Source organism: Vicugna pacos, chromosome X (assembly GCF_048564905.1).
Source record: "Vicugna pacos chromosome X, VicPac4, whole genome shotgun sequence".
Lineage (NCBI taxonomy): Eukaryota > Metazoa > Chordata > Mammalia > Artiodactyla > Camelidae > Vicugna > Vicugna pacos.
The window spans coordinates 56933518-57077696 of NC_133023.1; the positions used below are offsets into that span (position 1 = coordinate 56933518).

A 144179-nucleotide genomic window follows, 5' to 3' on the forward strand; every position below is an offset into this window, starting at 1 on the left:
CCCTTCAGAAACAACTTTGCATTAATAGACGGTGACAGTATTTTACAATTATGAGTTTCACAGTTCAGATTTGTCTTATAGTAAGGTCTTGAGTATATAGAATGTCTTTTCCATGACAGCCTCATAGGCAATTCACTTATAATATGTCCATAATCTTCTCACTACTCATGGAGCATGAGAAGGAATGAGGAGGGAGAAATGGAGGATCAAAAGATCATACAGCTAATAACTGATCTGGCATAAGTACTTCCCACAGTTATCCCCCTGGACTCAGTGCACAGCAAGCAGGCAGAAAATACCCAGCTTCCAGTTTCTCCCTGGAAGTGATTTGACTGCATATCTAATGTCCTGGCATTCCCAGCTGTTGCCTGAAGGTCAAGCTTCTTAGTAGCCTGCATCTGGGAGCTGATGGGACAGGCAATTAATAGTCTTCTGTGGGGGCGGGGGTGGAGGGGTATAGCTCAATAGTAGAGCACATGCTTAGCATGCAGGAGGTCCTGGGTTCAATCCCCAGTACCTCTATTAAAAAAAATAGCCTTCCAGGAGTCTGAACAGGCATATGAGCTCTTCTTGTGCCTTCTCCCACCAGCTAGCTCCAGTGATAAAACTAAGCCTCCAGTTTTTCTCTAGAAGAAGTTGGACCACATATCTTGTGTTCCAACTTTTATGTCTGTGCTCTAGAAACTGGCTCCTAGCTAGCCTATCTCTGGGAGTTGACAGGGCCCAGCATTTGCTAGTCCCCTGGGACCACAGAGAACTAAGAGGTGGCTTTAATCATCAATCACTACTAGTCTTCTGGGAATTTGAACAGGTAGATGGACACTTCCTATACCTCCTCCCTCCTAGTTTGTTTGAGAGACAGAACCAGCCAGCCAGCTAACCCACCTGTCTCTTGAGAGTTGACAAAACCTGGCATTCACTAGGCCCCTGGAAGTGATAAAAAGCAAAACAAAAAGTTGGAATAGTGTGTGGGCTGAATGAGAGTGCAAATGTTTGTAATAGATCTTCTCTCTGGCATAGTGCAGAGTGAGTGTGTGATAAACTCCAGCTCCCAGCTTCTCCATGAGAAGAGAAGGAATTGGACTATACATCTAGCACCCTGACATTTCTAGCTGCTACTCAAAGGACTGGTTCTGTCTTACCTGTCTTGGGGCACTGATGGGACTTGGCACACCCTAATCTGCTGGGGCCACTAAGAACAAAGATGGTGGCTCAGATAAGCACAAAGATTTGCGAGGCACCCAGAATCTCTAGCTGGGCTGATTGGCAAGATTCATATTTTACATGAGGCCAGGGTAGATAAACAACTTTTAATTCTACTATAAAAAATGACAAAAACATTAAAAACAAGTATAACTAAATTATGGATGGATGCATAATGTATACATAACATAAATAGATGTAAATTGTGGCACCAATAGTATATAATGAATGAGGAGGAGAGATAAAAGAGTTCTTGTGTGCAAGTGAAGTTAAGTTGTTATCAGCTTAAAATAGACTATTATAATTCAGAGGTATTTTATGTAAGCCCCTGTGAGACCAGAAAGAGAACACTTATGGAAGGTACACAAAAGAAAAAGAAGGAATTCAAAACCTATCAATATTAAAACAAAGAAACAAAAAACCTCAATGAAAGACAAATGAAGACAGTAAGAAAAAGAGAAACAAAAGAACAAGACAGAGAAAAAACAGTTTAAAAATGGCAATAGTAAATTCTTCCTTATTATTAATCACTTTAAATGTAAATGGACTAAATTCCTCAGTGAAGAGACTGGCTGAATGGATAAAAAACCAAGATCCAATTGTATGCCATCTACAAGAAACTCACTTTAGATTTAAGGAAAAATGAAATAGGCTGAAAATGAAAGAATGGAAAAAGGTATTCCATGCAAATGATAATAAAGAGAAAGCAGGAGTGGCTGTATTATATCAGATGCAGTTGACTTTAAGTCAAAAACTGTCTCTGGAGGTAAAGAAGGACATTATATAATGATAAAAGGGTCAATTCAACAGGAAGATATAACAATTCTAAATATATATGCACCTGAAATCAGAGCCCCTAAGCATACTGACAAATTGAAAGGAGAAATCGACAGCAATATAATAATAGTAGGAGATGTCAATAAACCCACCTTCAGTAATGGATAGAACATCCAGACAGAAAATCAATATATAAAGAACAGAATTGAGCAAATGGACCCAACAAACATATACAGAACTTATCACACAACAGCAGAAGAATACACATTCTTCTCAAGTGTACATGGAACATATTCTAGGATAGATCACATGTTAGATCACAAAATAAATCTTAACAAATTTAAGAAGACTAAAATCATACCAAGTATCATTTCCTACCACAATGGAATAAAACTAGAAATCAGTAGCAGCAAGAAAATGGGAAAATTCATAAATATGTCAAGACTAAATAACACACTATTTAACAACCACTGGGTAAAGGGAAATCAAAAGAATTTCAAAAATATCTCAAGACAAGTGAAAATAAAAACACAGCTTACCAAAACTTATGAGATGCAGCAAAAGCAGAACCAAGAAGGATGTTTATAGTGATAAATACCTACATTAAAAAAGAAGAACTCAAATAAACAATCTAACTTTATACCTCAAGGAACTATAAAAAGAACAAAATAAACCCAAAGTTAAAAGAAGGAACTAATAAAGATTGAGCATAAATTTTTTAAAAAGAATAGAAAAATAGAAAAAGTCAACAAATCCAAGAGTTGGATTTTAGAAAATATAAAGAAAAATGACAAACTCTTAGCTAGATTAAGTAAGAAAAAAAGAGAGAAAAGATTCAAATAAAATCAGAAATGAAATGGGAGACATTATACTGAATGCCTCAGAAATAAAATATAAAGATCACAAGGGACTATTATGAACAATTATATGCCAACAAATTGGATAACCCTGCAATAAATGGGTAAATTCCTAAATATGTACAACATACTAAGAATGAATCAAGAAGAAATAGCCTGAACAGATCAATAAAAATATAAGGAGATTAAAGTAGTCATCAAAAACCTCACAACAAAGAAAATTCCAGGACCAGATGCCTTCACTGCTGAATTCTATCAAGTATTCAAAGAAGACTCGATACTAATTGTTCTTAAACTCTTCAAAAATAATAGAAGTAGAAGGAATACTTCCAAATTCATTTTAGGAAGCCAGCATTACCCTGATATTAATGCCAAACAAAGATATCACAAGAAAAGAAAACAAGTCAATGTCTCTGGTGAATATAGATGCAAAAGTCCTCAATAAAATACTAGCAAACTGAATTCAACAACTCAAATAGATTACACACCATGACCAGGTGGGATTTATTCCTGAGATGAAATTTTGGTTTAACATATGAAAAATCAATCAATGTGATACACCACATTAACAGAATAAAGGTTAAAAATTACAATTATCTCAATAGAAGCAGAAAAAGTATTTGACAGTGTTCAACATGCATTCACAATAAAAAATTCTAAGCAAAATAAGAATAGAAGAAACTTCTCTTAACACAATGAAAGACATTTAGAAGAGCCCACAGCTAACACCTTAATCAATGGGGAAAAATTGGAAAGCTTTTTCTCTAAGATTTTGTATAGGGCAAAAACTTCCACTTTGGCACTTCTATTCAATATAGTACTGAAGTACTAGTAAGATTGATTAGACAAGAAAAAGAAATAAAAGGCATTCAAATCAGAAAGGAAGAAGTAAAATTATCTTTGTAGATGACACAAAATCCTATATGTGGAAAATCCTAAAGACCCCATAACCAAAAAAACAAAAACAAAAAAACAAAAAAAACCTGTTACAACAAATAAATGAATTCAGTAAAATTGCAAGATACAAAATCAACATACAATATCAGTTGTATTTCTTTATGCCAACAATGACCTAGCCAAAAAGGAAATAAAACAATCCCACATACAATAGCATCAAAAAGAGTAAAGCACTTAGGAATAAAATTATCCAAGGAGGTGAACAATCTGTCCACTGAAAACTATAAAATACTGATGCAAGAAATTGCCAGACGCAAATAAGTGGAAAGATATCCTGTGTTCATGAACTGGAAGAGTTAACATTATTAAAATGTCTATACTACCCAAAGAGATCTACAGATTCATTTTAATCTCTATCAAAATTCCAATGACATTTTCACAGAAACAGAAAAAAAAATTGAAAGTTTTGTATGGAATCACAAAAGACTATGAATAACCAGAGCAATCTTGAGAAAGAAAAAACTAAGTTGAAGGCATCACATGTCCTGATTTCAAATTATATTACAAAGCTGTAGTAATCAAAACAGTATGGGGGGATATAGCTCAAGTGGTAGAGTGCATGCCTAGCATGCACAGGGTCCTGGATTCAATCCCCAGTATCTCCTCTAAAAATAAATAAATGAACCTAATTACCTCCCCTCCAAAATAAAATAATAAATACATAATTTAAAAAAATACAGTATACTACTGGCATAAAAACAGACATATAGACCAATGGAACAGAATATAAAGCTCAGAAATAAACCCAAGTATATACACTTAATTAATTTTTGATAAAGTCGCCCAGAATACACAATAGGGAAAGAATAATCTCTTCAATAAATAGAGTTGGGAAAACTGGATATCCCCATACAAAAAACTGAAATTGGACCCTTTCTTATACCATAAACAAAAATCAACTCAGAATGGATTAAAGTCTTAAATGTATGGCTTGAACACAAAAAAAGCACTAAGAGGGAAGTTTATAGAGGTAACTACCTACATTTACAAAAAAGAAAGGTCTCACATAAACAACCTGTTTGCTTTCAAGAAACTAGAAAAAGAAGAACAAAACCCAAAGTTAACAGAAGGAAGAAAATAATAAAGATAAGAGTAGAAATAAATGAAATAGAGAATATAAAAAATTAAAAATAGACAAAACTGAGTTTTTAAAAAAATATATAAAAAAAGTCTATAGGGTGGGAAGAGATAGATTGGGATTTCAAAATTGTAGAATAGATAAACAAGATTATACTGTATAGCACAGGGAAATATATACAAGATCTTGTGGGAGCTCACAGCAAAAAAAAATGTGACAATGAATATATGTATGCTTGTGTATAACTGAAAAACTGTGCTCTACACTGGAATTTGACACAACATTGTAAAATGATTATAAATCAATAAAAAATGTTTAAAAAAATCAATAAACCATTAGCACTACTATGAAGAAAGACACACATTAATAAAATCAGAAATGGGAGAGGAAACATTAAACAGATGCCTCAGAAATAAAAGAGATAAAAAAGGATTATTATGAACAATTATATGCCAAAAAAATGAAAACATGGAAGAAATAAATTCTTAGAAACACAATCTATCAAGACTGAATCAAGAAGCAGAAAACCTGAACAGACCAGTAACAATCAGGGAGTTTGAATCAATAGTCAGAAAACTGCCAACAAAGAAAAGTCCAGGACCAGATGGCTTTACTGCTGAATTCTACTAAACATGTAAACAATTAATACCGGTTCTTCCTCAACTTTTCTAAAAAAATAGAAGAGTAGGAAACACTTCCAAAATCACTATATGTGGCCAGCATTATCATGACACCAAAACCAGACAAAAATACCACAAGAAAACTAGAGGCCAATATCCCTGTTGAACATAAATGCAAAAATCTTCAATTGAATATTAGCAAACTGAATTCAACAGCACACTAAAAGGATTATACACTATGACTAAGTGAAATTTATCCCTGGGATGCCAGGATAGTTCAACATAAGTCAATTAATGTGATACACAACATTAACAGAATGAAGAATAACAATCACATAGTCATCTTGTAAAAAAAATTTTGATAAAATTTCAACAACCTTTCATGATAAAAATTCTCAAGAAATTAGGTATGGGAGGAAATTCAACCAATAAAGGTCATATATGAAAAATGCACAGCTACTACTATATTAATGGGAAAAAATGAAATATCTTGCTGTAAGATCTGGAATAAGGCAAGAATGCTTGGCTCACCACTTCTATTTAACACAGTACTGGGAGAAGTAGCCAGAGCAACTATGCAAAAAAAGACATAGAAAGTATCCAAATTGGAAAGGATGAAGTAAAATGATCTCTATTTTCAGATGACAACATCTTATATGTAGAAAACCATAAGGACTCCATAAATATCTGTTAGGACTAATAAACAAATTCAGTAAGGTTTGAAGATACAAAATCAATCTACAAAAATCTGTTGTGTTTCTGTACAAAAGCAATAAAGTATCTGAAAAGGAAATGAGAAAACAATCCCATTTACAACAGCATCAAAAAGAATAAAATACTTAGGAATAAACTTAATCAATGAAGTGAAAGATTTCTATATTAAAAACTGCAAAGCACAAATGAAAAAAATTAAAGTATACACAAATAAATGGAAAAATATATCCTGTTCATGAATTGAAAGAATTAATATTATTAAAATGCTCACATTACCCAAAGTGATGTACATTTTCAATGCAATACCCATCATATCCCAGTGACTTTTTTTTTTAACAGAAATAGAAAAATGAATCCTAAAATTTGTATGGAACCACAAGACTCCAAATAGCCAAAGCAATTTTGAGCAAGAAAAACAAAGCTGGATGCATCACACTTCCTGATTTCAAAATATATTACAAAGCTACAGTAATCAAAACAGTATAGTACTGGCATGTGTGTGTGTGTGTGTGTGTGTGTGTGTGTGTGTGTGTGTGTGTATACACACCATGGAACAGAATAGAGTCCAGAAATAAATACATGCAACTACAGTCAACTGATCTTTGACAAGAGTGCCAAGAACACACAATGGAGAATGGATAGTCTCTTCAATAAGTGGTAGTGGGAAAACTGGATATTCATGTGTGAAGGAATTTAATTGCACCCTCATCATATACCATAAACAAAAATCAACTCGTAATGGATTAAAGACTTAAACATAAGACTTGAACCACAGAAATTCTAGAAGAAAACATAGGGGTAAATCTTGACCTTGGCTCTACCAATAATTTCTTGTATATGTCACCAACATCACAAGCAACAAAAGCAAAAATAGACAGTAGAACTACATCAAACTAAAACACCACTGCACAGCAAAGGAAACAATCAACAAAAGGAAAAGGCAAACTGTAATGGGAGAATGTATTTTGAAACCGTACATGTGATAATTAATGTTGGGAGAGGGAGAGGGATAAATTGGGACTATGGGATTAACAGATACTAACTACCATATATAAAATAGATAACAAGGATTTACTATATAGCACAGGGAAGTATATTCAATATCTTTTAATAAACTATAGTGGAAAAGAATAGAAAAATATATATACATATATGTATAACTGAATCATTTTGCTGTATACCTGAAACTAATACAATATTGTAAATCAACTACAATTTAAAAGAGTTAAAATCTAAAACATACAGGAAATTCCTACAACTCAGTAGGAAAAAAAACCCAATTAAAAATCAGGCAAAGGACATGAATTGACATTTCTCCAAAGAAAACATACAAATGGCCAATAGGTATATGAAAAGGTACTCAACATCAGTAATTAGCAGGTAATGAAAATGAAGACTGCAATGAGATATCATTTCACATCTGTTAGGACAGCTATTATCAAATAGCATAAAAGATAACAAGTGATAGGATATGGAGAAAAGGGAATTCTTGTACAATGTTGGTGGGGTTGTAAATTTGTGAAGCCACTATGGATAACAGTATAGAGGGCCCTCAAAAAATTAAAGATAGAACTGCCATATGATCCAGAAATTCTACTTCTAGATAGATATCAAAGTAATTAAATTCAAGACCTCTAAGAGATATCTGCACTCCCATGTTCACTGCAGCATTATTTACAATCAAAGACATGAAAGCAATCTTAAATGTCCATCAACAGATGAATAGATTAAGAAAATGTGGTATATACATAAATGGAATTTAGCCTTAAAATAAAAAAAAAAAGGAAATCCTGTCACTTGCAACAACATGGATGAACCTGGAAGACATTATACTAAGTGGAATAAGCCAGACACAGAAGGACAAATAATACATAATTACTACTTATTTGAGGAATTTAAACTAGTCAAACTCATAGAAGCAAAGAGTAAAGTGCTGGTTTCCAGGGTCTGGAGGAAGATGGAAATGGAGAAATGTTAGTCAAAGGGTATAAAGTTTTAGTTATGCAAGATGAATGATTCCTAGACATCTACTGTACAACATGGTGCCTAGAGTTAATACTGTATCATATACTTAAAAATTGGCAAAGTGGTAGATTTTATTTTAGATGTTTCAATAATAATAATAACAGAAGTAGTAGCAGTAAATAAAGAAGGCAAGATAAAATTTTTGGAGGTGATGGATATGTTTATGACATAGATTGTGGTGATGTTTTCACATCTCCAAACGCATCAAGTTGTGTATATTAAATATTTATAGCTGTTTGTATGTCAGTAATACCTTAATAAAGTGGTTAGAAAATAATGAAAGAAAAGAAAGGGAAAAAGAAAACTTTGAGAATTTGTTACTAGCAGACTGTACTTCAAGAAATGCTAAAATATGTTATTCAGACTGAAGGAAAATGACACCAGGTGGAAACAGACACTCAGAATAAAATGAAGATTACTGAAAATTATATAACTAGGTAAATAAAAGTGAATTTTTTCTTTTTGTTAGTTACCCTAATTTTTTATGAGTCACACAACTAATTATGGCAAAAATTATGATGTTCACTTGTGGGATTTGTTATCTATAAGTAATAAATTCCACAACTGTAACATTAATAAAGGGAGATGTCAAGTATATGAACCTATACAGTTGCAAGGTTTCCATTTTTTAAATTAAATGGTATAATACTAACTGTAAGTGTATTGTAAAATGTTCAGAATAGAAATTTTAAGATATCTAAAATTTAAAAAAACCCAAAGGTAAATTAACTGATGCTAGAAAATATTCAAATAATCTAAGTAAAAGAAGAGAAGGAGAAACAGAGGGGAAAAAAACAGAGGAGACAAGTAGAAAAGAAACAATAAGATTGTAGAAGAGTGTCCAACCATATAAATAACATCATTAAACATTACTGGATAATAAATTTGTATCTTATTAAGCCACTAGTTTTGTGGTGATTTGTTAGAGTAGCAATAGGAAACAAACACAATTTATATCAATGAACAAATTGAAATCGGTTAAAAAAATTCTTCCCACAAAGGAAAGTCTAGGCCCAGGTGACTTCACTGGTGAATTATATCAAATATTGAAATAAGAAATATTAACAATCCTACACAAATATTAGAAAATAGAAGAAGTGGGAACACTTACCAACCCATCTCGAGAGGTATTACTCTGATACCAAAATCAAACACATCAGAAGATTATAGAAATACAGAACAATATCCATGATGGACAGATACAAAATTCCAATGAAAATTCAGTAAATTGTATCCAATAATATATAAAAGGCATAATTCATTATGGCCAAGTGGAATTTATGACAAGAATTCAAGTTTAGCTCTTTCAAGAAGGTAAAATAGGAAGATCCTGAACTCTCCCTCTATGGACACACTGAGTCTACAGCTACATATGGAACAATTTCCTCTTAAAAAGACATATACACTGGCTGAGCAATGACTACACATTAGTTAAATGAGAATAAAACCATATCAAAATGGGAAGGAGAGGCTGGGACACAATCTCGCCATAAATCCCACCCACAACTAGAAAGGAACTCAAAACCCAGAGCTTCTCCCTGAAGAGCAAAGAGTTCAGACCCCACATTAGGCACTCAAACTTTTAAGAGGTGCACTTGAGAGATAAGCCCCCAAAACATCTAATTTTGGAAACCAACAGGGCTCACGTCCTGAGACCCACAAGACAATAATAATCTGAGAAACACTACTTAAAGGGCTTATTTATTCAGACTCACCTGCCCCAGATCCCAGCTCAGAGGCAGCCGATAGTGCCTAGACTTAAAGTGAAAGAGGCTTACCTGCTTATATTAAAACCTCAGCCTGAGGAGCAGGCATTTAATTTAACACACACTTCGAGCAGCCTGCTAAAAAACTCTCCAGGGATGGAGACTGGTGGGAGCGATCTTTGTGTTCTCTCTTTACCATGTTCCAGAGCAGCAGTATCTCCCAGAAGGGAGACCTTATATGCATCTGGTGTCGATTTTTGGCAGCTGCCACCCAAGGAGTGCCTCTTCATTGCCTGGATCTGGAGGCCAGGGGAGGTAGCTTTTCTGGTCCCATGAGATTGTAATAAGTGATTACACCCAGGAAGAAAATCATACCCCTGCCTAGCACCCCAGCTTTTATGATTATTACCAGGGGGCACCTCTACATTGCCTGGCTCTGATGGTCAGTAAGGCTTATGTTCCTGGGTCCCACAGGACTGTAACCAATGGAGAAAGAGTTCATAAACAACTATCACCTCCAGGGTGCAGCAAAAGACAATAGACCCAAGAGCCTGGTCTTTCTGTGAAGGAGGCCTATTACTTAATCACCATGACTGTGATGCTCCAGAGTACCAGTGTCTCTTGTGGGGGGGGGGGTGATTTACATGTGTTTAGTGCCTGGTTTTTATGGCTGATGCCCGGAGGGTACCCCTTGATTTCTTGGCACTGGTGGTCAGAATGGTTTGCATTCCTGGGTCTCACAGGACTGTAGCAATCAGAGGGAAAGTTCTTGGCAGGCTACCACTCCTGGGGCACTGCAAAGACAGCAGAATTGCTGCTCTAGATTGCCTGGTTCTGGTGGCCAGTGGAGCTTTTGCTTGTGGCCCCTCAGGACCACATATATGTATGCATACTTTTAAAAGCTGCTGCCTGAGGGTCTGGCTTCCAGTTAGCCTGAATCTAGGTGCTGAGATCCTCCCCTCTGGGACACTGACAAGTATTGGCACATCCTCAACCGCTGGGAGCTATTAAAAATAATAGGCTGCTTTAGTTAGCACAGAGGTTTGAGAGATGACAAAAGGCTGGGGCAGGACTGAATGAAAAGTTTCATCTCCTACATGAGGCCACTCCTTCAAGAATGGGAGAGGTGATTGTTTCATCTACTATATAGAAACCAACAGAATCAAGCAAAATGAAGAAACAGAGAACTATGTTCCAAATGAAATCAGAAGATAAAACCTCAGAAAACTTAATGAAACAAATAAGTAATTTACCTGATAAAGAGTACAAAGTAATGGTCATTAAATAATCACTGAGTTTGGAAGAAGAATCAATAAACACAGTGAGAACTTCAACAGAGATGGAAAATATAACAAAGTACCAAACAGAAGTCAGAGAGCTGAAGAATACAATAACTGAAATGAAAAATACACTACAGGGATCCAACAGAAGACTAGATGAAACAGAAAAAAGATTCAGTCTACTCAAAGACAATGCAGAGGAACTCGTTCCAATCAGAGCAGCAAAAAAATTTTTTTAATTTAAAAATTTGAAGATAGCTTAAGGGCAACATCAAACAGACTAACATTAACATTACAGGGCCCACAGAAGGAGAGGAGAAAGAGAAAGGGGAAGGCAGAAATTTTATTTGAAGAAATAATGACTAAAAATTTTCCTAACCTGGGCAAGGAAACAGAAATCCAGATCCAGGAAGCCCAGAAAGTTACAAATAAGACAAACCTAAAGAGATCCACATCAAGACACATTATAATTAAAATGTCAAAAGTTCAAGACAAAGAGAGTATATTAAATCAGCAAGAATAACTTGTTACATACAAGTGAAACTCCGTAAGACTATCAGCAGATTTTTTAGCACAAACTTTGCAGACATAATACATTCAGTGCTGAAAAAAGAAAAACTTCTATCCAAGAATTTTCTATCCAGCAAAGTTATTACTCAGAATTAAAGAAGAGACAAAGTGTTTTCAAGACAAGCACAAACTAACAGGATTCATTACCACTAAGTCAGCCTTACAATAAACATTACATGGACTTTAAGCTGAAAAGAAAGGATGCTAACTAAAGTAAGAAAATATATGAAAGTATAAGTCTCACTGGTAAAGGTAGTGGATTAATCACTTACAAGGCCAGTAATAAGGTTAAAAGACAAAAGTAGTACAAACAATTATAACTATAACAGTTAAGGGATACACAAGATGAAAAAGATATAAAATGTGACATTAACAATATAAAAAAGAGTAAAAATGTTTAGCTTTAGAATAGAATCAAACTTAAGTTGTTATCAACTTATAATAGACTGTTATAGATAGAAAACAATGAACAAAATGGCAATAAGCATATACCTATTAATAATTACTTTAAAAGTAAATGGACTAAATTCTCTAATCAAAGGACACAGAGTGATGACTAGATTAAAAAAAAAAGACCCATCTATATGCTGCCTACAAGAGACACACTTTAGATGAAAGATTAAAGTGAAGGGTTGGAAAAAGATATACCATGCAAATGGAATTCAAAAGAAAGCTAGGGTAGTTTTACTTACATCGGTCAAAGTAGACTTTAAAACAAAGAGTGAAATAAGACAAAGAAGGACACTGCATAATGATAAATGGATCAATCCAATAAGAGGATATAACATTTGTAAATATTTATGCACCCAACATAGGAGCACCTAAATATATGAAGCAAATATTAACAGACCTAAAGAGACAAATAGACAGCAACACAATTATAGTAGGTGACTTTAATGCCCCACTTACATTAATATGTAGATCATCCAGACAGAAAATCAATCAGTAAACTCTGGTCTTAAATGATATTTCAAACCTGATGGATTTAACAGATATTTACAGAACATTCCATCCAAAAGCAACAGAATGCACATTCTTCTCAAGTGTATATGGAATATTTCCTAAGATAGCTCATATGTTACACCACAAACCAAGTCTTAGTAAGTTTAATATATATACACACAGTGGAATACTACTCAGTCATAAAAAAGAATGAAATCTTGCCATTTGCAACAATGTGGATGGACTTGGAGGGTATTATGTTCAGTGAAATAAGTCAAACACAGAAAGACAAATACTGTATGTTATACGTGGAATCTAAAAAATAAAACAGACTAGTGAATATAACAAAAAAGGAACAGACTCACAGATCTAGAGAAACCTAGAGGTTACCAGTGTGAAAAGGAAAGGGAGGAGGGCCAAGTTAGGGGTAGGGGATTAAAAGGTACAAACTACTATGTATTTTAAAAAGTAAGCTGCAAGGATATTGTATAACACAGGGAATATACCCAATATTTGACAACTATAAATGTAGTATAGCCTTTAAAATTTTTGAATTATTACATTGTACACCTGAAGCTTATATAATATTGTACATCAGCTATGCCTCAAAAATGTTTGATACACACACACACACACACACACACACAATGGAATATTACTCATCCATTAAAAAGAATGAAATAATGCCATTTGCAGCAATATGGATGGACCTAGAGATTATACATTACGTGAAGTAAGTCAGACAGAGAAAAACAAATAGCATTTGATATCACTTATGTATGGAATCTAGAAAAAGAGACAAATTTTATTTACAAACTAGAAATAGACTCATGGACATAAAAAACAGCTATGGTTACCAAAGAGGAAAGGTGGGGAGGAATAAATTAGGAGTTTGGAATTAATAGACACACACTACTATATGTAAAATAGATAATAAGGACCTACTATATAGCACAGGAAACTATATTCAATTTCTTATAATAAAATATGATGGAAAAGAATCTGAAAATACATTTATATATATGTACATATGTTTATGTATAACTGAATTGCTCTGCTGTACACCCGAATCTAATATTGTAAATCAACTATACTTCAGTGAAAAAATAAAACTAAAAAAATGTCTGATAGAATTCACCTGTGAAGCCATCTGGACCTGGAGTTTTGTATTTTGGGAGTTTATTTTTTTTAATTATTGATTCAATTGGTTTATTCAGGTTTTCTATTTCTTCATGAATCGGTATTGAAAGACTGTATGTTTCTAGGAATTCATCCATTTCCTCTAGGTTGTCTAATTTGTTGACATATAATTTTTCACAGTATTCTCTTATCTTTTGTATTCCTGTGGTGTTGGTTGTAATTTCTCCTTTTATTTCTGATTTTATTTATTTGGGATCCTTTTTTTCCTAGTGAGTCTGGCTAATGTTTTGTCAGTTTCATCTTTTCAAAAAACCAACTTTTAGTTTCATTTTTCTGTTCCATTGTTTTGTTTTGGTCTCCATTTCATTTATTTCTGCTCTAATCTTTATTATTTCCTTTCTTCCACTGGACTTTGATTGTTCTTTTTTTAGTTTCTTTAAATATACATTTAGATCATTTGCTTGAGATTTTTCTTGTATCTTGCTGTGGACCTATATCACTATGAACATCTCTCATAGAACTGCTTTTGCTTTGTCCCATGGATTTTGGAAAGTTTTGTTTTTATATTCATTTGTCTCAAGGTAATTTTTGATTTCCTCATTGACTCAATGATTGTTTAGTAGCATGTTATTTAGTCTCTTAGCATGTTATTTTTATATTTTTTCCAATTTTCTTCTTGCAATTGATTTCTAGTTTCATACCTTTGTGGTTGGAAAAGATGCTTGTCATGATTTCAAACTTTTTATATTTATTGAGATGTTTTGTGGCCTATCATGTGATCTTCACCAAAGAATGTTCCAGGTGCACTTGAAAAGAACGTGTATTCTGTTGCTTTTGGATGGAGTTTTCTATACATATCTATTAAGACCATATAGTCTACTGTGTTTTTTTTAAGGCCAGTGTTTCCTTATTGCTTTTCTGTCTGGATGACCTGTCCATTAATAAAAGTAGGGTATTAATGTCCTCTACTATTATTGTATAGCTGTGTATTTCTCCCTTTATTTCTGTTAATATTTATATATTTCAGTGCTCCTATGTTGGGTACATAAATATTTACAAATGTGTTCTCTTGTTGGATTGACCCTTTTATTATTATGTAATACTCTTCCTTGTATGTTGTTACAGTTTTTGTTTTAAAGTCTGTTTTGTCTGATATGTGTACTGCTATGCTGTTTTTTCTTTTCCATTTACATGGAATATCTTATTCCACCCCTTCACTTTCAATCTATGTGTTTCTTTGGATCTGAGATGAGTCTCTCTCTCTCTCTTTTTTTTTTTTTTAAGCTGAGATGAGTCTCTTGGAGGATGCATATAGATGGCTCTTTTTTTCCCCCTAATCCAATCAGCTACCATATGTGTTTTGATTGGGGCATTTAGTCCATTGACATTTAAATTGATTATTGATAGGTATGTACTTATTGCCATTTTGTTAATTCTTTTGGGAGTGTTTTTGTAGTTCTCTGTTCCTGTCTTCTTCTCTTGGTTTCTTTCCTTCTGCTTTGATGGATTCCTTTAGTATTATGTTTGGATTCTTTTCTCATTATTTTTTGTGTGTCCATTGTAGGATTTTGACTTGTGGTTACCATGAGGTTCATATATATTGACATTTATATATAGCTGTGTATTTTAAGCTGATAGTCCCTTGAGTTCAAAAGCATTCTAAAAGCACTACATTTTTACCACCACCCCCAACCCTGTTTTGTCTTTGGTGTCATATTTAACATCTTTTCATTTTGTGTATCTCAAGTACTTATTATAGTTATAGCTGATTGTACTACTTTTGCCTCTTAACTTTCATACTAGCTTTTCAAATATCTGATTTACTGCCTTTACAAAATATTTGCCTTTACCACTGACATTTTTTCTTTCATATTTTTTATTTCTGGTTGTGGCATTTTTTTCTACTTATGATGACTCTTCAACATTTTTTGTAAGGGTAGTTTAGTGGTGATGAACTCCTTTAGTTTTTGCTTGTCTGGGAAACTATCTGTCCTTCAATTCTGAATGATAACCTTGCTGGATAGAACATTCTAGCTTGTAAGTTTTTCCTTTCATCACTCGAAATATATCCTGCCACCCCCTTATGGCCTATTAAGTTTTCTGCTGAGAAATCAGCTTTTAATCTTATGGAGTTTCCCTTTTATGTGATTAGTTATTTTTCTCTTGCTGCCTTTAAGATTTTCCCTTTATCTTTAACTTTTGCCATTTTAATTATAACATGTGTTGGTGTGACTCTCTTTGGGTTCATCTAGTTTGTGACTCTGTGCTTCCTGTACCTGGATATCTTTCCCCAGGTTAGGGAAGTTTTTAGCCATTATTTCTTCAAATAGGTTTTCTGTCCATTTCTCTCTTTTTCGCTTTCTAGGACCCCTATAATGCACATGTTAGTATACCTGATGTTGTGCCAGAGGACCCTTAAACTCTCATTTAAAAAAATTATTTCTCTTTTTGCTGTTCTGATTGGTTGAATTCCAGTATTTTATCTTCCAGATTGTTGCCCCATTCTTCTACATGATCTAATCTGCTGTTTATTCCCCCCAGTGTACTTTTACATCACTTATTGTATTCTTCATTTCTGAAGTTTATTTCCTTGTAGTGTGGAGCTTTTGACATTACTCTTCAGAGGGTGAAGCCTCAAACATACGCATAGTCATCTTGGGATCGCAGAGATTTTAGCAGTGTATTCTTTGATTCTCTCTCTAACCTCTCTTTTAAGTTGTCTGCTTTATCTATTATTATAGTTCATTGATTAGGCTCTACTAATGACCAGATGACTGCTATAATGTTTTCAGCAATGCTCTGAGGAATAAATTGCTCAGCAGTCTAATCCAATTAAATTCATTAAGTGATAGTTGTTGAAGCCTGTCTTTGTTGTTTGTTCTACTCCAAGGAGGTCTCTTCTTAGTTGTATTTTTCCCTTGTTCTTTCAGGTGAACTAGCTGGCCTATGGTATAGCCTCTTGCTCTTAATTGAGAGGAACTAATAATTTCAAGAGTGCCCTTAGACTTGAACATTCCACACTGTTTCAGATTTGCTTTGGATAGAACTTTGATGCTCACTTTCTTGTGGACTGCCTCTACCCTTGGGAAAACTCTGAAAAACTACTATGGGTACTGGGTGGAGTGGTAGTCTATTGACTTCTTGGTTTGTTATTTCCTTGTGTGGACCCTCTCTGCCCTATGAGAAATCTGAGGCAAGGAAGAGAAGTCAGGGTTCCAGTATTGTAGGGCCGCCACACCTGGAGTAGAATCTCCATCCTATCGATAGGGATTGGGTAAAGAAAAGGAGCCCTCAGACTCTTAGATGCACTCATCAGGAATTTGGACCTTTCAACTTGGAATTGTAGGGGACAAAAAAATGCTGCAGCCTGCCACTCCAGATTTGATATGGTAAGCCTTGACTGGGAGCTAAACACAGACCTTACATTCTTCACAAAACATGTACTTACAATGGATCGTAGACCTAAATGTAACATGCAAAACTATAAAACTTCTAGAAGATAACATAGAATAAAATATAAATGCCCTTGGGTTTGACAATGGCTTTTTCAGATACATCAAAGGCATGATCCATGAAAGAAGTGATAAATTGGACTTCATTAGAATAGAAATTTTCTGCTCTGCAAAAGATGGTGTCAAGAGAATGAGAAGGCAAGCCATAGACTGAGAGAAAATATTTGCAAAAGATATACCTGATAAAGAACCATTATTCAAAACATGCAAAAAGTCTTAAAATTCAATAAGAAAAACAACCTGATTTTCAAAAATCAGGCAAAAATCTGAGCAGACGTCTCACCATAGAAGATATACGTATGGAAAATACGTTTATGAAAAGGATGCTAACATCATTAAGGAATTGCAAATTAAAACAGTATCACTACAGATCTGTTAGAATGGTTAAAATCCTAAATACTGACAATACCAGATGCTGTCAAAGATGTGGAGCAAGAGGAACGCTGATTAATTGCTGATGGGAATGCAAAATGGTACAGTCATTTTGGAAGACAGTTTGGCAGTTTCTTGCAAAAGTAACCAGACTTACCATGCCATCCAGTAATCACACTTTTGGGTATTTATCCAAATGAGTGAAAACTTATGAATACACAAAAGCCTATACATGAATGTTTGTAACAGCTTTATTAATAATGGCCAAAAACTGGAAGCAGCCAAAATGTTATTTAATAGATGAGTGGAGAAACTTGTTCATCCATAAAATGAAACATTATACAGGAATGAAAAGAAATGAGCTATCAAGCCATGAAGAGGCATGGAGGAAATTTAAATTCATATTGTTACATGGAAGACAGTCTTTTAATTTTATGAATTAGGATATAGTTTATCTTGGTGACCGTTCCATGTACAATTGCAAGGAATATGAATTTGACTGCTGTTGTGTATAGTGTTCTACAAATGTCAGTTAAGACAAGTTGATTCTAGTGTTGTTTAGATCTATTTTTATTCACTTTCTAGCTAATTGTTCTATTAATTTTTTTCATTGAGGTATAATCATACTTCCTGACCCACTTCACCCATTTTGCCCACCCTCCAAAACCCTCCCATCTGACAACCAATCTATTCTCTGTATCTGTGAGTTTTGTTTGTTCATTTGTTTTGTTTTCAGATTCCACATATAAGTGAAATTATATAGTATTTTTAAATAAGAAGAACAACTTCTATTTACTGAGCAGTTACATGTTCCAGGCACTTGCTACGGGCTCAAGTGCTTTCTCTTTATTACTCACTAAACACATATTAAGCAACCATCATACTCAAGGTACTCTACAAAATGCTTTCTTTCTTTTTTGTTTGTTTAAGTATGGTCAATTTACAATGTTGTGTTAACTTATGATGTACAGCATAATGATTCAGATATACACATATATTCCTTTTCATATTCTTTTCCATTATAGGTTATTACAATATATTGAATGTAGTTCCCTGTGCTATATAGTAAATCCTTGTTGTTTATCTATTTGATATATAATAGTACTTGCAAATCCTGAACTGCCAATTTATCCCTCCCCACCCCTTTCCCTCCCTACACTGTTGGTGGGGATGTAATTTGGCACAACTGTTATGGATAACAGTATGGAGATTCCTTAAAAAACTAAAAAATAGACATATGATCCAGCAATCCCACTCCTGGGCAAATATGGAGAGGAAACTCTAATTCAAAAAGATACATGCACCCTAATGTTCATAGCAGCACTATTTACAATAACCAGGACATGGAAACAATATGATTGGATAAAGATGTGGCGCGCACACACACACACACACACACACACACACGCAGTGGAAAACTATTCAGCCTTAAAAAAGAATGAAATAATGTCATTTTCAGCAACATAAATGGACCTAGAGGTTATCATACTAAGTGAAGTAAGCCAGAAAGAAAAATACCATATAATATTACCTATAAGTGTAATCTTAAAAAATGACACAAATGAACTTATTTACAAACCAGAAAGACTCAGACTTGGAAAACAAATTCATGGTTATATAGTATTTGTCTTTGACTTATCTCACTTAGCATAATGCCCACAAGATCCACCCATGTTGTTGCAAATGGCAATATTTCATTTTTTATGGCTGAGTAGTATTCCACTGGGTTTATGTATTTATATATATATAAACAAACACTATGTATATATAGTATCTATTCAGATCCTCTGCCCTTTTAAACTGAACTTTTTTGTTGTTACTGACTTGTATGAGTTACATATTTTGACTCCTAACCCCTTGTTAGATATATTTGTAAATATCATTTCTCTGTATTTAGTAGTCTCTCTTTTCATTTTGTTGATGGTTTCCTTCACTGTGCAGAAGCTTTTTGGTTTGATGTAGTCTCATTTATTTTTGCTTTTGCTTCCCTTGCCTAGGGAGACATATCCAAAAAAATATTGCTACAATTTATGTCAAAATGTTCTGCCTATGTTTTCTTCTAGGAATTTTATGGTTTCCAGTCTTACATTTGGGCCTTTAATCCATTTTGAGTTTATTTTTGTATATGGTGTGAGAAAATATTCTAAATTCACTTCTACATCCATCTGTCCAGTTTTCCCAGCACCACTTTTTGAAGAGAGTCTTTTCACCATTGTAGAGTTTTGTCTCCTTTGTTGTAGATTAACTGAACATAAATACATGGGGTTACTTCTGGGCTCTCTATTCTATTCCATTGATCTAAGAGTCTGTTTTTATAATACCATACTGTTTTGATTACTATAGCTTTGTAGTATATAGTCTGAGATCAGGGAGTGTGATGCCTCTCTATTAATTCTTAAGAGTAAAGTATTAAAATCTCCCAAATATAATCCTGGACTTATCTGCCTCCTTGCAGTTCTCAGGTTTTGCTTCAGCTATTGCTACATCTTCTTGGTAAATTGCCCTTTTTATCATTATGTAATGTCATTCTTTATCCTGAAGATATTTCTTCTGATGTCTACATTTTTATACTAATGTAACCATCACAACTTTCTTTTGATTAGTGTTTGCATAATATACTATTACCTATGTATTTTTACTTGAAGTGAGTTTCTTGTAGAAAGCATATAGTTGGGTCTCATGAAAAATTTTAATAACTACTTAATATTTTATGGGACTATACAAACTTTCTTATTTTTGGAGTCAGTTTTGTTGTTATATTTTTCTAGGAATTCATCATTTTCCTCTAAACTTTCAGTCCTATCGGCATAAACTGTTAGTAGTATTCCTTCCTCTTCTTAATCTTCTTTCTTTTGTTATGTTCCCACTTTCTTTCATATTTCCTTGTACCTTTTCCCTTTATCTTGAATATGCCAAAGTTTATCTACATTAGTTTTGTAAAAGAAACACATACAGGGTTTTATTGTGTTGTTTTCTATTTTATGAATTTATGCTTTAACCTTCAATGCCTTCTTCCTTCTACTTTTTCCCCCTTATTGTTTCCTACTATATCCTTAGCTTGGATACCTAGCTGATTAATTTTCACATTCTTTTCTAATAGAAGTATTTAAGGTTATAAACTTCCCTCAAAACATGCTTTCATCATGTCTCACAGGTTTTTATAGTAGTGTTTTCATTATGTTTAAATTTTAAGCATTTTAAGATGTCCTTCATGATTTCTTCTTTGATATACATACTTAAATGTTTTACGTTATAAAATATATGAAAATGTTTACCTTCTTTATTAGTATATAACTTAATTGCAGTGTAAGACAATATGGATGCTCTGATACCAGTTCTTTAAATCAGTAGTTTTTATGGTCCAATGCAGAATCAATTCTTGTAACTGTTCCAAGTGTGCTTCAAATGAATTGTTTTCTGTAACTCTTCAAAGTAGTTTATTTCCAATTATATTTGCTGAGGCTTGTAAAATTGCATAGATCTTATGTTTGCTGTTGATTTGTACATGTGATTTCTCAGTATTTGAAAAGAGCTGTTGAATTCTGTCACTTTTTTGGTGGATTTTTCAATTTCTCTGTGGACTTCTATTAATCAATGCTCTGTGTATTTTGAGGCTATTTTTACATAGAAATGTAATGTTATGCAACATTTTCATGGAAATGATACCCCATCACCTTTGCCATATCCTATTGGTCAGAGCTAGACACAGATCCTGTGCACACTGGAAGGTGAGATTACACAGTGTAAGGATTAGGACAGATCTTTCTTTTAGATTTACCCTTACAGTCTTCCACAATAAATATTTGTTATTATTGTAACATTTCCTTGATGATGTTAGTGGCTTAGAAAAATTCAATTCTATTTATATCCATCCCAACTTATATTGTCACATATTAGACAATGTGGACTTTATCAAATTAAACACTTTTGTCACTTTTGCTCTGGAAAAGGCACTGCTAATGGAAAGATAAGCCACAGACTTGGAGAATCCATTTCCAAGTAATATATCTGATAAAGGACTTGTATCAAAAATACATAAGGAAATCTTAACACTCAACAGTAAGAAAAGGAACAACTCAAAAGCGGGGCAAAAGATTTAACAGACTTCACTAAAGAAGATATTCAGATGGCAAATAAGTGTACGAAAAGATGTTCAAACTCATATGCCATTAGAGAATTGCAAGTTAAAACCATAATAAACTATCATTACACACCTCATGGCTACAATTTTTTTAACTCTGATAATGTCAAGTGCTGGTTGAGATATGGAAGAAGTGGAGCAACTGGGACATATATTTGTGATGGGAATGCAAAATCATACAGAACCTTTGGAAAAATTTAGCACTCATTCTCATTCCCAGGCATTTACTCTACAGAAATGAACATTTATATTCATACATTCAAAACTGGTATCTGAGAGTTTATAACTTTACTCATAATGGTCTGAATTGGAAACATCTTGCAAGCCCATCAATTAGTGAATGGATTAAAAACTGTGGTATACCCATACCATAAAGTACAACAAAAAACAATATTTATTTACATAGTACACTATGGATTATACTTAAATGCATTCTACTAAGTGAAAGAAGACAGACCAAAAGGTCTACATATTGCATGATTCCATTCATACGACCTGGAAAAGGCAAAACCATAGGGATAGGGAAAGGGGTTTACAACAAAAAGAGCAATCAAGAGAAATCATTAGTTGTAAAACTGTTCTGTATAGTACTGGACTGGAAGGAGACATTTGTTACTTGTCAAAATTATAGAACTATACACCATAAAAGTGAATTTTAGTGTATGTAAATTAGAAATAAAAATATCTAAAACAAGTGGCTATTTTGCCTACCAAATGAGCAGAGATTTGTAAAAGAAAAGGGTATGTTATGAAGGTGTGGAGAAATATACACATTGATGCACCACTGACGGGAATGTAATTTGTACAACTATATTGAGGACAATTCAACAACAACTTTCAGGTGCCCTAATAATGCTTTCATCATTCAAAGTCAGTAATTCTAATTCTAGAAATTTATTCTAAAGAAATAGATGCATATAATGATTAATGTACAATTGTGTTCATTACATTTTAATTTTATAGGCAAAATTGGTTAATATCCAAAGTATCCACATCAGTCATCTAAATAAATTTTGTTAGAGCCATATGAAATATTACGTAACACTTAATATTGTGTTTTTAAATAATGCTAATGACATGGAAGAATGCTTGTTTTCCAATGAGAAAAGTTGGAGAATGTCAATTTTATTTTTAAACTATGTTATATATTACTTTTCTTAAAGAGTGAAAAGAAGCACACTTGAATGTTATAAATTATTGTTTCCTGGGTTATATGATCACAGGTATTCTTCACTTTTTAATTTATACTTTTCATTTTTATCATCAAAAAGAAAACAATTTTTATATTTTGAAAAAACAAGCCCAGCCCAGTGCAGCCAATCCCATGATCTTTTGAGTTGCTATCTTCACTTAGAAGGCCACACTGTTGTCCCCCCTGGATCTCTTGCTCCTTCAGGTTCTGGACTCATTGCAGATAAGTACCTGCCAAAGCGAGGGGGTGGGATGGGGGGGGGGGAGAGGGAAAGGGAGAGGGAGGCAGCATCTCTCCAGGAGCATGAAACTGCTAAGTTTAACCAGCCTGGTCAGCCACAGGCTGATACTGGTATCAATCTCTATGACCCATGCAGGGGACAAATGTCTTTAAAAACCATAATGCCCATCTTATATAATTGGAAGTTTTCTCTCTTCTAAGTCTCCTCCTTCTAAGAAATAATCTTTTAAAACCCTTCTTCAAAGCACCTCTTCTTTTTTATTTTAGATATTCCATCATGTTCTGGGGAATGACAAATACTAGGCCCAAGGACTGGTCTTTCATTGTAACTGTTTCCTTAGGCAATAGCTGGTGTTTGGGATTGCCTGAAGCCATTCTGCCCACTGCCTCTGGCCCATTCATCCTATTAAAAAGAAAAACAAGTGCACTACCTGCTACTACTTGTGCTATTTCTTCTGTCCTCAAGCCCTTTAACACCCTGTCACTGAACCAGAGAGTCCAAGTTGCAAACTTTTTTTCTGGGTTGTTTCTTTGCAGCGGTCAACTGAAACCTCCACAAAGGCAGACCTATCTGAGAAGAGTGGCTGGCAGTGACTCTCATGAGTAGCAACAGAAATAGTGCAGCGTGACAATCTATCTTCAATCTACATTTAAAAATTACAGGTTTAGGAAGCAAGTCTCAGCGCCTCCGCCACTGAAGTAAAGGATTTTATGATGTCCTTCACTTTTCTCCCCTCTCTTCCTCCTTAATGGCAATAAGGAGTTCACTCCCAAGCATCAGGTTTGCTTCCTTTAATCATGTAGGCTTCTGGATCCAATACCCACTAAAATGTTAAGCATTATGGGATTCCATAACTTCCCACTCCTTCCCCTCTGTCCTCCACTCTCCTTTTATGCAGAGAGAAACATGGTATCACTCCCAACATTCACTGAGCCTTCATTCACTCATTCACAGCTGGTGCCCATCATGGACAGATGGCCAGGGATAAGAGAAGAAAAAAACAACTGAAACCCATTCAATGGGGGGCAGGAAATGAAAGATGGCTAAAGAGAGCAAAGAGTGCACTAGAAGGATTCTGAAGAAAGGAGAGGCAAGACACAGGGTAAGATATCGGAAGGTGTGATAAGGAAGGGTGTCCTGAAGAATCACTGGGAATGTATTTGGAAGATGTTCCACACTTCCCCCTTGCCCTATCTTGCCCATCCCTGAGAAACAAAAAGTCACCAGTACTCCTGATACGATTTACTGTTAACCCAGAAGATTTATGTCCTTATATACCATATGTCCTAAGACAAAACCTAATCTCTGATGACCAGGTCAGAAAGGGATACTGGGTTGGGGCAAGCCCTCCTACTGGTATTTCATAATCAATCAGGTGAGTCATCAGGAGTAAATCCTGGGGCTGGGGTCCAGTTGCTGGTCTTGGCTACAGCTTCTCCACTGGCTGCCAGGAGATAACGTGGGAGTGGGTATCAGGCTGATTAACAGGCATATTCCCCAACTGCAGAGGTCATTATGACAAATTCCATTCCAATTTTAGCATTTGTGCCTTCCTGGGTCTTAAAGAGATGGGAAGAAGGAAGTGCTAATTAAAGAGAGTGACTCCCAGAGGCATATACAAGAGCCAGAGAAGTGCCAGTGGAAGGAGAAAGTCATGGCTTTTGTCTGCTTTAATCTGTGATATCTTAGTCATGGGACTGAAGGAAAAAGAACATGAATGCAGAGATAGAGTCAAATCAACTGACTGCCTTTCTTCATCATAAAGATGGGGTCCTGTGTTACTGAAACTCAAACTCATTCTGGGTGGCCTATATACCAGCATGAGGGACCCATCAATTTTTGAGTACATGGGGTACTCTTTATAGGAAGTGACAGTTCATATATACACATACAATACAACTTCCAAAAAGAGAGAGGAGCCGAGAGGACTAAGTATGCAATTGAGAAGAGCAACCTGTGGTCTGGAGCCTTCAAAAGAGTGGTCCCTCTGGAGTCATGCTTGCAAAGCTGAGATGAAGAGAGGCTGTAGTCATCCTCTGATTTTTTCCTTATCTTCTCCCTCATGAAGTCTTCTACCAGCTCCTCCTGAGGAATAAATATAGAGTAGCCCCCACAGGAGGGGATGGGCTATCTGAGGGCCTGGTCACTCTAACACAGTGACTCTAAAACCTTTATTAGAATAGAAGCTTGACTCATTTGAAGACTATAACAAAAGAAAAATGACTTGCATGCAATGTCAGGGTTCACAGAGACTCTCTTCCTAAATTTTACTTTCCAAGTCCTGAGGGGCCATCTCTGCCTCGATTTCTAGCCCTCCTTCCCAACAGAACATCTACAGTATGGCCACTAATGTGGATGGATGATCCTGACACAAATGGCTTTTACAAAGTAGTTTTGTTATTCACCCACTGATGTGAGCTTTCTTTTATCTGCCCTTTATCTTAAAAGCTCAATGAGATAATAGGACCATGTCTTGTTCTAGTTAATCAATATGCATGTTGTAAAAGTACTGTGCCTGTTTTTTTTAGAAAGGGCAGTACCAGTTCACTCAAGGCTCAGAAGACAAACCACATAATGGAACACAGCCAACAAAAGCTTGTACCGTGTAATGAAGTTATATCAAGGTCAAGGAAAACTTTTGATCCTAAAGAAATCTTTTTATGACACTTTCAGATGACCAGCCTGTTGCTCATTTTCACACATGAACTGTGACAGACCCAAAAGGGATATACAGATGGCACATAGCAAAGTGCCAGGCATAGAACAATCACTTAATAAAGGAGGGGATCACTTTAGCTGCACATTCTGCCAGCCAAAACCTCAGTGCAATATGCAAACCACAGATTTTGTATCTTCTGATGATCCCCACTACTCTTCTGAGGCTAATTACTACTGTCCCACTACCTCTTCTTTCTCTTGCATCTGCACGGTTAAGTGACAACCTCTAGATCATTCCTCAGTTACTGAAGCCTATTTTACCTAGCCCACAGTGTTCATTCCTAGCCCAGCTTTTGCTGTAATCCTGAGTCACTTCAATATCTAGGTAAATGACTACCTGACATTTGATCACTTCAGGTATTTGATCACTCCAGTTTTTAAATTTTAACATTCCAAAATTCACTCTCTGATACAGGTCCTGTCATTCCAGTTTTCCAACTCAACACTCATCTTGATCATACTAAGGCCTCTTTTTTTTACAGACTCTGAGCTCACTTCTAATCTACCTTCCTTCTGTATACAGTCTGTATACTGAAATCCAGTTATATGTAACTCCTCTCTTGCTAGCTGTCCATCCCTCAATCAATGAAGATAAGTTCCAGGCAACCAAGTGTTACTTGTAACAATGGCCCAAGACCACTTTATATTTTTCTGAGTCTCTATAATCAAGTTTCAAACTAGTTTCTCACTTTGATATACCATAAGCTCTCCTGTCAATGGCTCCATCTTAGCCTTTTGGTCTGGACAGTCCTTAGATTCTTGTCTTCATAATCCTGTTTTGGTCAGCTCCCTCTCCATCATCCACCTCTGCAGTTACAAATCTTCAACACCCTTATCAGGTACTCTTCCTAACTCCTTATCACTGTCCCAGTGAGGAGGTAACTCCTTTCATCTAAGGCTAACCCTCCATCCATATTCTAAGAGCCACAGGTTATCATCTCTCTCCCCTACACATACAATGATTCCCTTCTCAGTTCTTCCTGCCGTATGGGCTACAAGCACACTCCATTTTCTCCCATATTGAAAGGGAATTTATTCGACTCACTTTAGGGCCCTGATGGAATGGTTTAACTTGTATTCTAGTTGTAACATCTTCGAACAGAAAGAAGGCTTCTCCTGAGGCAATAATGATTAATCACACTAAATAAGAAAAAGGAAATATAAGCCTGTTGAGTGGTGAATATCAACTGGAGGCTTACCTGTTCATGCAGGTAAGGGGATATCTGAGGTAAAGCTGAAAGGGGAAAAGTGTGAATACCAGTCACGGGAACAAACCCCAGACTATGAGGATGAAGTTTTCTGATCAATGATCACTCTGGTCCTACCCAAAGCAATTGGCAGAAATTGTAGTAGTAGAAGCAGCAGCAGCAGCAATGCAACATCTGCAAGTAGGCAAGACTAAAACACAGGCAAAGAAACAGTATTTCATGGAAAACACAATATTAAATATGACATATACGTGGCACTTGTGCGGCTACTTGCTCTGCTCCCACATCGACAAACATCACTAATTAGTTATAATCCTCTTTCATACCGAGCTGAGAATTGGCTTCAGAATCCTTTTTATAAAACATAATCAAGACAGGTACTATCAATCAATTGGAGATGGTACTTGGGATGAAGTATATTTGCTATCTTTGCACTACACAGAAATGTCCTCGGCAAAAGAATTAGATGATAGGAGTAAGTTTCTGGAGAAAGCATACTGAAGACAGCTTGGACGTTGTAGGCAACTGGCGGGGACAAGGTGAGCCCATGGAGATCACAGAGCAGGCGCCCAATTAATGTCTGTTGATGATTCATTTTTTCATTCAACAAACATTTAATGAGGCCTACAATGTGCACTGGATTAGGCACTGTGAATACAAAGATGAATAAGGCACTGTCCTTGCCCGTAAGGAATTTAGAGTCTGGTAGACGAGAGCCATAGACACGGACAATGATAATACAACCTGATAAGTGCTAGGACACTTAGCAGGTTGTATTATATCCATCCGAGTAGGATTTCTTCAGGCTGCTGTTGGATCCATGAAGTCCTCCCAGCCACCAGGGCCTGCTGTTGTTTCTGTCACGCGGTGAATGTCCCAAGAACTAACAATGATAGCTGCAATTTATAGCATGCTTATGATATACACTTTACAATGTCCTCATGAAAACCCTGCAAATTAATTATTAGATGAAGAAACTGAGGTTTAATGAGGTTAAGTAACATGCCTTAGATCACACAGCTAGTAAGCAATTGAGTCAGGTTTCAAATCCAGCTTTGACCAACTCCAAAATGTTTTTCTACATTTTTTAGAATAATCTTTTTTTCAGTTCATGTATTTCAAAACTTTTCAACAGCTTTGTATTTGGAAATAAGAACAAAGGCAATAGATTAGTGATCAGGGCATGGACAAAAGTCATCTGTTTTCCCAACCTATTTGGCAGAGGGAAAAAAAGGCAGAAAAGTGGCTTCATACTAGCATGTCATTAAAAACCTTGAGGTCAGTTATTTTCTCTTTATCAAACCCCAAGAACCTCAATGATTATATAAAATGTAAGTATTTCTAGTTAATGATCTTCTTTTCATCCTTGTCACATCATTATCAGCAGCTACTACAGTTCATACAGCATTTAGCATATTCCACACCTGTTCCAAGCAATTTGCATAAGTAATCCATTCAGTCCTTACATGACCACCCCTTCACCATTGCAAAAAAGTATTACTTCTATTTTACATAAGAAGAAACAAGGTACCAGAGAGGTGAAAAACCATGCTCAAGACCATATTGGTAAGTGTGACACTAGATTTGAGTCTAAGCTACCTTGTCCCAAGGCCCAGACTGTCACTGTACTGTTTTGCTGTCCTGCTCAGGGCTTCCTCTCCCAACCCTTCTTCCCCCTACAGCCCTCCAGGAGGCTAGTTACATAAGGTCCAATGAAAATACTTAATGTAATCTTCCATTAATCATTCTAATCACAGAAAGCCATTCTCTGAATCCCCAGGGTCACTACTCTTGAGTTGTTAAGGGGAGCATTTCCCAAAGAACATTGTGTAATTATATTGCTTTGAGAAAAGAAAAAATAAATACTGGATATGTTTAGATTTTTAATTATTGAGTATATTTTTTACCAAGAGATATAACCATAAACATTAAAAAATTCCCAAGGAAAATAAAGCAATTGGGACAATAACAACTAAGGCCATTTCTTCCCTGAGTGGATTTTACATATAAAAGTGCCTACTTTTAGTAAAAGAAAAATATTTGGGAGATACGTGATAGTGAGATTAGACATGCTACTGATGAGAAGGACCAGGAACTTAATTCTACGAGAGGTCTGCAGCTGTTCAGATGTCTTGCTGAGTCAACATTTCATATATGGTGCCCTCCCCACCGCCAAAGAAACTTGTAAAATCTGTACAGCCAAGCCCTGGTATAGAAGGAACCAATAGCAACCCCATCCAAAGAACATGAGAGGATCCTTCATGAAGGCCAGGGATGGAGGTAGAGGGATGCACATTTGCCAGAGCCTGAAAGCTTTGATTTTTCCATGTTCTAATTATATCTATGTTTTGTATAACCCCTTATTTAAGAGGTTATCCCCCCTTCTTCATGCCTACTCCTTCTGGCCTCATTTATCATCTTAACTACCACTACCACAGTATCATTTTAACCGATCTCCCTGTCCAGATCTGAACATCTTCCATCACTTACTCCAGACTACTGCCAGAATGACCATCAAAAGCATCCCCTTCTTAAAACACTCAAAATGAAATCCAAATTTCATGGTATACTATATAAGGATCTACTCCCAACCCATATTTCCAACCTAATTTCATGAACTACTTGTAGTTCCCCAATTCATCATTCTATTTCTAATGTCCATACTTTTCCTTTACAAGGTACTTCCCTGTTTTCTGCCTAGTCAACTTTTACTTTTTCTAGAATCAACTTAAGCATGTTTCTCCAACCTATGTATCTTAGACTTAGTCAAATGATTTCTCTTCTGATCCCACAGTATCTTGTACCTACCTCCATGTAGAGCATACCATACTGTTGTAATTATCTGTGTACACGTCGAACTCGCTCACTAGACTGAGAACTCCTTGAGGGCAGGAATTGTGTCTAATTCATCTCCACATCCCCATCACCCTGCACAGTGCCTGGGAGCTCAAAAGGCAGCAGAGAGAAGTTGAAGATGCAGGAGAGACAACAATAAAGCAACATTCTTGAATTGGGGCATAATACAAATATGATGAATGAGCTGAAGCTGTAGAAAAATGTATTTCAGCTCAATACTGCAAAGAGGTATTGAAAGAAGAGACAAGGTCGCTCAGGATGGAGTTCCCCACCACTAAGTGCAGTTACTTAAAGGCTAAAAGACCATTTGTTGGGTATATTACAAAAGGGACTGAATTAGGGTCAAATTAAAGTAAGCTGTTTTGGATATGATTTTAAGGTCCTTCCATACTTGAGGTTCTAAATCTACAGCCTATGTTATAATCAAAAGAGCCAGCATGTGGAGCCCATGTCACAGACTCATGAGTGAATGGTGGCTCCCAAAGTTGTGGGCAAGTGCTAAGCCTAATCTCATTCCCATCCACAGTAGACTGATTGTACAACATAACTCATTTTCCAGTGGCCTGCTTCCCAGGTGATCCTTGAACTTGAAACAGGAAATGCTTTCAAGGCTACCAAGCAGCATCTTATGACCCAACATATCTTCTACAGTCTGGTACCTAAAGCCTTACATTTCTTCCTTAAATCTTTAGTGCCTTTGATCAATATTTGTTAAAATGCCACTTAATCAAATATGGTGAGCTGGCATCAATCAAGTATATACTACAAAATGGATAAAAACAACACAACCATTCTGTACTCCTATGAAATTATCTAGTTCGACCTTCCCCTTCCCCCAACACAAATCAAAGAATGCGTATAAAATATCTTGGTACTGTTAATTCTGGAACTGTTTCTCCAACTGCAAAAATATAGAGGTTGCATTGAATGGTCTCCCAGATCCCTTTTACCCCAGAGAAATCTATGTTTTTCACCTATAAAATAGACAAGTGGAATGTGTTCTTCCAATTTCACCAGATTTTCCTAAGAGTCAAATAAAACCATGTTTCTGAAAGGCTTCTAAATGATTTAACTGCAATACAAATTTAAGGAATTACTATTTCAAATTAAGATATATGGGAGGAGAAAGGTAAAAGGTGTATGCTCTGCCATTAATGAGATTAGTTACCTTAGCAAATTTATTCTACCTTTCTGGGATGCCTCAGATTAAATGGGAACATGTGAAGTAGGCACACTATAAAAATCAGTTTCATCTGCCCTGAGACAGTCAAAATCTCAGGAATAAATGTGACCTTAAAGTGCATGTAATCCAACCTTTGTTCCATGCAGGGAGTTTCAAATTCCATCTCAAGTGGTCATACAAGCCATGAGGTTATCACTCCCAAGGGTATTTTCATTTTTGGATGTCCTTGAATCTGTTATTCCATTAACTAGAATTACCTTCAAGCAATAAAAACAACTATCCCTAACTCCAAAATAAATCTGGAAACAGACAAGCAAACCCTCCATTTTGGACTTGTCTCCCACAATCTAAACAGCTCTAAATGCTTCTCATAGGATTTAAGTTCAAATCTCTCTCTGTATCCTGCATGCTCTCTTCTATGTCCCTCTCAAAGAATTGCTCTTAAAATTGAAACAAAACCATCAAGTGGAATAGGATTCTTACCTCTCTGATCCTAAACTTTTGTAGTGAAAACACAACCCGTTAGCTCTATATTGGAGGAGGATTTGAAGGTCTTCAATGGGTACATATCCTGTAAACAATGAGCAGAATTCCCAGGAGCTTGCAAGATGAAGCAGTTCAAAATGGAAAAGGGGAGGGTCAAGGGGATGCTGATAGCACTAAAAACAAATCGCTTACTACATAAATTCCCCTAATATTAGCAATCACCTCTACTTATACAAAACAGGGATATGGAACATTATAAATAATGCAGGCTCCTAGGGTCTTATAGAAGAAATGGTAACATCATAGCCACAAAATATATTTTGTATGACCTTTTATACTAAAAAGTCTAGTCTATGCAGATGACAGCATCTACACTTTTCCCACCAGAATCTCAGTTTCTAAGACATCTGTCTACTTCTTCCAGAAACTAAGGAAAAATTGACGTGGAAAAGACACACACACAATAATGAAAACCTGAATAAAAGGAGAAACATACCACATTCACGTATGAGAAAATTACAAAGATGATAGCTCTCCAAAAATTAATCTATATATTCAACGCCAATCCAATTGTAACTCCAATGGTATTTGTGGTGAGAACTTGATAAGTTGTTTCGAAAGGTCTCCTGGAAGAACAAGTACATGAAAATAAAGAAATTAAAAAAAAAAGAATGAGGGTCTTTCCCTAATAGATAAAAGTTATTTAAAACTAGGCATGAAGGGACAAGCAGCAGTCACATTGTCTAATCACAATGCAATAAAACCATATATACATATATATTTCATTTTATGTATATGAGAAAGTAGTTCAAACTGGAAAACCTCAACATGAAGCATCACAGTAAATAACAATTGGGTCAAAAAAAAGAAAGGTAATGTATAATGAAACAAATTTAACAAATAACAAAACAAGAACACTACTTATGCAATTAAACCAATACTATATACAGCCTTATGTTCTCTTATTATAATAAAAAAGAATTACCTTCAGTAAAGGTAACAAACATAATGGGAATCAAGGAAGAAGAAAAGGGGACAGAAAGAATATGTAAATAAATAATAGCCCAAAACTTGTTAAGTTAGATGAAAAAAATATTAGTCTATACAAGCTAGAAGATCAATGTATGCCAAAAAGGATAAAGGCAAAAACATTTAAATCCAGACTCATGATACTCGAACTGACTTCAGAATCTTGAATGCAGCAAGAGAAAACTCATCATGTACAATGAATCCTCAATAAGTTAGAGCTGACTTCTCATCATAAACCAGAGAGACCAGAAAATAGTAGTATGATATATTCAAACTGCTGAAGGAAAAACAATGTCAACTGAGAATTCTATATCCAGGAAAATCATCACTGATAAAGGAGAAATTGTGACATTTCCAGATAAACAAAAATTAAAATAATTCAGTGTTAGCAGACATGCCATACAAGAGGTACAAAATGAAGTCCTTTAGGCAGAAATGAAAAGATACTAGATAGTAACTCACATGTACATGAAAAATAAAGAGCACCAATAAAAGTAACTCCAAAAATAAACATAACAGACAAAAAAATCTATTTTTATTTTTAACTTTTTTTCTCATTTCTAACTTAAAGACAATAGCATAAAAGAATAACTAGAAAATTGTGATGTTCTTACATTACGTACAGATGTAATTTATGTAATAACATCACAAAGGAAAGGAGGAGGAACAAAGATATAGTGGAGCAAATTGTGTACACAACTGAAATTAAGTTGGTATTAATCTGAAATAAATTATTTTAAGTTATTAATTAAAACAGAAACAATAAAAAAACTCAAAATATAGTAAAAGAAACAAAGGAATTAAAATGGTACAAGAAAATATTTAACAAAAAGCAAGGCAATAATACAGGAACAGAGGAAGAAAAAGACGTAATATACACGGAAAACAAATAGCAAAACAGACATAAGCCCTACCTCATCAGTAATTAAACATAAAAATTTTAATGATCTAATCAAAAGCCAGAGCTTGGCAAAACAGATTTAAAAAATACAGTCTACTTATATGTTATCTATAAGGCACAGTTTAGATTCAAACACACAAAATGTCTGCAAGTAAAAGAATGGAAAAAGGCATACCAGGCAAACAGTAACCAAGAGTAGCTATAATAATAAAACAATAATTAAGAGAAGACTGTTACTAGACATGAATAAAGATATTTTATTACACTCAATCGAGGATCAATTCATCAGGAAAATATAGTAATTATGAACATATATGCACCTAACCACATAGCTCCAAAAATAAGGAAAAATGGTGGGAAAAGAGTAAAAAATACTTGAGCAATAATAGTTTTCATAATAGAACAAACAGGCAGAAGATCAACAAGAAAATAGAAGAACCTGAACAACTCTATTAAAACCACTTGGTCTATTAAACACCTACAGAACATCCACACAACAACTGCAGAATATATATTATTCTTAAACGCAAATGGAACATTCTCCAGGATAGATGCTAACATGTAAAACAAGTCTCAACAAACTTAAGAAAACCGAAATCATACAAAGGATGTTCTCTCACAATAAAATGAAATTAAAAATCAACAACAGAATGAAATCTGGGAAATTCACAATTATGTGGATATTAAACAACGAACTCCTAAACAATCAATGGGTAAGAAATCGCAAAGAGACTTATAAAGTATTTTGAATGAAAATGTAAACAGAACATATAAAACTTTAAAGGATGCAACAAAAACAGTGCTTAGAGAACTGTAGCTGTAATTATCTGTACTAAAAATGGAGATCTCAAATCAATAAGCAAACTATCTACTTTAACAAACTAGAAAGAACAAATTAAACCCAAATGAATCAGGAAGAAGAAAATGATAAAGGTTAGAATGGAAATAAATTAAAGAAAAAGAACAGAAAAAAATAAGAGAAAAATCAAGAAAACTAAATTGGGTTCTTTGAAATAATTTAAAAAGGACAAACCTGCTAGACTGATCATGAAAAAAAAAAGAGAAAAACGTAAATAAATATGATCAGGAAAGAGAGAGAGGATTATTACCAACTTTATAGGAACAAAAAAATTACAAGGGAATACTGTCAAAAACAGTATTCCAATTACATATCCTAGATGATATGGGCACACATTCCAAGGAAGACACAAATAACAAAATCTGACACAAGAAGAAAAATCTGAATAGACATATAAAAACAAATTCAATAATTTATAAAATTCTCATAAAAGAAAAACCCATGAATATGTTACTTCAATGGTGATACTGTGAAACATTTAAAGAATCAAAACCAATTCTTCACATAATGTTCCAAAAAATATTAAAGGAGGAAATATTTCCCAATGCCTTCTATGAGAACAGTACTAGCCTGACACCAAAACGGGCAAAGGTAAAACAAGAAAACTTCAGAGTAAACTGCCTTATGAATGTAGATGCAAAAATCTCCAATGAAACACTAACAAACCAAATCCAGAAACAAATATAAAGGATTATACATCAGGATCAAATGAGATTTATCTCAGTAAAGCAAAGCTGGTTTAAGGTTTGAAAATCAATAAATACAACATATGTAGAAAAAGCATTTGACAAATTTCATGACCATTCATGTCAACCATTCATGATTTTATGATTAAAAAACAAAAAACACCTCAACAAACTGGAAACAGAAGGGAATTTTCAAAACTTGACAAAAGGCATCTACAAAAAATGTACAGTTACCAATGTAACTAATGGACAAAAAGTTAAGTGTATTTTCCCTAAGACCAAGAAGACTGCTCTTCCTAATACTGTGCAGAAGATTTTAGCTTGGGTAATTAGGCAGGAAAAAGGAATAAACATCAATGAGACTGGAAACAAAGAAGTAGAATGATCTGTATTCATAGGGAATATAATCATACATAGAAATCCTAAGGAATCCACCAAAAAAAAAAAGCCTAATACTCAAACTACTAGAACAAAAGGAAGCAATTCTAATGAGTTCAGAAAGGTGTGAAGATAGATCAACAGAAAAATAATTTTATTTCCATACTAACGTATGGCAATTGAAATTAAGCAAACAATTATATTTTCAGTATCATGAGAAAGAGTAAATATTTGGAGTAATTTGTTTAAAAGAAATAAAAGACATTTTACACTGACAATTACAAAACAATGCTGAAGAAATTAAAGACCAAATGAATGGAGAGATATATCATGTTAATGGACTGGAATAATTAATAATTAACATGGCAATACTACACAAAGGAGCTACAGATTAAATGTGATTCTTATCAAAATTCCTGATCTTGTTTACAGCAATTGACAAAATGATCCTAAAATTCATATGGAAAATAAGGGTCAAGAACCATGTTGGAGGGTTCATACTTCCATACTTCAAAATTTACTACAAAGCTACAACAATAAAGATTGTATGGTCCAGACGTAAGGATGTAGATGAATGAAACAGTAAAGTCTAAAAATAAACTGTTGCATTTAGAATTCATGGGTTTTCAATAAGTGTGTCAAGATAATTTAATAGGAAGTAATTTTTTTCAACAAATAATGCTGGGTATCTGGACTACCCACATGCAAAAAAGGATAAAGTTGGACCTCTACCTCACACCATATAAAAAAATAAATGCTAAATAGATCCCACCTCAAAGTAAGAGATACAACTTAGGCTAGATAATGGTTTCTTTGTTATGACACCAAAATCAAAAGTGACAAAAGAGAAAATATATAAATTAGATTTCATCAGTATTAAACACTTCTGTGCCATAAACAATGTCATCATGATAGTAAAAAGAAAACATACAGAATGAAAGAAAATACTTGCAAATCACATATCCAGTAAGGCCCTATTATCCAGTTATATAAGGAATTCTCACAACAAAATAGCAAAAAGATATATAGCTCAATTCTAGTGAACAAAGGATTTAATAGACATTTCTTCAAAAAATACAAATGGCCAATCAGCACATGAAAAGTTGTTCAACATGGATACACTAGTCAAAACCATGAGATATGAGATATAGACGACCCTTGAACAATACAGGTTTGAACTATGCGGGTCTATTTATAGGTGGATTTTTTTTCCAGTAGCAAATACTGCAGTACTACATGATCCGTGGTCTGTTGAACCCACAGATGCGAGACCTTGGATAGGAGGAACCGCCTGTATGGAGGGCTGATGGTAAGTTATACATGGATTTCCCACTGTGAGGAGGATCAGTGCCCCCAACACCCTGTGTTGTTTAAAGGTCAACTGTACTTAACATCTACTAGGATGGCTATTATAAAAAATAGAAAATAATAAGTGAGAATGAAGATAAATTGAAATCCTCATAAATTTCTTGGTACAGACTTTTCTTGTAAAATGGTGCCATTACTTTAGTAGTTTGCCAGTTACTTAAAACATTAAATGTAGAGTTACCATTTTACAAAGCAATTGCAATGCTAAGTAGATACCTTATTCAACTAAAAAAAAAGGGTGGGGGGTGAATGAGGTGCTAATATATACCATAATATGGATAAACCACCAAAACATGCTAAGCGAAAGAAGCCAGACACAAAGGCCACATGTTGTATGACTCCCTTCATATGAATGCCCAGAAAAGACAAATCCATAGAGATAAAAGGTTAGATTAGTGGTTTCCAGGGTTAGCGAAAGGGGAAAATGAAAAATGACTGCTAATGGGTACGGGGCTTCTTTGGGGAGTAATGAAAATGTTGTGCAGTAAGATAGTAATGATAGTTGCACAACTCTATGAATATACGAAAAGCCACTGAACTTTAAAAGGGTGACTTTTCTAGTATATGAATTCTATCACAACATAGTCATTATTTTTCAAAAAAGAAGTCAACTACCTTATTCAGAGTCATAATAACTAGCAGGGTTGCTAAGACAGGTATTCCTACTACAAAGCACTTAAATCTTATTACAAAATTGAGGTAATACTTGTTAGCTATAAACTCATTGACAGATTGCCCCCCAAATAATGGTTACCACTATCTTGGCCATGAGGGAAGTCAAGTATTTGTGTATGCCAGTATCAAACTTCCCAATATGTATAGGCATAACACATTACATGTAAGCAAAGATTAGAGATAAAAGAATACCACATGGAGATCAGTCTTACCATTGAAATATTTTCATCCACTAAGGACATGTAAGTTTTCTAATGACACCATAAAGTCAAAAGATGATCCCATAATACAGTTGGGCTAAATAATGATCTAGTAGAGAAGTAGCAGGGGCAAGACTGCAAAGAAGTCACTAAAGAACCTCAAAAACAGAAGAAAGGTACCCGATTTGACCACAGGTGGTGAAAAATCTTAGCAGGACATCTATAATACAGAGAGACTGCTGAGCCAACCATGACATTTATTTCTAGTAACAGGAATATATGACAACTCACAACCAACACAAGGCAGTGAAAAACAAAAATTTTCTTAATGGTGAAAAATGTCTAAGACCTACCAAATATATTTGAATCACCTTGGTGATTATGGTTTAGATTAATACTATTCAATGAATAATGACAGCAAGACAGAAACAACGACTGCTCACCATGATAAAATTATGGGATACATTTTTGATCACGTAATTAAATCAACACTGGCAGTATAAGAAAGCATGGATCTATGGTTTTATAATACGCCAAGTAACAGGACCTCCAGAACCACTCAGCCACAGCTGGCAGATCCTAATACTCAATGTTTTGCTAAAAGACAAAATTTCAGGCAGTGACTGGAGGAGTAAAATAAGGCTAAATGGTCAGTACTATTAGAATATACCCAATCTAAATAGCAACACTGAACTAAAAGTAAACAATGAAAAGTTTTGCATCTAAAGTACCACGGTGTGCTGAGCAACCCAGGTGACAATGCTAAAGCATACCTATGTGGAGAAATGGGAATCCTCCTACACTATTGGTGGGAACATAACTTGGTGCAGCCAATATGGAAAACAGTATGGAGATTCCTTAAAAAACTAAAAATAGAGTTACCATATGATCCAGCAATCCCACTCCTGGGCATATATCCAGAAAAATGAAAACTCTAATTCAAAACGATACATGCACCCCAGTGTTCACAGCAGCACTATTTACAACAGCCAAGACATGGAAGCAAGCTATATGTCCATCAAATGTCCATTGACAGATGACTGGGTAAAGATGTCATACACATATACACAAAAACACACAATGGAATATTACTCAGCCATAAAAAAGAAATAATGCCATTTGCAGCAACATGGATAGACCTAGAGATTACCATACTAAGTGAAGTAAGTCAGATAGAGAAAGACAAATACCATGATATCAGTTACATGTGGTACCTAAAAAATGATAAAAATTAACTTATTTGCAAAAAAGAAATAAATTCACAGACATAGAAAACAAACTTATGGTTACCAAAGGGGAAAGGGGTGGAGAGATAAATTAGGAGTTTGGGATCAGCGGATATATATATAAAACAGATAAACAACAAGGTCCTACTATATATAGCACAGGGAACTATATTCAGTATCTTGTAATAACCTGTAATGAAAAAGAATATATATGTATAAATGAATCACCATGTTGTACATCAGAAACTAACACAACATTGTAAATTAACTATACTTGAATATAAATAACTAAATAAATCCCACCACCTAAACAAGTTTTGCCATGGAAAAAACAAAAATTTTGAAACCAAGTGAGACACAGCTCAAAGTACTGTCAAGCAAACAATAGCGGTTGCTAGAGAACACCAGGAAAATTAAACCACCATTCATCACTGCTCTATACATATGGATACTGGATAATTTAAAAAACTAATAGTTTGGGAAACAGGGCACAACTACAGCAATAGTATATTTATACATACTATGCTTTTTGGTACCCATGTCAGATTATCACAGAACAAGTGCTTATTGGGACAATGTTAGGTATAACAAATTTCAGCTCAAGTTACTGCAACAATAGCACAATAAAAGTATACGAAGTGGGGAGAGCACAGCACAGTGGTAGAGTATGCGCTTAGCAAGCACAAGGTCCTGGGTTCAACCTCCAGTACCTCTATTAGAATGAATGAATGAATGAATGAATAAACTGAATTACCTCCCCTCCAAAAATAAACAAAAACATACATGAAATAACTATACTTGGAAATTTTGGAAATAGTACATTAAGCCTTTAAAATATACTCCCTCAGACATTTTTCATATACAGAGTAATGTACTCCAGCGAGGTCAACTGGTTTTAAAAGAAACACACGATCGTTAGTACCTGATGTAAAGAAATCATCCATGTATTTTTAATTTGCTAGTGAAATTTTAAAATTGCTAGTGTTAAGCAGAATGACAAAGCTAATAAGTAGGGATATCAAATTAAACCAATTGTACATCAGCACTACACTATACTGCACACAAACACCAATGTCAAACTTCATGTGCCAGCACCTGTAATTGGACAAAGTCAAGAAATGAAACATACACCCTTGAAATTCCTCAAGTGTATTTTTGGCTCACTACACAGTCATCAGATTATTGTACTCTCTCTGAGAACCATATTTGTAATGTAAGCAATGCAATATCATTCAAAAGGGTGACACACTGTGAACTAATTTGGTACTAGTATCTTGGGGGAAAAACATGGTTTGTGTTCACCAGGCAGCAACAAACCTTGAAAGACTTCCTAATAACAGACAAAAATCTCCAGAAACTTGAGTGCAAGACACCTAAAATTACAGGAAAACAGCCACTGTTAATATACATAATAATTATACTGACCTACTTAAAAAATGTCACACACCTCAGCGAATGTGCAGATATAATATTAGAAGGAAAACACAGCTTTTATCAAGACTAAAATATGTTTGGCTCTTTACTACTATCAGATTGTAATGTTACTGAAAGTTTTGTATGATCAAATTTCCGATGAGAGTGATGAACCTAACATATCCAAAATTAACACATGGTTACCATTACGTTTCCTCTTTGTCCACTAAACTATGCAAAATCTAGATGAACTTTCGTTGGAGTTTTGTGAGTGAAAACCTCACTCCTATTACGTTATGGAGGGCCTACAATAATTGGCAAGACTACTACTTTACATATCTCAATAAACAAGAAAATCACACTACAGAATATATATATATATATATATATATATATATATATATATATATATATATATACACACACACACCCCTACAATAGTTGAGAATCACAATGCCCTCAGGAACCTTACAATGTTGTTGTTGTCTTACTATCCCTGGAGTATCGCATGGAGAGTAATAATCCCTGAAGGGAAATAAAGAACAAATACCACTAATACAAGCTGTGGAAAATAAGTACCAGTGAATTTCCACAACCATTGCTTATTGTCTACAGAAATGTACAAAATTTAGAGGTATGCTGTAAATGGATGAATAACATAGGTACCAGTATTAATTAATTACTAATATCTTTAACAACCAAACCCCACAAATTATTGAACCTTAAAATCCTATTAGAGTACTCTTTACAACTATTTAGATGTCTAATAAAAGACACTCAACAACAATTCTGAAACATATTAGTGATTCAGAATGGTCACTAATGACTCAGAATGGAGTAATCAGATGGTCATGTTACCGAAATTTAGACAGCCATTTCTGATATGTTTTGATTTCCAAAAGGGCGTCACCAGGCTGCAGGGTAGACCAATGAGGTACGACACAAAAGCTATCACAATAGTTACCTTGTGTCCACAAGATGACGCCAAATTTCTACCAATATCAATATTTGATTCCGTTTAACAGAGGGTATTAAACTGCACTGCTGATGACACTAATTGCCTACATTCACGTGATTATCAAACCATCTAAAGTTCCAAACGGTAATGATGCATGTACTAATTGGGTACAATTTCAGATTAGCTCCAACATGTCTACAGTTAGTGACAAATCTGGAAATAATATATTGCAACCTATGAAAACCACACTATTACCATAGATTTAACAGGCAGTAGAATTAATAATGAAACAATGGCCATAGAGTATTGGAGCCAAGGGAATGACACATATATTTAGGACTAAATTTATCTATATATTCTTTGGCCTGTTAAAGGTCCTTCAGAACCAAACTTGGAATGTGAACTCATCACCTGCTAAACAGTGATAAAGTGTAGGGTAAATTTAGCACAAAACGTCACCTAACTCTGAAACAATGCCAAATCTGAACTTTAGAAATATGCCTGGATAAACACTTGCTATCAATACCTGGGAGAAGGAAGTGTTGTAAAATTACTTGCAAATGATAATGCTAATAAATCAAATATGTTTATAAAATGCTTAACATAAAAGACCAATAGCATATATATCACATATATTTAATGTAAAAATGTTTGTCCACCAAATGCTTTTACTACTGACATGCTGGTTTCCAACACTGGTCTTTTTGTCCAAAATGCCACCAAATTTAAGACTTGTTAAAGACATGAAGGGCAGTGGGATCCCATTTAACAATGCCAAATATTCAGACAAAAATGACCTCCCCCAAGAGTATATAGACACCTAAAAATACCTAGCAAATTTTCTTTAAAAAGCCTTATTGTACTGGCATTGAATCAAGGGACCCTAGTGAAACACAACTAGAAGACACCCTGAGACACTGGCATGTAATGTCACCTCTAAAAGGGCAACAAGAGTTGGACAAATAGGGAACTCCATACATTCATACTGTTATTTGCAAACCTCTAGGCAGTGTCATCAGATAAAAGGTAGCTGACTGAAGTTACAGTTATATGACAGTAACATGACAATGTGAAGACATAAATATGGAAAAGCACAGCTATCCATGCTTGCAATGTTATCCACCACAAAGTGCCTGATTACAAGATCAAATTTCCCACAGAAAATTGGTATCCGATAGCGAACAGCTACATCATTGCACTACAAATTTCAATCAGCGGCTCAGAATGGGTACCAAACCTGTGACCTTACTGAACAACTTGATCAAATTCCCTATTTTCATGAGATGGAAATAGCCAAACTAGGTAAATCAACACTGCACCTAAACACAGTATGACTGGTTTATCATACACTTAAGCATGAATATACAGTTCCTAGAATCAAAGGACCTTAAGATACAATTTTTTTTATTAAAGTGTAGTTGTTAACAATGTTAGTTTCAGGTGTACAGCAAAGCTATATATATACATACACACATATATATTTTCAGATCATTAAGCTGTAATGGAAAAGAATCTGAGATCGTCACTCTTGAAGCTGATCATATCTTCTTCACAGATTGTAGCACAGGGATGCTCAAAGGTAAATTTCAAAACAACATTTAACAACTTGAAAGGAACACATTTCTCTATTTCAATGTTTTTTAATAAGCAGCAAAATTTTACTAAAATTTTCCTAGATCTTAACTTTGAAACAGAGTGCTCTGTACCAGAGATTTCCAAAGGATAAGGCCATGCAATTATATTTGATTTTCTTGCTCATTTGTCCACAGAGAAACTACATGCATGGCAAGATTTGCTGAGTTTAGCTGCCAATTGGGTGTTAAATCCCATCTGAAGAATCAATTAAACTAGAAAAATAGAGTAGTACCATGTCTAAGATGTTTATCCTTAGGACAGCAATTCTCCAGCAGTGGCTGTCTATAATGCAACAAAGTAGTGTCTACAGGAGAATGCTTAGGAGGAAGAGATGGACAACTAGAAAAGGAATTAGGCATCAACTCTCTTTCAAAAAGAACCAAAATACTTTAAAAACATTTCTCAAAAAATTGCTAAGAAAGCTCAGCTGCACTACCAACGTAGGGAATTGTCTCTACATTAACTTAATGAAAACTCAAGTAACATGCCCAGGGCAGTAGAATGCTTGAAACAAATACTAACGGCTAGTATTTATAGATTACCTAGGAAAATACAACCCAGCCCATGAGGAGATAAAAGTTGAGAACCACAGTGTTCAGAAGAATCCCAACTAGCTAAGACAAAAAGCTCTAGCTAGCACTATAGAACAGCTTCTCCTCCATTTGCAGAAAAACTGCCCTTAAAGCCAACAGGTGGAGGCTCTATTGCCAACATGATTCCCAGAGTAAGGGCACTACTGACAAAATTACATTAGAATCTTTTCAGATAGGAAATATGTTGAAGATAGGCACTATTACTAACTAGGCATTAAAGAATTTCACCACCTAAAGGATGGCTGCATATTTGTTGACCACGACAGCAAACTCTCATCTGAAGTTTTGCCTCCGAGTTCACTTTCAGGGACACTCTGACCAATGCTATCATTAGGCAATTCTGAGTTCTTCTTTGTATTGGGGTGCATAATGGGAGGCACTTCACACTATGAGTTCCTAGAAAGGGCCTCTGAATGGATGGGGTCTAGGACAGACGGTAAGGAGATCGATGTGTTTCTAGTTCACATGCTGTAGTGCAAGCAAGGTAGGGAGGGAGCAATGAAAGTGAACTAACCTTAACTTCCAACGATGAGAAATCTTCTGTACCACTGCACAGGACTCCTTCAAATCACTGAAACAGCCGGGAAGTAGGGAAGTGTATTCATGAATCCCACCCATACTCCAAGGACACAGTAAAAAATATTTATTCCCCTCTTCTTATGGAAAAGCCCGCCCAGTTTGTAGTTCCCACATGCACGAAACCAGAGGCTTTTCACTTTAAAATGCCCTTTTTTGTGTGCTGGAGTCTAAAACTGACAATTCTGGATCTGATTTTATTCCTATCTCTCCCAGTATGTCACTTTTAAAGCTTAACATAAACCAAATCTTTCCTCTTTTGACTGCTTAATACGTAGTTGGTGGTGAGATGTGAACCAAGAAGCGCAAAGGAAGCTTAAAAACTAGCACAGAAAGCACCTCATCCAAAGGATGATAATTCAGTACATAGTAATAAATGCAATGTGCAGTGGCCATTTTGGCTGGCTGCAACCAACGATTGCCTATATCAATGTCTGGGCATCACAAAGGTCTATGGGCTAAGTATACCCCAAACAAAAGGCATCAGGCTCATTCCTCCTCCCGATCAAAGCAGGGGTAATCTTTGTTCTTTTCATTGCAAATTGTCCTGGATTATTCTTGAGGTCAATGCCTGTAACCATCCTTCTAGTTAGAAACCATCTCACTATATCCTTTGCCACCTGCTCTGATCCTAACATAAGGCATGGGATTTCTTCAATCTTTTATTCTGGAGTCTCATCCAAGACTTCCTAACTCTAGAGTACGTGTTGAACTATGGCACTTAGTTAAAAGGCAGTAGGGCAGCGAGTCCCTGAGGTGAAAACCAAGAGTTCAGCATAGCAGCATCTGTCTGGACAGCCTTCCGGCCCTGAGAAGCAGAAGCTAGTGAAAAGTACAGGTAAGCTAAAGACATCCCATCCCAAAGAAGAGCTGGAATTTCAGCAATACATATGACTGGATATCCCTTAGGGGACCCAACACCTTGTCTACATGGTGTACTATTTCCTGGGGGACAAATGTTGAGGGTTGGATTCCCACAGTCCTGTAGAGCAATTTTCATCTTGTCTGAAGAATACTGGCTTTCCATGTTAAGTAAACATAGTTCCAGTAGGAACTAAAACTTCAGTAGGTTAACTTCTCTTATCATCAAGTGTAAAAAAAAAAACATGGAAACAAAGAAGTTCTTCAAGTCAAGTTACTGAAGCAGATGGCCTACAGTCTAATTTCTGTAGTTATATATTTGTTCCTTAAATATCCTATACTTATCAGACAGTAAGATTCTTTCAGGCATGTTGAAATACACAAAAAATATTTAAGACCTTACGCACTCAATTACCCGTCATAGTCCCCTGCTCCTCTCCCATTAACATGGGAAAGTCTAACGATGCCAAATGAGCCCCTATCCTACTACCCTGCTCCTTAGATCTAGACAACTCCCAGATTCTGCCTCAAGCTACCTTATGGTTTAGTGTGAGGGGACATTAGGCATCCAGCAGAAGGGTAAATTAAATGATTACAGTTCCTGATATCTGGCATTCCTTGGGGGCCAGAGTGAAATAAGTGACTTCCAAGACAGACTCAACTAATTCATAGACACTGTGAAATGAGGTATCACTAGTGATATGATACAAGGCTAAAGATTAATGGAGGAAACCTACAAAGGGCTCCTAAATCATCCTGCTCACCCTCTTAGTAGGTCAGCTCAAAATTCCTGATGTCATGAACCCTCATTTGCCAAGCTATTACTAAACTAGAGCAGAGTCACCTGGGGTTAAAGCCTCACAGGGACACAAGACACAGAGAATAAACCAGAGTCTAAAACCAGAAGCCTTCAACAAGTAAGCCCACCACACACAACCAGCATTTAAAAGGTAAAAGGAGAAGTCTTAAAATGAGACAGGTGAAAGGAGGGATATAGGCACCAAGGATCACATAATTCATTCTTCAACGATTCCAGAAAGCCCTTCAGTTGTCTAGCTCTAGACATAGACCCCCAAAAAGCCAGTGCACAGAAGCATCTTGTATCACATCACAAGCTACAGCTGAGTCACTGATGCTCCTGAGATCCCAGGAGACCATGATGCCCAGAGATCATGATCCCTTCCCCCAACATATTTATATTCCAAAAGAAGGATAAATGACCCTACACACTCACCCTCATCTGCTCTGCTGAGCATTTTATGAGGATTTATTTATTGTATAAGCCTGCTAGCTTTTCCAGGCAGGTGGTTAAACTCTGAATACAAAGGACTAAAGAAGGTGGAGGCAAGAAGGAAGTTTGTTTTTTTTTAAAGAGTATTAGACTCAAAATGATGACAGGTGGCAAGAATGGTAACTGCACATGCTAGGGGAAGGGAAATAAAACAGGAATATGATATGAGGGGCCTTGCATGTAGAGGTTAAGAGTGTAGACCCTACATTATGATCATCTGAGTACAAATCCCTGCTTTGTAGATGACTTGCTATGTGACCTTTGACAAGTCACTGTGTAAGCTGCAATTTCCCTATCTATAAAATGTAGATAATACTATTCATAGCACATAAAGGAAAGGGTTATTGTCAGTATTAAATGCTTTAATATATGAACAGTGCCTGACACAGAGTAATTATCCAATAACTGTTAGTTGCTTCTGAATCTGGGGTCCAGTAATCTGGGTCTATCATTCACTCTGCTTTGCTATTTCAGCCCTGATGCAGGGATGCTATTCTTACTAGGGTCAAGCTGCCAAGTAAAAACTATGCCTGGTCTAAGGACTTGTGCACATTACAACTGAAGTGACTCACACGTATGTGAATTAAATGCATTTAACTTCAACCTAAAAAAAACTTGAGAGTTAGAAATTCAGAAACTTCAAGACCAAGTCAAGGCTAAGAGCCAACAAATAGAAAGAAAACTTCTGAATCCCAAAGGAGTCCCTGGAAAAGGAGTAAAGTCTGATTTTCAAAAAATCAACACTGGAGACACAGGTCTGACACCCAAAGTCCATCCTCCTCCTACCCTGTCGAAGAAGGTCTCTGTCAAGGCAGTGAGCACTAGTAGCCCCAGTCACTGCCACAGAAGGATCTTTGAAGAACAGACAGTTCTCCCTCTGTTCACAGCCGTTTTCTTTCCTATTTAAAAAAAAAAAACTTATTTAGAAAAAACTATCCTGTTGGAAAGGCTAACTGCACTTCAGTTGAACTGAATGTTTAACTGCTGAGGAAGCACATGTATCCCTGACAGAAGAATATAAAGTGCATATGGATCATCTGTTGCTAAGCAAATACTTGGAAACTGTCATATGTGTGAAAGTTAGCCATGCTTCTCTTCCTTTAATAAATGTGAGTTAACTGAATCCCAAACAATTCAAAGCTTTCCTTTGGAATGTAAAATGCCACAAACTGAGCCTTCAATTTCAAACTGTAACTTAAAAGCATTCTGATCTTGTTAAAGTTTTTTTCTAATTCACACTCTGATTATCTGCACAATGTATATTATATTAACACCAATTATAATTTGCTTATCAGACAATGGCAGGGCAGAGAAAATCCACAAAGCCCATGGTAGGTAATAATAGGAACATAGAGATACTCAGTTTGGGCACAGTAAAGCTATGTTGTTAATGGGTTTTCTTTAAAATCAACCAACTGGAATATGCATTATAGTTTATAACTTCTACTGTAGTTTAAAGAAATAAAACTTTCTCCCTCTGGCAGAAAGCCTTCTTCCTAGCAACATTACAGACAATGGAATGGAATGATGCCTCACCTGACTTAACTTCACAATACTCAGTGGACGAGATAGAAAGTCAAAGAGAGGCTGAAGACGTGAAGGTAGAAAGGCAAGTTTCCAAAGCTGAAACTGGAAAGAAATATCTGGGCAAAACAGTTGCCTTGATGGCAGGCTGGCTCCCAGGAATCTCTGTCCTGGTAGCCAGGTAAAGGAACTGAAAGGCAGTTCTCTACTTGGGAAGTCAATAGAGTACTTTGGAACAGGTCTTACTCTAAAGTGCTTCCAGGGAGTGTACTTAAGTTGCAAAAACATGCGCATAATAAGGCTGTTAAGATGGAGCCATCACAAGAGAAAATAGCAGTGAGTTCAAGGGTGATTAGGAAAGTTCAAAGATAACACTGTACTATCCTGGGGCAATTAAGAGCTTAGGCTCTTCCATCATAAGACATGGGTTCAAAAACAGAGTTCTCAATTTACTGTCTGGCCATTCTTGGCTGAGTTTTGAACTTCTCTTGGTTTGATAACCTGCCTTTGAAATATAATAAAAACAATACTAACATCAGAGTTGGTAAGATTATTAAGTACATAAGTATATAAATAGAAGCAATTAGAACAATTCTAGGCTTGGCTATCTCTAAAATGAACCAATCTTGGGAGGAAACAGCCTTTTTACTAAAGGTCATTTCTGTATGATTCATTTTGTCTGCCATATTTGAAAACCAGATGTGGAGATTAAGGGTCATATCCAGGTGTTCTAATATTAGAAGGCTCCCCAGTTAATCCTAACACACCTATCCTATAAACATTTCAGATTGTATCTACTTTGCTGGTCCAGCATTTAAACTTAAAAATAGAAAAAAAAAAGGCAAATCTTAAAAGAGATCCTGATCCTCCTAGGAACAGTTATCACTGGACATTGAAAAGGACGTCATTTTTACCTCCAACCAAAGTATCACTGATAAAGATAATGAGAGAGCCTACAGAACAGAGACTCTAAGGCAAAACTGCTTGACTCACTCTGTGACATTTGGGGATCAATGTTACTGAGTATTACTGACCTCAATTACCTTAGCTGAAAAAATAAGGGATAATATTAGAACCTACTTCCTGACCATTAAAACTGAGTCAATGCACACACAGAACAGTGTGTAATACTCACTATGTGCTCAGTTAATGTGAACTATAGTTATTAAAAGACTATTAAGAAGGAAAAAGGATATTGTATAAAACAGACTGCTGTCTGGAATAGAACAAATAAGTAAGATATAATTAAGAGGTATTTAAATGAGAATAAATTGTTATATTTGGTAGAAAATGCTAGGGAAACAGATTAAAAGGGTAAAATAATCTTGCAACCATTAAAAGTGTTATCAATTAGTGAAAGTGAAAGGAACAGAGCTTTCTCATAATATAGGACTGAAATAGGAAGGCAACGAATGATGGATAACAGCAGGACACTGGATGATTGTTTGTCACAGGTGAGACTGAATTAAATATGAAAGGATATAGGGATATACAGACAACATCTGTTTCTTGAATGTGGGTCTAACTACTTTACATTTGATTTTGCTCCCATCAGCTAATCAAGAAGTTGTTCGCACAGAAAAATAGTAATTGGGTCTCTAACAAGTTTATAATATAAGAAATCATCAGGGACATATGCACACAAAGATGTTTCCATAACTATGTTAACTGTAGTGATAGTTCAAATTTTATTTTTTAAAAAATAATTCTAAAGTATAAAAAAGAGGTAAATGTTATCTTAAAAAAATCATGATCTCCCCCCAAAAAAATAAAAATCACAATCCAAATGAGATTAGTTTGCATTCATATTTAAAGACAGGAAAATGTTCTTGTTAACTTAAGAGCCAACCCAAAACATTATCAATATACATACACATACTAGAAAGAAATGTACCAAAAATCTGAGTGGTTCTGCATATTCTTTAACTGTGTTATACTTTTTAATTTCATTTTTTAAAAGGGAATCCCTAGGCCTTTTATAATTTTTTTATACATTATGTAATGGAAGAAAGAAAATAATTCTTTGAGTGACAGATATAGATTGGAACTTATTCCTCCCTGAAGAAATTGACCGAAGGTCCTCAGAAAATATGAAGGGAATAGGAAAGAACAAATGTTTAGGAAACAAATAACAATTCTACACAACATACTGACCTATATTAAAAATTATAGCTAAAAGAAAACTATTTCTTAAATCACATAAAACTATTTACCCAATTAGTGTTATGGTTTAATTTTAATCAAGGAAAATAGACAGTTATGCCAAAGATATCTCATCTAGAATAAGAAAATATTTTTGTTAATTTTTGGATAGCCTGTGCTAATATGGATGCCTCAAACTTCCAACAGACTGAAGTTTTATCTTAATACTACAGAGACAATTTCAAGAGTTTGATTGCAAGAGTTAAATAATTCTCTATTGTATATTTTACTATGACCAATTTAATTAGCTTAATAAAATGCAGAAACAATTAACCATAAACATCACATGTGTTGTACAGCAGTGCTATCCATTAGCAGACCAACAAAAGGTAGTTTATAAATAAAGTGGGTATATAAACAAATATATACTAATATATGTGGTATAAAAAATGTTGCATATAAACAAACTGGATAAACAAAGTGTGATACATGTATATATACATACACAATGAAATATCATTGGTCATAAAAATTAGTTCTGGTACATGCAACATTGATGAACCCTGAAAATATGCTAAGTAAAAGAAACCATATACAAAAGGACAAATATTGTATTCCTCCAATTATATGAGGTACCTGTAACAGGCAAATTCACAGAGACTGAAAGATTAGAGGTTACTAGGGGCTGAGGAAAGAGGGACTATAACAAATGTACCACAGTAATATAAAATGTTAACATAGGGGAACCTGAGTGTGAGGTATATGAGAACTCTTTGTAATTTCTATATAAACTGAAAACTGTTCTAAAAATGAAGTTTATTTAAAAAATAATGAAAAGAATGATGACATCCACCTCCCCACAAATCTGACTCTATAAATAGGTTATTACAGATTTTGATCTTTCTGTGTGCTAAAAACTAGACTTAATACAAATTCAATAAAGGAAACTGAATTAGGTTTATAATATCCTTGTTCAGACCCCTGATGTGCAAGGAAAATTTTGGGAAGTCTGTTTTGTTATATTGCTAAAATACAGGTTAAACAACCTATAGTCTTGCATATTTTGAAGAAAATTACTTAAGCTCAACTACAAAGTGGTTAAATGAGAACACTGTGGTATATATTAAAACACTTCTGGACGGGCAATTGGGAGGAACTTTAATAAAAACTGTTCATATTTTTACCAACTTTTACAAGGATACCATCATATAGAATCACATATGAATACTCATATATATCATGTTTTCACTGCACCACTATTTGTCAGAAACAATCAAAAAGCTTTAAGGTAAACTGTGATATTATGTTAAATATATGGTATGCTATTTTCATTTCGAACTAAGAGCCAAGCAGTCTGATGTGTAGTCCCGAGTCACATGTTAAATGCCAAAATTGATGATTTTTAGAACATAAAATTGAATGACTTGTGTATGACAAGGGGTCCTGCTTAAGCAATGCAAAGACTCATGGCAAGGCAGAGGACTCTATGAAGATGACAGTGATGAAACATTCCATAAAAATTACTTTGATAAGACTACCTCAACCAAAAACACAAGCAATGTATAGCAACAGGCATGCAAGAAAGCACAGATCACGAAACATTATGATACTGTTTCTGCTTTAGCTCTTCTGTTATATTACATGCACTGATTAAAATCACCTGCATGTTAATTTTAACATGTAAATTTTCCTGTTATAAAGTCTATGTATGTATAGACCATATGATATCTTTTAGTATATCTGGCATAAAAAAATGTAAAACATTTTTTTTGGGGGGAAAAACAAAAACCCTGGGTAGGACTGACACAAAATAGAATAATGAAAAAATTCAAGATGGGGACTACTCTAGTAAATTGTGGAAAGTCAAGAGCCATGATGAACAGTCACTGACACAAATATTATTATGCAGAACTAAGAAATTTAGAGTATATGGAATGATATCACATAAATGAATCTAAATATGGACAGGCAGGAAGTGGGCACAGCAAATAACATTTAGAATACTTACATAATCAAAATAATTCTTTTGTCACATAAAAGATAGTTAATGGACTCACAAAGCAGTGAGTTCAGAAGCAGATCCAAATAAATTATGAGAATTTAGTATTTGACAGATGTAATTTTTAAGTGAGTGAGCAAAAGATGGATTTTCAATAGTCTTGGATAACTGGCTAGCACTTTAAAATAGAATGTGAGATCATTATATGACTCTAACATCAAAATAAGACCCAAATGGATCAATGATTTGGGTTAAATGATAAAAATCCTAAAAAGAAGTTTAACTTAGCTTCTCATGTGATGGTTTTTTTTTTCCTTTAACCTACCATGTGGTAAATTATATTCAGATAACAACAGATTTCCTAAAACTGAACCATCCCTGTATGGCCATCATAAACACTACTTGTTTGTGGACTAGTCATGAATTATTCCTGGATTCTTCTCACCAAGTTTATATTTAGGCTATTTGCTTATACAGTTGACCCTCGAACAACACTAGGGTTAGGGGCACCGACCCCACAGACTGAAAAATCCACGCACAAATTATAGTCAGCACTCCACACCTGGGGTTCTGCATTAATGGATTCAACCAAGGGACCGTGTAGTATTATAGCATGAATATATTGAAAAAATGAATACTTGTGTGTAAGTGGGACCTGGCAGCTCAAACCTCTGTTGTTCAAGGGTCAACTGTGTATCACTATCAGAGATTGGTCTACAGATTTATCTGTTTTTACCAGGCTATTGTATCTAAAATATGCTGACTTTATAACAAGACTATCATCTTACACATGCAGAGACTGTCTCTGAAAGGTTACACATAAAATTAGTAACAGTATTTGTATATGGGAAGAAGGAAGATTGAGGACTAGGAAACCAGGGGTGGAAAGGAAACTTAACTATATCAACTTTAGTACAAATTGAACTACTTGCTATTTGCATATATTGTTTTTTGAAAAAAACTATTATAATCTGTGAGCGACAGTAAAACTGGGACATTTTCAAAGGGCAATCTAGCAACTTAATAAATCAAATTACTAAAATGTGCATACTCTCTTACTCATAAATTATCATATAGAATTACTAGTTCAAGTACCCAAAATAACTATACAAGATACACAAAAATATAAATGAATGTGTAACACATTGTTTGCATTTAGGGGATGACACATACAGTACTGTATACATCCATTATATTAGTACTGTATTATAGCCATATGAATGTTTAGTCAACATTTACTGAGCACCTACTAAGTGCCAGGCAGTTTTAAGAGATGGAATCATAGCATCTTAAAAGCACAAAAATCCTTGGTCTACAAAGGCACAAATCCTCATACATATCAGCAAAGAGCTTACACAGCAGCAGCAGCAGCAACCAAATTGCCACTAGGCTACCAATCAATCAGGGGTTATAGGAAAATACACCAATGCAAGGTGGCAGGCCACCTGACATTATTCCAACCAAACCTGAGTCCTGAGTGTTAATGCTTAGCAGACTCCTACAAATTCTAAATATACCTTTGAGCTCCATGACACTGGTAGAAGTTCATTGATTTTAAGAGGTTCATACAACCTGTTGAAAGTAGGTAAATTTATATCCTACATTATAATGTAATTTCAGATCCAGGGTGCAATGCTTATATAATATATGCCAATTGTTCAATCCCAGGTACTGACAGACATATCATGTAATCTCTTAACTAGAAAATAATCAGGCCAAATGTACCAAATACCAATTATATCAGTCACTAAAATTACTACAAGATATACTGACCTCTTGGGACCACTGTATTTGATCTAATATCAGGGGGAACATTCTGGGTCAAAGGAACCACCCAAGCAGAACCTAAGTCAGACACTTAACATTACTTCAACAGATTTTTAAGTTTCTACAAAGTGAAAATAAACTAGAAATTATGCCAGGCTGTCAAGGTATCATGATTCCATAAGAAAGGAATGGATGATGATCAACAATTTAATATGAAATAAAAATGGACAAATTTTTATCTACTGGCAAGAATTAAAATAATCTTAGCAAGAACTAAATGGACAAAAGCAGGTTCCTTGGAACCTCTATTAATTGGAATTTAAACCCCCAAAATATTATTTGGTGTAAATACACACACACACACACACACACACATGGTGGTAAGTCCACTGTAACAATATCAAAAGTTCTTCAGGGAACAAGATCTATCGGTGTTAGCTGGGTTACTTGGCCCTTAAGAGGGGTTCTGCCTTAGGGTACAACTATGGTGATGAAATTCCCCTGAGATCCAATATTGCAAAGTTCCCCTCTCCCTTACTATCTTGGCTTCATATCACCCATACTGTTAGTTAACTTTCTTTCAAGTACCCTGTGCTTAACTCTATTATACTTCCCCTAGCTTATTGATCTCCCTGAGAAAACCTAGAAAATTTTGCATGTATAACTATATGTACAGTATCCATGGTACAGGAAGCATTTAATGTACACAAGTTGAATAAAAAGCTAATCAAAAGGAATAAATGAGTGAGCATAGCTACAGTTATTTTAAAAAAGAAAACCTCTTATTAAAACATAAAGACCAGTATGTAAAAGAAATCAACAGATCAGTGAACACAATACACCTCAGAAATATACATAAACATATGAAACAGCACAGTAAAAATTAAAGGTGTATCTTGTCACCAGAACCTTCCAAACATATCAATTCTGCTACCCTCCCCCCAAAAAATGATATATAGAAAATTCTTGCTCTCATTCCTGGTTAAACATGCCCTGTTCCCCCAGCACCTACAGGTAACCACTTTTATACAACCTCAGTGTTATCTTTTTTAACATAAGTGAACATGTACATTACACTTTTTTACTTAATGATATATTATTGCAGAGACTGCTTCCTCATGCATTTTTACAGCAACCTAGTATTCCATTGTGTGATGTACCAGTTTATCCAGTCCCACACTGATGGGCCCCTGGGATGCTTCTAAACTTTGCTATTGTAAAAGTCAGCAATGTTACATATGCAATTTGTTTCAGATGTGCAGATATATAGGATCATTAGATCAAAGAATAAAGGCAACTATAATTTTGATAAATATCTCCAAAGTGCCCTCCATAAGTATTACACTATTTTATACTCTTAACAAGTATTCTATAAATGCTGGTTTTCCCACAGTCCTTCCAAAAGAGTTCTCAAATATTAACTTTCTGTAGTTTTATTTTGCATTTCTCTTATAAAATAAGCTTGAGCGTTCTTTCATAGGTTTAATGTCATTTGTTTTTCTGTGAACTGTCTCTATCCGTGCCCATGGCTCATTTTAAACTATGGTCTTTTGATTTTATTTAGAAGCTTTTTATATATTAATGAAGATTAGCACTAAGTAATATACATTGCAAATATTTTCCCAAATTTCTCATTTTCTTTTGACTTCATTTACAGTCCTTTCGACATGAAGTACTTTATGAAGCTACATTTATGAATCTTATTTTCTGGCTTCTATGTTTGAAGACAGAAAGATAAGGGTGTGTTTACAGATCAGTGAGCAAAGAATGGATTAACAAATAGAATAATCAAACAACTGGGAGAGAGAAAAAAATAAATCCTTTTCATTTAAAAAAAGATTAATTAAGGATTTAAAGATTTTGTCAGAATAAGAAAAAAATACATAAGCAAATATATTGATTTAGTCATGAGATTTAGAATTCCTTTCTAAAAGTAAATCCAAAGTCAAACATTCAAAAAAAATACAAAGTCAAATTTTACGTCATGACATTTTTCCAATCTTTTATATTAAGAATTTTGCTTTTGATATTAGGAAAAGGACTGATATCCTTAATATCCCTAATAATTTAAGCAATCTTTAAAGAAACATTTTAATGTCTAAAATAACTACTAAGGGAAATGTGTCTGCCTTCTAATAAATGACTCAGAAGACTACTACTCTTAATCCCCAACCCCTAGCTGATAAGCATAGGAAAGAGCCAGTCAGGATGACAGGCTGACAATTCATAAGCACTCTAATTCAAAAAGATACACGCACCCCAATGTTCATAGCAGCACTATTTACAATAGCCGCAACATGGAAGCAACCTAAATGTCCAATGACAGATGACTGGATAAAGATGTGGTATATATAATATACAATGGAATACTACTCAGCCATAAAAAATAAAATAATGCCATTTGCAGCAACATGGATGGACCTAGAGATCATCATTCTAAGTGAAGCAAGCCAGAAAGAGAAAGAAAATTCCATGTGGTATAACTTATATGTGGAATCTAAAAAAAAGACAAATGAACTTATTTACAAAACAGAAACAGATTCACAGACATAGAAAACAAACTTATGGTTACCAGAGGAAAAGGGGAGGGTGGAGGGATAAATTAGGAGTTTGGGATTTGCAGATAATAACTACTATATATAAAATAGTTAAACAACAAGGTCCTACTGTATAGCACAGGTAACTGTATTCAGTATCTTGTAATAGCCTATAATGAAAAAGAATATATATATGTATAACTGAATCACTATGCTGTACACCAGAAATTAACACAACATTGTAAACCAACTATACTTCAATTTAAAAATAAACATAACCAAGTGAGAACTAGAACTGGATCTCTAAGGATTCATGAGAAAGCACAAGCTCTAATGTAGAGGACACAGAAGGTCAAAGGAGAGAGCAAAACATTCAGAGGTAAGGTAATGATAGAGCAGGAATGTGGAGCAAACATGGCCAAAAAAAAAAAAAAAACCAACCACAGAGAATTTCTATGGATTCCTCTATTTCCTGGTGGCATTCTAGTTCCCATTCCAGAGAGGAATAGCCACTCACCTGTTCCTTTGGTGGGTTCCCAGTAAAATCTCCCTTACTGCTCACTATCCCCTGTAGTCTTGCAAACTATGATCCCCTCATTGGTTCTATCATTTGTGTTCCTCATAACAAAAACTTTACAAAACTAGAGATAATATATAAAAATGTGTAATATAATATTTCTGGTCTTTACCCCTGCTGGTAGCACAGATCTCCAAGAAGCCTGAGTGATCGGAGTATTGTTTTGTTATTCACAAGAAGTCTCTTTTGACCACACCTGACTTTATGCTAACATGACTGAAGATGGGCAAAGAGGGGAAGGCTGTGCCAGAAAGACTAAGCACATTAACAGAAAGTTAAACCTTTCAGCCCTACCCTCCAGACCTCCAGAGAGAGGAGAGGGGCTGCAGATTGAACTTAACCAAGTGGCCAATGGTAAAACCCCAATAAAACTCTAGAAACCCAGAGCTCAAGGAGTTTCCTGATTGGTGAACACTTTGATATGTCAGGAAGGTGGCATGTCCTGAGTCCAAAGAGAGGGCGCATGGAAACTTTATCCAGGATCCTCGCAGGCTTTGTCCTTTGTCTCTTTCATTTGACTGCTCCTGAGTTGTACACTTTATGATAAAACTGTAATTGTAAGTATAGCACTTTCAGGAAGTTCTGGCAATTATTCTAGCAGATTAACAAACCTGAGATGATGACAGGTATCCCTGAATTTAGCCACCTGCTCAGAAGTATGGGTTGCCCAAGACTTACTGAAGGGAAGGCAGTCTTTAGGAGGACGTTGCCCTTAACTTGTGATATCTGGCATTAACTCAGGGTAGTTAGCATCAGAATTGAAACGAATTGCAAAACAGCCAGGTGGTGTCAGAGAACTGGTGTCAGAACAGTATCAATCTCTCACTGTTAACCTACTGACTAAATTATTAACATTTTTTTTCCAACACAGTATATTTTCATTAAGGAAAAAAAAATCAAAGAAACCAACACACCCCAGAAGAAATATTACTTATGTAAACCTGTCTCAAAAGATAACTAATGTGAACATTTTAGTATATAGATTTCAACATTTTTTTACTTTGATGCAGGAAAATGCATCAATGAGACAGAGCAATTCCTTCAATTTCTAAAAAGGGAGAAAAATAGTATTACCTGAATAGAATTATGTTCAGATAACACAATCAATCTGTTTTTAAATCTTGTCAAATGGAGAAACCTGTTACTTTAACTTTCAGTTTTCTAATTAAATTCACGTGAATCTGTTGAACAAAACTTTAATATTCCCTTGGGCTTCTTTCTTAAAGAATAGTTCCTTGAATATCGATTTCCAAATTAACATGTGGGGAAGAAATGACACCCAAATTTTAAAATTAACACACTTCTCTCAGTTAACTATTTGCAACAGTATAAGGAGGAAAAAATAGCCAATATATGAAAGATTTTGTTAAAAATACTTTACAGATAAGTTTAGGTCACTCTTTCACATAATCTAAAAGGCCACCCAAATTTTTTTAAATGCCCCAAACAGAACAGAAATCATATATTTAAACTCACTCTTATCAAAGTGGCCCACTTGTTCCCTTAAGCAGAGTCTGAATGTGACTACAGAATGCTCTAATTTTGATCTATTATTATGCATTCAACCCACGTACACAGAAAAGAGTGACCATAGCAGGCCTGGAACTACTTTCCTCAGAAAGGACTGCTTGCAAGGTTGGCCCTTGGCTAGCACCTGGAAACTTTACTGCTAAACAGTTCCCTACACTGACAGAAAACTTTCCCTAACTGATAAGGGTGGCTCACTGGGTCGAGATTGCTTGTATAAATAATGTGGATCATGTTGAATACCTACTCTCCTTCTGGAAGTCTGGAATTTTGGTACATGCTAAGCAAAAAGTGTCTACGTGACCAATCCACAACAAAAGTCTTAGCTGCTGAGTCTCTAACAGGCTCCCCCAGCAGAAACATTGCACATGTCTTGTTGCATTTTTATTGCCCAGGGATGCTCTGTGTGACTGTTCACGGCAGGGAGAGAGCAAAAGGAAGCCTGCAGAGGGACTCCTACAGACTCCACCTGTGTCTTTCTTTCCCTTATGCTAATTTTAGAAAGGCTCTGTATCCTTACCATGTTGCTATAACAAACTGTACAACCATATGCTAAGTCCATCTGTGATCTAGTGACCCTCAACACACTATTTTTTTGTTTGTTTGTTTTTTGAGGGGGGATAATTAGGTTTATTTACTTATTTTTTAAATGTTTAATGCTAAGCAAGCACTCTACCAATTGAGCTATATCCTCTCCCGCCACCATTTATTTTTTGATATTAAGATGCCAATATCATATAGGCAACCTCTGTTTTCCTCCAAGTTTCAAAATGCATTTTTACAACAACAATTAAACATAATATATATTTACATTATAACAATTAGATTTTTGCTTATAATTATCTCTACTGCCACAGTTTTTCAATCACTGGATTAGAACTGTCAATAAACGAGGTTACATCTATAGAACATAAAACTCACAGCTTAGTAACTACTTCTGACTTAGAACAAATATCAAGCTGGTTTTTAAGCAAAGCAATGCATTTTCCTAGCTAGGCAAGTCTTTTTAAAATTTTTTAAAAATTTTTTTTGGAGAGGGCACTTTTCTCCAAAATGAAGAAAAGGAAAATACATTTGTTTCCTAAATTTGTTCTCAGTGAGACATTTTTCTTCTTTAGTGACACAGAAGCTTTTTTAAGATACCAAGCTGCTATTCTCAGTTAAAATACCTTATATATCCTACTTTCAGTTAATGACATTACTAAAATCCGGGCTACTAAAAACAGGTGCACATACTTTTCAATTACAAATACTTCATGCAATTCTCTCTAGTTGGATGACTTCAAGGAGTGTAAAAATCCTTTACTGGTCCACTGTAGCCAACTTTCAGCAACCATGCCTCAGGACCAAGATAAAGCACATACATACTGCTATCTCAGAAATGACTAAAGTAATTTTCCAGGTGCAATGAGAAATGAGGGAGCTTCTCCCAACAAACTATAACCACTGACTTTTATTATCACATTCTCTAATACTTCTCCAAATGCATACTTATGCTCGTCTGCTGCCAGGAAAATGTCCACACTATCAATCTTTTGTTAGGCTCTTTTCCATGGGAGCAAACCATGCTTCAGGGCCCTGAGAGCATTTATTGCAGCTTCTGTGACCAAAAATTATGGTTGGTAAGGAAATGATGAGTCAACTGTGGCAAAGATAAATTACAAGGGGATTCATCATAGCTGACATACAATGATAGGTAAATAATCTTCAACATGCCAATTTAATTTACTACAAGAAACATACCCATCAGTGTAACCAGAATACTTCTTTCCATATAAAGAGCATATTCTTTTCTTGTAGCCAAATTATAATCATGGAATTGCTTAATCAGCACAGAATCTGAATAGGTGGCATAATTAGATAAAATAAACGCTCAATAACATCAAAGACAACCCGACAATCAAAAGGTCTATACACCAAGTTTAACAGTGGCTTTAGTTGAATAATGGCATTATAGTTTATCTTCTTTATATCCTTACATTATTTGAATTGCTTATTATAAGTACATCTTTACAACCAGGAAAAATAGCACTTCCATTTTGAAATAAGCTAGGAAAAATTACCCGTTATTAAAATTAATAGAAAATTGTGGCTACATATGGCATAAAATACCTAAGGAGTAACATGAAATACTGGGGATCTACATGATGAAAATTACGATTATTAGTACATAAAAAGACTTAACTAAGTGTCTCTTGATGAGAAGAAATGGTACAAACATGTTAATTCTGACCAAATGGATTTATAAATTAAATTCTATTACAATATACCCAAGAGAATTTTTTTAGATAAAGCAGAACTTTACAAAGTAATTCTTAAATTCAAGTTAACAATGAATTGCAGAGCAGTAGTTAGGAAGATACTGAGAAAGAATAAATATGAAATTTATAATAAACAAGGAGGGAATAGACCAGAGGTCAGCAAAGTACAGCCAATAAGTCAAATCTGGCTGCAGACAGATTTTGCACAGTCTATGGTTGATTCCCTGAGTGAACAGTTCCAACAGAGACTGTGTGGCCCACAAGCCTAATGTATTCACTCTCTGGAATTTTACAGAAAATGTTTGCCAACCCTTGCAACAGACACTTTAATTTTGTTGTCATGTCCAGAGGCTCTTCTTTAAGGGAGCTCATGAAGACCAAGAGAAGGCAAATTTATGAGTTAATACAATCCATATGTATCACAAGTTAGCAGAAGCTAGAAGGTAGAGAAATAAAAGTTGGGGAAGCTAGTTAATAGCAAAAGAAGCATGAACAGTGGTAAGGAACTTTAAAAATACTGATGCCCAGGGCAACTGCAGCCCAATTAAATCACAGTATCTCACTCTGGTTTATTTTTAAAGTTCCTCAGTTGATTCTAACGTACATCTCTGACACATAACCACTGAGCTAGGAGGAACAGCAAATGCAGACTGGCTGAGTGATGTCAATGGTGTAGCACAAGAGTAATGAACCAAAAATACCTGCTGTTGGGGATGGTAATAGCTCAGTGGTAGAGGGCATACTTAGTGTGCATGAGGTCCTGAGTTCAATCCCCAGTACCCCCATTAAAAAAAAAAAAACTACTGTTAAGGTGCCCAGAGCTGCTTGAATCTAGTTTCCATACTCAATATTGTTCCTATATTCAGATTCCCATTAAAGCCCCATCTTCCACATTGTTCAACATGTTTACATATAATTAACCTCTATTAGTGAGGTGTGCTGAGTTATTCTTCATTTCTTGAGACCAAAAGAGCCAATTTAGTATAGAAATTTATATCAGAAATATACTTACATGAAACAGACCCTCAGCAGAAACACAAAACAATTTGGAATTGTTAGGGTGTGACTGTAGAGTGAAAAATCGTACACAATCCCGTCCATACCAGGATGCAATGTTCTTTAGAAGTCTAGGTTATGTTGCAGCAAAGCCACTAATTAATTATATAATTGGCTTTGTGACTCATACATGCACCCATGTAGGGCGAAGCACTCAAACAACTAGTAGTGGCTGTTATTCAGCAACCCCAAAGAAATAAGCAAAGCAGGGTTTGACAGTTATTCCTCTTCTGACAATGATGTGCAAATTCTGATATAATCATGAGGTTCTGACTCTGGAAAGCACGCTTTTGTCTCTGTTATAGCTAGACATGGTGTTCAGTTACCCTTCCAACAGGCATGGAATAACACAAATTAGATCATAGGTTCCCAAGTTTGAGAATCATTGGACTAATAAATGTGTCAGTTCAGGTTCCAACAAATGTATACCCATTTCCTTCCAAAGACCACTACCCTATCTACTGTTAGAGCTGTAGCACAGTCCTTAATGACCAGCTTTTGTTTCACATTATCTAGTATTACATCCTCTCCACTGAGCACAGTTGATGGGCCCAATCCATACATTGTCAGCAGCATATGACATGTCTAAACATGAAAAAGCACCACACAAATAAAGATAAACTAGGCCAATTAGAGTCTCACTCTTTGGAATTTGAGTGGAAACAATGAAAATGAGGTCATTAACAGTGAAAGCTGAAGCTGAAAGCTTCACCAAAGTAGGATAGTGGCAAATCCAGTCATGAGGAAGAAAAAACGTAAATAAGAGAATAGAACGTAGAATAGCTGATCATGTGAAGGAAAAGCTGGGCTGGTCTAACAAGATAACTCACAGGTCTAGGAATGTGAAGGAGAGGCTGGGCTGGTCTAACAAGATAACTCACAAGTCTAAGTATTGGAATACTGATCTGAGTTCTGCTGTAAATCTAAGTTAATTAGTGTTGGTTTGCTGTTTATGTTTTTTGCTAGCCAGCTGGATTTTCAAAGATACATATCTGGCTTTGGAATGTTGGTTTGCTGCCTCCCCACCTCCCCTTTTGTGATGATAATGCTGCTAAAGCTGTTCCATGCCTATTGGCCGAATATTCCAAGCTTGTACTTTACCCTATAAAACCTCATGTGCACGCACGTCTTGGAGGGGCTCAGAGCTTCGGAGCAGAAGCCCCTCTGAGCCCGCCGGCGTAATACATCTGAGTACTCCAACCCTCCGAGTGGTGCTTGTTTCTTTACTGGCCTGTCATTTCCGTAGCAAACAACAGATTTGGTTAAGTCAATGGCACAGTGGAAAAGGTCTATATACTCCATGTGCTTAAGTCCCTAGAGCCACTACAGATGCAATTCCATGCCACACTGTTCCTAAGATCCCTATGAAATCCCTCTCTTCCTTACTGTGTGTATCTTACTAAGTGTATCTATATGATAAATGTCTATTTCTTGAACTAATCCTGTGTCTTATTTCTTGAAACCAGAAATCTTACGTAATTTAGAAAAACAGTGTAGAGTTAGGCTACATAAACAGAACCTTATCAGGAATATTTAGACCTAGTTATTACTTCGTGGTGGGGCAGATAACAGACACACCCCACCACAACCCAGACTAGAATGTTAAGGGCCTACAGGAACTGTGGCAAAGTTACTGTCGCAGGACCATACATCCAATGAAGGTAAGTCTGGATACAATCACAACAGAAAAATTTCAAGTGGCCAAAGAAGATCACAAATAGGCGGGTAAATTTCTAAAGTGGCCTCATGACCTTACTTCAGACTACAGCATCTAGTTGTGACTTAGTTCCTCTCCAATATTTCTTCAGCTTAAGTAAGAGCTGGAAAAGGTATAAACAGAAGCATCTTTAGAAATGAAAAGATGAGAAGCGGACACAATGTGCTTAATGGTCAAGATGTAGAAATACAATAAAAGCACACCTGAATGAAGTGGTGGTTACACTCACAGTCCCATCTAAGGTAAACTGTCCCACTCATAATTCTGGAGATGAGGCAGTCCTAGAGAGCAATGAATTTTAGAATATGATCTGTCCTGTCATCCAAAGCAGAATGTACCAGGTGTGGGACACACTACCCGAGTGCTGTGTCACTGCATGACTCAAAAAGTGACTACCCAAGCAGGGGTGAGCTAAGCCACTTAAATCCTTGAACTGAGGAATAGAGTTTATGAAATGCAAAAACAGTGAGGCCCATAGCAGAGGGAGTTGAATACTGAAGGACAGCGCTAGGAAACATGAGATACAGCCAAGGACACTGGAGCAATAAGCAAGGTTTAGTAATGAGCAAAAATTTATGAGGAAGCAGAACACAAACAAAGCTAGGGAGCAAACTAAAGCTTGAGTTGATAATGAGGAAGAAAAAAGGCAGAGAAAAAGAGGAATTAGGATGGAATATACAGCCTAAGGTCCACACTTAATAATATTGTAGTGAATACTAAAAATCTACTCCTAAGAGAGTTTTCAGATGCTCTCATCACAATAAAATATGGTAACTAGGTGAAAAGATAACTTAGTTTGAAGTTTGACTATAGTAATCATTTCACTATGTATATCAAATCATCATGTTGTATACCTTAAATATATAGCATTTTTATTTTAAAAAAAAAGATGTAAAGGTAGCATACTAGATGAAGGATACAAACCCCTGTTGCTTGGATCTACCTTGGAACCACTTTCAATCCTCAAACCATTTCCCTCAGAGAGGAAACTGAATTTTATTTTCTTTATATTTTCATTGTCTTTACTCAAAAAAAAGGATTTTCTTTATTTGGACTCTTACAAAATCTTTGTCTACCTTAGAGGCTGGCCATGCATAGCCTTGGGTGGTCCAAATTGCCTGGCTGACCCAAGAGAAGTCTGTTTCTTGAAAATAAAAGAGCCGACAATACCAGAAATTGCTAACAGGATTCCAGCCACAACTGACGCTCACCAGGAATTTGAGTTTGCTAGAATTGGTTAGGGTGTCCCAGTAGGGGATAAGGAAGTGAGAATTCCCCCTACATATTAGAATGATAATAGCCACTAAGAGTCCATGACAAAGCTGCTTAATTAGGCCATCAAAGACGGTGCTGTGAGGGATCTAGCAACTGGCAACTGTTACAATAGAGCAACTTCAAAGTTTTTCTTTAAAGGCCAGGTAGTAAATATTTTAGGCTTTGCAGGCTATATGATCTCAGCCAGAACATTATGCCATTGTAGCATAAAAGCAGCCATAGACAGTACATAAACGAATGTGTAACTGTGTTCTGATAAAACTGAAATCTGAATTTTGTATAATTTTCAAGTCATAACGTCATTATTCTCCTTTTGATTTTTTTCAAACATTACAAATGTAAACACCATTCTTTACTCATAGGCTGTTAAAAAAAAAGGAGGTAGGCCGCATCTGGCCCATGGGCCATAGTTTGCTGACCCTTGATATACGGAAATAGAAGTGTAGCAAAGATGGTCAAGCAAGTTTTTTTTTTTAATTTGAAGATATTATATTTAACATACTCAAGGATATTCTGATGACTGTGTAAACTTTCTGTTCAATGGACTGTTCCTGTTCTTTTGTTTAAAACCATCTTAATCATTTTTAAGTGCACAGTTGACTAGCATTAAGTCTATTCATAGTGTTGAGCAACGAATCTCCAGAACTTTTTCGTCTTGCAAAATTCATACTCTATACCCACTAAACAACAACTCCTCATTTTCCCCCTCCCCTCAGCTCCTGGCAACCATCAGATTTTTAAGAAACACTGTGTAAGCCAAAGGAGACCTGTCCCCAGGAGGGATCTGGTTCAGAGGATGCCAGTTTGCTCACTCTGTTTCACTCAATGTCTTATAAAGTTGTTTAATCCACACTAAGAAGTACAATTACATTGGACCAAAGATACATATATACAAACATTTAGCTGGAACAAAAATTCCACAAAGTACTTACCTTTTGCCAGATGGAGGCTAGCATTTTCTTTTTTTTTAATATTCTATCTTAATCTATTCTTTCCTAATCTAATCTATTCTAATCTATTTAACTCCATTCAAAACTTCGACCTAGTGGGGGGAGAGTAGAGCTCAGTGGTAGAGTACATGCTTAGCATGCACAAAGGTCCTAGGTTCAACCCCAGTATCTCCATTAAAAACAAACAAACAAACAAATCTAATTATCCCCTCCAAAAAATAAAAACAAAACCTTCGACCTAGTTTTAAACAATACCCAAGGAAAACTGCCCACCTCAGGTCAAACTGAATGGGTAGTACTACACACCCATTTTTCATATGTCAACTAAAAATTGGTACTTGCCTTCTACCTCTACAAAGATTAAATCACGAGCTGCTGCAGCTACTGACCTTCAACACACCCTGAAAGGAGTTCAGGGTGGAGATCAGGAACGAAGTACTCTGTGCTCTGGGAAAAACCGGCAGAACAGGCCTTCAGATAGATATTTTCAGGAGAAGATTTTATGAGTCCAAATTCTTGCATCTCCTGATATCGAGAAAAGCACTAAAATCATTAATAGAGCCATCTGGTCCTTGTGACCAGCAGTAACATTCACATAACTAGCAGCAACCTTCTGCAAAAATGTGTGCTTGATTACACATACCCTACTTCACCAAAATCACATTTACACTGACTCCCCTCCCCGACCCCGACCTCTTCAGAGCAGTTCCTCAGAGCTATCTGAAATGCTGTCTCCTGGGCCATAGCCCTCATTTTCCCCCAAATAAAACTTAACTCAGAACTCGCATGTTGTACAATTTTTTTCAGTCAGCATGGGAAAAAGGTAACACTACAAACAAGTCAAAATTTTGAAGACGCGTGGGGAGGACTCAGTGATACAGCACATACTTAGCATGCATGAAGTACTGGGTTCAATCCCCAGAACCTCCATAAAAATAAATAAATAGATAAAAACCTAGTTACCACCCCCCCCAAAATTTTTTTTTAATTTTTGAAGAAGCAGAAGCTATGAGTTTATAAAAGCATTTATAAACACACTGTGTTGGCCTGCAGCATTTTTTACAAAATTAAGCTAACACTCAAAATCAGGCTCCTGGTAGAGAGCTGGAAATCCTGTCAATATATTGAGCAACAATAAACAGGAGCCAAGGAGGATTAGCCTTCCCCTCTGGATGAAATGTTCCTGTTCCAATGGACCACAAACGCAAACACTCCCTCTTAGGCACATCAACTCCTCTTTACCATTGCATTTGCATTCTTGTTTTTATTGTAAGGGTAGAGAAAGCTCTTTTCTGATCTGTCTATCAAAAGCACATAAACAAAAGAAAAGCAAAACACCAAACTCAACCAAAAACAAAGCAGCATTTCAAGAAATAAACAAGAAAATAAATATTAGAACCATCTTACACATCTACCCCATCTGAACTCTGCAGGCATTTGCAATTGCAATCCCTGAAATAAAGGATGGAGAAGCCAGTTGTTAATAGATACAAAAAAGCTAAAAGAAATGACAAGCCAAAGTTAAAAAAAAAAAAAAGCAGAGACTAACTATAGCAATCACATCAAGTGCAGAAATGCTGTTGGTATATAAGTATCTAAGTAAACTTGGTTAAGTCAGGCCTAGTAAATTTGTATTCTCAGGAATTAGAATTGGGCCATCAAAAGTAGTAATCTAGCAAAGGGGACTGAAGCTGAAATAATATACAGCAAACCAATACAATGCAGAGGTAAGGCCACGAGGGCCACAAGCAAGCAAAACTTATGACAAGAGGTAAAGCTCTAAGTAAGAAGAATCTAGGAAAAAGCTAAAAATACGACATGGAGGGAAAAAAAGATAAGAAAGTGGATAGGCCAGCCAATAGGCAATGGGAGAAATAAGACACAAAAGTTAAGAAGACAGAGTAGCTCAGTTACATAAATGGTACAATCCTTACATGAAGAGCCACAAACTCCCGCTGCTGAGTTTCCCAGAGCTTCTCTGGACCCAGGTCCCATCCCTAACGGGCATAACCATATTAAGTTCCCCTTTATTTGGAATTTCATGTGATCCCAGTCACCATTATCTCCCCACAAGTGGCCAGCCAATAACCTGCCATTAGCTCACTGGAGAATTTGTTTTTAGCAATGAGAAGTGCCTAATCAACAGCAAGAAGCAGAACAGCCCCTCAGGAAGAATGCAATTAAGGGAGCTGGCTACGTTGAAAACCCCTTGTTTTAAAGATGTTGTGCAAACCAGCTTGTGGTATCACAGAATTTACATTTTATACCCACTTTAGAAGGTGAGACTTCAAGAGACTTGGTAGATTCTGCAAACAAGCAGGGTTAGGGAGCTAAATGAGATTGAATAAGGTAGACATATCATAGTGTCACCCATGCCCAAAATCCTTCTAAAGGAAACTGTACTGCCAACAAGCCTAGCCAAGAAAGCATTCTTGTGACCCACAATCCCTCCTCTGAATCCACTGCTGTTCAGATCAAGGTTAAGTAAGGATCAGACCTTAGGACCGACATCCACAACCTGGTCAACAGCCTATGACTTGTTGTGACATGGAAGCTGTCCCCAAACAAGGATGAGGGATTCAATTCAACTTACAACTGAGGAAAAACAGAGGAACAGAAACTCTGCAGCTGAAATGAATGAATATGCGATGAAAGAACATACCACATCTTATGTAAAAATCATGAAGGATTTAAGATCAACTTGTACGCACAAGAATCAGAAGCTAAAAATAAGCCAAAACTAGGCACTATGGGATTATAAAAAGGGAAAGAAAAACATTTCCACATAGCAATCAATAGGGGAAATGTCCTAGGCCTGCCAAATAACAATTGCTACCTCTACAGTCTCAGGAAACTTACTCACAGGCAGTCAGATTCTCAATTTAATGCCAAGTGGGCAGCACGGAGAACAGGAATGGAAGCAGATAGTTTGCAGCAAGAAAGATGAGGCAGAATGGAGGCCATGCCTATAGAGGCTGCACAAGCTCAAGTTATGAATAAGAGAAAAATAAGCATTCAGTAGCTAGGAGGTAGAGGAAGACAGACTATGAGGAAATCAGTTGGATGTAGAAGCAAGATGACATGCAGAAAACTAAAGAAATATGCTGAATCACGTTAATAATACCACAGTTTTGTAATACCGAATTTTGTAAGCTTCTTAAATTGATCCAAATGAGCCCATTTCTTGCAATAAAATTTGGATTGCAAAGAATAGACCCTGAAAAGGAATGTAATATGGAATTGGTTATACTGAAGCAACAAGGCAGACAGCCAAGCAAATCACTTTTGCATCCCAGAACATGATACTAATGACATGCAAACCATACAGTCTGGCTACCATCTGTGCTCTCAGAAAATTAAAATTGTGAAATATGGATAGAAACAGGTAATCAGTAGCAGAAACTGGAGGTGAAGAAGTGCTCTAAGAGGTTATGAGGGGAGAGAGAGGCATGAACATGAGGAAGCCCACTATGACTAAGCAGAAACTATGAGAGCAGAAGTCATAAAGTAAATGTCACAGAGTAGGTGTTGGCAAACTACAGCCTACAGGCCAAATCCAGCCACCATCTTTTTTATAAATACAGTTTTGTTGGAACACAGTCATCTTTGTTTATGTATCATCTATGGCTGTTTTCATGCCATAGTGACAAAAACCATGAGACCTACAACACCTAAAATATTTAATCAGGCCCTTTACAGAAAAAGTTTGCCAACTCCTGTCATAGAGGACAGCATAGGCCAGTGGCGGCAAAACTGAGAAGTCACACAGAGAAACAGGGACAGAGAGAATATTTAAGTCATGTTATAAAAGCAGAGCACTGGAGAAAAGATTCTAAAGTCCTTCTGCTAAGATCCCCACTAGTAGTACCCTTACTATCACCCCTGAACCCTGAATGTGCTGGACATTTAGAAAAATTAGTTATATACCACTTTCCAAAGAGAAGATCCCCAATGTAAAAAGATTTGTATTTAAAAGTAAATAACAAGGGGGGAGGGTATAGCTCAGTGGTAGAGCATGTGCTTAGCATGCACGAGGTCCTGGGTTCAATCCCCAGTACCTCCATTAAAAAAGAAAAAAACCAAGTAAATAAATAAACCTAATTACCTCCCCTTAAAAATTTTTTAAGTAAATAACAGAGGACTTAAAAGTCCTCATACAAGAAAAAAATTTTTGTAAAATTTGTATTTATTGTAGTGACAATTAACTAAACCTATTGTGATCACTTTGCAATACATACAGATATTGGATCATTATGTTGTACACCTGAAACTAATGTTATATGTCAATTATACCTCAATAAAAATAAATATAAAAAATAAAAAGTAAATAACTAAATCATGAACTGTAATAAAATATATTTATCTTCACTGTGAAATGCAAAGGGAGAATAAACCATAATGAAAAAGATATTTGACCTACATAAAAAATTAACAACTTCTATGCCAAATTGAGGGAAATATCTGCAACATATACGGTAGAAAAATCAGTGTGAAAAAGAAACTCAAAACTAAGACCCAAGAAAGATTTTTAACTGTTCCATCTCATTAGGGATCAAATAAATAAAACCAGAAACTGACACATTGTAAACTGACTGTACTTCAATTTAAAAAAAAAAAAAACTAAAACATCAAGGTAGACCACATTTCACCTTTGCAACTGGCAGACTTTTAAAAAAACACAATATAGTGTATTAGTGAGGATATGAAAAAATGGGCCTCCTCATACACTAGAGGGATTCTACATTTAATCCAACCTTAAGAAACAAACATGGATATGTGCAAAAATTTATCTATAGGGGTGTTCACATTAATATTATTTACACAAACTTAAAAAGGCAGTAATTGAACAAGGGCCCATATATTACATACAAATTATATTTTTACATTCATGCAGTGATATTATGGGCCAATTAAAAACATGTTTAATTTAAGATGGCATGGGACATGTTTTAGATCTGCTAAGTTAAAAATATTAGGCAAAAAAGATTTCATTAGTGACTCTAACTTCAACAACTGACAAAGACTGCCACCTCAACCAAAAACTCACTTCTGAACACAGAAACAAAGTAGTAAAAAAATCAAATAAAATACAAGATAAAATTTAAAAACAGCAACTTTAGCAGACCTAATTCAATAGTCTTGTAGGAAATTTTCTTTTAGAAGCACAAGGTAGGTTCATTATAAGGAAAGTAAGTTATTAAATATAACAAATATAACAAAAAGATCAAAGAAAAATATTTACTTCCATGTTCAACATTTACTTGACTGAGATCCCCGTTACTTTGTACAGATCACATTTTAAGACATCAACGGAAGGATTAATTCCTCCTAATCCTGAAAGCCATTTAGGGGTTGACGTAGCAAGTTAACAAAATCACAGCCCCCTGCCTTGACTGTTACGAGTGATTATATCCAAAGTAACCTCAGTATAGATTCCCTTTTGGGCCTAAGTAGGGTAGAAAACATGCTGGTGAAGAAGGTAAACACTAGAGTTGATAATGTAAGAATAAGAACAAATAACAAATATAAAGACAAAGTCAATTTTATGCCATGCAAAGAAAGACCTAAGGCAAGGAAGAGCATCCTCTAAGGGATGGTAATAACATGGCCCATGAGGATTCTATCTCTTTACCAAGGACTCAAGCCAATATCTAGATGACTATTAAGTCGTGCACATAATGCACAGATCATGAGACACTTTCCAGTGCTAATTCAAATACAGCTGTGTTACTGTTACTATATCATAGACACTGTGAATAAAAATCATCCTGAAAGTTTGCTTTAACGTATCACCTCAAGTCTTCTTGTTCTGAAGTTTACAATGGGGGGGAGGTATAGTTCAGTGGTAGAGTGCATTCCTAGCATGTATGAGGTCCTGGGTTCAATCCCCAGTACTGCCATTAAAAATAAATCAATAAACCTAATTACCCCCCTCACCCCAAAAAACCCAAACAAAAATAAAGTCCACATGTATGCATACAGTAAAACGAGAATGGCATGTGACAGCTCATGGGCTGAATCTGGGCTGCTACCTGTTTTTGAAAATGAACTTTTACTGGAACACAGTCCTGCTCATTTGTTTCCATATTGTCTATGGCTTTTTTCATGCTACAGAGGGGCAAGATGTATTAAAATTGGTTAAAGTCATAATTAGGAAACATGAGTAGTACTTTTTGGATACTTGAGAATGGCTAAATTTTAAAACGGTTATCCCTGAAAAGAAAAAAATGGATAGGGTGGGGGAGAATCATATATAAATGAATAGCTACAATGACACATATAAAATATAGTTCTTTCTATACATATAGCCCAATTTGTGAATGTGCTTTCTTGGTTAGCTAAATCTGAGTAGGAAGAAATTCAGAGGCAAACTACTATGAAATTCCATACTTTCTAGGATCAGCTGTAAATTCAAGTCCCACAGAAAAGAAAACAGATTGGAAGGTGAGGATTTGTAGACATAGTACATTTGACCTATGCCAGTGGTTTGCAAACATTCTGTGCAAGGCCAGATGATAATGCTTTAGTCTCCATGGACCATATGGTCTCTGTTTCAACTACTCAACTCTAGTGCAAAAGGCAGCCATGGACAATAGTTAATGAGCATGACTGTGTTCCAACAAAATTTTATTTACAAAAACAGGCAGCTGGCATGTGGGCCACAGCTTGCCAACCCCTGGTCTATGTTAACACTGTCGCCTTTCTAGCAATAAAATTTATTAAAGTATTAACTGATATGTGTTCTTGTTGTTTTCCACTTCATATGAACAGAAAGTAATTTTATCAGTACTGTCTGCTAATAGAATGCAATATCCATGAGCAATTCTGGCTAGGATATGCTAATCTACACAGCGGGCTGCTCCAAACCCTGATGCTCCTACACCTGAATTAACATTCTGCAAGTGATAGGATTTTCAGTTGTAACTCTGATTCTTGTGATTCCTTATTGTGTAGAAGAAAGCACAACCTCATAGAAACTCTCCAACACGAACATCATCCTGGAGGGTAGGGGTAATAACAAAAGGTGAGAAGACAAAGACAAATGGTGAATGGCTGTGTAGAAGAGAAATAAATGCTAGCGCTTCATAAGTGGTCATCTCTTAAAGTGAGAGGGGCCTACACGTCCCTTGCGCCATCTCTCTTGTGTATCTCAATCTCCCTTCAAAAATGTTCCCTTCACATGTGCTCTCATGTCCTGGAAGAAGATAGTGATAAAGACCCCAAAGGAGTCAGGAAGTCCCAACGACTAAGAATGTGCTCATCATACTCTAGTGCTTTGAGTCTAGTAAGGTAGTTGAAATCTTTGGAGTGGGACACACACCGCTGTACCACTGGCTCCCCGTGTTACGTTGGTGACCCATCTCTCTGATCTTTAGTTTCAGTATCTGTAAAGTAGGAACAAATCTTACTTCCCAGAGTGAATGTTAATTTAAAATGATTTAGCAAATATGTGTAAAGCACTTGCCTAGAATATAAAAGGCACTTATAACTGACAAGCCCTACTATTAATATTATATGACTTCAAAAAGAAAATTTTCAGAAGTTGTGTGTGGGCGATAGATGACTAGCCTAAAAAAAAAAAAGAGAGAGAAACAGGCCTGCTGTCACAAAAGGAAAAGAGGATGGATAATGGGGATATGGAAGTCGAAAGAAAAGAAGTGGCATTTGGACAGCAAAATTTATACAACACATTTTGGCCCATATAGAGAAAGACAGGAAGACTTTTTTAACTGCATGCTAACAGTCATATCCTTATACGTGAATAGTCATTTTAAAATAAGCTGTGGTGAAGGACACAGAATGTAGGGATTCTCTTTGTATCAGTGACTATTCCAGACTTCTCCTTAGGGAAAAGATCACTTTTCTATCATTCAGGTTCCCTGTGCAGGCTAATCTACCTAATTCTGCCAGCAGGAATCATCCAGACACTCCAGGGCCTATACTAGGAACATTATGCTATGAAAGCACCATCGTAAGACCATCCTTATGAGAAAAGGTGACTTTTATTGCTTCCATGAAAAATGGCAGATACCAAGGAAAGATCTGGTCCTCAAGTTATTGAACTCTGGATGGAGGAGCTACTAGCTTAAGATAGGGGTGGCTTCTGCAGAGATCTCTTAAGAATGGCCATTTTACAGATGCTACCTAGTTTAATTACGAACCATTTCAGTACTCCTGGAAGCCTATTGGGGGCTGATCCCTGAAGGGCCAAATAAGAACATTAGTGCAATTGGTTTAATAGGAGTGTACCAGAAGATCCTGCTGCCTCTGAAATTACTAATCCAAAGTACCAAATACTTGGCTGCTGCTAAAACAATGAGTCTCTGCTAAAGAGCTGGCTTTTGACAAAGTGTATGCAGCGCCACAGTCTGATAAAGAAAAACTCAACATATCTGATTTGAAAGAACAGACTCTCCCCTGAGGGAAGTGTAATTAGTGTCATGTTGATATTATTTATGACTCGCAGCTTATGCCACCTAGTTGACTTGGAAATTACTTCAGTTCTTCTGATCCTCAGCAGGGGTGATCTCAGACTGGGTAAGCATATAATCTACCCTAATTGTTTTGAGAAGGATGTACTGTACAATAAACTGCAGGCTTTAAAAGTAATGGCCTCTGGAAATGACACTGAAAAGCCTCCCTGACAGGAGTCAAGACAATGTCAGCCTTTCCTTCCCTACTTACCTTAATCACTTTGTTACCTTAATCACTGAGAGGACCCCCTCTTCTGCACGTGCACTCACATGGAAGATCTGGGAAACTCTCTAAAACACCTTTGAAAGATATCGTTCACAATTCAGCCTAGTGGGGGGTTATAAAAGGGAAAAAAAGATTACTTTTATCATTTATGATCCTCCCATACTCAGCTTGGGGCAGCCTTCACTGCACTGAGAGATGGTGGAAGGTATTAAAAGGGAGAAAAACACACACTGCTTAGCCTAACCCAATCATTTTAAATGCAATTTTTACACTAAAATGGAAAAACTTCTGATACAACATTTATGATACACTATGCATTTACTAGTTTTTTATTCCTTTTTGTCTACTCACAGGAATGAAAGTTCCATGGTGGCAGAACTTTGTTAATAGCTAATCTCTGGCACTTAGTAAGCACCTAATAACTATCTGCTGCACCACATCATGACCATCTCTTCTCTACCACCAACTGGGAACCCCACCCAAACCATCAACAACTTACCAAGACTTCCCAGCTGCCTCACAAGGATATCCATGACAGCAGTGATTCATGCTGGCTTGCTGGTGAACTCACTGGGCAGGAAGCCTCAATACAAGTGACAGATAGGTCTTAGTGTTGCTCTTGACTAATGACAGGGTTTCTGGCTGCCCAGGAATCTGCATTTTTATAAGCATCCCAGGTGATTTTACGTATAAAACTTTACACCATGGACATTTCCTTCATCAGAAGAGCACAATCTCAGAGGCTATTATAAAAATCTTTCAGTGTGGAATAGAAATGTTTCTGTCTTACATGGCCTTCTTGGACTTAGATGGAATCTAGAGGAAGCACTGGATGGAAGACACAGTACTGGCTTGGATTCAAATTCAATTTTCTACACCAACTAGCTGTAATCTTGGGCAAGATATCCAATTCCCTCATCTGCATAAATGGGAGAATGGGAAAAGGAGAGGTTAGGCCAATTACTCTCTAGAGTAGTCTGACTATTTTAAGACTTTTTTCACATCATAATGGGAAAACATCAAGTAACTGCTGAGTGTCTATTAAGACTACCTTCCCTGGCCCTTCCCACTAACTGGGCAAGCCCACCAGAGCCACTGACCACTTACTAAGACTTCACAATGGTCTGATAACCACGTGCAGGATGCTGATTTGAGCCTCTTCCAATTCTCTAGTAACCTCAACTGGGCCAAGCAGGGCTCAATATACCTCTTCACCAGTGGCACGGTTTCTGATCGAGTTTGGTGTCATCTGTAGGATAGGGAGAAGAACAAACAAACGTAAGAACAGTCAAGGTGTGAGATCTAGCTTTAATTCTACTTTTACGACGTTAATCAAGTCACTCAGCCCGCACTAGGGACCTCAGATTCCACACTTGCTAAGCATTATTAGCATCATAATTATGCTCTTTATCTGGTAAAGACTGTTGCAACATTCACAATTATTATTTAAGGATTCTTGCCTCCATTTTAAATGAGACAACTGGGGTACAGAGGCACCAAGTAACTACACTGAAGTGTTAGAACTCAGATGTGAACTCTGATGTTTGATCCCCCTAGCTGCCTACCCTCTTTAGACTTCAATCAATATACAACCTTTGAACAGGGGTAAACTTGGTATCTTAGGGGCCCTTCTATGTCTGACAGTTATGACTCTCCATTCCACCCATAATCCTGACTAAAAGAACCCCCTAAAAGTGAACGAAACCTCCATCTAGTCATCAGATGGCATTTAGTTCACACGGATGAAGCAAAGTAACAAAACCCTGGGCTCTGGACTAAGGTCTGTTATTTATAATCTCAACACCCATCAGGACTCACCTTACCCATACGTGAAAAGGAATAGAACATATCTTTTCCCTTATCAGCTGCGTGGGTTACCAAAAGGATCACAAGGACCTAGGTAGGCCTGTGGCTAGTCCTCTACCTCCAAGACTCAATCACTGGGAGGAATGTGGCTCTGAGACCCACACAGGATAAGCCAAAGACCCTCAAGGGTCCTTTCTTACTAAGGAAGCAATCTATTGCCTCTGAAGTTTCCCAGTTCCTAGCTGCTTAGCATGAAAAGCAATCCAGAAATCTAGCAATTCAGTGATGGCTCAAAGCCCAGGCTATTAATTATTATCATTAGATGCTGGCAGCACCAACTAGAGCAACTAGGTTTCCTGTTACTCAGTGAGATGCAGGCAACCCTCAAACCCCAGGAAGACCCAAGGAGCAGTTTCTCAGGGCTCATTTTTAACTGTTTCACCCACAGTGAAATATAATATTGTGTCTTATAAATCGACTAGTGATCATGAGACCCAGGAGAAAGTTCTCCCACTATAGGTGACAAAGATTCATGCTGCCAAGCCGTGTGTGTGTGTGTGTGTGTGTGTGTGTGTGTGTGTGTGTGTGTGTGTGTGTGTGTGTGTGTGTATGTTTGGGGTGGGGGTGATGGGGGAGCCATCTCTTTATTGGATATAGTAAAGCAGCTATTACTAGAGCAAGATCTGCACACCCACAAGCAGCTGCTGCCACCAGCAATTATTTAGCTTATTAAAGTCCAGGGGGACGAGGGTGGGAAAGGAATGTGTACAGGGCTTAATTGGGAAATAAACAATAAGTGCAAAGCCTGATGCGTGAAATGCCTGCACTAAGGAGCCAAGAACAGAGTAGTTGATAGTTAGTGCCTTTCTCTAAAGACCGAGATCTTATTACTACCACTCCCTACTCCCACCCCACCCAGCCCTTTTCTAAAGGAAACTGCTCCAGTTTCCAGCCCCCTTCACCAACCCATTTATTCCACTTCTGTTCAGGTCAGCAAATTTTAAAATGGAAATAGTTTCAATGTTTGTCTTAACTTTGAAAGTCATAAACGCACACTGTGGGGAAAAAAAAATTCCAGAAATACGTTAAGGATAGAAAGTATAAATCACAGAATCCCAGAAAAGTTTAACACTTGAGGGCATATTCTTCCAACTACTTTTATGTACATGTACGAACATGAATTTTTATTTTACAAAAATTAGATGAAACCATACTACTGCTCTATAGCCTTTCTTTCAATTAGTATACTGTATACATCTTTCCAAGTCAAATATTCATCTACAAGACTATATTTATTTTTAATGCCTATGTTGTGTTATTACATGAGTACACCAAAATTTATCCAAATTCTTATTCATGAATAGGTAAGTTTTTCCATTAATTTTTTTACTGCTATGAACATTGTGAACACTCCTATACCTAAATCTTTTCAAATATCCTTAGAATATTTATTTAGAATATTTAGAATTTATTTAGAATATTTAGGGGTATACCCCTAGAAATGAAATTTCTGGGTCAAAGGACATGTTTTAATATTTAGACTGTCCAGTAATATATATTGCCAAATTGCTTCTACAAAGGATTACACTAAAATTGGACATATTCCACCAACACTAGTATAATATTTTAAAATCTTTGCCCATGTGATGGATGTTAAATGTCATACTGCAATTTTTAGGAATACAGACATTTATTACTAAGAGAATTACAAAGATAAGTAAGATATGGCCTCTGCCCTTGAGCCTAAATGGAGGGAGATAGACACAAACAGGTGACATTTATCATTATCATGTTCAAGATAAAAAAAAGTAAGATTTCAGTTCATGGTGCTTCCTTTGACTCTGCGGCTATTGCTAACAGCAAAGGTCCTAAAAATATTATTAGACAGCAGTCCAAATTAAAAATCCATTTGCTGCAATTCTAAGGAGCTGTGCTAATGCTGAATATCATCTCCGTGGCATTTCAATATCACTTTGTTGTTTCTCCCTCATGAATTCTTAAAGGAAAAATCCAAGCGGAAGCCGTTCAGAAAACTACCTGCCGCCCTAAGCCAGTGAAGTGAATGTAGGGCAGAGTAGTATATTATTGGACAGATTTACTGACACTGGACCTGGACTTCCATTTTTCCTTCTCCTACTATTTCCAGTAAACAATGGTGAGCTGCAGCCATTTTCTTTCAAAAACAAAATGTCTTCTCTCCCTGGGACTCTCATCCCCAGGCAGATCTGCTTATCCATAGTTAGGCTGCAGTGGTATCCATGCCAACTTGGAAAATACAGATAAGAATAAAAAACACTATTTTTCAGCACCATGATGCATCAGATACAGATGAGATCAGAATGGATGACAACACAAGTATTTTAAAAACCAATCTGACAAAGGTGTATGAATATGCAACAAAGCAAATACAGCAAAAATGTTAATTGTACCATCCAAGTGTTGAGTATATGGGTTTTCACTGTATATTCTTTCCATTTCTCTGTATGACCATTTTAATAATAAAATGCTGGGGAAAATCCAGCAAGCAGCTTGAACTATAACACTGTAAGGCTTTTCCCTCCATTTTACTCCTAGAATGAGACTATCTGACATTCCCTCTATTTTGTTTTTTTAGATCTAGCTTTCTTGCATCAGACTTGAAGCTCTCCAACTTTTTAATGAAGTGAAGTGAATCACAATATACTCACAGGCAGGTTACCAAACAATGTGTGGTAGTTTAGGGAAGATTGAGAGGAGGGCCCTAGGCTCCTGGAAGTGCAGACTCACTACCTGTTTAAGTGAATATTTACTACTTGAATATTTCAGAAACCCCTGTCTTAGTTTTAAAATTAGCATTCAGACCCTCTAAACATTTGCCTCTGCCTACCTTTCTGCCTTATCATACACTAAGTCCTTACTTTCCCTATTCTCATTGCAAAGACCTATGCAGGAAGTAGGGGGCCAAGGGATAAGGCACAAGACATGGTATGTCCACATGCTTCAAGTTAGGATATAACAAAAGGAATTTTAATTTTGAGGGTTGAAGCTCGAAACTTGATGTTGAAGGACAGGGTATAACTGACTGACTGCAGTACCCTGGAGGAGCCTTATAATTAATCTCCTAGTTTGTAGTGTGTTCCAGCTGGCCCATCTGTAAAACAGGAAAAAGACTGGTCATAAGCAATAATGAATAAGGTAAATAAATGAGTTTCTGAGATGCTAAAAGTATCTCTGGTGAATGGAGAGGGAAATGAAAACATCACTGCTGAGTGACAATCCAAAACAGGGTAGACAATCTTTTTCTGTCAGGGGCCAAGCTTTGTGGGCCACCTTGTCTCAGATGTAGCTATTCAACTCTGCTGCTGTAAAAGTGTGTGCCAAAGAGGCCACAGACAAAACATCAGCAAATGAGCATAGCTGTGTTCCAAAAGAACTTTATTTGCAAAACCAGGCAGCTCATGGGTGGTATCTGTCCACCCCCGACCTGGTCTGTGCTGGAGCCCTACCTAGGAATACCATTTGGAGGACTACCTGAGGAAGAGTGAAAAGGGGATGAGTCTACAAATAGGAACCATTTAACAAACACTAGGCAGTGAGGATGAGGCTCCCGATCTGGCAGCATTCACCTAGGTCCCACCAAGGAGGAGACTGTCAGCAGTAGCAACAGAAGCAACATCTGTAAATATCAAGGACTGAAATCCAAACACAAAAATAGCATTATCTCAGGAGAAACTCATAAGAAGATAAATACATAACTAGAAAGAAACAGCAAGTTTCTGACCACACACATTTTGAAGAAACAGTTGACAGTCCAGAGCCTGTGGAGATCACGTTAGCAGGCACACAATAAATGTTTGTTGATGAGTCATTCATTTATTCATCCAATAAACATTTACTGAGGCCTACTAATGTGCCAGGCTGGGCTCTGGACATGAAGACACTGTCCCTGCTCTCAAGGAGCTCACACTCTAACTGATAGCATAGAAAGGGAGACAACCATATACACAGACAATTACAATACAACCTGATAAGTGCTGTTAACACTTATCAGGTTGTATTATAATGGCCGATGTAAAATTTCTTTCCAGGGGGCGCTGCTCCAGGCTGCTGCTGGCTGTAACATCAAGAGAGGGGAGGAACAAATTGTAGAAATCAAAGGTTAAAGGCTTTTGGGCTATTTCAAACATCCAGGCTCTCCCTAACTCCTGATCACAAATGGATTTGGGAATTAGACACTGGCATGACATGAAATGGAACTCCCATACTTAAAACAGGCACAGATCCCCAATAAAGCACCTTCTCAACTACCCCCCTTCCACAACATAAGCACTGTTTTTATTGTTTTGTTTCATTTTGTTTGCTTATTATACATCTGTAAACCTCCCCCATCACACACATGCCTAGTTTAACATCTGCAACTAGCAAAATGCTGGAAAATGGGAGCTTACAACTAACTGGATTAATCTAGTGTAACTGGATAGAAAAAGCAGTAAGTAACAGCTCAGTTGGCACCTCTAAACCAATAATCCCCACCCTTTGAGAAAATAAAAATTAGAATGTTATTAAATATAGGAGATGGTATACAGTTCATGGAGTAGGAATAATACTTCAGAAAGGTTTAATTAATAAATATAATTAAACAGATTCTCTGAACCACAAATAACAGACCCAGTTTCAGGAAACCAAAATAAGATATCCTACACCATCCCTAAGACCTTTAAGAATACCTAATCTAAATCACCTACATATTATAAATAAGAAAAATGAAACAGAGTGGTAACACACTCTTCCTACCACTTTTTCAAAATTCGGTGTGAGATACTAAGAGGGTCCTTGAGGAGAGACTACTAGTGTTAACTAGTCATTTGGTTCAGATAGTTTTATACAAAGATAGGATGGAATTTTTGTGTCACATACTGTTCTTCATAAGGCCTAGGTTTTTAATGGCTCTTTTGTCTCTGCACCGGCAAAATGAGCTGATGACATCAATAAATTGTTTACATTTACACCGAAATCCCTATCTTGGGACCCAATGTCTCTGAGGCCACTATTTTATACACTTAATATACTTTTCTCCCCTAAAGTCATTACATTGCACTTATCTATACTATTCCATTCTGCCAACTGTCAGCTCACACTCACAGTGCCTTCTTAGGTGTTGCAGTTTGTTCCTATTACCATTTTACATCTCCAAAGAGCTCAATGTTATATACAAATGTAAACATTACACCATATCCATGTCCGCCCCCAGATCACTTACAAATATTCAAAGTAAGATCAGTTCTTAAATGGATGAAGGTGGGGGGTGACTACTGCTTTGTGTCTTGTCTACGTTGGTTGCCATGTCTTATTAAGGACAAAAAGTTGCCATGTCTTCTCCCCACACACATAAACAGGGAGCATTACTGCTGTGCAGCACTCAACAATGCTCTCCTTCTAGATGAAAAGATATGGCTATCTATTTAAAGGACAGATAAATGTTATCTCAAAATGGCTACCAAGAATTTGACACATATTCCATGCAGCAGTTGTCTTTGGAATCACAAACATTTCTTCATACTCAATGGCAACAAACATATAACAGGAGTGTATGTGCAACAAATGACACTGTCATTTGCAACAAATGACAAGAGGTAAAATTGATCCTTACAGAGAGCACATAATATAGAGCTCTTACAAACAGATAACAGACACAAGTCAAATAGTTCACACAAGGAAATAGGAACTAATAATTAACATCTGAGAGTCCACCCTCACCAATAATCAGAGACATGTACCATAAATCATTCTTTTACATAAGCAAAAAAAAAATTGTATGCACCTAAATGACTGGGCACAAAAACTGACATTATCTTTTTGGAATGCTATTATGGCAGGCCTTAACAATGTTCAAACTTCCTGATGAATAATTCTAATTCTGGAACTCTATTCTATAAAGAAATAATTAAAATAGATCAATAAAAACTAAATAAAAAGACATAAATTACATAATTCAAAATACTAAATATCTTAAGATACTTCCATACAACAAAATATCATGAAACCATTCAATGACAATTATAAAAATGTTTAACATGGAAAAATGCATGTTATAAACACAAAACATGATATAATACAGTATAAACGTGATCACTATAGAAAAATGCAGAAAGAATGAAAAGAAGTGAACACATTTATTAACACTGGTTATCTCTGGGGGGTAAAACTATGTATCTTTTTTCCTCATACTTGATAGTTATCTTCAGACAAAGCTACAATGAATATTCATCAATTTCTAGATTGAGGGTACTATTGAAACTTAATGGAAGAAAAATCACAAAACAGAAGATAGAGGTATTTGATCACATGATTTCAAATTTGTATTAATCAAAAATTTTAAAACAAAAATTAAAAAGTAAACAATAACCTGGAGTACATATTTTTAACATTACACCAATCTGAGTAATAGCCTTTATTTACAGAACACATTCAAATAGATAATAACAATAATAAATGCTAAACTAAAACTCCCCAACAGATAAATCAGTGGACATGAACTGTCACATGAAAGAAAATAAAACCGCTAAGAAACATATGGAGAAAAAAAAGAATCCAAACTAACAACCAAGGAAATACAAAATTAAAGTAATACTGTTTTTAATCCATAAAATATTTTTAACAAATACTACTCTATGCTTGTGTGAGTAAAAATTGGTACAACCTTTTCAGGAAGAAACTTGGCAATACATATTAAGTGTTAAAAATGTTCATACCCTTTGACATTGTAATTCCACTTCAATGAATCTATCCTAACCAAATAATAAAAGAAATCCATGTATTTTCGATCTTTTATTATAAGAAAAAAAACCAACAACCTTTCCTCTACTTTTTAACATTAGTATTAACACACCAGAATATTAATAATGGATAAGAAAAAATCTCTACTGCAGCAAAGGACTGGTTGTCTCAAAGCGTCAGACCAGATCTCAAATCAGGCAAAACAAGAAGGGTGTGTCCAGCCTGCCGCAGTCGGCCATTTTAAACCCTCTGCAGAACAAAAAGCACAGAAGACAAGGGTAGGTAAGGATGGCCACCCGACTAGGCTCCAAATCAACAATTCTTTACTTTTTGTCTTCTACATATGTAACCCTGTCCAATGCATTGAGTAAAACCCAGCAAATAGGTCTCCTTTTTTAAACACCATAGGTAAGTCACAAACAAAATTTGAAATTATAAAAGAAGGGTCCTTTAAATCTGCCCCATCATCCTGGTGGGAAAATATAATGTTTAAGAGCACAGGATTCTGAACCCATACTACCTGGATAAAAAATCCAGTGTCAGCCATTCAACTGGATGTAAAAGCCCTGGACAAATTACTTAATCCATCTCCCTCAAATTTCTTACTCGTAAACGGTGAATAATGGTACTGCTATTTCATAAGATTGTCGAGAGTACTAAATTAGTTAAGTCATGTGTAAAAGCATGTAGACCCAGTACCTCCCACATAGTTAAAGCGCCAAAGACGTTTGAGCATAATTATTATTATAGCCAGGGACATAGGCCCAGAGAAGGAAAAAGACCAGCATCAGGTCACAGCTAGGATTACTGAAAAAGACCTGTGTCCTCAATTTTGAATCCTGTGCCCTTTTTACTACGTATCTGCTAAATTATTAGTTTTAGCGGTTAACAATAGATCCTTACTGACAGCGCTGAGAGCCATGACAGCAACTGCCTAAAAAAGACCTTCCTCCTAGACGAAACCGTGCTCAAAATTCTACAGAAAAAAATAATTTAAGAGGAAAACGTGTGAGACCAGGTCACCTTCATTCCATCATTACCATTTGCCCAAATCCTACATTTAAAGCAAACTGGAACAAGCATTTGGAAACACAGCCAAATCCTCACCACTACAATCTTCAGGAGAGAAAATCATGGGCTTCTGACCAACAGCAGATTCTCACAATATTGCAACCACTGGGTTCTGCTACTTTGATGGAATGAAAGTGTCCAGAGCCAAGGACTCCGCAAGTCCGGCAGAGAGCCCTCCAAAGCTGTACTACCCTAATGTGGCTTGTCTCCAAATGCTCCCGTTTTACGCATTTCCTACATACAGTCAGCTGCCCTAACCTTTTGTAAAGTCATCATCACCTCCGCATTTTTAAACCCACATTACCGGTAGGCCAGAGAAAGGCTAAGATTCTGGGTTAACATCTGGTGGATTTGGCCACAGCCTAGGACAACTCCAACTCAGGCTGATCTCTCCATCCAACTTGAAAGACAGAACTGCTCCTCTGCAAGCCCTTCTAGCCCAACACGGCCAAGCGAAGACAACTTACCTACCCCCTCGCCATTTTGCAATCTTAATTACACGTACGCTTCGCGCCTCCCCTCCCCGTCATTCCGTTTGAAACACGCACGCGCGCCGCTCCCCTCCTCCCGTTAAAACCAACCGTCACCACACTGTCTCAAACACGCATGCGCACCTTCACTCTTCCCCTCCAGCGGGTGTCAACTAGAGTAACTTTGCTTTCTTAAACACACATTCGACCCCCTCCCCACCCTAAAGAGTTGCGCGTGCGTACCTCGCGCTTTCCCCAAAGAAGCCCCCCTCCCCCTCACATCAGACCTTCTCAAATACAGTCGGCCCTCCGCGGATACTACGCCATTTTATATAGGATACTTGAGCATCCGCGGATTTTGGTGTCCGCAGGGGTCCTGCAAGCAACCCCTGCGGATACAAAGAACGACTGTATACCTGCGCGCTACAGCGCTGCGCACCCCCACACTCAAATACTCGCGTGCACCGCGTCTGTCCTCCCACCTCCGTTTTTTATATATACGTGCCTGATGATATCGGGACGTGTTTCGCCACAGTTGTGCCCCAGTGCTTAGTCAAAGAGAGCCATTACCAGCCTTCCCTAATGGGGGCAGGTGCGAGGAATTAGGGAAGCGGAATACGGAAAAGACGTCATTGCTTGCAGGTGCTTAGCGCAAATTCCAAATCTAGGTAGAATCCGCCCCGACCTCCAGGGAGGGGATAGAGTAGCCTCGGATTCCGTAGTACGACCCACCACCCTGAACAAAGGCAAAGAGAAAGCTCTCATAATCGGATGAGCCTAGTCCTAAGGCCCCGACCTTTAAATACACCTTCAGCTGTATATGAGGAACCCCAACATTTTCAAATAGGTGGCGTTATGCGTTAAACGTTTCAAGCGTCAAACAGACGCTCAGGTGCCTCAACCCTGGTTAAGGGAAAGAAGTCTCTATCACTTTCACAAAGGGAAATAAATGCTCAACATCCTTTTGTAGATCTGAGGCCCGTCCTATCCCCCATTTTTTCCTTTCGTGAACCGAGAGAAGAGCCAAATTAAGGATCCCCCTGGCTCGAGTTCCTCCCGCCGCCCTCCAGGTTCTTACCCAATGTTGTTCCTTTACCTCCTGCCTGAATCGAAGGTCATAGCATAAATTCTTAGCGCCGGCCGTCCCAAGACAGGGCGAAGGGAGCGGCGGCACACGGTTCGCGGCGCCAGGGTGGCAAGAGCAGGCCAAGGTGGCAGTGGACAGCACGCAGAACATCAGCCGCGCCTCCAGCCGCAGCGCTGATGCCGGGAAAGAACCGCCTCTCCGGGATCGCCGCAGTGTGCTTCAGGCGCATGTGCCGAGCACAACCTCTTCTCCCCATCCCCCACTCCTCCAGCCCCTCCCCCAACTCCTCCAACCCCACCCCACCCCACCCCAGGTTAACCCTCCTGCGGTCTTCACCCATTCCCCATTGCCCGGGTCTCTAGCCCATCTTGCTTCTTAAAACTTTTCTCTCTTTGGTCACACCAGACTCCACCACCATCCCTCCCTCAGCCCATCTTCCTTCGTCAATCCCTCTCCAGTTCTTTTTAGCCCACCATTTCTTTGCCAAGTCTCCCTTTGGTTGCCTTTATTGGCTCTGTCATCCTTAGTTGCCTATCCTTCTATTCTTGGCCTTGCCTGGTCTGCAGCCCTGTTAGGCCTCTTACTCCTCTTGTGTGTCTGAGGTTGCAAATTGTAAAAAATACTGCAAAAAATGCTGTTCGAAAGGTGTTATATTCACATAATCTCCAAAGCAGCTGTTAAGCAGGGCCCAACTAGCTAGTGTTGGGCAAACAATGCCTGATTGTTGATGAACCCAAGGAGAAGACCCAGAGGCAGGGAACCAAAAGACCCCTTGCACAAAGCAAAAAGGGAAAAGGTATTCAATCATTTTGAGGGTAAGAAGGAGTATGCAATGTCTTTTTCTTTCTCTTCACAGCTATAGTATTGTCTGGACAGTAAAAATACTCTTCAGTGTCCTTCTGTGCTAAATACAGGGCTTGTTCTTGTCTTCTGTGAGACATTCACATGCTAATTTTAAGGGAAGTGGCATCATTTATTCAACAGGCTCTGAAATAGATTCATCTCTGAATGTGAGGAGGACAGAATACAAAATAATATTTTCTCTTTATGTTGTTTTACTTTGGTGACTGGTTCTTCTTGCTTTCTAAGAAAGTCAGCTTGAAAATACCCAAAACTAAGAACCCACAATTCCATACATTCTGAGGACCATAAAATGTGTCCATCATCATCCTCCCTAATTATTAAGAATGTCATATTAACATTATTCAGGGACATAATGAAAGTTTGTGTTTTTTACATAATAGATACCAAAAAGTTATACAGCAATGTGTAATGTGCAGAAAGAAGAAAAGATAACTACAAATGCTTGAAGTTATAGTGGTATAAAGAACCTCTCTCCCAAATTAAAAGAATCATTTATTATTGCACAAAAGTTAAAATAAAAGGGAATTTTGCCCACAATTTTACAAAACTGTTTATAACAAATGCTTTGATTTCTTTGCGTACTCTTTTGTGTTATAACAGTTCTGTTGAGATATAATTCACATGTCATACAATTCACCAGCTTAAAATGTACAGTGCAGTGGATTTTAGGATATTCACGGCTGTATGGCCATCACCTCAATTTTAAAATTTTTCATCACCCCAAAATGAAACCTCATGTCCATTACCGTATCTCTGTGTTTTTTCAATTTTTGTTTAAATATGTACTGTTCTTAACATCAACATTTTAATAGATATAGTAATGTGTTGCTTTAAATATTTTAGCATAGTCCTAATTATCATCTTTATCATTTTTAATAAATGGACAACATTCCATTTTTTTTAAGTATTGTAAAATTGAGGTCAGCACATAATTGCAGATGGAGTTACTTTCTCTTTCCACTTACCCTTCTTTTTGACAAAATTTCCCTAATCTACTATGATTCCACCTGAAGACAAATTCAAGAAAGAAGTACAGTTTGTAAATCTTGAATGTTATGAAATACTTTAGGTCCTGGGCCTATCTATTTGTCTAAACTCCCAGTTCATAAGCAGCTCCTCAGGAGTGGTAAAGGAAAAAGTTGGTGACCTCTACTATATCCAGGCTAGCGTTCTGAGGCTCTATTTCCCTTTCATTCTCCACCCTATACATTTCTTAGGTGAATGACTCTCTTTCAGAGGATGTGATGGTTCATTTTATGTGCCAACTTGACTGGGCCATGGTGCCCAGGCATATGGTCAAATATTATTCTGGATATTTCTGTGAGAGTGTTTTTGAATGGGATTAACATTTAAATCAGTGGACTTTGAGTAAAGCAGATTGTCCTCCATAATGTGGATGGGCCTTCTCCATTAGTTGAAGGCCTGAATAGAACAAAAGGCTAACCTCCCCTGAGCAAGAGAGAATTCTGCCAGTGGACAGCCTTTGGACTCGAACTGCAACATCAGCTCTTCCTGGGTCCTCAGCCTGATAGTCTTTGGACTTGAACTACAACACTGGCTCTTTCCTGGGTCTCCAGCCTGCTAGCCCACCCTGCAGATTTTGGACTTTCCAGCCTCTGTAGTCATGTGAACCAATTCCTTAAAATAAATAAGTATATATGTATGTATTATTATAAAATATATATACTATATATACACGTGTGTATATATATATATACACATATTCATAGATAGATAATCTCTCTCCATAGATAGATATAGAGATATAGAGATATCTTGTTGATTCTGTTTCTCTGTAGATTCCTGACTGATCTAGAGGAGCTCCTCAAACCTGTGAACACCTTAAATTGAGGCTGGGGTACAGGAATGAAAAGTAACCAAGAATACTCTTATCAGTCCTTGAGTACAGCTTTGCCTTGGCAAATTGTACATTGACTAAATCTGACATGGAACTGGCCTTAACTCTGTAAAATCTAGTGTTACAGGATGTAAAGCTGAAGAAATGAGAAGTACCATCGCCTTCTTAGAGTCCAGTAATTTTTGGCACAAGGAGAACTGGTCTGTTCTTCATGACTTTGGGGAATGAGGCAATGGGAAAAGCAGAGACTGGGAAAATGGTACAGTAACAAATTCATGTTGATACAGGCCTTGATTTCATTGCTAAAGGTTAATTAGTTTGAATATGTGAACAAGATGGCTAAGAGACCAAGAAACAGGATTGATCTGATTGTTCACTGCCTGATAAATTATGTGGAGAATGAACTCTTGCAACAAAATCCAGCCAGATGAAGGGAAAATGAGATATACTAGGACTTACAATGATCTACTCTTGTGTATGGGCGATAAAGATATCTCGTAAAGCAAACAGGTATCATTTAAGAGGACATGTAAATTTTTAAGGAGGTCATAATTATAATTTGGGAGATGTTTGTATCAATCGGGATTTATTGCAAGGAGCAGAAAACCTATCTGGATTTTAGACGTAAGAAGAAATTTAGTATAGAAAATTGGATGTTTACAAACTACTTGGAAGGCAAGAAGGAACAGGTTCTAGGCTGAATCTCAAGGAATAACTCCCAGAAGAATATAGAACTGACCAACCAGAGTTGCTAGTATCTATGCGGCTACTACTGGATCCATGAATTCAAGAACACAACTTGAGAGCTGTGATCAGGAAACTGAAAGCCAAAATGAAAAACTGCCACTGTCACGACCATAACTGATTATTGGCATAAAACTGTATAACTCACTTGCCAGAAAAAACAGGCCAAAATGTAGCTGGAAGATGTCACATTGCCTTTCAAATCTTGAGAGTTGATTCTAATTGATGAACCCTATTTTGTCTCCAGAACTATAGCTGCATGCGAGTATAGAAAATGGACTTTCAGACTTTCCAACTTGTAACAAAAGAAGCAGAATTAAATGAAAACTGAGGGGCCTTTCCAGAGTACCCAGCTCAGTGGTATGCACAGTAAAAGGAGAGTATTCAGCTGAGAGTTGGGAAACCTGCGATGTAGTCCTAGCTCTGTTACTGTCTGAATTTGATCTTGGAACCATTACTTCCTCTCTTGGGCCTAACAGAGTTTATCTAGTAATTATTGGAGAGAAAGATTTTTATTTTTTATTTTTTAAATATTTTTTATTGATTTGTAATCATTTTACAATCTTGTGTCAAATTCCAGTGTACAGCACAATTTTTGTTTTTTTTTTTAAGGCACTGATTGAACATTTATCAATCTCCAGGTAAATTTGTGATTGTCATAGAAAAAGGACTTTGAGGACATCCATTTATTCATTCAAAAAATATTGATTGAAAGCTTCCTTCGAGCCAGGAACTGTGCTAGTCATTGAGGAAATAGCAATGAATAAAAAAAGACTAAATCCTTGTTCCATGGGTCTTACGTTCTAGTTGTGAGAGGCAGGTGAGAAACCAAAAAACAAAAAAAAACCATTTTAAATAGTATGATAGAAGGTGGTAAGTGTGATGGAGACTTTTTTGTTTCTTTTTGTTTTTTAGATTCCACATATGAGCGATCTCATATGGTATTTTTCTTTCTCTTTCTGGCTTACTTCACTTAGAATGACATTCTCTAGGAGCATCCATGTTGCTGCAAATGCCATTATGTTGTCAGTTTTTATGGCTGAGTAGTATTCCATTGTATAAATATACCACCTCTTCTTTATCCAGTCACCTGTTGATGGACATTTAGGCTGTTTCCATGTTTTGGCTATTGTAAATAGTGCTGCTATGAACATTGGGGTGCAGGTGTCATCCTGAAGTAGATTTCCTTCTGGATGCAAGCCCAGGAGTGGGATTCCTGGGTCATACGGTAAGTCGATTCCTAGTCTTTTGAGGAATCTCCACACTGTTTTCCACAGTGGCTGCACCAAACTGCATTCCCACCAGCAGTGTAGGAGGGTTCCCCTTTATCCACAGCCTTTCCAGCATTTGTCATTTTTGGATTTTTGAATGACGGCCATTCTGACTGGTATGAGGTGATACCTCATTGTAGTTTTGATTTGCATTTCTCTGATAATTAGTGATATTGAGCATTTTTTCATGTGCTTTTTGATCATTTGTATGTCTTCCTTGGAGAATTGCTTGTTTAGGTCTTCTGCCCATTTTTGGATTGGGTTGTTTATTTTTTTCTTATTGAGTCGTATGAGCTGCTTATACATTTTGGAGATCAAGCCTTTGTCGGTTTCACTTGCAAAAATTTTCTCCCATTCTGTAGGTTTTCTTCTTGTTTTATTTCTGGTTTCCTTTGCTCTGCAGAAGCTTGTAAGTTTCATTAGGTCCCATTTGTTTATTCTTGCTTTTATTTCTTCTAGGAGAAAATTTTTGAAATGTATGTCAGATAATGTTTTGCCTATGTTTTCCTCTAGGAGGTTTATTGTATCTTGTCTTATGTTTAAGTCTTTAATCCATTTTGAGTTGATTTTTGTATATGGTGTAAGGATCACAATTTTTCAGTTATACATGAATATATATATATTCATTGTCACATTTTTTCTCTGTGACCTACCATAAGGTCTTGTATATATTTCCCTGTGCTACACAGTATAATCTTGTTTATCTATTCTACATTTTGAAATCCCAGTCTATCCCTTCCCACCCCCCACCCCCACCCTGTTGGCAACCACAAGTTTGTATTCTATGTCTATGAGTCTTTTTCTGCTTTGTATTTATGCTCTGGGTTTTTTTTGTTTTGTCTCTCCAGCATTTGTCATTTGTGGATTTTTGCATGATGGCCATTCTGGCTGGTGTTATATTTGTTATTCTTATGTCTATCTTCTACCAAATGCATTTGTCCCGGCTTCCTGAAAAAAATTTGCATGCAAAATGTGTAGCTAACTAATAACTTAAGGAAAAATATTTATTGTGGATTTTAAAAATTATACAACCTAAACTCATTTCAAAAATTTTAAGACACAGAAAAGGAAAATAAGGAGAAAAAAGTCCTATTCAATCATATAGCTCCAAAATAGCTACTGTGGATATTTCAATGTCTAGTTTTCCATACTTCTTTATCTATATAAATGAACATGTCTATAAATCCTTATAAGATTTATATAATATATAAACAACTTAGAAAACATCAGAGAGGAAATCTGTCCAATTTTAAATGATTTGTAATTTATTTTCCAAATAATATCATGTTGTTTTCTAACTTAAATGGTGGTGATTATGTTAAAAACTAAAATTCCTGCAATAATAAAATAGGCTAAGATATATTGTTAATAAATCTCATTGTGGCATTTTACAGCTTTTTTTCTATATTATGTGTCTCATATCCTTAGGCACCCTTGTATTTTATTCCTTAATTTAAAAAATGGGTTATTCTCATTTGTTATCATTTGTTTTGTTCATTTACTGGACTAGATACATCTCACATGTATTTTTCCTAAGTCCATAGTGCTTTTTTTAAAACTGACCATCTACTAGACCAAAAGAAGGCCTAAGTCTTAGTTAAAAGAAATCCTACGAGGCACATTTTCTGAACAAGAAGGGATTCAAACTCAAACTTAATGACCCAAGCGTTCATTTCAAAAAGAAAAGAAAGGAAGAAAAGAAACAAACAAACAACAAAATGCAGAAAACGCCAGTCAGTGTTTTTTGGCTTGAAAGACAGGCGGAAAGTCAGGGGGGATGGGCGGTTGAAAGGCCTGTGACACGTGAGTGAGGCCCTGCGCAAACCCTGTGTGACGTCCCTAGGGCCTCGAGAGATAAACAGCCACTTCTTCCCAAGCGGCACTAAGGGGAGCTGTGGCGGAGCCTCCCGGGCAGGGGGTGAGCCTGCTCACCTGAAGATCTCACCACAGCCATGAGCAGCAAGGAATGCTTCAAGTGTGGCCGCCCTGGCCACTGGGCCCGGGCATGCCCCAGAGGAGGAGGAGCTCGAGGACGCAGAGCTAGAGACCATGGCAGAGGGGCTCAGTGCTGTTCCACCACCCTACCTGACATCTGCTATCGCTGCGGTGAGTCTGGGCATCACGTTAGGAACTGTGACCTTCTCGAGGACATCTGCTACAACTGTGGGAGGAGTGGCCACATCGCCAAAGACTGTGTCGAGCCAAAGCGAGAGCGAGAACAGTGCTGTTACACCTGTGGCCAGCCAGGCCATCTGGCTCGTGATTGCGACCATCAAGAACAGCAGAAGTGCTACTCTTGCGGCGAATTTGGCCACATTCAGAAAGACTGCACCCAAGTCAAGTGCTACCGGTGTGGCGAGACCGGCCACATAGCCATCAACTGCAGCAAAACGGGCGTGGTCAACTGCTACCGCTGTGGTGAATCCCGACACCTAGCCCGGGAATGCCCCATTAAGCCTACTGCTTAATTTTTTCCTTGCCACCCCCTGCCTTTTTGCTGATTGATAATTGTACTGTTTTCTGTAAGACCTCTTCACTGACCAAAAGTTGATAGATTTAGGCTACTCCCAGGCCAGTGAGCTTTAATTACCATGTTAAAAGAAGAAAGAACTGAGAAAAAAACTCCAAAAAAAAAACGTTATTCATTTGTAGATGTCTTATAATTAATGTGTTTCTGCACCACTGATATATCTGGTTGTTGAACATCCTGAACATTAGGCAATTTCTAGATCCTTTGGACTCATTTTGATTCAACATTTAGTTAAGAGCCACTGTGTGCCAGCCACTGTTGAAGGAGCTTGAGCTGTATCAGTGAACAAATTAGACCATCTTTAGAAACACAAGCCTATATTAGAATCTATTAACAAGTGAAATACATAGTGTGTCAGTAGAAGATCAATTGCTACAGAGAAAAAGAACACGAGGTGAAAGAATAGACAATGTGTTGCGGGGGGACATATGTTTCTGTTTTAGATACACAAGGTGCCCTGAGGAGCTGACATTTCTCAGAGATTCATTGCATAAATAAAGCTGATTCTAGAAATGTTTATGATCTTGTCAAAGTAACTTTATTATATATTGATTGCTTCGATTATTTGACCTCATTAGCTTTTAAGTAACAGTAAAAGCCATCTCTATCTGGGCCTACATAGAATGTATAGTTTAATGAAAATAAGCCAGAAAAATATGTATGATGTGTGTAAGCAGCTTTGAGGGAGAACAGTGAGAAAAAAACAACCAAAAAAACCTTAGCAGCAAATTGGGGACATAAAGATATTGATGACAAAGTGTGGGCTTACATATTTTTTAAAAGCCTAAGAAACCAGGTATAAACTTTAAGATTAACATAGACTGGGCTTTGGTAATTTCAAAAACATTCATTTTCACAGATATGAAAGTTATATTTATGTTTAGGAATTTCTGAAAAATATGTTTTCTCAGATATCAATATTCCATTTCATATGCTGGAATCCATTTTTAAAAACAGATCTGAAAAACAACTGAAGTTCTATAAAACAGAAAAGGCAATTTCAAACTCTAAATAAAACCTGGGATGGGGAAAGGTAACTATTGTGTCAAGATAAAATTGTGGTTTAACAAAATAATGATAATGGGGGAAGGGTATAGCTCAAGTGTTAGAGCTCATGCTCAGTACGCAAGAGGTCCTGGGTTCAATCCCTGAGACATCCTCCAGGCAGAAATCAATGAAGAAACCTAATCACCTCCCCATCAGAATACAAAATAACAGTAATGACAATACTACACATCAAACCTAGGATGTGATAGAATTTATAGCAGAAAAGATAGTGTAGAGGGTATAATTTCTGGTCCATAAATACAAATGGTCAAAGAAATGTAACTAAAAAAAAAAAACCCAAAGAAATGTAACTGATTCTATAACTGAAGACAATTCTTTTATGAACCTCCATAAGACTTGATGTGTAACCCTTCATTCCTACATCAAAGACCCTTTCAATTCAGCTGAGTTTCAACTTCTGGGACCCCCTTAGGATCCTAGAAATTGATTCTGTTATTTTCTGTGCTGTCTCAACCAGATAAACTCAGGCATACTCCCAGTCCCTAAATGGGGCAATCTCACAGTCCAATCTGCCAAGACACAACTGGAAACTCCTACGCACACTGAATCAGACAAATTCTTGTCTCATCACAGTGCTGAACTCTATTTAGGGAAGGAGGAACATAGGAATCTGCTTCTGAATCCCTCTAAACCATCTGTTGTTTCATTTCCCATGCCCTCAGGAGTTTGTTCCAGAGTTGGAGGAGAAAAAGAGGCTAGATCCCTTTATTAAGGACACACTTATCATTTAAATCCTCTTTACATTCCCCTTAGGCATTTTTTTCTAGTCCCAGAGGAAAGAAGTGTTATTTTGACTCACCAGTACCCTGTGCCAGAAGTTACAAAATGATAGCCCTCTTACTGAATCAGGTCCACAATATGTTTAGTTTGATCTGCACATTGTTCAATAACATTCATGAAGTAGTTATCCACATTTAAAAATTGGAACATTTCCCATGGAAATTCTTTTTCTTCTTTCTGGAACAAAAACAAAGCTCAGGAAGCAATAGGCAACCATTTCTGTGTGGAAACTTTCAGCTGGAGGTGAGTAGTACTTTCTCCCTACAGATAAGTAACAAATTCCCTCTTTAACATAAAAGAAAATGAGGAAAGATTTAAATATTTTACTACAAAAAAATCAACTAAACACAAAAGAAGACAGTAATGCAGGAAGTGAGAGACAAAGCTATAAGGCATACAGTAAACAAACTGCAAAATGATAGAAGTCCCTCCTTATCAGTATTACTTCAAATGTAAATGGATTATAATCCCCAGTGAAAAGACAGATGTTGAAAGAATGGATAAAAACATGATTCAACTATATACTGTCTATAAGAGACTCATTTTACACCCAAAGATACAAGTACATCGAAAGTAAAAGGATAGGGAAAAAATTCCATGCAAATTGTAACCAAAAGGGAGCAGTGGTGACTATCCTAATATCAACCCAAATAGATTTTAAGTCAAAAAAAGTTTACAAGAGACAAAGAAGGTCATTATATATTAATAAAAGGCTCAATACAATTATATCTTATTGGCCAGGGTATAGAGAAATGAGAACTCCCCTACACTGCCATTGGAAGCAGAAAATTGATATAACATTTCTGGAAGGCAATTTGGCATTATAGATCAAAAACCTTTAAAAAGTCCTTATCCTTTAAAACAGCAATTATCTTAAGAAAACGATCATGGATATATACTCAAAACATATATTTAAAAGCATTCACATCAACATTATTTATTACAATGATAAATAAGAAACATTTATCATCAACAGGTAGGGAATTTAAAATACAACACATGTATAAGATAAAATACCTTGCTGCCACTAAAAATCATGTTATAGCAGAATGTTTATTGACATAAAGAAATGATTAGGCTACAAAATAGTACATACAGTATAACATACTATGATATGATAGGTAGTTCTTCCCATTATTAAAGCTCTGAGCACATTGTACTTTCTAGAACAAGAGTGAAAGCCAAAAATAAATAATTTAAAACTCTCTAGCTATTTTAAAATTTATAAATCACTTACTAAATAACTGTAGGTTCAAAAAGGTAATTACAGTGAAAATTGCCAACAATTTAGAAAATGGAAACAAAAGTTATGGACTCCAGCCCAAAAGAGTATTTAGCAGCCAAATATTTTATTACATTATAATTCAAGAATATTTTTTAAAGGCTACAAGACAAATCTGCAGAAATTAAATGAAAAAAGTTTAATGCCTAAAAAAAATTTAAAAACAGAAATAGGTGGATTAGACAAAAGCAGAATTGACCAACAAAAACAACCCTGCTTCTTTAAACAAAATAAATGTATTTAAAATAGAAAAACTTCAGGCACATGCAAGTTTTTAAAGGGAAGGAATGCATAAATATAAAATTAAGAATCTGAAAAAGTATCTGAAAAAACAAAAGCCAGAGCCAAAGAGATATTTTATAATTGTAAAAAAGCATAGACTTTGGAATTATATAGACCTGAATTTAAATCCTTGCTCTACTGTGTGATCTTAGGTAAGTCTCAATCCCTGTGAGACTATATTCTTATTTGTAAAATAAATAATAACACCTCAAAAGGTCATTATAAGAATTATTTAAGATACTATATGTCAGATGCTTGGCACAATGCTGGTACATGGTAAAAACTCAACACACACAGTAGCTGCTGCTATTATATATAGCAGACTTCTTTTAAAATTATAAGAGAGCAGGGATTATAATTTTACCCTTAATGCACTTTAATATCAATGAAAATATACATTTTCAAAAATGGCACAATTATGCAAATTGTATGAATATTACTACTAAGTTGATTATTACCACTATTAAAATGATATAACCCAGATGGTTTTAGGGTTATTTCAGAAGAACAAATAATTCCTATATTTTATTGACTATTCTGGGGTTTAAGAGAGATAGCACACTAATTTCTATGAAAGTAGCATATCTATAAAACTAGCACAGAAAATTTTAGCAAATGCTAGCAGAAAATTTTTTAGAACTTGCAAACTAATCTTATTTGTGAATACTAGTATAAAAATCCTAAATAAAATTACTAGAGTATAAGTTAGAAATTTCCTAGTTATAAGTGGCAGACAATTCTACTAAAACCTGGCTTAAGCAGATAGGGGATTCAGGGTTACATGTAATGAAGTAGGGGTAGGTGAGGCTTCAGGTATTATTGAAAACAGAAATTCAAAGTGTCCTCAGTGCACCCCAATGTTCATAGCAGCACTTTTTACAATAGCCAAGACATGGAAACAACCTAAATGTCCATCAACAGATGACTGGATAAGGAAGTTGTGGTATATTTATACGATGGAATACTACTCAGCCATAAAAAATGATAAAATAACACCATTTGCAGCAACATGAATATCCCTGGAGAATGTCATTTTAAGTGAAGTAAGCCAGAAAGACAAAGAAAAATACCATATAATATCATGTATATGTGGAATCTGAAAAAAAAAGACAAACGAATTTATTTACAAAATAGAAACAGACTCACAGACATAGAAAACAAACTTATGGTTACCAGGGAAGTGGGAGTGGGAAGGGATAAATTGGGAGTTTGCAGATACTAACTAATATATATAAAATAGATAAACAAGTTTATACTGTGTAGCACAAGGAACTATATTCAATATCTTGTAACTTATGGTGAAAAAGAATATGAAAATGAATATATGTATGTTCCTATATGACTGAAGTTTTATGTTGCACACCAGAAATTGACACAACATTGTAAACTGACTATACTTCATTTTAAAAAAAGTGTCCTCAGGATCAGTTTTTCTGTTTCTCCATCTTTCAGTTTTACTTCTGCATCGAGTAAAAGCAGAGTAGGCAATTCAAATCAAGCTGCCTCTTATCGATAGCTTTAAAAGCTGGTCAAAATATAAAGCACCATCTCTGTAAAAGTTATCACAGAGCTAACACAACAGTGAGGAATTGCTGGAATGGGATTCTGGGGAAAGATAGGGATCCTGAAAAGCAGAGGTGCACCTATCAATCAGGTTTACCTCTGTTCTGCTTACATTTGCCAATGCAAAGAGGTATCTGAGAGGCTGGACTGTGCCTTCTGAGGTTGGGGGACAGATGGGACAAATGTTGGAGCTCAGGGCACACTAAAGATGAGAACTCTGGTAAACTATAGCCCATTTGTGTTGGACTTAAACAGGAAGGCAGAAACTACTTCACCTATTTACAACAGAAGGAATGTATTGCAGGGAACTGGTCACACAAGTGATGGAGGATCTGAAATCCAAATGGAATGCCACAGATTAGTAGGAGCAAGATGCCATAATTACTCCTGTGTTGGATATACAGAAGTAAGAGATGATGTCACTGGAGCTTTAAGGGTCAACAAGTGAAAGCTAAAACTGTAGTAGTCTTGTCCAGTTAGAGCCACAGAGAAAAGGGATCCACTGCCAGAGAAGCTGCCCAAAGTAAAGAGGAATGCCCTGGCCTCTTTCTTCCTCCCTACCATGGAGGCTTTTCTCCCAAGAGGCTGAAAGCCAGGGAAGAATAGTTTTGAGGACAAACATGGCCAGGAGAGCACAGACCCCAAAAAGCTGCGCCTCAAGGATGAGAATGAACCAGCAATAGAGCATTCCCTTCCATTACAGCTTATTAAACCACTATTTCACTTTGAATACAGATGACTGAAAGCATCAGGCCACTATATTCATAGTAGAATATAAATTAGACCATCTGGAACTATCTTAGAAGACCTAGCTTTGTGATTGGTAAGATGACTGGCCCAGTATCATATTTTTCCCCAATTTTGCTCCTAACTATATGTCCATACAGCCATGTTTACCATGTTGCACCTTAGGTATCCACAGAAAAAGGTTCCCAGGGGTTTTTAAAGTTGTGATTAAAAAACACGTAACATAAAATTTACCATCTTAACCATTTCAAGTGTATAGTTCAGTAATGTTAAGTGTATTCATTTTGTTGTACAACAGATCTCCAGAACTTTTTCATCTTACAAAACTGAAACTCCATACCTATTAAACATGAAATTTACATTCCCCTTTTCCTTCAGTCCCTAGTAATCACCTTCTGGTTACTACTTTCTGTTTCTATGAATTTCCCAGAGATTTTATGTGTACATAAGCACACACACACAAATGCAGACATTAGATCAAATATGATAAGATATTAACATTTGTTGAATCCATATATATATAGAGTACATGTAGTACACTTTCAACTTTTCTCTTTGAAACTTTTTGTAATAAGAATGAAAATTAATTAAATGATTAAGCAAGACAGACATAAAGTACAAACAAGGTAAAAATGGACATTTTCAGGCAAACAAAAACTGAAGGATTTTGAAGACTGGAACTAAAATAAGTTTTAAAGGATGTTCTTCAAAAAGAGGGAGAATAATACCAGATATTAGGTCAGATATACAGGAAGTAATTAAGAGCAGTGAAAATGGTGTGTGTTGTTGTGGAAATAATAATGTCATTGACACTAGAGATGAGGATAATGTATTATTTGAAGGTAGCAATGACTCAGTTTGTAATTCAGTGAATGCCTAGGATGAAGAAAGTTCTCTACATACACTGGTGATGAAAAATCTTTGTGCTCTAAAGATAGTGGTTTTCTGGGCATTCGGGATAAAGACAAAAACTTTTCAATGATAAAATAAAAGTATAGTATGGCAGTACCCCAAACAATTAAAAATAATATTACCATATGATCCAGCAATTCCACTTTTGGCTATATATCCAAAAGAATTGAAAGTAGAGGTCTGAAGACATAGTTGTACATAGTATATGTAATTCATAGCAGTATTATTCAGACTAGCCAAGAGGTGGAAAAAACCAAAGTGTGCACTGATAGATGCAAAATGTGGTATATGCATAGTATGAAATATTATTCATGCATAAAATGAAAGGAAATTCTGGAACATACTATAACATGGATGAACATTAAAGACATTATGCTAAATGAAATAAGCCAGACACATAAGGACAAATACTGTATGATTCTGCAGAATGAAAAGGCAACCTGCAGAATGGGAGAAAATATTTGTAAACTGTGTATCTGATAAGGGCTTACTATTCCAAATATAGAAGGAATAGTATAGCTCAGTGATACAGTGTGTGCTTAGTAAGCACGAGGTCCACGAGGTCCTGGATTCAATCTCCAGTACTGCCATCAAAAATAAATAAATAAACAAACCTAATTACCCCCCAAATAAAACACACAACCCCCCCAAAAGTACAAAATATACAAGGAACTTAAGCAATCATTTCAATAGCAAAAAGAATAGCCTGATTGAAAAATGGGCAAAGGACCTGAACAGACATTTTTCCAAAGAAGACATTCAAATGGCTAACAAGTATATGAAAAAGGTGCTCAACATCTCTAATCATCAGGAAAATGCAACTCAGAACTACAATGAGATATCATCTCATATCTGTTAGAATGGCTAGTATAAAAAAGACAAAAGATAACAAGTGTTGGCAAGAGAATGGAACCCTTGTTCACTGGTGGAAATGTAAATTGGTACAGCCATTATGGATAACACTATGGAGTTTTCTTAACAAGTTAAAAATAGAACTATTATATGATCCAGCAATCCCACTTCTGGGTATATATCCAAGGGAAATAAAAACAGGATCTCAAAGAGATGTCTGCATGTCCATTGTAATATTATTCACTATAGCCAATTTATGGAAACAACCTAAACATTGCATGGATAAAGAAAATGTGATACACAGATAGATGGATTGATAGAGATATAGATATCTGCACCTCCATGACAATTTTGGCATTATTCACAATAGCCAATTTATAGAAAGAAATGACTTGTAACAAGATTCACAAATTACTGTATGACAGATGAATCCCCTCAAATGTAACTTTACATTTTAGGATGCAAATAATATCAGCCTAATAGTGTCCCTCAATATAAAACTTGTAAGTTTTCTCTGTGTGTTATGAAGGAGTATGCTAGGCATTATTGCTGTTTATCAAATATTTTCTACTCTTTGTTTCCCAAGCACAAGGGAAGATTAAACTTCCCTACCCCTCAGAGGTAAGACATGGTCACATGACTCGCTTTAGCCAATGAAATGTAGGCAAAAGTAACATGCATGTCACATCCAATAGTACACTTTAAGAGCCAATGTACAGTTTTCCCCTTCTTTCACATTTCTGTGGTAATCATGGAAGCACATGAAGGGATGAAACTTTCTTCATCCTGATTCTCTGAGTGTCTACAATGAACAAATCTTTGGTGAGCATTTCTTTTGGTAGAGGATGAGCAAGAAATAAACTTTTGTTATATTAAGATATCAAAATTTGGGGCTTATATATTTGTTACAATAAAATAACATAGCCTACTCTGAGTAGTAACAAGGGGATGGAAGCCAACCCCCTCCATGTTGTTGAAAGGTTGGCTGGGTTCCACATATACACCAACGCACACTATTAACCTGGAAAAAAACCCTCCTAGGGGAGATTACTGTCTTATTTTCCTTTGCTATGCATGATACTCCTTAGATCTAAAACTGAAAACCCCTGGCTTTCTTCCAGACAATCTACTACTTACTGAACACAAGCAATGGTATATTGATCAACCTTAGGCTATTTGTTTAGTGTATAATATTCCACTCATAGCTTACTTTCCCCAAGTTTTCTATGGATTGTGGTTAAAACAAGGATGCACAAGGACTTGAAGACTTGAATAGAATGCCCTAAATAAGGACTTTTAAAATATGTTCCCTTAAATGACTAATTCTTCTTGAATGTTCTTGAAAAGGTCAGGATCATATATAATACAATTTGATACTGTTCTAAATTCTATTCATGGATGGAACAGACCGTACCCCTAGCTCATACATTAACTTTTAAAATCACTTAACTTACTATTGATTTTAAGATGTGTGTGTGTTTGATGATAGTATTGTGATTATATTTTAAAGGGGGAATACATATGGACACATAGCAAAATATTCAAGGATAAAAGTATAGAATTCCTTGAATTTGGTTCAAAATAACCCAAAGATTGGAGTAGGGCAGAGGGGATGAGGAGGATGAATGGAGTTAGAGAAGAAATAAGTTTGGCCGTGACTTGATAATTGCTAAAGCTAGATGATGGGGTTCATCTTGATATTCTGTCTGTGTTTACATATATTTGATGGGTAATCACTAATGTCAAAGTTTTCTAAACCCAATTCTTTGTCTGCTTTTCCCCATCCCCTCCTCCGATGCTGGACATATTAGAAAATGCCTTATGATGGACATGATATGCACTAATTAGTTCATGAAGTATGTATGTAGAATGCAACTATATATAGGCCTGAAGGTGCAAGTGTCAATAATAAACCAAAACACTAGTGAGCTTTAAAATGTCCCCAGTGAATGCAGCACATCTTGCTCAGTTTGTGGAGACTTAGTTCCCACTAGAGAAATGTCAACACCTATTCTCCTCTAAATAACCCCTTCTACATCTTAACCCCAAGGTATCTGCACTTATGTCACAAACTCCAGGTTCTAGTAGGTTTTGGAAGGGGACAGATGCCATTCATAGAATGATTGAAAAATGATAGTGTCTAGAGGAGAGGGTAATAGCTCAGTGGTAGAGCACATGCTTTGCATGCACGAGGTGCTGGGTTCAATCCGCAGTATCTCTATTAAAAAAAAATGATAGCATCTGGGGATTTCAGTTAAAGATGGTGGACTGAATACTCCAGAAAACTCACAATAATGACAGTAATGGGATATAATGAAGGTATAAATCTACTAGAACCCAGAGAAAGGGAGACAATAGCAACATAATTTTGGAAGAAGGAAATGATGAAACTGACTTTGCACACCTGAGAAAGCTGAATCTCAAGCAATTGAGAAAGCTGAAAAATAATCCAATTTACCCTGAGAACCCCCAAAAGGGTCAAAAATTGGCAACACTGAGTACTTCTGAAAGTGAAAATGAAGACAGTACTAAAAACTGGAGGGATGTTTGTCTAAATTTCATCTAAAATCAGTTAGCCTTTCCGGTGGTGACAACCTCCCCATGAGAACATGCCTCTGGCAAAGGATCTTCTTCATCCCTCTCCAGAAGAGAAGAAGAAACACAAGAAGAAATGCCTGGTACAGAGCCCCAACTCCTACTTCATGGATGTGGAATGCCCAGGATGCTATAAAATCATCATCATCTTTAGCCATGCACAAACGGTAGTTTTGTTTGTTGGTTGCTGTCCTCTGCCAGCATACAGGAGGAAAAGCAAGGCTTACAGAAGGATGCTTCTTCAGACAGAAGCAGCACTAAATCACCCTGAGTCCAGATGAATGGGAAACCATCCCAGTAAACACACTTTGGATTAAACATTTAAAAAAAAAATCAGTTAGATCCCTGGACTCCACCATACTGAGCACAGTCACTCAACTGCTTTTCTTCCACCTTGGCTAAAGATTTAAAATTCATTCTCTAGAGAGACTAAAATAATTTCTGGGCCAGGGAACCTTGGAACTGTTTAAGTGAAGAGTATTATACTTAAAACAATATAATTAATTTATGTGATAGTTTACATACTTAATATTGACACTCATCTCATCCCTGTCTCTGAGATTACTGCCATTTAGACTTCCTACAGGGTAAAGATTGGAAGACACTTTTGTGAGGAATCTGAACACCTCAATGGAAAATACTAAAAGATACTGACATAGGGAGTTTCCCAAAGAAATGGAGCAATCAGAACACCCTATAGAGTAAATTAGTCTTTAAGTCTCACACACATGCACAGAGCTTCTAGCTTTCTAGCACCTAAATCTTAAAAACACATAGACAACCAAGATTCACCACGCATTTGAGAAAATATGAATATGAATAATATGAAAGAGACCAAAATCAACAAATGGAGGAAGTATTTTGGAGGAAACAGAGGCCATTCATGGAAAGGGAAACTTAAAGAAATCTAAACATTCCACTTCTCTAACATTTCCTTAGCATATTTATTCCATAGCTCAGTCTTCCTCCTCTGGGACACACTTTATCACATTAGTAAAATCCTGATCCACCTCCAGATCGGGTGTGTGCTAGGGTCTTCCTACTTCTACTCAACTGCTTGTGTATGTGCCTTACCCTTCTAGAAGCAACTGAGCTTTCTTTTGAAAATTTGCATTATAATTAAATATTTAAGAAGCAAGGGCCATGAATCTACAATTTACTCTCAAATGGTTTAGTAATATTAATAATAATAATAATAACAATAACAACAACAATAATAGCATATGATATATGCGAATTCCCTGTACTGTTATTGTAACTTTTCCACAGAAAACTTACAGGTTTATATTTATATTACATTAACGTTTACATTTACAAGAAAACTCACAAGTTTTACATTTTTTTTAAAAAACAAAAGGTAAAAAATATTTTGTTAGATAACACATGTGTACACACAGCCCTATGTGGGCCACCTTCCCCTGGAATCTTATTTAGAAACTGCTCAGCAAGCACAGTTCCAATTTCCCATTTGAATCACTGCCTCTTTGAAAGTCACTGCACCCAACGACTCAAAGGGAAAAAATTCATCTCTCCCTCATAGCTCTCTCCCCATGAGAGAATTTTTCAAGCACCATTACTACTTATACTGAGTTTATCTCAATTTCTTTGCAGGATTTTTGTAACAATCTAGATGCCAGAAATGGACATTTCTTGGCTCAGATCTAAGGCATGTTTAGATTTAGGTAGAGTTGAACATGACTCCATAGTCCCATTATCATGGAAAAGAACCCCAAAGGTAACCAAAATGGACCCATGTGGTCCAATTGCTACAAGGAAGTGTATTCAAAGATGCATATTCAGAACAGCTTGAATAATTTAAAAATGCTTCCCATTTTTATCTTATGTCTCTTTCAGAATATGAAATAGAATCCAGTTTACATATACCAGCAATACTTTTTATATTCTTTCTTATCTTTTTAATTTTCCTACACCTCCTACCCTAATATCTCTGGAGCCTCTCATTTGCAAAATTGCCTTCAAATACTCTTGTTTTTTCCTCTCTCCCCAGAATCTTTTGGTTCTTTATTATGTAGATTAGTTTAGCTTCTCTCTCTTTACATACTTCCTCTTCTTTGCGCATTGAGAACTTCCTCAGTTCATTTTCCATTTCTGCATCACAAAAGGTCCAAGAGCTTACCAGGTAAGGAATTGGTCTCCTGGCTGGGGCTGATAAACTGGAGAGACTCCATCTCTACTTCCCTGGGGGAGAGAAGAGATTGAGAACACTGACATCATATTAATTTTTTGCCTTTTCACTTAGGAAATAAGAGAAAAAGTATCCAGGGACCAGACTCTAGGAAAATCCAAGTAATTCCCCCTTGGAAATGCTTCTAATAGACCAAACTTGCAGTAAAAATTTCCCCATATCACTCTTTAAAAGATTATTAAGTTTGAAAAACAGAAAAATATGAAGAATATACAAGCAGCTTGTACGACATAATAAGAAAAAAACAAACAACGCAATCCAAAAATGGGCAGAAGACCTAAACAAGCAATTCTCCAAGGAAGAAATACAAATGATCAATAGGCACATGAAAAAATGCTCAATATCACTAATTACCAGAGAAATGCAAATCAAAACTACAATGAACTATCACCTCACACCAGTCAGAATTGCCACCATTCAAAAGTCCACAAATGACAAATGCTGGAGAGGTTGTGGAGAAAAGGGAACCTTCCTACACTGCTGGTGGGAATGCAGTTTGGTGAAGCCACTGTGGAAAACAATATGGAGATTCCTCAAAAGACTATGAATAGACTTACCATATGATCCAGTCATCCTACTCTTAGGCATATATCTAGAAGGAAGCCTACTTCAAAAAGACACCTGCACCCCAATGTTCATGGCAGCACTATTTACAATAGCCAAGTCACTGAAACAGCCTAAATGTCCACCAACAGATGACTGGATAAAGAAGAAGTGGTATATTTATACAATGGAATACTATTCAGCCATAAAAATGATAACATAATGCCATTTATGGCAACATGGATGTTCCTGGAGAATGTCATTCTAAGTGAAGTAAGCCAGAAAGAGAAAGAAAAATACCATATGAGATCGCTCATATGTGGAATCTAAAAAAAAAAAAAGAAGAAGAACATAAATACAAAACAGAAAATGACTCATAGACATAGAATACAAACTTGTGGTTGCCAAGGGGGCTGGGGTGGGAAGGGACAGACTGGGAGTTCGAAATACTGACAGGCATATGTAGAATAGACAAACAAAATTATACAAGATCTTGTGGTAGCTCACAGTGAAAAAAAAGTGACAATGAATATATGTATGTTAATGAATAACTGAAAAACTGTGCTCTACACTGGAATTTGACACAACATTGTAAAATGGCTATAACTCAATAAAAAAATTTAAAAAAGAAAAAAGAAATCCTGCTTCTCAGTTTTCCTCCACAAAGGTAAAGGAACTAACAACAGTTTCTTGTGTATTCTTCCAGAAACATGTTTATACATATGCCAGCATTTAGGTTCTCCACAGTATCATTTCAGAAACTTGAGACAATAAAGCAGCCTGATATTTTTTCCCCTAAATCAAGATGATAGGAGAAAACTATTGACAATGTTTTACTATATTTGAGCCTTGTGCTCTGAAAGAGCAGAGGTGGTTGAGAAATCCTCTCACCTTTCTGTGTTCTGAGAAATGGCTAACTACAAAAGGCTGCCCTGCCCTTGATTATTCCCCTCCACTCATCCCCATAAGTTAGATAAAATTATTGTTCACCTTTCCTCATGACTCCCTTGTTTATCTGCCCCTATAAATTCAGGCCCCCTTCCATTTCTTTGAAACATTCTTCCACAGAAATGAACATTCTCCCTATTGTGATAGCCTGAATAAAAGCATCTCCTTAATTGTCCAGTGCATTTTGTCTTTCATGTTACTATCAAGGAAAATTTATTCTGACATTTGTTAGGGAATAGTAATGAAAACTTCATTCAAGGGACAACTGCAGTGAGAGTTTGTAATAGGAGGTAGAGATTAAGTTCAACACTGAATTCAGCAAGGACAAATGGGGATTTATAGCCAAGGTCCAGGGTGGGTGTCAGTGGGTAGTAAGTTACTACGAGGAAACATCAGGGGTGAGGGAGGGTTATGACTTGACAGTATTCACGGTGAAGACAGGCCAGAGTGAATAAATACCAATGGTGAGGGATGAAGAACATAATCAGATAGCAAAGATGATCATATATTCAGTGTGAGGATTCTTACTAATCCCTTTTAGCAGAATTTTTGCTAAAATTGGGCAATGCAAAGATGGACGTGGAAGTCCAAAGTTCAAGGCCTAGTTGAGAAGATTGCTTAAAGGGGCCTGACTGAATTTTGGTCTGGGAAAAAGTCTTTGTCACTAACAATTGAGGAGTTCTGCTTTCTTTCTATAAGCAAAGAATACATGCTAAACCCCAACATCAGGTCAAAATTCATGTGTAACTTTCACTCTTTTCTCTTTCCCATTTCCAACTTTAAACTCATGAAGTGGGATACCTGGGACTCTTTTTAGCTCCTGACCAGGACTTCCAAATTCCTAAAGATGTATTCTTAAATTCTTTTAACACTATCATTTATCCATAATAGGGCTACAGAAATGGTTACTGATCAGCAAGTCCAATATCTCTCAGCAAAGAGTAATAAAAATTACCATTATTTTTCACAGGCTTTTCCCTGCAATTCACCTCCCCTCTTTTTTTTTTAGTATTATTCATACAACATCCAGAGCTTGTCCTTCAATGTTCCCTGTTACATCATTTTTTCTCACCTTATGGACAGTGACAATGAAAGGCTATGTAGGGCAATTGAAAGAGCACAGGGCTTGGAGCCTAATCTGAGTTCCAGTACTTTCCTTGATGTCAACAGAAATGAAGAGTCCTAAATTATCCAGAAATGGAACTTGCCAAGTTTATATAGAACGGCAGAGGAATATCAACGAGGGGACTCATGACAGTAACATTCTGGGTGGTCTCATTACTTCTATCCTTGCCTCTAAATAGTCCATTCTTGGCACAATAACTGCAGTGAATCAGTTAATGACTAGACGGTGGAATTTTGCTCCTTTCCTGAGACTATAATGCCTTCCCACCTCACCATGAATAAAAATCAAAGTTCTAGCCATGGCCTGCAAGACTGTAATCTGACTCTTTCACTCCAATTCTTTGCCATCATCTTCTAACATTCTAACTACCTCTACCCATTACAGACACACTAGTCTTCTGGCTGTTCTTCAAACCTGTCTCAGGGATTTATACTTATTATACCTCTTACCTGAACATTTTCCCACAGATAATCACATGGCACGTTCCCTTACTTTCTTTAAGTACTTTCTCAAATGTCACTCTTTAAAGATGCCTTCCTTTATGGCCCTGTAAAAGGTAAACATCCATACCATGCATACTGCAATATATTATATATTCTTATTGATTTTTTTTAGTGTTTATTTATTTCCATTCAAAGGTAAGATCCATGTGGGGAGAAGATTTTGTCTATTCTTGTTTATTCTTGTACTCTAGCACTTAGAATGGTGACTGACACATGACAACGCTTTCAATTAAAATATGTTGAGTGAATAAATGTAATGGAAGACTAGCATTACATTGTCTCTTTCTCAAAAGGTCAAGCTTATCATTAAATTCATTAGGAGTTACCTGGGTTTCTTGGAACAATGACAAGAGCCCTGTGTTCTCTGGGTCTCAGTTCCCAGCTCTGAGAAGGAAGAGGCTGGATGCCATCACCCCTGTGCTTTCTGTCTCAAGTCAGATAGGGGTGGGCCACAGCATGGGGGAGAGAAGGAAGTGTCAGCCCCAAAGGAACAGAAGCCCACTGGGATCATTGTTTTTCATGGGCACAGGCCCCAAACGAGGCCAGTGGCAAAGAGAGACCATATGGACAGAGAGTCGGAGGGAGAGATGCCCCAGGGCCCTTCTGTTTCTTTTCCAAGAAAACAAACAGTTCCTCAATAGCTCAGTACTTATGAAACAGCCTGGAAACCAGAAAACTCAGAAACTAAACAACAGAAATGACCAGGTAGCTAAAATAAGGCATTTCCTTACTTTTCCCCTGAACGTTCCACTTAAACATCTCCGTGTGTCACTGAACTCAGTAACTAAAGAATCCACAAGTTTCCCCATACTTACCCCCCTTCTTTTCTGTGTCACACACCTCCCCCCCTTAACACACACTCAGGGATGCATGGAGAAAAGGGGCAGACTTGCTCAGTGCCCTTTATGTTAATTGCCAAGGTCAAAGGAAGCAAAATCACGAACACAGGTTTAAAGAAAGAAATGTCTTGGCCCTCTGCATGAGTGTGGGAAAAAAGAAAACTGTTTTTCAGAACAATTGAACTGTTATTGATCTTTTGAGACCTCACACTCCACACTTTTCATCACCCAACCAGCAAGAGTGAGGGCACCCAGCTCATAGGCAACTTCTGCTCAGAAGAGCCCCTAGAGACTCAACAGGGAGTTTTGAGGTCCCGACCACTACTTTGAGAACCCCTGACAAAGGGGAGCCTCACCTCTTCTCCAAGCCCCAGAAATGACCCAATTCTTACTGGCCTGACAAAAAGTTCCAGAGAGTCAGCCACACCCATGGCCACAGCTGCCTGCCCTGAAGAGGGAAGGCCAATTGCTCCCCAAGGCTGCCTTCCCAGCCAACCAGAACCAACTCCTCCAGAAATGGGCACAGGCAGCCAGGAAAGTGCCTGCAGGACAGGACTGTCCCTGAGCCCATGAGGTGGGCTCTGCTGGGTTCCCACAGCCCCCGGCTTCCTTCAGCCTGGGGGTAGCGCCATGGGTTGGACTTTCCTCTCAATCACTGGCCTGTCTAGCTAGGCTGCCAGCTCTGCAAGGTCAGGGACCACGTCCCACTTGTTCACTGCTCGGTTCCCAGTCCCTGAGTCACTATCTGCTGAATAAATGAAGTAGCTGGGATACGCAGTGTCTCCCGGTGGGGTGGACAAGATAGAGTCCCAGCTCAGGCACTTGGCAGGAGACGTGCTTGTGATGTCTTCTCCTGTGGCCTGTGTGCACGTGAGTCCGCACATATGCATGTGTGTGTGTGCAGGTGCAAGCACGTGTCCTGTGTTCCCCCAGGAGATCCCAGGAGCTCCCTGAGGGTGGATTTTCATTCACATCAACTCTGCTCCTTTTGAGGACTCCTCGCCATCACTTGCCCTGCCCGGGAAGGATCCTGCCTGAGGAGGTCCCCAGCTCTTTCCTGCCCCAAGCTCCTCCCTGTCCCAGCTCGGTGTGGCCTTGGACGAGTCCCTGTTTCCTAGTCTGGAAAGTGGAAATATTGGGCTCCACGGAGGGCATGGAGCCGCAGTTGCTCATCTACATGGTTTCTGAGCACTGTTACCTCTTGAACACCTCGAGGATTGCAGCAGGGACGTGAGGGCTGCAGGCCCCACTCTCCCACCGTTGTGACTTGAGTTGTGGTGACGAAAACAGCTGTCACTCCCCCAGGTCCTTCAGGATCAACCAAGAAGCTTATCCAGACTCAGCCTCAGCCAGAGGAAACAAGGCTTAGAAGAGGGTAGGACGCAGGCAGGAAGACCCTCCTGACTGTAAAGATCATTAAAAGCAGCCAGCACTTACCAAGGAGTGTTGTGGGTCTTCCTTTCCTGGAGATCACAGAAACATGGAAGCTAGTGGACCCCTGGAGATCAACTAGTGTAGCCCCTCATTGTATAGATGAGGAAACTGAGACCCACAGGGAGGAAGTAGCCCGCCCGGGCCACAGAGCAGCATAACGAAAGAGCACAGACCCAGACCTGCCACCAGGGCTCTCCGGCCAGAGCAGATTCCATTACTCCAAGCTGATAGGCCGCCTTCAACCACAGGACAACCTGGGCGATTCTCTGGAGCGTCTTCCCTGCCCAGATGAAGACTCTCTGAGGTCCTCAGAAGGTAAATGGCCTGTGGGAGGGAGGGGTGAGGCCAGAGGCCCCTGTCCTCAGGACACCCAAACCCAGGCTGCTCCCTGGACATGCCCTTGCCCATCTCTGAGGGCCAGAGAGATCACTGTCACTCTGGAGTGTCCGATGGCTGCTCCTGCCTGGGGTCCAGGATCTCTCCTCAAAGATTCCCTTATACATCCAGCCCATTCACCCTCCAGAAGGCCACTCAGTCAGTCAGTCAGTCAGTCAGTGAGCCACCCTTTGGGGAGCACCATCCAAAAGTGCTCTGGGTGAGGCTCAGCTGGGGCGGGTCACAGACATCCAGAACCAAGGTCCCTGCACTTGGGGAACTTCTGGAGGAGAACCTCTGGGTGAGGGAAGACTGAGGTACATGCACCCAAGGGCAGACACTTGGGAAGAGAGAAATGGGCCTTGGGAGGTTAGAGGGGGTGGGATCGCAGGGGTCTTTGACAGATGCTGGGTAGGACCTGGACTAGAAGGTGGGGACAGGGTGGAGCCCTTCCCTGCCTCTTTCTTAAAGCCTTCCTTCAGCTTTCTGGAAGCAGGACAGGTGGAGGTGGCAGAAGATGGTTGTCAGAACACACACAATTCAGAGTTTAGATTTCAGACATGAGTTCCCGGCCTGGCCCAGTGCCTCAGTAGCTTGGCGACCTTGAGCTCTTCATTTCACCGCTTTGAATCTGTCTCCTCATCTCAAAATTTGGGAATTAATAATGTCTCATGTAACTCAAGGCAGAGCTCACAAGAGGTCTCAGGAAGAGCCCAGGGGTCTGTGGTTTCCAGGATCATTCTGGTCCCATGTTATTTCAGTATACTGTGGGGACCTACCTGGGACCCAGAGTTGGCATAAAGATTATTTTAACTGAAGACATTTGAGATTCAACAGACAACGAGGAAAACAGCCTTCTTGGAGCTTCCCTTATCTGACTAAAAACAGCAACTTCTGGGAAATGAGGCTGCCAAAAATTCCTTCTCAGGGTGGGTCTACTCCCAGAAGGTAGACTGTGAATAAAACCGACCCCAGATCTTTTCTCCAAGTGAGTTTTGTGGTCCTGAAGAAGACAGAAAGGCCACTCTCACATCTGTATAGACAAACATTACAAGCTCTCTTATCAAGTATTTGTTCTTCTGAAAATCCATGTGTCTTTCCAAAAAGTCCTTTATATACCAGGCAAGTGCTTTCCCCCCGCCCACTTCACCTATTAAGATGGTATATATACCCCAAATTCCAACCACTCCTTTGAGTCATCATCACTGAGTTCTTCTGTGTATATGGAGGTTGTGCAGATAAATAAACTCTGGGCTTTTTCCTCCTGTTGGACTGTCTTTTATTGGTTTGATTTGCAGGCCCCAGGCACTGAACCTAAGAGAGTAGAAGGAAACTTCCTTACCCTAGAATATTCAGAAAGGGGAACCTATAGATTAATGTGTGGACTTTATATCTTGACTCAAATAAACTGAAAAAAAAAACAGTCAGCACTTCATGACACTGATAAGGCATTTGAAGTTTGAACACTGCCTAGGTATTTGATGCTATTATGGAATAATTGTTAAGTATTTGAGGTGTTATAGTGGCACTGCCGTTCTATTAAAAAGAGAGTTCTTGTGGTTCAGAATTCCATACTGAAATGCAGATACAATGATGTGATACCTGGCTGGCAGTTGATAATTGCTGATGCTGGGTGACGTCCACAGGAGGCTTATTATGCTATTCTACTTGGATATAGGCTCGAAGTTTTCCATAACAAAAAGTTTAACATATGAAGGAGAAAAAGGTGGATCTAGGAGGTGTTTACCCAAATGTGGCTTGTCTGCCTTTGGAAGACTTATTATAGGGAACAAGAAATCACAAATTCAAGGAAAGGCTGATATCTGTTTTGAGAGCAACAGTGGCATATGACTGGAGACAGTGATTTCGCCCCCTCATTTCAGCCCCCTCATTAGGCAGCATCTGTGCTGCTCTTCTCAGCCTGTGGCAGCCCAGTTTGGTTGCCAGGCAATGGAAGCCAGAAGCCAGAAGCCCTTTTCTTGGGAGGGAGAAAGGGGGAAAGGGAGGGAGAGAAGCAAGGAGGGAGAAGGCAGAAAGAAGCTGCTCGGGAGGAAGGCTTGTCCCTGCCGAGGGGCCCGGCCCACGGGGAAAGAAGGGAGGCGGGGGCCCCTTGCTGGATGCTGGTCTCCCTCAGCCCTCACTTTCCTCAGTCTATTCCTCGGGGGACCCTCATTGTCAGAGCTTGAGGCCGCACAGAAGGAGTAGGGGCCTACGCAGGCAGGTGCACCTCCTGCAAAGACCAGTGAGGTCTGTGATTAAGTAAGACACCGTCAGCATCCATTCAGAGTCAGAATTCCAGACAGGCCACTCCTCGCTGATGCTCCTGAACTCTTACTGAGTTAAAAAAAAAAATCTAGGAAAGGAGCTCGTCAAATGCGAAACCTGTACTGGTGATCACCCTGAGTTGGGGCCAACCCAAAAGGCAGGAGGGCAGGAAGCTTCTTCGGGGTGGAGAAACCTGTCCTCGCTGTCCTTTGGGGAAGGAAGGCAGAACCCTCTGGTGCTGCGCAGTGGCCTGGCAGTCTCATGGATGCTGACAGTGTTGAGGAACTCTGTTCTGGCAGTGGTTCAGACCCAGCTATCACGGAAAGGCTGTATGGGCCTGAGCCCACCTCTGACTCTCAATGTCCTGATCTCTGGAAGCCCAGGGAGTTACCTTGTATTACATTGCATCCCTTCAGCTCAGATGGGCTGGGATTACAATGTGCCCCCACCCCCACCCCTGGGCAGGAATTGCTCTCACCCAGGGCCAAAGGAGCCTGGCCCACCCTACTCCCACCCACAGGGCCAGACTGGAGGAACCAACAGAGCCAGTGACCTCTGAGAGACAGAGGGAGGGCACTTCCTAGAGCTACCCTGCTGTGATCATGAACCACCTCCTGCTGGCCTAGGGGGTGGATTCAGAGGGGCTCCAGGAAGGCAGGATGGGGGTGAGGTCAGGCAGCTGCCCCAGGGATAAACCTTTCAAGACCCAGCATCTGAGAAAGGAAGGCTGTGTGTGCTCCATGAGAAAAACATCAGGGAGGCCAGCAGTCAGGAGCTGAGCAAGAGCAGGGCCCAGACAGCCCCCCTCTTTTCTGCAGCATCTTTGTGGCTTCTAGTTGCTAGGAGCAGGCTCTTCCGTTGCTAAGCAACTGGAGCCTGGTGGATTAAAACCAATTTCCTGAGCTCACTGGAAGGGGGAGGGAGAGAAGGTGCAATGCAGATGCCCTGAGGAAGCTCATCCCTGCCTCCAACCTTTGTTGGCAGATGCAGGTGGAGGTGAAGGGCAGGTGAGGTGCAGCTGGGAGCTGACCCCTAGGGAGAAGAGGGGGGGACTGGGGGAGGGCTATGCACCAGGTATTCATTATCAAGACCAAAAGACCAGAGTGAGACTGGCAATTAAGATGCCAATTAGAGCACTAATGAATACTAACGCTGCTCCTTTCTGAAACCCCAGAAAAGGCCTGCAGTCCCTGGGGTGTTCCTGAGCCACCTGACCAGGCCAGACAGGACTGGGCAAGGTTTGTCTTCCAAAAATGGGACGATTAGAGCATTTTAGGGTCCATGGGCCACCAAGAGTCCTGGGGTCCAACCTCTTGTTGAATGATAGAGGCCCCTCAACATGCTGCCCTCTGCTCTCTGCTTAGATAACAACCACAGGATGACAGGGAGCTCAATTCCTCCTGCAACAGCCCTCTCTTACCTTCCCCCTAGAAGGCGCCTCAGGGGCCAGGGGAGTCCCATCTGCCTTGCTGTTGGGACCTATAAGGTCTCTCTTCTGTGTGGCTCACTCCCCAACTCTTGCCACTACTCAGGGGAGAAAATGGGCCGGGGCCTCACCATGACTTGGTGCCTTCTGATTCCCCACCCCCAGCCTGGTCTTTAGCCCCCTTAAGGGGCTAGCTGCTAAAATGCACGAATTTACAAAGACTGTCCAGGCCCCAATTCTAGCCCCAGAATCCAGGCTTTTCCTACCGCCCTGCTGAGGCAGAGGCCTTCTGATGCAGGACCCCCTAAGTCAATGGGTTAGATATGTCTCCCTCTGGTAGGGTTCCTGTTTTAGGGATTGCTGGCTGAGGTCGGAGGTGGAGAGCAATAGGTCTTCTCCCTGCTGGGGAATCTGTGCCCAGATCCTGAATGTCTTCAGGTCTAGTTTCTGTTTCCTGAGAAGGACTGCTCCCTGAGACTGCCTGAACTTTGGCTAGCTCAACCTGACCAGCAGACCACCTTCCTATGTGGTTGGGGCTGAACAAACATTTTCTTTTTCTCTATAACAGTTTTCATTATGTAACATGTTTTCCATATTATTTTGTTTTTCTGTTTCTCTCCACTATGCTATAAGTTTCATGAGTGTTGAGGCTTTTTTTGTGTTTTACTTATTGCCATATCTCAGTGTGTATAATAGGCCGACACCTAGCAGGTCCTCAACAAGTGTATGCTAAATAATGAATATATGCTTACATATATAGATAAGATCTTTATGTATTCATATGGCATGATATCCAAGCTAAATTGCTGACTGAAAAGAAGCAAGGTACAGAATAATATGTATCATATGATATCTTTTGTGGGGGAGGACATAAGAGAAATATATGAAAAAGAAATTTATTTTTGTAAATTCTCAGGATGTCATTGAGAAGATAAACTAGTAACCATGATTGATTCAGGGTAGGAGAATTGGGTGACTGAAAGAACAGGCAAAGGATATATACTTCTCATGGTGTGCCTCTTTGTGCCTTTTTAATTTTGTACCATTAACATACATTACTTAAATATTTTTATTAAAAACTTGAAGATTACCAACAATTTGAAAACCTCAAAAATAAAACCCAACTCACTGAATCATCTCCAACAACCTGAGGCACTACTTTTTGTTTGTCTGCTTGCCAGGTCCTAGTCACATGGACCTATGTCATGTGATCTTACAAGTACCATTCTTTTAGACAGATTATATTTAATTATCACTGATAACTTGGCCATGTCAAGTTGTTGTGTTGAAACTGACATGTTCATATTATATGCCAGATATTTTCAGCTGCATTAATTGCAATTAACAGGATCTCATCCTCTCATTCTCCCCTATCAAAACAGTACCAGTATTTTCCCTTTCTGCAATAGGAGGCTACATATATCTTTGGTGAGGTAAGCTCTCTCATTCACTGCCCTTAGGAGCATAAATTAGCATGGTTTTTCCCAAAAGATGTGCATTAATATGTACTAAAGCTTGAAAGTATTCATTATCATGAGCATCCACTTCTGGATAGCCTAAAGAAAATATCAGAACTATGCATCATGTTTTACACATAAGAATATTTGTTATGGTGTTGTTTATAATGGGAAAATATTTGAAGTCATATAAATGTCCAACAAGAGGAAAATGATATTAAAATAAATTATGCCATGGCCATGTCATAGAATATCACGCAGCCATTTAAGCAGTTATGTTTTGTGGGAAACTGAATTTAATCTAAACTTACAGAAGAATGATTAATTATATGTACCAGATACACTGTCAGGTGCATCCATAGGAATTATGGAAAACAACATGTCAGAATAAGCCTGATAAACAATTATGAGAGAGCAGAATGCCAGACTAAGCCTGAAGAATTATGAAAAATAGGACTTCTGAATAAGCTCATTGTAACAACTGATGTAAAGTGAATGTCAACTGACTGTTTACCAAAAGCAGGATGATGTTTAACAGCTAAAGTTTTAATTACATAAAAATACAGTTGAATATTCACTAAACTTTGTAGTCACTTGCTGGCTATCTGCAAGCATTCAAGATATTTGCTTTGTTCAAGAACAAAATCTTTCAATTCTGTATTTATAAACTGGTGTGAGTCTTTGGTTCTTGGCTTTATTTTACCCCTAATAATTTAACAATAGGGATAAAATTCCTTGAGTATGCCCTTCTAGATGAATTTGTCAGAGGATTTGTTGCCATCTTTGATCAGGTGAGACACTGAGTATTTGCTAAAAAGTCTCCCTTTAATTATTTTGGCTCAGTGGGAATGGGTTCCTGGGGGAAATTCCAAACCCCAGAGCAAAATTGAGTTACTGTTGAGCAAAATAGGCAATACAGATTCTAAGAATCCATTTGGTTCACTATTATCTTCAACAGTAGAAAGCTATGGGAAGCCCAGAATGTTGCTGGCAGGTTTTTCTCTTAAAATGCTGATTTCACTCTGTCATGTTTGGGATGGGGATACTATTAAAACCCCATAGTTCAATGGCTAGAGGAAGGCTCTTTTTAGGTAGACAAATTGGTTTACTTACAAAGATTTTTAGAAAAACTCCACCCAACTAAATGGATTATTGGTATCTCTGAGATGAATATTTCTTAGGAAATAAATGCAAGAATGAATTGGATAGCCATAAACAATTAATTAATATATTGGAGGGAGAGATTAAGAAACTGAAAACTCTTTCTCTTTCTCCAGGTCCACAATCCTTTCCTACTTTTGCGCCTTCTGCTTCTTCTGTTTCCTTTTACCATTCTTTGCTTCAATCCAGGACCTGGAAGAAGGTACATAATGACCTCTTGGATGGATGGTTCCCAGTGGCTATGAGACTCAGAGATGACTTCCTTTTGGAAGGGGGAGAACTGACAGTCTTATTCAAATGTCCTGATGTGGGTTGCCCAAGTCTCAATTTCACCTCTGAGACTGTCAGAAAACCAAACATACAAAACATAGGAAAGCAAAAATGAAAGAAAAAGGAAAGAACAAGGAGTCATTGAGAATTCGGGTAATAGAGGATGCCTTAGAATGAAGGCATTGGTATGTGGTTGCCCTGGTAACTTGCAAGAAAAATAATTTTAAAAAGCAGTCAGGCTACTAAATGGCAGAGTGAGAATGGAAACTAGAATGCTTTCCAAACCTCCCTCTTTTTTATCTCAATATGAAGAAAATCAATTCTACCCCCTTGGAGCTCCAAAGACTCAAATACTTCTTAGAAGTTATCCGGGACCACTGGAAGACTAGGAATGCTGAGTCCACATGTCCTTTTACCAGCTGATATTACTATCTAAAGAGCTCTTTCCCAGTGCTCCAGGAAGATCTGTAAAATTTTCTGAAGTGCTCCACAAAGTGTTTTCAATCTACAGTCCTATGCATGGGGATGTACACTGGCTGCTGCATAAACTATTGCTATTAGCTGACTTGCTCAATTAAGGGAACAAGTGTGATGAGGCTCTATTAGTTTCCCAGGGATGCTGTAACGAAGTACCACAAATTGGGTGGCTTAAAACAACAGAAATTTATTATTTCACAGTTCTGAAGTCTAGAAGTCTGAAATAAAGGTGTTGGCAGGGTCTTGCTCTCTCTGGGACTCTGAATAGAATCCTTCCTTCCCTCTTCTTAGCTTCCGGTGGTGACTGTCAATCCTTGGTACTCTGAACTTGCAGCTGCATCATTTCAATTTCTGCCTCTGTCCTCATGTGACATTCTCCCTGTATGCCTCTGTCCTCAAGTGGTGTTACCCTCTTCTTAAAAGGACACCAGTCACATTAAATTAGAGCCTACCCACTACTTGATGACATTTGCAAAGACCCTAATTCCAACTAAGGGCACAGTCGCAGGTTATGTGGGGTTACAGCTTCAACATGTCTTTTTTGGAGGACACAATTTAACTCATAACATATTTGGTCCAGATAATAACTCCTATCATCAAGGAGTACCATGGCCCCAGGAAGCCTACTGCTTGCCTCCTCCAACAACTCAGGCTGCTTTTCATATCTTGGGAACTCAATGCAAGGGATTGATGATGGCAATCCTTGAAGCCTTTCTGCAGAAGGTGATCTGGAAGAAACTACAATGTTGCATTCAAGAATCTGGATAAATCCTCACTGATTTTCACCAGTAGTTTACTGGGAATTATCTAAACTTACAAGGATGGATCCAGGGGCAGATTAGAAAAAGTCCTTGGTCCTCTCTACATTTGTGGCAGCCTTTTTGCCTGGAACTCAAGCACAAGTAAGAGAAAAAGTAGGTGGATGGCAAGGACAGTTTCTCAGATATTGGCAGCAACAGCAACTCAGTTTTGGGAAAATATGGAGAAAGATAAAAAAGACAAAAAGAAACTTAAGACCTCAATGTTAGCTTTTCAGTTAGAATTATTCATGAAGGGAAAGACCCTCATCTGAAGTCATTAACTCATAAGAGGGAGTCCTATAATGTGAAGTTAAAATGCCACTATTATATAAGACAGAGCATTGGAAAAAATGAATGCCAGAAGAGACTGAAGAACATGCAAGGGATGAAAACTAACTCTGAAGCTTTACAACTGCCTCAAAGAGATTACCCCCTCCCCTCCGAGGACATCACACAGGAAATAACTGGCAAATAGTGCAAGCTAATGAGCAAAATTGGCATAATGGGGGAACCTTGGATCTGAGAATGGGAAAAACGTGTATGTCTGTTTCTTTTCCCTGACTTAATCTTTCCCAAACTGTTCTTGCAGATACTGGAGGCACTTATTCTGTGTTTTCTAATGATCTTTCTCATTTTTCCTTAACCCATAAAAGTATTCAAGTTGTGGGTATCTCTGGACAACCTTTTAACTATTCTTTCTCCTCTAAGTTTCCTGTGCAAATAAGTTATCTGTCAGAGGAACAAGCCTTTCTCTTGTCTTTGTTGTGCCTATTAATTTGATGAAAATGGACCTGGTCCATAAACAGAGGACTACCATTTTCTATACTCTGGATGGAGATTTTGGGTGCTCAGTAGGCAAAACACCTGAGTTGGTAAATATGTCCTTCTGAAACAAAAGAAAGACAGGAGAGAGGGACAGTTTCATCTAATGCTGGAAAAGCACTCTGAATTAAAGGAAATAGATTTATCTTTGAGAATTAGGAATCCTAGGAACAAACGATACCTTTAATAAAAGGGATCAACACAAACATTATAGCTCACAACAAATGAAAACCATGGTTATGGTCACAATATCCTTTCTGTCTAGCTCAGGTACAAGAAATAGAACCTTCAATCAGAGAACTAGAAAGATAGGACATAATGAAAAATGGTGGAGCATTTGCCTTGTGCTATAAAAAGGAAGGGAAATTTTACATGAAAGTTAGACTTTAAGATTTGTACAAGAAGTTAGTCATTTCTCTGACACCTGTCATAGCCATCCATACTACTGTCTTAACCTCTATACCTACATCAGCTAAATATTTTTCTGTAATAGACTTATTCTCAGCTTTCTTTTTTCATCTTTAGCTGAGGAATCATGGTTCCTCTTTTTGTTTACCTATGGAGGCTTTCAATATTTGTGGCAATGGATCTCTCAGAGATTTGCCTATTATACTCTCTAGACATTTATAAAAGAATTTGAATAATTTTTCCCACCTTGGTTGCCCATACTAGTTCCATAGGTGAACGATTTATTGATAATTGCTAAGACTTTACATGGTTATAAAGCAGATACTTCGACTTTCTTAATATTTTTTGCTGCGAAGGAATATAAAACCTTCCTAGATAAATTGTAGTATTGTCAAATTTAAGTCAAATATTTGGAACATTTGATATTAGTCAATAGACAGAAGGTATTTCCATCCCAAACTCAGCCTATGTATAAATGAAGCAACCTATCATAAAAAACATGACTCCACCAATTTTGGGGGTTGGTTGGGTATTGTAGGTAGTGCATCTCTGCCTTTTCTGAAGAGACTAACCATCTCATTGAGATGTCATGTGACACATTGCCAGCCCATTTACTGTGGTCCAAAGAAGCTACAGAAGCCTTTTAAACCCTTAAAGTAGCCATTGTTTCCCAAACGGTATTAGGAGTTCATAACTTTGACAAAATATTCCACTTTTTTTGTCATGATAGTAAGGGACCTACTAGTCATGCACTTTGTTAAAAGTTAAGTTCTGATTATAGGCTTATTGCTTACTTTTCTGTGTTATTGGATTTTGTTCTGGAGATGCCAGGATCTTTACAAGCCTTAGAAGCAGTTGATATTCTAGTTGAAAAGGCTCAGGCTTTGACTCTGGAACATTTAACTTACTTATATGCACTTCATGTTGTTACTGTTATTTTATAAATTCATAAGACACAACACTTGTCAGTGTGCCACCAGACTATGTATGAACAAGCTTTATTGTCTAATCTGAATGTTATTCTAGTAAGGTGTAACCTTCTGAACTCAGCTACTCTGTTGCCAGATCCTGACCAAATAGGTGAACATGATTACCTTACAGTTGTAGAAGATACTCAAACTTCAATTTATCTGATATTCTTATTCCCAATCCTTTTTTCCTATTCCCAATCTTGATCTAATATTTTTCACTGGTAGAATTTGAGTGTGAGACACACAGAGAGATACAAAAGCATCATATGCTGTAGTCAGTCCTCATGAGGTTTTAGAGGCTTATCCTCTCCCAAACATAAAATCAGCCCAAGAAATAGAACTCGTAGCTCTTGCACAAACTTTTAAATTAGCCACCAATCTGAAAGTGAATGTCTATGCTGATGGCAAATATGCATTTGGTGTCTATCATGCTATGGGACAAATGTGGAAGAATAAAGGGAACTTTCTAACATCAGTGGGAACTGAAATATCACATGAGAAATATAATTGCTGATTTATTAGAGTCATCCCAACTTCTTCAACAGATTTCTGAAATCCATTGTAGAACTCATACCAGACAATAAGATGACATATCTAATGGAAATTAATTTGCACACCAAGCCACAGAAAGGACTATTTAGGTTTTTAATTTTTTTTATTTTTATTTTTTTTGGGGGGGAGGTAATAAGGTTATTTATTTATTTATTAATGGTGATACTGGGGATTGAAGCCAGAACCTCCTGCATGCTAAGCACTCACTCTACCACTGAGCTATACCCTCCCCTCTACTTAGGTTTTGACTGGGGAAATTGAAGCCCCGTTACTTCTACCCAGGAATCCCTATTCACAATTTCAGAAATACACAACTCCACATGATTTAGAAAATTGGAAACCAAGGGAAGCTAGGAAGAATACCATAGGAACATGGAAATTACACTTTTATAAGAGCATTCTTTTTTAAAAATTGAAATATAGTCAGTTACATGTCAGTTTCTGGTGTACAGCACAATGTCCCAGTCATGTGTATATACATACATATATTGGTTTTCATATTCTTTTTCATTAAAGGTTATTTCAGGATATTGAATATAGTTCCCTGTGCTATACAGAAGAAACTTTTTTATTTTTTTATTCTTTTTTTTCAGTTTTATGGCATCCTTTATTTTCTTTAAACATTTTTTATTGATTTATATTCATTTTACAATGTTGTGTCAAATGCCAGTGTTCAGCACAATTTTTCAGTCATATATGGACATATACACACTCATTGCCACATTTTTCTCTCTGTGAGCTACCACAAGATCTTGTATATATTCCCCTGTACTATACAGTATAATCTTGTTTATCTATTCTACATTTTGAAATCCCAGTCTATCCCATCCCACCCCCTGCCCCCCTTGGCAACCACCAGTTTGTATTCTATGTCTATGACTCTGTTTCTGCTTTGTATTTATGTTCTTTTGTTTTTTCAGATTCCACATGAGTGATCTCATATGGTGTTTTTCTTTCTCTTTCTGGCTTACTTCACTTAGAGTGACATTCTCCAGGAGCATCCATGTTGCTGCAAATGGCATTATGTTGTCGGTTTTTATGGCTGAGTAGTATTCCATTGTATACATATACCACTTCTTCTTTATCCAGTCATCTGTTGATGGACATTTAGGCTGTTTCCATGTCTTGGCTATTGTAAATAGTGCTGCTATGAACATTGGGGTGCAGGTGTCTTTTTGAAGTAGGGTTCCTTCTGGATATATGCTCAGGAGTGGGATTCCTGGGTCATATGGTAAGTCTATTCTTAGTTTTTTGAGGAATCTCCATACTGTTTTCCATAGTGGCTGTACCAAACTGCATTCCTATAAGCAGTGTAGGAGGTTTCCTTTTTCTCCACAGCCTCTCCAGAATTTGTCATTTGTGGATTTCTGAATTATGGCCATTCTGACTGATGTGAGGTGATACCTCATTGTAGTTTTGATTTGCATTTCTCTGATAATTTGTGATATTGAGCATTTTTTCATGTGCCTATTTATCATTTGTATGTCTTCCTTGGAGAATTGCTTGTTTAGGTCTTCTGCCCATTTTTGGGTTGGGTTGCTTGTTTTTTTCTTACTAAATCGTATGAGCTGCTTATATATTCTGGAGATCAAGCCTTTGTCGGTTTCATTTACAAAAATTTTTTCCCATTCCGTAGGTTGTCTTTTTGTTTTACTTATAATTTCCTTTGCTGTGCAGAAGCTTGTAAGTTTCATTAGGTCCCATTTGTTTATTCTTGCTTTTATTTCTATTGCTTGAGTACACTGTTCTAGGAGAACATTTTTGAGATGTATGTCAGATAATATTTTGCCTGTATTTTCTTCTAGGAGGTTTATTGTATTTTGTCTTATGTTTAAGTCTTTGATCCATTTTGAGTTGATTTTTGTGTATGGTGTAAGGGAGTGTTCTAGCTTCATTGCTTTACATGCTGCTATCCAGTTTTCCCAACACCATTTGCTGAAGAGACTGTCTATTCCATTATATATTCTTGCCTCCTTTGTCGAAGATGAGTTGACCAAAAGTGTGTGGGTTCATTTCTGGGCTCTCTATTCTGTTCCATTGGTCTATATGTCTGTTTTTGTACCAATACCATGCTGTCTTGATGACTGTAGCTCTATAGTATTGTCTGAAGTCTGGGAGAGTTATTCCTCCAGCCTCTTTCTTTCTCTTCAGTGTTGCTTTGGCAGTTCTAGGTCTTTGATGGTTCCATATCAATTTTATTATGATTTGTTCTAGTTCTGTGAAATATGTCCTTCCTGGGTAATTTGATAGGGATTTCATTAAATCTGTAGATTGCTTTGGCAGTGTGACCATTTTAACGATATTGATTCTTCCAATCCAAGAGCATGGGATATCTTTCCATTTTTTAAGGTCTTCTTCAATTTCCTTCATCAATGGTTTATAGTTTTCTGTGTATAATTCTTTCACCTCCTTGGTTATATCTATTCCTAGGTATTTTATTACTTTGGGTGCTATTTTAAAGGGGATTGTTTCCTTACTTTCTTTTTCTGTTGATTCATCATTAGTGTAAAGAAATGAAACTGATTTTTGAACGTTAATCTTGTAACCTGCTACCTTGCTGAATTCTTCAATCAGCTCTAGTAGTTTTTGTGTGGACTTTTTAGGGTTTTCTGTATATAGTAACATGTCATCTGCATATAGTGACCCTTTTACTTTCTCTTTTCCAATTTGGATCCCTTTTATTTCTCTCTCTTGCCTGATTGCTGTGGCTAGGACTTCCAAGACTATGTTGAATAGGAGTGGTGATAATGGGTATCCTTGTCTTGCCCCAGATTTTAGTGGGAAGCTTTTGAGTTTTTCACCATTGAGTACTATGCTGGCTGTAGGTTTGTAGTATATAGCTTTTATTATGTTGAGATATGTTCCCTCTGTACCCACTTTGGTGAGAGTTTTTATCATAAATGGGTGCTGAATTTTATCAAATGCTTTTTCTGCATCTATTGAGATGATCATGTGATTTTTGTCCTTTCTCTTGTTAAAATAGACAAACTTCTGGCCAAACTCACAAAGAAGAAAGAAGAGAGAGCATAAATAAGCAAAATAAGAAAGGAAAATGGAGAAATTACAACAAACAAAATAGAAATACAGAATATCATACAAGAATTTTATAAAAAAAAGTATATGGAACCAAAATGGATAACCTAAAGGAGATGGACAAATTTCTGGAAACATACAGTCCACCAAGAATGAACCAAGAAGAAACTGACCACTTGAACAAACTGATCACTAGAAATGAAATCGAATTAGCAATAAAAAATCTCCCTACAAATTAAAGTATAGGACCGGACAGCTTCACTGGGGAATTCTACCAAACATACAAAGAAGAACTCATACCAGTCCTTCTCAAACTCTTCCAGAAGATTGAAAAGGAGGGAATACTCCCAAACTCATTCTATGAAGCCACCATCACCCTGATACCAAAACCAGGTGAAGACACCAGCAAAAAAGAGAATTACAGACCAATATCACTGATGAACATAGATGCAAAACTCTTCACCAAAATATTAGCAAATAGAATCCAACAGCACATAAAAAAGGTTATACATCAAGTGTGGTTCATCCCAGGGACACAAGAGTGGTTCAACATACACAAATCAATCAATGTAATACATCACAAGAAACTTTTTTTAGAATCTATTTTAATATAGGATCATTATTGAATCTCAATTGTTATATGCTTGGATGGCTTTTTCATGCCCCCATCAAACTCATTCAAACAAAAGGAATATACTGAAAACCTTGGAATCTTATCCCATTTGGAATAAGGACCAAATAATTCAAGAAGCAATACAAAGTTGTGCTGCTTGTCATAAAAATTATTTACAGGAAATGGCTAAGGTAAGTCAAGGAAATCTCCTGAAGGCATTGTTACCTGGGATTTGGTGGCAAATGGACTTTATAGAATGTCCTAGTCCATTTGGGCTGCTATAACAGAATACCACAGACTGGGTGGCTTATAAACAACAGAAACATATTTCTCATAGTTCTGGAGGGTGAGAAGTTCAAGATGAAGGTGGTGGCAGATTCAATGTCAGGTGAGGGTCCACTTCTTATTCCATAAATGGCTGTCTTCTTGCTGTGTCCTCATGTGGCGGAATAGATGAGAGAACTCTCTGGAGTCTCTTTTAGAAGGGCACTAATTTCATTCATGAGGTCTCCACCTTAATGACCTCATCACCTCCCAAAGATCCTATTTCCAAATACCATCACATTGGTGATTAGGCTTCGACATATGAATTTTGGGAGAACACCTTTAGTAGGTAGCATAGAGCTTCTACCTTCAGATGATAAGATAGATTGATCAGTAATGTTGTGTATGATGTCTGGATTGCCAGAAGTATTCCTAGCAGCTAACGCAGATGTTCAGTGTTTCTTGGACTTACTGAATCATATCATCCCAATCTTTGGAATTCCTGAATATCTGGAACCTGATAGGGAAAGTAATTTCATTTCTATGGTAATTTAGGAACTCTGTAGAAACCTAAAATAACCAATAATTTATTATATTTTTTATCATACTCAGTCTTCTGGACAAGGGGAACAAATGAGCCATAGACTGAAGAATTCTTTGACTAAATAATATCAAGCCATCAGTTTACAATGGCCCAGAACTTTACCTTTGGTTTTATTAAAAATAAGGTCAACTTCCTCTGGCAAGCATAGTATTTCTCCCTTTGAGTTACCGTTTGGAAGATGAATTTATGAATTTAGAGTTTAAGTCTAACCCTTTATCTTACATAATGGAAAAACTTCATGATCAAATACAATACTTAAGGGGTTTGCTGTTTCTCTGGCCTCATTACACCATTGTGTGTGCCCAGATGCTGGAAAAATCCCCCTAAAGTGGTATGCTATTGATATCAACCAGGAAATAAAGTCTATATCAAATTGTTCTGACCACAAATTGGATTGTCATCACTGTTATATAAATAAACTAAAGATGGCCCCTATGTTTACTTCTTCACAGAAGGCTTGGACCATTAACTCAAAAGCCTGCTAGTACTAAACTCAAATTTTATACATCCAACTTTTTAAAAATATAGAACAACTAAGCAGATTTTTAGTCATTTAGAGATTACCTGCTTCATATACCTCATGAAACTGCATCCAACATGCAGTTTATGTATATGTAGACAAAAACAAACTCTGTAGCTATAAAAGAACTCAAGCTGATGCTACTCATTGAAGCTTTCTGATCCAGAGACTCCTACTTCTTACTACTGAGTAATATTGCCTAGACACATAAGCCCCTCTTTGATTCCTCTCTACCCTGGGAGTTCCCTTGCTCTCTTCCTTTTCTGGGTGGTGGCTTGTTGTGGCTTTCTCTGGAACATTTCCTGCTGTGAGGGACTTCCTCTCTCATGCAACCTGTCCAATTGCCACCCAAATTTAGCTTGTTATGTGCTACTGTTATCTCATGGTCATATCTCAAAATCCTTGAGCAAGTGGTGATGAGGACAAGATTCCCATGATGTCAAGGAATTGGCATGGGATCTATCCCATCAGTAGGACAATCAATCAGCAAATTGATCATGGAAAGCTTTTTTTTTTTTTTTTTTTTATGGAAAGCTTTAAGTAATTGGGACTCAAACTTTGGAATACGTCTAAGTCATTTTGGCATGGTGTTGCTCTTTGCTGTACTTCAGTCTATATTTTTTTGTGATTTTCCCTTCTACCTCATTAGCTTGGCCAAATGGTAGCACGAGTATTTGAGTGAACCCACAACATTGGAACTGAGTTCTGTGGTCAGAGGTACTAAGCACCCAGCGGAGATCAGCCCACACAGCTGGGTCCCTCACTAGGGAGGTGCTGGAAGTTAGAAGGCCTTCTAGTGGGCCTGAATAGGAAAAAGAGGGGAGTGGATGCTCTGGACTATGGGTGAGCTGCCCATGTCCCCATAGGAAGAGCTCTCCTTAGCGAGGTTGGTGATTTGAGGTACTCTGAGATGAAAGGATGTCCTTGTCATAGGGGCTGCTATGGCATGCAAAGGAGCTGATAAGGTAGACATTAGGCTGAAGCTGTTCTCCTAAGCACAGTTAGGGGACAGCTTTTACAAGTAGCTATGCCTCTGCTGTTGTGACACTCAAGTATGCTGTTGGAGATGTTGTCATTGTAGCCCTTCCCAGAGGGATATGGTGATCCCAACCCTTGGGCTGAGCTGGCTAAAGCATTTCTTAATGTGACTAAAAGCAAGGAAGTTTATACCCTTGCCCTTTCTAGGACTCTGAAAAAGGTCATTATCCTGCTGAACAAGTGCTCAAAACTATAAGACAAGACTCAAGCTAAGCTTTCCTCTAAGCAGCTTCTCACTAGCATGCCACCCAGAAAGAGGTAGGAGCCCAAACTTCCTAGGGAGACAAGATGGAGGGGGAAGACCCTGGGGAGGAGAACTGGTGCTCCATAGAAGAAAAGGTAGCATGATGTCACCACAATAGTGACTGATAATTTGCCCTCTATGGGTAGCCACTCACAAAGTAATAAAAACAAAAAAGACATATTGGCAGGGCCAAGAAGCTGGGGCTGGTTTTCACATGGTAGAGAAGACACATCCTCTCTCTCACCCTGAGGCCTAGATTCTCCTTAAAGACCTAGCCTAGGAACCAGATGAAAAAAGTACTGCTTGGGTACATAGAATGTACCTGGCAAGGAGCAAGCTCCACCTAATGGGGGCTGAAATTAAACAACTGGCTGCTGTAGTACAAGATGGAAAAAATGATATCCCTGCTAAAGGATCTCACACAATTTGTGTGGAAGGTTGTAGTGACCCCAGGAGAGGCTTTGGACCCTGGTCCAAATTTATATCTTATTGATGTGAATTTTTATGGCTTAGAAGGCTGCCAACTCTATGTTAGAATTTATAATGGCCTGGGCCAACTATCAGTGGAAAATGTTAGCCAAGGCCAGCCATCTCCTCCAACCCATTGCACCAGTTGGGGATGTTAGAATGGGCTTATCATGCAGTAATGATGTGTGGTTTGATGACTTGGCAAGTCCAGAGGAGGCTGAATTGAGTCCTGAATCCACCTAGTTGTTTCTTGGGAAGGCTCCTGACAAATATGTCTTCTTTAATGGCAATGATGGGCTAATGCTAAAATATTAAAGAGGACATAGTTGCCCTGGAATTAACAGAAACTCATGAAGGACAAACTCAGAGCCAAGTGTTGCCTGATAATTGTACAAACAATACCCCATTGGGCCTAAATCAAAATTACTGTCAACAGTGAGGTTGCCTTCCTACTAGGCCAAACAAACCACCTACAGCTAGGCCCTTGTTTCAGCATAAACCTTGAGATAAACAAAAGAGGTTATTCTGTACCCTAAGGGACAAGACGGTGTCAAATTGGATGATCTCTGGTAAATAGCTGTAACAATTACCATATTTATTAGAGTTAGATTATAACCCATTGCAGGCTTCCCCTTTGGAGGCAGCATTACCTTCCATACTTGCTTCTGATCTCTGTCAGTGACAGAGACCTGCTACATAGGGATCTAGTGATCATGGAAGTGCCCCCTTTGGGCAAAATATCACCCTTTTACCACATTAACTGTGGTTTTGTCTCCAAAAAATAATCAATACTGGCTGGCTCTGTTAAACATGAGTACCCAAATCTCTGCAATCCTAGGAATCACTCATGTTTTAAAGGGAACCCTTTCTCCTGCCTCAAGAGGCATCCAGCTTGGCAAGAGGATTACTTAAAGGTAAAATTACCTGCTTAACTATTAAAATTTGTTCTGTTAGTGCTAAAAGGTGCTTGCATTCTAGTTGTTTCCCACACCACCTCCTCCACCACCTCCCCCCCCCCCACTTTTGGAATGGAATTTTTTCATCAGCCGGTAACCTAATGGGACAAGATAAAGCTTTTACACTATTGGCAAGCACCACTCAGTAAAAACCAATTAACCTTCCCCTATGGTATGGGTGGTAAATGTGCCACAGTACCAGCTAAGGCAAGGCACTGAAAGATTATGGCTTCTCATAGCTGACTTAGTTAAAGAGTACTGATTTCTACCATCTCTGAATTCTCTGATATGGCCTGTGCTTAAAGCCACAGCTAATGAGTACAGAATAACTATAGACTATAGAGAGTTAACAAAGATGTTCCTTTATTAGAACACCTCTACTAGATAGCTTTGCCTTAATCGATGACATTTAAAACAATATGGGTAGAATGGTTTGTAGTCATACACTTAACTAACAGGTTCTAGTCCATAAAAATTTCACAGAAGAGTCAACCATAATTCACTTTCACTTTTGAGAGTCAACAGTACCTTTTCCCAGTTGCTTTATGGGCTATTTAAATAGTCCTGTGATTGAACACCATCTTTGTAGGCAGGACCTAACTGCCTGACTGACATTTGCACTAGATACTCAGCTTTGGCATTATATCAATGACATCCTTCCCATTGGACCTGACTAAGACTCTGTCTCACAGGTCATTACAACTGTGAGCAAACACCTCACTGAGAGGGAATGGACAATTGCCCCGTGTAAGATACAAAGCCCCTCTCAGTCTGTTAAACTTGGGGGTTATGTTTAGAGCACAGAAGGGGAACTATTCCAAATTCAGTATAAGAACCCAGCACCCAAACCTCCCACGTTGGTAAAGGAGGCCCAAAATTTGGTAGGAATATCTGGATTTTGGTGGCAACATATTCCTCACCTCCAATGCTGGTCTGTTTATTGGGAAACCTATAAGTCTTTCACTTTTCAGTGAAGACCTGAGCAATAACAGGCACTAAGGAGGCTATTTTGTTGGCAGTCCCACTAGTGTCTCGAGGACAAGACTTTTTGGAGGATTAGACATTTTGGTCACTCCAAAGGTTGCTTCCTGGAGCCTCTGGACCAAATGAACACGTAAATGGCTATGCATATAGGCTTTTGGTGTAAGCAGCTCCCAGACTCAGCCCAGAGGCATTCACTAGCAGAGAAGTAACTCCTGGAGACATACAGGGCACTCATTGAAACTGAAGGCCTTACTAGGGCAGAGCCAAGTAAAGATCGAGATAAACCTAGTCCTATTGGAGTGTCACAACTCTAAAAGGAAATAGCCATATACCTTGCCACTGAGGATAACTTGGCAAAGCTCCCAGAAATGCCCCCACCCCCTGCTCAATACTGGTAAGAGGATGGTCAGAACTCTCAAAATTAGAGAAACAATGGTCTGTCTTTACCAATGAAGTGAGCATAGGATATAAGGGAGCCACACAATGGACAACCACAGCCTATCACAACTATTCAAACACTCCATTTTCCATAGGAGGGTAGTAAAGTGCCCAACGGCCTGAGCTGCATGTAATACTCCTAGCACTAAAGGATGCCCTTGACAAATATTTTACTAAAGTTCTATTTTCACCAACTCCTGGTTGGTGGCTAATGGGCTAACAACTACTTGATCAGGACTTCGGCAAAATCACAGCTGCAAAATACAAAGTTGAGACATCTGAGGTAAAGAGATATGGGAAAAAAAATGCTGCTTTGGCTCCCACCCTGCCCATCTTGGTATATCATACCAAACAAGACACAGAAGAGGCATGATAAAATACTAAAGCTGATGAACTAACCAGACCACCAAAACAGGTAATCTTCATGAAAGACAGAGAGTCTCAGAACTTTGGGACTAGCCACCCTACCCCTTCTACTAGTGCACACCCAAGAGGTCGTGGTATTTGAATATCATGAAGTTATGAAAATGGATTGTTAATAGAGAAGTTGACCTAGTAGAGAGACATTTACACAAAGCCATTAGAGACGGTACCAAATGCCAAAAATCTAAGCTCTGGAGAAAGTTTTAGAGGAGAAGGGCTACATCAGAACTGGTAAATAGGCTTCATTGAAGCAGCAGGAGTCATTAAATAAGTCTTAACAATGGTAAATACCCACACAGGTTTTCTACTGGTTTACCTGTATAAGGTACCAACCTTTCCTAGTGTTATTGAGAGGTTACAGTCTTTGGGAGTGCTAGAAGTTACACAGTCAGATCAATGCTTCTATTTCACTGTAAAGCAGTGGTATTTGGTTCACAACAATGGGCATTACCAAACAACACTGCTTGTGTGTTTCACCTACCCTATCATCATATGTCAGCAGATACCATAGAAAGACAAAACAGGCCTTTAAAACAAGGACTACAGAGAGAACTTGGAAGACAATCATCACCCAGGTGGTCAAAATACTGTTGATAGTCCTAATTACATTAAATTCACATCCCCCTTCACAACCATGGCATAACTATGCCATATTTAAATTCACAAAAACTAAGGAGACCAGCAACAGAGATGCTGCAACTGCTCTTGTATTTACCCACACCAGATACAACATAATTACCAGTTTTCATGAACAGGGTAGCCTTGACATTGCCCACAGCAGAAGAACATCCATCTGATACTTTAACCTTTCCTTTTTCCCTCATAGAAAACCTAGAGCCTAGCTGTATCCCTCTGAATCCTGATGAGGACCTGATGTGGACTATTGACTCTGGAACCAAACTCAGCCTGTGTCTGCTCATTATCTGGCACAAACAGAGCAAACCACTCACCACTATCTGGAGAGAGGCATCCTTATATGCACCCATATACTTTGTTCTACTGAAAAAGGCACTGTGGAACAAATCTGGATTAGCTTCTACCACTCAAGAGGTGGAACTAATTGTCCCTGGGCGATATGCAGGGAACAATCAAATCCACTACTGCAGGCTGCAGATCACTTTTGACTTGACCCCTTACTCTACTGCTGTGGCCTTTCCTCACTTGAGAAGTTCCTACCTTCACCAATGTGGACTGCATGCCCATTGGTGGGTCACTTCAGCATGCCACATTCTACCACATTGGTCAGATTGGAGACAATGGGAATCATTTTATTATTACTCAGATTGGTCAGTCTTACTAACATGACCAAGGACATGAACTGAGACTAGCACTCTACCTCCTATCTCAACTACTGCTAGCAATACCCCTCCCCACTAAGCCAGACTCTATAATACTGATCCTGACAACCCATAGGTGCCTTCTAATCCCTATGGGTCAATTTTTACTTCAAATAAAATGAAATCCACTATTATTAACTAGTGTTATCAAGTAAGTAGAGCAATAGGCCACTATCTATTAAGTCTAATTTAAGGAATGCCCAGAGATAGTATGTACCCAATATTACAACTAGGATGCTCATGATTGTACAGTTAAATTGAAAATGTAATCCAGAACCAATAACAACAAAAAATCCTGTGGGATTACTAAAATTATAGCTTTTAGTAATTATAGCTTTTGGTAATCCCTGGAATAATGATAAATGTAAACTCTGCTAACAATATAGACTCTTACAACTATTGGACTCTTTTCCTTTTAATTATAATCATCTCCCTCTTCCTCCAATACAAGTTCCACTTATTGAGGTGGAAAGAAATCAGTACCTTACAATAAACCTCCTCTATGATGGTTAATTTTATGTGTCAACTTGGTTGGGGCACAGCACCCAGATGTTTGCTCAAACATTATTTTGGATATTTCTGTGATGGTGTATTTTTGGGATGACATTGACATTTAAAACTGGGCTTCGAGTAAAGCAGATCACCCTCCAAAATGTGGGTGAGTCACACCCAATCAGTGGAAGGCCTTAATCCAACAAAGACTGATCTCCCCTTGAGCAAGGAAGAATTCTGTCAGCAGACTGTCTTTGGAGTAGAACTGCAACCCTTCCCTGAGTCTCCAGCCTTCCATTCTACTCCATCAAATTTTAGACTTGACAAGCCTCCATAATTAAGTGAGCCAATACCTTAAAATAAACTTCTCTCTCTCTCTCCATCTCTTTTTTTCTCTCTTTCTCAATCTCTGTCTCTCTGTCTCTCCATCTCTGTCTCTATCTCTTTCTCTCTGTCTCCCTTGTTGGTTCTGTTTCTCTGGAGAACCCTGCCTAATGCACCTCCCTGGCCACTAATCAAGATATACAAAGGAAAGCAATGTATACCACATAATGTTACTTACACCAAGACACATCTGAAAAATCAGAATTCTTCCCTAACATAACCTCTCATAATACCAACTGCAAGTTGTATATAACATTCAATGGATGTGTGTGCTACAACAATTACAACACTGGCTGTTCACAGTAACAATCATAGCTCTTGAGTGTTAAAGCAAAGGCAATTCATATAAAAACACATTTGATTTTATGGAGAAACCTAACCTCTTTTTGCATGGGAGTTTCTCTACCCAAATTGATAACTACTTGCTTATAGCTGTTACAAATTTGACAGGGCCACAAAGAGAACCATTAATAAGGACTCGGAAAATATTTGAGGGAAACTGCCACCCAATGTTACTCCTCTTAAAACACAAGTAACTCCTCTTGCAGCAGATAGAGACAATAATGAGAAGCCTGGTAGTGAAGCTAATCTGGGAGGTTATCAAGGAAAACTACTCCTAACTATAATACTCTTCATTTCTGTAATTGGTTATATGGTCATAGTTGATATTTTTCTAAGTACCTTCTTCTACTACCCATTCCATATTCCATGTTTTCCTCTGTTGATTGTAATTCTTTGCCTGGTAGGGTGTCCTAGACATTCATTCCATTAGTAATCATGCCTGAATTGTGTTGTAGTTTTCCATAAATTTTAATCACAGGACATGGTAGTACTAAGAAACACTCTAAAAGATATCCACAAAAGGGCCATTCTATACACTTGATTATTAAAATCATTCTCTGTTGAAGTCACCTTTTGGCGAGAATTAGATAGGATATAGAAAATTTCACATTCTTTGCCCTTTCAGAGAGAACTATCCAGTAACATAACAATCACTCGGGCCTCCTTGTCACCAATTTTGCAATCAAGTTTCTTTCAAGTTTTTGACCATCTAACCAAACCATTGGCCATAGGCCATGAATATATAGATTTGTGTCATTTGGGCCACTTCCTCATATAACTTTCTTATGCCTTCAGAGCATGCTTAAGCCCAATTTTTATATATAACTTTCTTTTGGTGATAGAGTGCTGCTGAACATGGCCAAATTTATGGCTTAATGGTACAGATAACCCCCAGTCCATAATGGGTAGCTCAGGATGCATGGTAACTTGGTGACCTGTGGTAAAGTATTCAGTCTCTAATAAGGCCCAGTAGAAATCAAACGTTGTTTCTCAAAATGAAAGTAGTTATCCACAGAGGAATGCAGGGTGTTGCTCCAAAATCCTAAGGGCCTGCACGTGATTCACACCCAGGGGCCTGCCAAGGCTCCAAACAGCATATCTATCTGCCACTCCCACTTCAAGTACCATCAGATTAGCTGGATCATATTGCCCAAGTAACAAAGTAGATTGCATGGCAGCCTGAAACTTTTGTAGATCCTTCTCTTGTTCTAGATCCCTCTCAAAACTAGCAGATTTTTCAGTTACTTAGTAAGCAGATCAGAGTACTACACTCAAATGAGAAATATGGTGCCTTCTAAGGAGGCCCACTTGGCATTGTGTCTCTTTCTTTGGATATAGTAGGGGCCACATGCAACAACTTACCCTTCACCTTGGAAGTGACATCCCCACATGCTCTACACTACTGGACACCTAAAAATTTCACTGAGGTGGAAGTGCCCCGAAATTTTGCTCAGTTCATTTCCACTCTCTGACATATCTTACCAATATGTTTAGAGTAGTTGCTACTTCTTGCTCACCAGAACCAATCAACATAATATCATCAATATAATAGACCAATGTCATGTCTTATCGAAGGGAAAGGTGATCAAGGTCCCCGCAGACTAAATTACGACATAGGGCTGTAGAGTTAATATGCTCCTAACATAGAACATTGAAGATGTATGCTGGCATTGTCAACCAAAGACAAAATGCTTTTGGTTGTTTTTACTAACAGATATCAAGAAAAAAGCATTTACTAGATCAGTAGCTGCATGCCAGGTTACCAAAGAATATGTTAACTGCTCAAGCAACAAAACTGCATCTGGAACAGTAGCTACAATTGAAGCCACTATCTGGTTAAATTCATAGTAATCCATTGTCATTTTCTAAGATCCATCTGTTTTCTGCACAGGGCAAGTAGGAAAATTGAATGGGGAAGTGGTAAGAATCACCACCCCCGCATGTTTCAAGTCCTTGGCAGTGGCAATAATTGTTGCCATCCCTCTAGAACATGGTACTGCTTTTAGTTTACTATTTTCCTAGGTGGAGTCAGTTCTTGTGCCTTCCACTTGGTTTTTCCTATCATAATAGCCCTTAATTCACAATCAAGGAATCAACATGTGGATTCTGCCAGTTGTTGGGTATGTCTATTCCAATTATGCGTTCTGGAACAGGAGAAATAACCACAGAATGGGTTTGTAGACTCACTGGACCCACTGTAAGCTGAATCTCAGTTAAAATATTTATCACCTGACATTCAGAAGCCCCTATTCAGAATGGTGAATCACAGTAACTTTTGGGGTCTCTCTGAATTAGTGCCGGTTCAGAGCCATTGCCCAGTAATCTCCCAAATGTTTGATTTTTCTCCCCTAATGCATAATCATTTGATAAATGGCCATAGGTTCTTTTGAGAAAGGCTAGGAGAAAGATTAACAGTGTACATTTTTGGCAGTATAGCAAGGTCCTTCCTTAAAGGAACATGCCTCCCCTTCATTCAAATGGTCTGGGTTTGTTAACTGACTCAAGTCTGGAAATTGACTGAAAGACAGGGAATCTCTGTTTTGGTGATTCAGAATTAGACATTATTCATTCAGACTAGAACTCTCCTATTTACACAGATCGAATGGGAATTTAGTAGGTTGCCCATTTATTTCTTTTCTAGGGATATGATGATCAACTAGGCAACGCCAAAGGCCTCTGCAAGTTAGACTATTCTGATTACTGCTTTGACTCCATTTTATGGCAACCAAGCCTATATTGTCTTTGGTGATTAAGTTCTATTACTTGGCCCCTGCAACTCTAGGATTCAATTACCCTCATTGCATTTAAAAATTCCAGTTCAGTGGCAGCAGTTTCCACTGGAGTTTCTGACCTACAGAGAAGAGCAACCATAAAAGTCTTCAAGGATGCTGGGAATCCTCTCACAAATTTATTTTTCACAGCCATGGTGAAAGGTATGTCCTCCATGGTGAGTGAGCAGGTCTTAAATGATAAATCCACTCTGAGATTCCAATCTCCCTAAGCCTTTGGATCCCTTCCTTTATAGTATATCAAGGCAGTTCTGGCATTTCAACTTCATTTAGTATATGTAACTTCTTGGTCCACTTTCAGCCAGTCAACCAACCAAATTGTTAGAGCCATTTCTAACACCTTGAGCTAAAACACTGAATCCATAATTTCTGCTTAGTCGGTTCATATCAATAAATTTGACCTGATTGAATTTCGTATTCCTTCCACCATTATCCCACCCTCTTAATAACCATTTCACACATATTCTCCAGATTTTTGTCTATATCATGCACCTATTTTGGTGTGTAGCACACTTTTTAGTGGGTCACACTTCAGGGGCTACTAGGACTTTGAATTTAGGTATATGTCTAAAAGCAAGAGGGGGTTGTGAGGTAGGTCCTGAAGAGAGTCAGGAGTGTTTTGCAAGGAAATTACCTTAAGGGAAGCCATTACAGATTTTTTTGGGCAAAGCAGAGTTGACCTTCTCAGGCAGGGGTGGAAAGGCTGGACAAGAAGACTCAGTAGAATTTAGGGGTATGACATGCTCAGCTTCACTGGAATCTTCCCATAGTCTCCCACTCCCATTTTCAGGACCTTATTCCTTCCTAATCAATGTCTTCATTTGAACAGAACTTCATCTTACTCTCTATTCCTCATTCTGCACATTTTTTTTTGCCCATGTCTTTTTCCTGGGTCCTGATTTGAAAATGTAGTACCCCATTCATGATTTTTTCCATAAACTTTTGTTCTACTGACAGAATGGAATCTTGGGTTATAAGGTGGGATATGAGGATTCAATGTTCATCTCCAATCCTTGTCTCCAAGCACCAACAGGGGAATTTCACTACCACTGGCCAAATGCTCAGAGGATTGGTGTCCATGACCAAGACTTTTCCTGTCTTTCCTGATATACTTCCTTTTTAGTAGCTTGTCCAAAGCACACACTCTCAGTAAGCTGGTGGGGGATACAAGCCATTTTTCTCAACCGGTAGACTAGAGTTAGTACAATGAAATTGCATTTTATGCAGAGTCCAGATTTTAAAGGGGATTAAAGATTTAAGGGAAAATTACATATAGTCAAAATTATCCTTCAAAGTCATTTGTAGAAGACCTGCATAGTATTTATCAAGAAAGCCAACACTGGAACAGATCTGTTTCTTCAATGAACATCAGGTTAAGTAACTAGTTTGTTTTTAGGGTCCTTGTTTCATGAAGAATATATATGTTGAAACACTAGAAACACACTCAAGGTGGTGACATACTTACACTATGAGAAGCACACAGGACTTGAGATTACCTAAGCGAAGACAGATTCAAGTCTCCCAACTCTCACCCTGAAACATAGACTTACTAAGTGGAATGATGGGTGGCTTCACCCCCATTATTTATATTCTTATTTCCCACATGTGTGTATGATGTGACTCTACCATCCAAAGAAAGTCACACGTCTTCAAAAGGGTACATTTGGAGACAAAGTCAGAAAATACCTCTCAAGCTGAAATTATTAAGAATCAACAGGAAAGGGAGATTAACAAAATGTAGCCAACCTGGAGAGATAGTATGTGTTTATAATATTGTTGCTTACTTGAATATTGCCCACATTTCCATAAAGTATACTGCATGTCTTCTAAACATAATCAAGGATACCAGAGCCTTCCAAGTTCAATCAGGCTGGTTTTGAATTAGAAGTGACTGAAATGGAATTCATTGAGGGGAGTTGTCTTAGGTTCAACTGTAACAAAGATGAGGTAATTGTTGTGTTGTCATAACAAAAGGGAAATTTACATAGAATCTTGAAAAAGCAGGGCCTAAACCCAAGAATTTGTCAGCATTGATTAGCTCTGTGCAAGGAAGAGAGAACTGTATGTGGCAGACCTAAGTCTTGGTTCCCATGGAGGTGTTTTCCACTAAGGAGTAGAAACATTTCCCAGGATCCTTTGTGCTCTGCAGGAGCTGTCTGTAAAGATTAGCCAGTAATTTTTGCTCAGAGTCCAACTATACCCAGCCTTTTCTGATTGTTGTAATAATAGCTAACATTTTTTTGAATGCTTATTATGTGACAGGCCTAGTCACATTTTGGTTTGATTCAACACACTGAGCAGGCTACTAGTCACTTTATTTCACTACTTTAACTTTCTTGTATGTTTAAATCTATGTCTTATTCAGGCTTAGGAGACTGAAATTTAAGAGAAGTTACTGAAAAAGCGGAGCCTTTTAGGGCTTGTTCTGAGATATATACCCTCTGGTACTGAAATAAAACTGCTTGGCTACTATAGTGAATCCCCTTTGGAGTATCTGTACACCTCACACGACTCTGTAAATTGTCCCCCATTTTCCACTATCTTTCTTATAGGGGCGGTATTGTGGCAGTAAATGTGGTTTATAATTGTTGTTCCAATCCTGGGCCTAAGTTGATTGGCCTAAGGATGAGCACCTGACTATTTAGAATCTCTTTTCAGGAGTTTGAAATTGCAGGGGAGAGAGAAAGAGAAACAGAGAGACAGACAGATAGGGACAGAGATTTTTTTTCCTGTGGCTAAACCTTAGAAAGTAAACAATAGTGCCATGGCCCTGTAGGGAAGCTATATTTCCCCATGCTTTCTGAGGAGCAGAGGAGCTACTCATGAGAGAGAGTAAAGCAAAAAGAAACATTATAAATAGAAGGATAAATGATATTGTCTATTGTCTGATTTTCTGAAGATTTTGCAGTTGCCTCTTCTAGTCCATTCCTGAGATCCAGTAACATTCTTGACCTTGGGTTTTGTGAGACACCTCTAACTCCTTATAATAAAATTCCCTGTTTTTCCTGAAGCAGCTTACATTGGTTTCTGTTATTTATAACTGAAGAATCTTAGTCTAGACATCTTAGTTGATCATCATGCCTAAGTCCCTGGACCAATTTTCTTGCATTTGTCTTTTAGCACCATGTCCAGAACAATGTCCAAGAATGCCCTTTCCCCTCCTTGCTTCAGTCCATTCTCCAGACCCTTTCCTTCCACTGGCTAACATGGCTGCAGTTCAGTTAGTTACTCTTGTCAGTACCCAAGGAGTTGAGCTAGAGCCAAGCTACAAGTCAGTGCCAGGAAAGTAGCTGCGTTTATTTCCAGTCTATAGCTGTAGATAATTTATATATGTATTTAAAATGGGTTGGGAAGTTTTTTGTGGAGGAAGTAGAAGAAAGGAGTTCTAAAGTAAACATAGACACCTAATTGGTAGAGGAATAAAACACATTTATTAGACCACCTATGAGATCTCAGCCAGGGATCTCAGAAAGATAGAGCAGAGCATTCTATGTCAATTCGCCAAAAATCAAGTTGCCATATGGGCAAACTGCTCTATGGTGCATAGGTTTGCTTCTGAGGCAGGGAGGGCAGAAATGTAACAAAGAGCTAAAGAGTAAGCAACCAGACAAAACAGGAAGTCCAAGGCAGGGAAAGGGGAGGGGAAAAGATAAAGGGACAAAGTGACAAGATAGAAGAAAAATGAGGTAGAAAGCTCTAGAGACAAACCAGAACATTCTAAAAGCATCAAGTTAAGAACCTGTTGATTCATCTGGAGGTCAGCCAAACCAGACAGAGTAGCCCATGTTGTGTTGATGTGGCTAGCAGAGCCAAGAGCTTTAAAGGCAGTGACTTGGGCTTTATTGATTATTTCTGCAAGACCACACTCCCACCCCCATACTTATATCAACATGATTTGGATTGGCTCCTTTCTAATTGCCACTACAGCCCTTCAACCTATATCAAATGATCATGCATCCTGTCAGAGAGGTCCATTTTTCTTTACCCCAGCTTCTAGGCAGAATTTTGATAGACATCAAAATTGTGCTTGTAACTAATATCTATCATTATTTGGTGCAAGTTTACTGTAAATGAAATCCAAATTGTCAAAATGTGGTGATTTTATTGACGCCCCCATAGGTGGGTGTAGATAGTGGCCTTCTGTGTGGAAATAGGACTCTAAGTGGAAAGTTATGCAAATATCTTTCTATCTGGGCTAGACTTCTGGGGCCACCTGAGTTGGCATGATTTTGAGATCAGACAAATCATGTAAGTCCTAGTAATAAGACAGATGTGAAAGGATCAGAAACCTGGGAAATGCTTACTACAAGGAAGAGGGTTTCTGATAATAATTACTTTAAAAATGAGCTTCTGACTTCCCCTCCAATAACCAGCACAAAGGACCCTTGGAGGGCTTCTGGGCATCAAGGAAGGTTCTAGGAATTAGCCCTCAGTGGTGACAATTATATTGAATAATGAGAGAAGCACTAAGGAAGAAAGGCACAGGAGAGCTCATTTGGCAGTTTTATACCCATTTTGAGAGGGACCCAGAAGACAGTGTTGTGTACTCCCAGAGAAAGGCAGATCAGAGACTCTTACTTGTTCTTCCTCACTCCCCTCCTCAGCCCTCTCCCTCCATAGGAGAGGCTGGGGTGGTGGGTGGGGGGCCCATCCTGGCTCAGCTTCTGCTGCCTCCCATGCCTCCATTTTGGGCGTGTGGTACCACTCACGCCCAGAGCCCTCGCTGGGGGTCAGAGTGGGCCTGGGGGCAGCAGATGCTAACTCCAGGAGCTGCAAGCAGGCTTTCCGAGAAGTCAGGGGAAAAGAGATTTGCTTACTCCCCCACTTTCTGTGAGGTGGGGTGGAAGGAGCCTTGGAGAAGGAGTTTGAAAACTGGCATTCAGTTCCCCTCTGGAGCTTCCTTTCCCCGTTTGTAAAACAGACACAAGAGCAGCTGCTCCCAGGGTTGGAGGGAGGATCAAGCATGATGAGGGATATGGGAGCACCTGTGAACTGTAAAGTGCCCACCCTCAGGTGAAGGCGACCTGTTGTCATGGAAGGGGAACTCTGTGTCCAAATATGGGGGAGGGAGGCCCTTGTGTTCTTGGAGCTGAAGGAAGGGAGTGTGTCTGTGCACGTGTATGGGGGAGGAGGTGAATGAGGAGGCAGGTAGCTGGCAGATCTTGGACTGACAGGCGGAAACTCTGGCCTTTGCAGGCTTTAAGGCAGAAGGATCTGCAAGGCTGGGATCCTCAGAAGACTCCACCCTGGGGGAGGAAGGAGGTATGTGGGTGCGTGTGGGAGGGGAATGCAGAGGGCTACCCTGGCCCCCCTTTACCCACACTTAGGCAAGTGGCTGGAGGAAGCGGGTTGATGGAGAGCAGGGTGGAGAGCAAATGGAGGAGGGCAGGTCTTAGAGTTAACCTGGTCCATTCCTGGGGCTCTGTCCAGGTTTGAAGGAGGGCTCTCAAGCCTAGGAAATCCTGCTGGTTCCCCTCTATGACTCTAGGGCAGCTGGTGGGGGCTTACCTTCACCTTGGGTGGGATCTGGGGACTGTGTGATGGGAGAGCAGGCCTGAGCTGGGAGCTGCCACCAGCGAGCTGTGGTTGCCCTTGGGAATTCTAGCAAAGGTGTTGTGGGGCCAGCCAGCCATCGCAGGGTTGGAGGTTGGAGAGGAGGGCGGAGGAGATGGCTGCTCTGGACCAGAGTGAGGCCTTTCCTGGAGGCAGTTCTCGTTCCCAGTCCCCTCATCCTGGTGGGCCTCCTGCCTGGAATCACTTAGGTCCTTGCTAGTTGTGGGTGGACCCCAGCTGGTGGGGCCTTGGAGACAGATCTGGTAGGGGGAAGAGAAGAGGGGGCCTCTAGTGGCAAGGGGTTGTTGGACAGCCCAGCCAGTATCACCTCCAGGGCTTGGGACTAGAGCTCGATGGGTTCTGCAATGCTGCAATCTCTGGTGATGGTGGCAGTGATGTGGGCAGGGCAGTGGGGGTGGGGGACCGAGCAGGAGCTGAGCTCAGGAAGCGCGCAGCTGCTGTCTATCCATCTGGCTTCCCAGACAGTTAGCAGGGCCTGGGGCTGGGCTCTCCCGCCTTCGTTCCCACTCCCTTCCTCAGGGAGGGAAGGCTTGGTTGTCCTGGGCAGGCGTGATTCCTGTCTGAGTAGCAGGGGCAGATGCATCTCCATTGGCACGTCTCCTGGGTTCTTACCCATCATTGCAGACTGGGAAGTGGATAGAGGGCCACGGAGGGGCAGGAACCACCTTCTTCTCTGCTCAAGGTGGCCTGAGGCCAGCAGCAGGACCAGGAGCAGCCGCCAGGGCCCCTGAGACCTCCCAGCCCCATCTCCATCCCCAGGCCCTCCCTGAGTGTGGGGTGGGTGTGGGAATATGGTGGGAAATGGTACCAGGTAGCACCTCTATCCCTGAATCTCAGGGTCCAGTCTTTGCAAGGGGAGTGTAGTGTGGGTGTGCGGTGGGAAAGGAGGGTGTATCTTGCCCCACCTGGTTCTAGACCTCCACCCCTAGGGCAGGGAGGCCAGGAGAGCCAGGAGGTCCTGGGCCGGGGGTGCTGGATAGGTCAATCCATGTGTCGACTGGCCCAGCAGGAGGGCTGATGGGTCAGGTTTGCCCTCCCCTCCCTTCATCTGGACCTGGATCTTACACTAATCAGATGTGAGCAATAGGCTAATTTGATCCTGCTCTAGCTCAGCAGGAAACCAACGCTGGCGAAGGGAAGCCAGAGTGTAGGATGGTGGGGAGGGGGAAATGCTGAAGTCTCCACCCTGGAAGAGGTGCAGTGCATCCCGTCCTGCGTCAGAGAGGAATGAATTTTGGTGCTGAGGTCTGTACACTACAGGTCACTGCTGTCACTGTGGTGAGAATAGAATCCAGAACCTGTCACGGGAGACTGTGGGTTCACAGTGGAACACTGAAGACAAAGAGGGTCTTGGATACAGGTCCAGTAGAGGATCAAGGTATTAGCATCTTCCCTATCTAAACGGAAGGGACGTTCTCACCTGAATTTGTTAGGCACCTTCAGAGCTGGAGAATGTGCTGATTTGAGAGGCCGGAGATCAGTAATCCAAAGAGGACAGTCCAGGCAGATCATCTGTCCTGAGAGGATCAAAGCAGAAAGCAGAGAGTGGAACAAAAAGTTCAGGGAAATGATCCAGGAGAGTAAGAGGGAAAGATCCTGGACAGTTTCAGAAAGTGGGCATGTTGTAATGCTTGCACCTTTTCTTTAGGAGGGCTGGCTGTTTTTAAAGGACTAGCAAACATACCAGTACCAACTCCTTTCCTAGGCGTCCCTCATTTTGAGCTAGGCCAAACATCCCTGGGTTTGACCAGTGGAAGGCCTAGACCCTTCCTGAGGGGATTCTTGTCTTGGGAGGTGAGCATTGTTGACAGTATTTCAGGTCCTCCTAACCCTTCTCAATGGACAAATCCTAGAACTAGCCAGATTTCAGGCAATGGGAGCCCTGTACTTCTTTTTCTCTCCTAATGAAAATAGTTTCATTGTTTGTTCTGACTCATTGTAGGAACTGAAAATATATCACTGTATAAGAACTGAGTGAAAACTTTCCCCAACTCTCAACTCACAGCAATAACCTCTAATAACATTTGGTCTGTGTTTTTCCAGATAGACACACTGTTATACATTCTGCTTTTGCATTTTTTAGGAAAAAATTTTGT

General features: G+C 37.9%; 2 protein-coding genes, 2 long non-coding RNA genes, 1 other non-coding gene and 1 pseudogene across 6 annotated transcripts; 4 read left to right on the forward strand and 2 right to left on the reverse strand.

Annotated features, from left to right (window-relative positions):
* Positions 1 to 27661: 27661 nt before the first annotated feature.
* LOC140691768 (uncharacterized) lies at positions 27662 to 85818 on the reverse strand. The gene is made up of 7 exons (XM_072955829.1): positions 85641 to 85818; positions 75667 to 75708; positions 75250 to 75378; positions 74959 to 75042; positions 74462 to 74561; positions 32275 to 32404; positions 27662 to 31863 (listed from the first exon to the last, which is right to left on the reverse strand). Exons 1-3 carry the CDS (start codon positions 85797 to 85799, stop codon positions 75265 to 75267), a joined length of 315 nt encoding a protein of 104 aa, XP_072811930.1. The 5' UTR covers positions 85800 to 85818; the 3' UTR covers positions 27662 to 31863; positions 32275 to 32404; positions 74462 to 74561; positions 74959 to 75042; positions 75250 to 75264.
* On the forward strand, positions 69750 to 69822 carry TRNAA-AGC (transfer RNA alanine (anticodon AGC)). Its single transcript has one exon. It is a non-coding gene; the product is annotated as a tRNA-Ala (tRNA).
* Positions 83060 to 84580, reverse strand: LOC140691769 (uncharacterized). 2 transcript variants are annotated; one of them, XR_012067440.1, is made up of 2 exons: positions 84560 to 84580; positions 83060 to 83270 (listed from the first exon to the last, which is right to left on the reverse strand). It is a non-coding gene; the product is annotated as an uncharacterized lncRNA (long non-coding RNA). The 2 variants fall into 2 exon arrangements; XR_012067439.1 differs by lacking the exon at positions 84560 to 84580 and adding an exon at positions 84397 to 84549.
* A 6450-nt stretch (positions 85819 to 92268) lies between the features above and the next one.
* On the forward strand, positions 92269 to 93433 carry ZCCHC13 (zinc finger CCHC-type containing 13). Its single transcript, XM_006217156.4, has one exon. The coding sequence runs from the start codon at positions 92339 to 92341 to the stop codon at positions 92852 to 92854; it is 516 nt and encodes a 171-aa protein (XP_006217218.1). The 5' UTR covers positions 92269 to 92338; the 3' UTR covers positions 92855 to 93433.
* A 9578-nt stretch (positions 93434 to 103011) lies between these two features.
* LOC102543944 (small ribosomal subunit protein eS27-like) lies at positions 103012 to 103258 on the forward strand (annotated as a pseudogene).
* Positions 103259 to 114164: 10906 nt separating this feature from the next.
* Positions 114165 to 132967, forward strand: LOC140691770 (uncharacterized). Its single transcript, XR_012067441.1, has 4 exons — positions 114165 to 114243; positions 117397 to 117482; positions 124564 to 125417; positions 131992 to 132967. It is a non-coding gene; the product is annotated as an uncharacterized lncRNA (long non-coding RNA).
* The last annotated feature ends 11212 nt before the right edge of the window (positions 132968 to 144179 follow it).

Excerpts from the sequence above, each read along its gene's own strand:
- LOC140691768 (XM_072955829.1), bottom strand. The coding sequence starts at position 85,799 with ATGTTCTGCGTGCTGTCCACTGCCACCTTGGCCTGCTCTTGCCACCCT. Across the intron at positions 75,709-85,640 it reads AGGTAAAGGAACAACATTGG|ATGACACCAAACTCGATCAG; the intron begins GTAAGAACCTGG and ends CCTATCCTACAG. Across the intron at positions 75,379-75,666 it reads ACCGTGCCACTGGTGAAGAG|ATGAGGGAATTGGATATCTT; the intron begins GTATATTGAGCC and ends CCATTTATGCAG.
- ZCCHC13 (XM_006217156.4), top strand. The coding sequence starts at position 92,339 with ATGAGCAGCAAGGAATGCTTCAAGTGTGGCCGCCCTGGCCACTGGGCC.